We start from the raw sequence: 126,835 nt of genomic DNA, 5'->3' as shown, positions 1-126,835 counted from the left end.
TGGTCGGACATGGCTGGGGGAGGAAGCTGTCTGTATCTCTAGCCTGAAGCAAAGTAATTGAATGGCAGCATAGGGAGAGCCCTACACTACCACCATCTGTTAGGGCAAGAACCTGTGATTTTCCTGTTTTCCATCTTGCCATCACAAATCCATCCTGTACACTTGCACCTGACCACAAATCTGCCTTTTGTCTATACTGTTTTTGCAATGTTATGGAGAATATTACTACTTAGCAGCTACAATGAGAAATCCATGTATGAAGAGGCACAATTTTGCTGAGAAGATGCTTTGTTAGCCTATACCCAGGTGGGAGTTAAGCCTCCTGAGAATGACTTGGTAGGTATTCAGGCTTCAGAGAAGAGGATGGTGATGCTCATGTGAACCTAAAGAGGAATATTTGACTGTTCTTGAGAAGGAATGAGAAAGACGGAGGAAGCCTCATGTTAGGAAGAGGCTGAGAGGCTGAATCAGAGAGGAAGGAAAGGCTAGCTGATAAAGGAATTCCAGGGAGAATAGACATAGCTAAAGGAGATCTTTAGGTTGCATGCTGTGAGGAAGGTGAACCCCTTCTTCGCTTGAGAGGGTAACAGGCAGGAAGGCCAGGGGTCTCCAAATGGAGGAAAGAGGCTGCAAGTGCCAGACATTTTTATCTCTCTTAAGCGGCAGGAAAAAACAAACCAGAGATAGGTTTTTCCTTCTCTATACAAATTTAAAAGGAAGTTTCTCTTAACATGCTGTGTTGCCATGACACCTGGTCTCACCTAAAGCTAACTACTCTCAAACCTTGAGTTAACCAATACATTTCTTTTTCTTATGGAAATACTGTCTTAAGCTATGTTAGTGTACTCCAGACTCTGTCTTCAAGTTGGTTCTGCCAAATGGCCTAACTTACTTACTCAGATATTGTTACCTAATCTATGTAAATGAAACTATTTGTTGGTATTCTGCCCTTCTACAAGATTCAAGTCAATCGTTTTATGGCCAGGGATGAATTATCTGGTGCCATTCTAAATTTTATGACACTCCTTTCTTTTCATTAACAGACTGTGAGTGACTATATAACATACAGCTAAGGACTAGGAGGGGGGGTACTCTTTAGCCCCCTTCTGATGCCTATGTCAGAAGCTTTCTCTATCTCTTATCGTTCAGCAACAACCTTTCACACTGTCCCCTGCAAAATATTCAGTAAAGTCTACATCACTAACCAAAGTATTTGTGACACAAATTGTTTATAACAACTTGAAGATCTGCCAGCCTCTAAGTCAAGTCTGGTGCTGGACAAAAACCACGTGAACCTTGAAGGCAGAGAAGAAAGCTGAAATCTGGCTTACATGTCGATGATGTTTTACCTCACTAATAAACCAAGGCAATGTAAATTAAAATAATAAACCATTTTACCTATAAAGTTGGTAACAACTTTTTATAGTGTAATAGGCAAGCATTCAATGAGACAGACTTTTTTTTAAACCTTTTGACTATGCCTCATGGCTGCCCCACTTGACTTGTATGATCTTAGTTCCCCCACCAGGGGTCAAACCCATGTCCCCTGCATTGGCAGCGAGCGGTCTTAACCACTGAACCATCAGGGAAGTCCCCAAGACCGATTTTTATACACAATCCCACCTCTTGGCATCTCTCCAAAGAAAATAAAAATATAAATAAAGAATCATGTAGAAGGATATTCATTATGGTATTATGTATAACAGCAAAAACTTTGAAGTTACGTGTATGTTCAATGAAAGGTATCCCTAAATTAACAATAGTACATTTATAAAAGAGAACATTATGTACATATCGAAATTCAATTTTACAAGAATTTGATATAGGAAAATGCCTACAAATTAAGCATATGAAGTACTATCTAGTATTCTCATTTGAAGAATTGGAATAGAAGTCATCCCTACTTCATAGAGTTGTGAAATTTGAAAAGTGGAACTAATTGTAAAACAAGGACTTGAAAATTATTAGGTACTTAGAATGATGGTGGCATTTTTCTCAAACTTGTTCAGGGGAGAAACACACATACACACACACACACACATATATATATACATATATATATATATATATATATATATAAAAGCAAAAAAATAGTTAAAATGTTCAACAAAGTTCATCAAAACAACCATCATTAAAACTGAGTTAAAGGTCATTTATAATTTAATCAACTAGGGTCTTGATTCAATGAACAAAACCCAATTCTGGAATACTTAAGAAAAAAAAAGACTTTATTGAAAAGTGTATCATTAAAATACTTTATGTTACAAGTAGTGGCAATGCCAAGTCACATCTTGACTAAGAAAATATATTTCAGTTCATATAACTTGAAATGAAATATGAAAAATCAGTCTTAGAATTGGTAAAATAGAACATACTCCTACATATTCATGAGTTTATTTGAAGGGGCCTCTATTCTGTGGCATTAATTTATTATTTCTGCACCAGTATCGTACTGCTTTAATTACTATAGCTTTGCCCTATATTTTACTGATAGGGCAAGCCATTCCTCATTATTCTATTTTTTGACTATTCTTGGCATTTCTCCTCCAGAAGAACTTTTGAATCAGCTTGACAATTTCCAGAAGAAAGTTCCATTGAGATTTTTTAATTGGAATTGCAATTTAATTTTAAAAACCTATAACTTTACTTTTATAAACAGAGAGGACAAATTTTTAAATGTAAAAATTTCGTGGCTTTTTGTGAAAAAGATAAAATGCTTCTCATGATAAAGTCTACTCTTCTTGACATGATATACAAGGCCTTTCATAATCTACTTTTTTCTTACCTTTCTAGTTGCCCTGCTATTTCTAAATTTAAGAAGATATAGTAACTTATTTATTTTTATTTTTAAAATTTTGGCAGCACCGGGTCTTCTGTTCCAGCACTCAGGCTTCTCTAGTTGCAGCACAGGAACTTACTTCCCTCTCAGCATGTGAGATCTTAGTTCCCTAACCAAGGGTCAAACCTGCATCCCTTTCATTGGAAGGTAGATTCTTAACCACTGGATCATCAGGGAAGTCCCCCTGCTATTTCTTGCCTCAAATTTTAATTCTCCAGCATCAGCAGAGACTATATATCATTCATTTTTATGTCACTTATTTTTTATTTTTATCATTTATTTATTTATATTTTATCACTGTTGAGCATAGTCAGCATTTAATACACAGTAAATATTAAACTCGTCACAGAGACGCAATAAATATTTATGGGAATTTAAAAAAAAAACCCACAGAATAAGTAATTTGCTCAAGGCTACATGGTCGGTAAGTGGCAGAGGGGAGATTGAAGCCTATATGTGTCAGTTGACAAAGTCAACACTGCCTCCTCAGAGACTGAGGTCAGCTATAGCTTTCTACATAATGCACGCCACGTCTCTGTCTTTCTCTCTCTGTGTCTTTCTCTCTCCCCTTATTTACTCAAATCAGGATCCAAACATGATCCACCTGTAGCATTTGGTTGACATGTTCCTTAATTCTCTTTTAGTAAGTCATTCACCCCCTTTTTAAAAATTATGGTAAAATACACAATAACATTGGGCTTCCCTGGTGGCTCAGGGGGTAGTGTCTGCCTGCAATGCAGGAGACCTGGGTCCGATCCCCGGGTCGGGAAGATCCCCTGGAGAAGGAAATGGCAACCCACTCCAGTACTCTTGCCTGGAAAATTCCATGGATGGAGGAGCCTGGTAGGCTACAGTCCATGGGATCGCAAAGAGTCTCACATGACTGAGCAACTTCACTTCTTCACACAATAACATAAAATTTATCATCTTGACCATTATTAAGTATGCAGTTGAGTAGTCTTAAGTCCGTTCACATTGTTGTTCAACAATCTCCAGAACCTTCTATCTTGCACAATTGAAACTCTATACCCAGTAACCAATTCCCCATTCACTCCTTTTGCCTCTGGAAACCACAGTTCTACTTCTGTCTGTATGAATTTGACTACCCTAGGTACTTCATATATGTGGAATCTTATAGTATTTGTTCTTTTGTGACAGGCTTATTAACTTAGCATCATATCCTCAAGTTTTACCCATGTTGTAGCATATGTCAAAATTTCCTTTCTTTTTAAGGCTAATATTCCATTGTATGGATGTGGCATATTTTGTTAATCCATTCATCTCTTGTTGGACACAGGTTGCTTCCAGTTTTTGGCTATTGTAAATAATGCTGCTAAGAACAAAAATGTACAACTATTTCTTCAAGATCCTGCTTTCAGTTCTTTGGGGTATATACTCTGAATGGAACTGCTGAATTGTGTGGTAGTCCTATCTTTAATTTTTTGAGGAACTGCCAAATTGTTTTCATAGCAACTCTACCATTTTACAATCCCATCAACAGGGGCACAAGGGATCCAATTTCTCCACATCCTCACCAACCCTGCCACCCCACTTTTTAAAATCACTTATCTGTTGAAGAGACTGTGCCATTTGTCCTTTAGAATGTCTCACATTCTAGATTTGGCAATTGCATCTTTGTGTTGCCATTTAACAGGTTCCTCTCTTTCCTACATTTTCTGTAAAACTACATTTCCTGTAGATCTAGATTCTTGATTAGATTCAGGCTCAATTTTTCTGGCAAGAATAGTGCATAGACAGGGTTGTGTACTTCCCTATTCAACACACCAGGAAGCATATAATGTCTGAGTGTCCCACTTCTGGTGATGTTAAGATTACTAGTAAGTTCAGGTGCTTTCAGCCTAATCCATCCATTTAAAATTTCCCCATCAACATTTTACCTAATGGTTTTAATAACCATTGATGATTATTTTACAGATCCATTATTAGGAATTCATTAGGAATTCCAAAATGTTAATGTTCTAACTCTAATATTCTTTTTTGCATTTATTAGCTAGAATTGTTCTATAAAGAAGTTTCCTTCTATCAAATTATCCTACAATGCAGTTAGTAGAGGACCTATGCTTGATTTTTTTTCTCTTCTATTTATCAATTTTGAGAATAATGAATTGATCCCTACCAAACTCCAAAGTTGACCAACAGGGTTTCTTTTTTTGGATTGGGTAGGAGTGATTATGAACTCATAGAATTTTATACTTTCTATTTGCTTTCCAAATACCATTTTCACCCTTCAAAGTATTTCTAGACTTCTTATTAAGAACCACTGTGACTTACTGTTTCTTTTCATTTTAATCCAGGCTTCATGAACGTTGTCAAGTTTTAATCATTGAATTCCATTCCTACAACCAAAGAATACTGATTAATTCATATTGCCAACCAACCCTCAATCTTCCTGAGAATGTTGAAATAGAAATGGCAAGGGAAGGGAGAGAGTTATTAGATTTTTCCAACTTCATTAGGAAATTCAGTCAGTTCTTTCCTTAGACCAACTCAGAATATAAGACTTACTTGTTTCCTAGCTCTTCAATGGTTCCCAAATTGAAATGATCCCCACCTGGTGAAGAATTCTGATTACACAAAGGTATAGAAGACAAAGTTGTTTGGACTGCCTACCATCCCTTTTCCTTTCGATAAGCAGACCTCCTCTACTTATTCAAGAACTACCCCTATTCCTTGGCTCAAATGGTAAAGAATCTGCCTGCAACACAGGAGACCCAGGGTTCGAGAAGGTCATGGAAACCCACTCAGTATTCTTGCTTGGAGAATCCCATGGATAGAGGAGCCTGGCAGTTACAGTCCAGAGGGTTGCACAGAGTCAGACATGACAGAAGCGACATAGCACGCACACATGTATCCCTGAAAATTCATTGGAAGGACTGATGCTGAAGCTGAAACTCCAATACTTTGGCCACCTGATTGGAAGAACTGACTCATTACGAAAGACCCTGATGCTGGGAAAGATTGAAGGTGGGAGGAGAAGGGGACGACAGAGGATGAGTTGGTTGGATGGCATCACTGACTCTATGGACATGAATTTAAGTAAGCTTCAGGAGTTGGTGATGGACAGGGAAGCCTGGTGTGCTGCAGTCCATGAGGTTGCAAAGAGTCAGACATGACTGAGTGAACTCAACTGAACTGAGTGTACCCCTGATCCACCTGCCAGGCCAGCCAATCACCTGGCTCTTACCCCAGGCCCCAGGCAGGGGACCTGGGACTCAAGCCAGGCTAATTAGCCAAGCTACAGATTTTTTTGCATGGACTATTGGCAAAGATTTGCACTCTGTTGCCTGTAATCACTAGCTATTAGAGTCATCTCTTCCAACAGAGCAAAAATGTGTAATCTTTGTGCATTTTAATCCATTGACCGTAACTGGGCATTGCTAAGACAAGCTCTTTCCCTGAATTTATCTTTTTTTTTTTTTTTAATCATTATGTATCCTTTTTCATTAAACTAGTTTGAGTCTGTTTTTTTTTCACTTAAAACTAAAACATCCTTAACCCAATGGGAGAAATCAAAACAGAAAGGAAAAGAAGGAAAAGAAAATAAAAAGGAAAAGGAAGGATATAGTGAAAGGGAAAAAAGAGAAACTTAGATGAATGCCACTATAATAAATTCTCCAAACTTCCAATTGCTTTAGTCAGTGAGTCTTATACCTGAAAGGAATCATACAAATTACTTAGCCCCATTATATTTTATTAATTTCTTACTTTATATTTGATATCCCTAAGTTAGACAAAAATTACTTTGCAATATTATTTATTCATGCTTGTATTAGCGTCCTCCAGAGAAACAGAGCCAGTATTAGCGTCCTCCAGAGAAACAGAGCCAATATGATATATAGAGAGAGATAGATGTAGATCAAACTTTAGACCTATAATCTATATCTGTCTGTACATCCATCCATCCAACCATTCATCCATCCATTCATCTATCTAGAGAGAGAGAAAGAGAGGTGTATTTTAAGGAGTAGGCTCATGTGATTGTGACGGAGAAGGCAATGGCACCCCACTCCAGTACTCTTGCCTGGAAAATCCCATGGACGGAGGAGCCTGGTAGGCTGCAGTCCATGGGGTCGCGAAGAATTGGACATGACTGAGCGACTTCACTTTCACTTTTCACTTTCATGCGTTGGAGAAGGAAATGGCAACCCAACTCCAGTGTTCTTGCCTGGAGAATCCCAGGGACGGGGGAGCCTGGTGGGCTGCTGTCTATGGGGTCGCACAGAGTTGGACACGACTGAAGTGACACAGCAGCAGCATGTGATTGTGGGGGCTATCAAGTCTGAAATCCGTAGGGCAGACTAGCAAATTGGAACTTCAGATGAGTTGATGTCTTGAGTGTAAAATCTTCAGGGCAGAGCAGCCAAGTGGGAAACTCAGACAGGGTTTCTATGTTTTAGCCTTGAGGCAGAGTTGTTCCTTCTTCTGGAAAGCTCAGTCTTTGCCCTGAAGGCCTTCAACTGATTGGTTGAAGCCCCTGCATTGTGGCATGTAATAGCTTTACTCATCTATTGATTATAAATATTAATCATATCTGAAAAACATCTTCACAGCAACATCTAGACTAATGTTTGACCAAACAACTGGGCACCCTTGCCTAGTCAAACTGACATAAAATTAACCACCATAGTGTTGTCCTACCACAACTGGTAAATAACTAGAGACATGTATATATTTTATAAAATGATACAAAAAGAAAATTAGAACCGAACCAGAGACTCAGACTATCCTCTGCCTATGTAAATTAAATAGCCATAAAGATTTTAACTGATTTGTTCAAAAGCTGATGATAGAATCAAGACAATGAGCATATGATGATTCTCCGTAGGACAGCCTAGACCCTTGGATCTTAACACTAGGATCTTAACACTATAGGGTGGAGAACTCACAATTCTGGACTTCCTTACTTTGAGGGTGATTACCTCCCATGGTTTGAGAGCAAATAAAAATATTACCTACACCGTGACAGCCTTTTATGTTCCCAGTGAACACACAGTACAAGCACAAGAAAGGGCTGATGATGAAAATGTTGAATTTTGGCTGAGCCCTGTACTTTTGAAAAATAATGACAATAAGAAATTTCCCCAACTTTGTTTTCTGAAACCCCCTACCCTTTTGTGTTCTGGGAAACAGTATACCCAACAGGATAACCCTTCTTTATGTGACTTAGATAGGACTGACAACTCTTTCTCATGTCTCCTTCGTTGACTTGTGATTGTGATAAGACCAAATATAGATCTTTCCCCTTTCGCCTAAATCTGCTGACAAGGCCAGACACAAACTCTCCAATTTCTCCTTGTCTCATGAATGATTAGCTGAGATTAGAACTATTGGTCTGCCTCAAATTAGCTAGACAGAAAAGTAAACATTTCCTGTTCAGCCAACTTACTGAGATGCCTCATGACTGCAGAACAACCGCCTATGAATCGCTCACTTGTAACTTGTGTACTCCACCCCATAAAACAGTAGGGTGATACCACCTGCCAAGAAGCTCTCATCTTGGCATCTGGGGTGCTCCCCATATTGTAATTAACTGGATGAGATCAATTTCCTTATTTGTTCAGGTTTTGTCTTTGGCAATAACATCCATCAAAGGGCTGAGAATTTAAAAAAAAAAATTTTTTTTTTTAAAAAAGAAGAGGGACTTCCCTGGTGGTCCAGCAGTTAAGACTCTGTGCTCCCAATGCAGGGGACCCAGGTTTGATTCCTAGTCAGGGAACTAGATCCCACATGCCATATGAGACCAGGGCAACCAAATAAATAAGAAGAAAAAAGGAAAAAAGGGGTCTGGATACATGGGGAGACAGTTGGGTCATAGAGTTACAGGGAAGGGGAAGGTGTAGTTGCCTCAGGTCACCTACTGTGGCTCATTAAACCTGTACCTCCTCAACCAAATTATTAAACCACTACCCATTCAGCTTCAGAGGACCAGTGAAGGAGTTCATTAACTACTTTGTGGATTGAAATGAATGAAATCTATTAATTTCTTTAGTGCTAATCAGGGGAAAGTTAAAGGTTGAGGAAGGAACGAAAGCAGCCCCTGACACAAGCTGGCCTGGCATTCACAGCTATGCCAGGGCATTCTCCTGTATGTATGTGTGTGTACATACCTTAAAGTGAGCCAAAATAAGGCCACATGTTAGTTTGCCCTAGGCCACTGTGCCACACACACAGTACCAAACAACCTGCTATCTTGGTTCAAATGAGTGATTGCTGCTGCTTAACCAGCTTTTCCTTGCTCTAGTCTGCCCTCCTTATAGGTAAGATTTGAGACAGCCAAAGGCAGAGCTGCTAGAACCTTCCTGTCAACTCTTGCATGCTTCAACTTCATATCTTCTTCAATCCTGTTGCCCAGAATGCAGACTTCTTACATCATGAGTCCAGGCTACACTCAGCGGCACAAGAGAAAAGACAGCTGTGTCTTGGACATCGAAGAGCACCATAGAGTCCTGAACTGCCTTCCCTGTCTTTTACATGATGAAGTAAATGCAGAAAGCAGGAAGGCTAGAGCTGGCTGAAGCTGGAGGAAGGAAGAAGGGGAGGAGAGTGGGGAGGAAGGAGAAAAGGGGAAAGATAGGAAAGTAAGAAAAGGGTACAGGGTGGGCAGAAGAAGGAAAGGAGTCGGAAGGGACAGGATGAGGAGTTGGATTAGTCCCAAGGTCTAAGCAACTCTTTTGCTTGTTGTTCCTACAGCCTTAAAAGAGAGGGTTACATAGGAAATTATTAACTATGATATTTTCTACAGAACACTAATTCAAAATGATGGCAATAATGAGGTGCTGTGTTCATCATCTCAGGGATGAAAGCCAGAGCCAAGTTTGACTGAGGCAGGGCAGGGACAGGAGGGCTCTGGCTCCACACAGTGGTTACTACAGCTTCAGGGATCACGTTTAGACAGAACGTTGCTCAGGGGAAGAAAAGGGATCTCCTTCCATGGCCCTTTCTTAAAAGTGGAGAAACCCTTTGCCATAAGCCTCCCCGCAGACTTGCCCTTTAGTGTACTAGCCAGAGCTAGATTATATATCCATTACTAGAGCAGTAACAGAGAACAGGATTACCATGAATAATAAACCATTCATATTAACTTGGGTCCACCTCCAGAACTAGGGACGAGATCATTTTCCCCTTAGTCACAAAGGAGAGAGATAGATACAGGACCACTACTTCTGGGGGTGCGAGCTTTTTAAATTTGCAGAGACATGGATGGACCTAGAGACTGTTAGTGAAGTGAGTCAGAAAGAGGTGACAAATATTGTATATTAACACATATATGTGGAGTCTAGAAAAATGGTACAGATGAGCCTATCAAAAAACAGAAACAGAGACACAGATGTAAAGAACAAATGTATGGACACCAAGGGGGGAAGGAGTGGGATAAATTGGGAGATTGGGGCTGATGTGTATATGCTACTATGTATAAAATAGATAACCAATGAGGACTTATTTTATAGCCAGGGAACTCTACTCAGGGCTCTGTGGTGACCTAAAAGGGAAGGCAATTCAAACAGGGGATGTATGTAAACATATGGATGATTCACTTTGCTGTACAATAGAAACTAACACAGCATTGTAAAGCAACTACACTCCAATAAAAATAAAAAAAAAAAAAAAGTGCAGTATAGGACTCCAGGGTGCCCTGTTCACATTCCCACTCATTGTCATTTGTAAAGTTACTCTGACAAGTTTCCAGCAGATGGCAGTAAAGTGCTTGGAGAAAGGACAGCTTTCCGTAATGTACAGAGTGAGGTGACGAGGTAGATAATTAACAAAAATCGAGATTATGTTAGAGGAAGGGCTTCCCTGGTGCCTCAGATGGTAAAGAATTCCCCTGCAGTGTGGGAGACCTGGGTTTGATTCCTGAGTTGGGAAGGCCCCCTGGAGGAGGGCATGGCAACCCACTCTAGTATTCTTGCCTGGAGAATCCCATGGAAAGAGGAGCCTGGTGGGTTATACTCCACGGGGTCACAAAGAACCGGACACAAGTGACTAAGCACATTAGACGAAAGTGGTGGTGAAGATGAGAAATGAGAGTCCTACAACACAGATAATCAAATGCAATGTAAACTTTAAAAAAATATATGTGGCAAATTCTATTTAATGAAATAATTCATTCTATATTTAAGAAATGTTTAAAAAATCTTTATTCAAAAAATTCCAATGTATTTACTCTGAAGAAAAAAAAGATATCCTAAATTGAAAATCATTATGTTTATCAACAAAAAGTTTTTAAATATCTGTCAAGATTGATTTCTACAAGAGTGGCAGCATTCAATACAGCAAAGACCCTACTCTCTCTCATATCAAATGATTATGGTACACAGAAAATTACTGTACTGTGAAAAAAGATACCGATTGAATGGATGAAATATTATCACTAAAGATTATTATAAGGCATGATTAATTTTAAGAAATCTGAGATTTAAAGAAAGCATTAAATTTTCTTCATTATTTCTCTCATGTATCTACAGAAAGAGAAAATATAGTCAAAACTAAACAAGTAAACAAAGGATAAAATTGGGAATACAGAGTGATATGTCAGGAAAATATTTTAAAAGAGTCTGGCTAATCCATTTGCTTATTGCTGTAACCTCTACCACCTTCTCTTAATATCAAAGCAGAATTGTATAAATAATTATGATATAAAAATGCAAGGCATTTTCTTAGGATCAATAATATATGCAACGTGTACGATGAAATGGAACTCCTTTCATATCCTCCCTGTGATCACGGGCATAGTCCCATAAGTAGTAATCCAAGAGAATGGAATTGATCTCGCCAGTAGTTTCTTCACCCTTTTTTTCAATAAGCTCCAGAAGACAATCCCGGATCAGCTCGACACACCAAACTGAGCACCCTCTGATTTCCACCTCTTGCCTATTCCCATAAAAAAGCATTTCTCCTGCAAGGAGGAAAAAGAAAAACAAGCATAATAGTCAATGAAATAAAATGTATTCAAAACTTGACTGTAGGACAAAATGCAGTATTTAAATAGTATTCATTTTAAAATTGTAAATCTTAGACTTTATTTATTTTTGGTAATTTAAACCATTTCTAAACTCTGGCATTAATTCAAAATTGCAAGTTAAGTTCCACAAGGACAGGGATCGTGTCTGACTTGATTGTCTCAATATTCATAAGACCTAGCATAGCGCCTTGCATATACTAGCTCCCCAATAAATATCTGCTAATTGAATATGGGTGAACCATACATTTTAAAGTATGACAGCAAGATTATTAAATTATTTAAAAGAGGGGATTTAAAATTTGGGTTTGATGTAGAAGAAAAAAAAATTACTACAAAACTTGGAGGACTCCTATGGGGCCAAATGAACAGCACCTCCCTTACCCTTGAGAACTTAATGTTGTCTTCGGGACACTCCAGATACATCAAGAAAAACCTAGGAGATCAAAGTTCTTAGCTTGAGCAAGGAAAACCATGCTTGTTCTTCGGAGTCAGAATCCTTTTGTCAGCTCTGCCTGAAGACAGAGCCGCTAGCTCCTACAGGAACTGCAGTCTCCAGAGTGTGTCTGATCCTGCAAGGTGGACACCAGCAGTGCTTTGCCAGGGAGACTAGAGTTGGGCTCAGCAACTCAACTGTCTATAAAGATGAGGCAGACAGAGTAAGTGGATGCAGCAGCTGGATGCGAAATGTGGTCAATTAGAGAGCATGTGCTGCCCCATGTCAAGGTAGACAGACCCCAAAGTTTGAGCATTTTTCTTCTCTTGGAAATCAGAAAACTGAATTTCATGTGAAATCTAATTGTCAAGTGCTGATAACTAATTAAAAATTGCTTAAAACACTGTTCAAGCCGAACAAAACACATCTGCAAGCTGTATTTGGCCTCTGGCCACCAATCGGTACTCTTGCACAGAGCTTCACAGTAGCTGAGGAGCCCTGTGGTCCCCTGAGACCTGGGGACATGCCCTAGCCCCACTGGTTCCACTCTGTCACTCGGGATCTTAAATAGTGTTACTTGTGTCCCTTCCATATGTCTATCTCCGATCCTTGGGGCAGGTGGAGGAACAGACACTGGCTTAGCATTTGAGTTAAGCCTTTTTGGATGTGTAGGATTTGAATTGAATAAAAGAAAATTTGGGTGGGGGACACCAGGCAAGAAAGTGTTTATAAAGATAAGAATGTGTACTGCATACACCCAAAAAAAAAAAAAAAAAAAAAGATCAACTGAATATGGCTGTATGTAGAAGAAGCCCTGACTGCTAAAGGTTGTCCCTTTAAAGGTATTCAACAATTAACGATCCCAGACATGAGTATTATGACATAAAACAGCTCGCTATTTTTCAAATGAGGAAATGGGCAAAATGGATTGCCCAAGGCTGCATACAAAATCTGGTAGAAGCAACCATAGGAATAATGGTACCTTTATATTCTGTGTTATTCTTATTTTGGGTGATTGAAATCTATTTCACGGGAGAAAATTACTCAATCATAAAAACAACTTCTTTTAAAAATAAAGAAAAAAGTAGCTGAAAATATTGCCCCTAAAAGAGAAATTAACATGAACATTGTACAATATAATTATTTTCCTTATGCAAAGGAATATTTAAAAAGTGAAAAGTTACTTTTCATACAAACACAATTATCTATACTCATTATAAGACTTTCACTCTTGAGAATGAATATTCAAACTCAGTAATGGCAAATAAATAAGCCTAGAAAAGTCAGTGACTTGTGCAAGATAAACCAGAGGCAGACCTTGGAGCCTCCTCACTCAAAATTCAGTGCATATTATTTATCTCTCAGCCCACTTTCTATTTCACAGTGTAGTGTGCTCTTAAGCTTAATTAATAACACTTAATTAATAACACTGTCTTAGTGTTGCACACCTTCATGTCATGTGACATAAATTTAGGTGTCATTTTAATACAAGACTCTGAAATGATGATGTCCAGATAGTGTGATTTCCAGCAATAACCATATTCCACAGTGTAAAAAAAAAAACCAATTTTCTCTATAATTTAATTGCCCTTACATTCTTTACATGTGCCTTTAACAATAATAGTGTTTTGTTTTTTTTTAAGGGAAGACCTTTTGTGAAAGAAATGCCTAAGACTCAACAATTCACAGTATAACAAAGAATGTCTTAATTAAGCTAGCAAACCTTTGAGAAGCTTCTCCAGGAGTTCATCGGAGTATTTCAGGGCTCCCAGGTAAACAAGGACCTGAGGTAATCTATAGTCGGCAAACATGGTGATACTGGAGATGTCCTTAAAGCAGCCATCTCCTTTCCCCTCTAATACACTCCACGTATCTGCCACCAGGATTTGGGCCCTTTTGTAAAAAGAAATTCTTTTCCCCTGATGAATGAAGAGAGTATGAATGTTACCCGGGTATCTGAAAGCTTTATGTATACTATTAAAAAAAGGTACACATCGAAAACATTTTTTCAAGGGTAAATAATCTTACTCTTTGGTAAGAATTTATAGACCTTTTATAGAAAAAAAAGGGAGTCTATACATGCTAAATTATCTCTATCACTCCAGGTTTACTTCCTTTATTTTAAGCACATAAAATACAATTCATGCCATCATGGTACTACTTAAGTGTTCTTTTTCAATGACATTACTTCATATACATATTTCTGTGCCACTGTAATTTATCTGCTTACCATGTTTAAGGGCTGGATAGCATTTCTTTAGAAAGTTTCTTAAAAAATATATATATGCTTTTCTGACTGAAACATAATTCACATTAATTATATAAAATACAGAAGCATATGGAAGAAAAAATAATCATCCCTGAACTCACTTTTGAAAGAATTACAATTATTGAAAAGAATTACAATATCCATTTTTAACTGTTTCCTTTCAGATAAAATGATTAACGTATTTTAGAGATAAAGACACAACTGATCAACAGCTGCTGCTGCTGCTGCTAAGTCACTTCAGTCGTGTCCGACTCTGTGCGACCCCATAGATGGCAGCCCACCAGGCTCCCCCGTCCCTGGGATTCTCCAGGCAAGAACACTGGAATGGGTTGCCATTTCCTTCTCCAATGTGTGAAAGTGAAAAGTTAAAAGTGAAGTTGCTCAGTTGTGTCTGACTCTTAGCAACCCCATGGACTGCAGCCTACCAGGCTCCTCCATCCATGGGATTTTCCAGGCAAGAGTACTGGAGTGGGGTGCCATTGCCTTCTCCGGATCAACAGCTAGAATTTATCAAGTCAACCATTTTTGGAAATGGTCCAAGTCAATATTTACGTCCATATAACAAAATAAGCTACCAATTATACACAGCAGAAATAAATTTAACCAAGCATTATAAGACAATGCGTCATAATTTAACTCAAAAATTCTCTATAAAGTACAAATGCTCATTAGCACTGACCGTGGAAAAACATAATTACAATCTACATCTAGTCTTAATACCAAGGCTAATTACCTCAAATCATCTGTTGTAACTGTGAGTCTGCTAACTGTGAATAAGTATCACTGGCTCCCAAAACACATTCTGACCACCTTGGAGAATGTTTAAATAAGTAAATGACATAAAGAAGTAAATAAAAAATGAAGTTAAGTTCTTCAAGAGATAGACTCCATATAAAAATTCTTTAAGATGATAATATAGATTCCTTTATTTATTAAAAAAAACTCTATTAAAACTACTTATTTTAAAAATATTGCTATACTATCCTAATGAGAAATAACTTAATATTGTTTAAAGAATATCCCCTGCAATCAATCCAGACATACTTTTTCTAAGTAAACTAAGTTTTCCATCTTTTTTTAAACTAAATTTTCTAAAGCCACCACTAAGAAACTGAGTATTTTGTTTTCTAGGGCAAACACACACTCATTTTTTGGTGTAAAGTCTGTAAATTACATTGAGTGATGGGGGAAGAAATCACCACTAAGAAATACTTCTATATCACCTGGGAATAATCTATATTCCCAAACCTATCAAAATATGACAACCTGGCAAGTGTTCCTTTATGGATGCTGGACTTGTAGATGGTAACTAGATTTCTAATTCAAGTCAACTTTATTGAACAGCAAGCATAAAACTTAATTCACAAAATAAAACTGTTCCAAAAAGAAGTATTAATCATAATATGTATTATAATAGAAGCTACTGTCTCCTATTTTTAACAAGATTCATAGAGCAAGGGCTTCCCAGGTGGCACTAGTGGTAAAGAACCCTCCTGCCAATTCAGGAGACATAAGAGATATGGGTTCAATCCCTGGGTTAGGAAGATCCCCTGGAGGACAGCACAATGTCTGGAGATTCCCATGGACAGAGAGGTCTGGCAGGCTACAGTCTATAGGGTTGCAAAGAGCTGGACACAACTGAAGCAACTTAACACGCATGCATGCATAGAGCAAACAGGAAAAATCTAGAAGCCAGACATATAACAAAATCAGTGCCAGCGTCTAACAAAACACAAATTGTCACATCATGAGCACTGTTTCCATGGTAGCCAACTAGCGTATCATGAAGGTTAGATTATAATACCCTAAAATGAAAACAAAAACAAATTCAAGTGAAGAGTCTAAAAATAAACCCAAATCACCTATAAAGCATTTTTTAACAAGCTAATATGGTTTTTAGTTGTCAAATAATTTCAGTAACCAAATCTACATCTCCAAAATATTAACTGATATCACTGAAAATACCAGGAAATCCTCTAGTAACAATTCCCTATATGTTCCATAGGGCTTCCCTGTTGGCTCAGATGGTAAAGAATCCTCCTGCAAGGCGGGAGACCTGGGTTCACTCCCTGGGTCGGGAAGATCCCCTGGAGGAGGGCATGGCAACCCACTCCAGTATTCTTGCCTGGAAAATTTCCATGGACAGAGGAGCCTGGTAGGCCACAGCCCATGGGGTCACAAAGAGTCAGACACGACTGAGCGACCAGGCACACAGCACACATGTTCCATAATACTGCTTTGCAAATAAAATATTCTCAAAACAGTGCCTTTATAAAGTAATAATCAATGTAACACACTATAACCATGAGTTGATTTTCTGCAACAAACTTATCAGGAACAAACTAGAAAGGTCAAGGATTACAAATGCTTAAGAATAATGTAACATGTTATCAATTATGCTTAGTCACTCAGTCCTGTCTGACTCTTTGCGACCCCATGGACTGTTGCCCACCAGGCTCCTCTGTCCATGAGGATTCTCCAGGCAAGAATACTGGAGCAGGTTGCCATGCCCTCCTCCAGGGGTTCTTCCCAACCCAGGGATCTAAGCCAGGTTTCCCGAATTGCAGGCGGATTCTGAACCACCAGGGGAGAAAAGCTTAAGCTTTTCATGCATATTTATCAGTATGTCAGCACAAAGGAAGTTGATCTGTTAATTAGGGCTTTTATATAGTTACTGAATGGGCTTCCCTGGTGGCTCAGTGATAAAGAATCCACCTGCCAACACTGGAGATGCAGGTTTAATCCATGGATTGGAAGATGTCCTGGAGAAGGAAATGGCAACCCACTCCAGTATTCCTGCCTGGAAAATCCCATGGACAGAGGAGCCTGGCGGGCTAGTCACTGGGGATGAAAAAGACTCAGACATGACTTAACAACTAAACAATAGTTACTGAATATTCTAAATCAGAGTCAATTTAAGAGCTTTCAAAATAAAGTTCTTTTACTCAGAGATCAGAATCTTTGATGGTGGTGCTTTGGAAATGTATCTGAATTCTGAAGTCTCCTGATTCTGGGGCACAGCCAGGTTGAGAAATCACTCATCTAATCTGTCTCATTTAGACAAATTCTCTAACTTCATTAACTTGTTCACAATGTCTAAAAACAAATGATAATCTCAGCAAATAAGTGTAACATTAAAAACAATTGTAACTATTTTTATGTAACTTGCTGAAGATTAAAAAATATAGCAATTGATACTACTACCATATTATGAAGGAGTAGAGAAAAGGACACTCTAATATGCTACTGCTGATCATCTTTGTTATTGTTTTCCTGGAGAAGAGTTACCATTTTTATGTATTATAAGTCTGAAAATCCTGGCCACACTCTAACTCAGTAATCCCATTATGGGGAATCCATTGTAAGGAAATAATTAGGGGTGTTAAACTGCTATGCAATATTGCTTATTTTTACATAAAACTGGAAACAATAAGATATAAAATTTAATTTAAAAACAAAACTATATATCACAATTATTGTGGTAAAATAGTTTGGGCAAATAATTATGCTAATGTACATCAATACAGTGGAGTACTATGAAGCCATTAAGAAGGGTGGCATGGAAAAAAATTGTGCTGTGAAAGAATTTTTACTGACATAGATGCTCGTAATATATTAAATTTTAAAACAGTTTACATAGCACATTTCTTCCCACAATAATAGTCACACACAGAGAGAAAAAGACCAAATTGTGAACAATGGTTACCTCTTGGCAGAATAAAGACTGCTGCTCTGTACTATCCAAAATCTATAATTAGTTTTACTTTTGCAATTAGAAAATTTTAAAAATATGGATAGAAAGACATTTGAGGACTTCCCTGGTGGTACAGTGGATAAGAATATACCTGCCAATGCAGGGGACATGGGTTCGATCCCTGGCCTGGGAAGATTCCACGTGCCTCAGGGCAACTGAGCGCAAAGCGCCACAACTATGGAGCCGGAGCTCTACAGCCCACGAGCCGCGACTACTGAGCCCAAAGCGCAGCAGCTACTGAGGCCCACACACCTAGAACCTGTGCTCTGCAACAAGACCCACCACACTGAGAAGCCCTGCACTACACCTAGAGAGGAGCCCCCAACTGCCACAACTAGAGAAAAGCCCGAGCACAGCAACAAAGACCCAGTGCAGCCAATAAATAACCAACTACAATTTAAAAAATACATTTGATTTTATCACTTTCTGAATTCAGCAGCAGTACCAAAAGTTCATCAGAATTCCTTGAGACTTGGAATTGAGCAAAGTGCTTTAATTATTTGCTTATCTTTTAAATGAATATGCAGAGTCACAGGCGTAGAAAACAAACGTATGGTTACCAGGGGTGGAAGGTTGGGGTGGGGAGATCATTTGGAAGACTGGGATTGACATATACACATTACTCTATATAAAGTAGATAACTAATAGGGCCTACTGTGTAGCACAGAGAACTCTACTCAATATTCTGTAATGGGAAAAGGATCTAAAAAGGAGTGGACAAAAAAATAAATAATAAAGAGTAGACATATGTATAACTGATTCACTTTGGTGAATTATTTATGTCACTGGAAACTAACACAAAATTGTAAATCAACTATACTCCATAAAAAATTTTAAAAATAAATAAATATGCAAAGGCAACTTAAAATTAACTAATCAAAGGATTAAGTGAGTCCTCACTATACACTCAGTGACATGTGAGGAATCACAGGGATTCAAGAAATATAGCACTTTGGGATAACAATAATGATAATCTTATGAAAATATAAATGAAAAATGAAAAAATGTAATACTTCTTTAAGAAAGTACTAAAATGTTTAAATTTGATTTTTGTTACATTTTGGGGATTTTTCTGTAAGAATGTATTTTAGAAATGAGCACTGATGGGAAATGGCTCAGCTACTAATTTTCATTTTAAAATGTATCAGTGTCGGACTTCCCTGGTGGTCCAGTGGTTAAGACTCTGAGTTTCAAATACAGGGGGCACAGGTTCAATCCTTAGTAAGGGACTAAAAGCCTACATGCCGCACGGTGTGGCCAAAAAAGAAAAAAAAAAAACAAGGTGTTATCAGCCTTAAAATTAATCTATATCCTGGTACAGTTTCTAATTGAACTTCTCAGCATATATAACAAATCAAAAGAAAGCACTCTGCTATAAATAAAAGAGAATTTCAGCAAACGCTTAGTAACTCAATCTTATCTACCCAAAAAAATTCACTCCTTTCTCTCACAAAAACAAAAATTCAGTACAACTTGAAAGTAAACAACTAGATGATGTCCTGAATTCATTCCATCCTAGTAAGTGAGTAAGTAATTGAAAGTCACTCAGTCGTATCCGACTCTTTGCGACCCCATGGAGTACACACTCCATGGAATTCTCCAGGCCAGAATACTGGAGTGGGTAGCCTTTCCCTTCTCCAGGGGATCTTCCCAACCCAGGGATCGAACCCAGGTCTCCCTCATTGCAGGCAGATTCTTTACCAACTGGGCCACCATCCTAAAGTCATGTTAAATTTAATTTTAGCCCTTCTTCTACAACAACCATGTTGATTCTGGAATACACAGATTTCAAGCCACATGAGTGACAGTTTGATTTCTTTTATACACTGTTTAATATATTTAAATGGCCAGCATGATGAAATAAGGAACATGATCCAAATTTCCTTGAGAAACAAGGTTGAAATGACATACTTTGAAGACTAAGATAAAGCTCATAGTAACCTCTGCATTAATAAAATGGTTCCTCAGAAGAGAATGGTCTACGGCCATACCACCCTGAACGCGACCGATCTCCTCTGATCTCGGAAGCTAAGCAGGGTCGGGCCTGGTTAGTACTTGGATGGGAGAAGAGAATGAAGTTCAACAGTGGCTTAGGGTCTGCTTCCTAGGAACTGCCTGTGTCCATCCATACTACTCTCCACAGTCACACTTAACTGGTCATAATCCATGCCAGGTCAATCAGTCCTTGTCCAGGGGTTTTAGAACTGGAAGTAAGAGAGTTCCTCCCTCTCTCCCTGGTGGCTAAAGTGATAAAATGGGAAACCCTTTTCCCGTTATAGAGTATTGAGTAGAGTTACAGAGTAGGCTATTACAGAGTGCTGAGTGGAGTTTTCTGTGCTATAAAGTAGGTCAGCTATCTACTTTTCTACTTCATGGAGAAAGTTGGTCTGTGGTAAGAGAAAAACAGAGTTAGCAGAAACAAAGAAGAGAGGACCGAATCCCGATGGCTTTGAGTCTCTGATCCTGGATATTTATCTCCAAATCTTGTTTTGTGTCTGTCACTTGCAATTAAAAGAATCCTAACATACATAATCAGGCATCTTTCACTTTACAGTAGAACTGAAAAGCTAGCTACTTCTTGACTAAATGACCTAAGATATTGTACATTAGCTAACCTTTCTATTTCTGAGACTTTGGTTCCAGGTTTACAAACAGGACTACAATGCTCCTTGTCCTTAGCCCTACAGAATTGTTCTGTGGATCAAATGAGAGTGTGTGCATGCAAATACCTTGTAAATCATAAAGAGGGATTTGAACAATATTACCAGTCATTTTAGTTGTTGTGATTACAAAAGGGGAGCTTTAAAATTTCAAGTTGACATAAGTACTTATTTACTTAGTCAAGAGATTTATATATATGGTCCCTCTTAAGTTACTTTCAATTCTATTTAACAGTTAAAAATACACAGTGATAACAAATTCTAAACGAATTATACAAAAACAAAATCCAGATGTATACTAGGAGAGTATACAAAATGTTCACCATTTTAAAAGTATGCCTACTTAAATTTTTTTGTACCATAGAGCAAATAATACTGTTAAAGTACTCTGTGCATGAAAAAGAAAATACATTAGAACTCAGCAAGGAATTTTTTTAAGAGAAAATTTAGTATACATTCTGATTCTCATCCAATGAAGTAAAGATTTTGAAGTACTAAAAGGACCTCACTATCCCTAAGTGACATCATGTTAAGTCTAGTGTTTTCTTAGGTTTGAAACATTGTAAAGGACAAAAGAATAAAGGAAATACACTGATTAGAAAACATTAAGAGAAGTAATGTCTTTGAAACACTGCTTAACAATTTTGTTACTGTTCCTTGGTTCCATTAGGAAAAAATTCCAGAATTTAAATTTTTATTCTCCAAAGGAGTTCTGAAAGTAAAAGAGTTATCTATGAGAAGATAATTAAGAACTCTAAAATCTCCAGAAGGGGAGAAACTCACCTCAAACTGAGTCACATCTCTGTAAGAAGGAAAGTTTTCAACCACCAGGTGCAATAACTTCTGAGCACTTTTATCACTTTTTTGGACACAATTAAGAAAAGAGCCTCCAAACTTCTCAAGTAGAATTTTCCCGGTTTCATTGAGAATCCGATGCCTCTCTTCTATCAAAGGCATGGGGACATCTGTGTCAGACCGCAGTATATGTCGAACCTCATCAAGGGTCACTGTGGCATAGTAGGAAGCACTAGTTATTGGGATCCCTAAGGAAGAAAAGCACATGCAGAGGAACAATGTCATACTTTTATATTCATTAGACCCTTGCTTTTACAACATACAATTAAAACGAAACCACTTAAGTATTACAGGAAAGAACTAAAAGTAGATGAATAATTAAAAAATCAGAAACCGATCCCTCATTCTGTATTTGCTCGTCTGTACTTACTCATCCACTTCTAACAATTGTAATATCACATCAAATGTATTTTGACTGTGTAAAGTGTGGGATAATATTTACCCCTTTGCTCCTCACATGTCATCAGAGTGGTGTTCCCTAGAAAACTGACTTTCAGTCTTAGCTGCGATAGTGGTAAGAATCAGAGTCATTTCACACGGAACAAAGATTTCATGCCAGCTTCTCGTACTTTTATTTTAAGCAGAGATACCGGCAATAAATTCGGCTTATCAATACATTATTCCGTGTCCCAACCCATTCTGTGGGACCCTCCCAGTAAAATGAAATCTCAAAGCCACTGGATCTGACCGGGAGTAGGGGTACCAACCTTCGTCCAGAGCTCTGTTGACCGCGGCGCACAGGGACCAGTACCCACTGTACGTCTTTCCCCCGAACCCCACCAGACATTTATGCTCGTCACTCTCCGACCAGAAAGAGAAGTTGAGCGTGTCTATCACGAACACCCAGTTAACGGCGGCCTCGTCTGCGCCCCTAGGGTTCAGCTCGTGAATCGCCTTCCAGCCCCCAATGCGCAGCTCGGGCCCCGTGGCCTTGGCCAGCAGCAGCTCGGCCACCCTCCGCACGCCTCCGTGGTCAATGAACACATCTCGACTGTTCTCGGCAATGAATTTTGCAGACTCCCTAGGAGTCAGAAGCCCGTCCATCCCGCACTTCTCCTGTGGGACTGGAACCGCCACTTTTGCCCGCGGGCTGGCCAAACGCCCTTCCCTCTCTAGCAGGGACAAAGGCCAGGGTCCCCTACGACTTTCCCTCCCTTCCCACCGCGGGATCGTTGCCCTAACAGGCTCCCGTCCTCTCAGAGAGGATAAGAGAACCGACAGCGTCCAATCCCCTTACGGGCCCGCGCGCACCACTGGGGGACAGCGAAAACCAGCCCGAGGCTGCAGGCACTTCCGGGAGGGTGGCCCCGCCCACTCGGGCCCGGGCACGCGCCCGAGACCCGCTTCCGATTCTGAAGGTCCGGAAACCGCCTCGAAGCGTCGGTCGCGCGCCTGCTGGGAGTTGCCCAACCTGAGACCTGAGGGCTTGCTCAGCTGTTTTGCCCGTGCACCCACCCTCCCCCGGGCAGGTGGGCCTGCCAGACCGCTGTGGTCCGAGTTTCAACGACTCCAACCGGTGTAGTACGTTGCTCCCAGTCGGCTCCTGCGTTTCTCCTGTCTACTGAGGGCGAAGTCTGGGCAGGACACCGTTGGCGACACGCTGCAGCCAAGTTCCTGGGACTCGAGGAACTTTATGGCCGTGGGTGATCGTGTCGGGGACCGAGCCACCCCAAGACTGCGACACGGGTTGGCGGTCCCCCCAACCCCTATCCCCCAGACAGTCCTCTTCATTTTGCTGTATTCTTGGCCCCTTTGGTGGCTCAGACGGTAAAGGATCCGTCTGCAATGCGGGAGACCTGGGTTCGATCCCCGGGTTGAGAAGATTCCCTGGAGAAGGAAATGGCAACCCACTCCAGTATTCTTGCATGGAGAATCCCCATGGACAGAAGAGCCTGGCAGGCTACAGTCCATGGGGTTGCAAAGAGTCAGGCATGACTGAGCAAATAAGCACACCTGGCCCATTGGGAGATTTAGGACTAGTTGGAATGTTTGGAGAAATGGATGCGGAAACATCTATTTAAATTGTTAAATTAATCTTGTGTGTCTGGATTTGTGCTTAAATACTGAATCCCAGTTAGTCTTGGGCCATGTCAAAAGCAGCAACTGTAATCCCCGGTTTTGCGAGAGAAACTGAGTGGTTCAGTGGTTAGTCCTTGGTCACAGCAGTGGTCTAGGCTGAGATGAGAGCTCCAGTCAAAGGCACTTTCTGTGAACCAAGCTTAGCAATGCCAACTATCCTGGCCAAGTAGGGACTATGTCAGTGGCTCTAATCAACTGAGGAGACATTATTAGAAGATATAAGTATCCCCTCACAACCCCAAACTTTAAAAACAACAAAAAACAAAACACAAACTTTCTAGTAGGATGAGGAAAGAATTTTAGAATGACCCAAATTTGCCTAGTGATGAAATTTTAGAAAGGAGACAAATATTTTTTTCTCCTTTAGAGACATATTTCCATGGGTCATATTACATGTTCACATCTTTGAAAATCAACTATTAAAAACAGTTATCAGCAGTCATCTCTAGTTACTGAATTTGGGGAGGATTTGGAACCTTTAAGTCACAACCGTGCCCCTAGAAAAGCAGAACATCTTCATCCCTGTAGTTTCTCCATTTGGATGTGAAATAGGAGCTTTAAGAACTTCAGTACAATTTGCTGCTGCTGAGTCTCAGTCGTGTCCGACTCTGTGCGACCCCATAGACGGCAGCCCACTAGGCTCCTCCGTCCCGGGGATTCTCCAGGCAAGAATACTGGAGTGGGTTGCCATTTCCTTCTCCAACGCATGAAAGTGAAAAATGAAACTGAAGTCGCTAAGTCGTGCCCGACTCTTTTATCGACCCAATGGACTGCAGCCTACCAGGCTCCTCCGTCCATGGGATTTTCCAGGCAAGAGGACTGGAGTGGGGTGCCATTGCTTTCTCTGACGATTTGCTCTCCCTGAAAAAGTAACTAGTACAGTAACACAGTTATTGAATAAATGTCAACCTATTGATTATCCCAGCAGTTCTAAGTCTTGGGAGTCAAAGAAGTTGATTAGTACAGAGTTCCCTGGTGGTCTAGTAGTTAGGAGTTGGCACTTTCACTGCCATTGTCCCAGCTTCAATCCCTGGTGGGCAACTAAACATCCCACAAGCCATGTGGCCAAAAGAAAAAAAAAGTTGATTGATTAGCAAGAAGTTCTAGCAATCTATCTACAAAAGAATCCAAGAGGTTAAATAATTTAAGCTATTTTCTGAGGCTTGTTGGCAGAAAAATCAACAACTTGAATTCTACTATGTTCAGGCTATTGAGTTAGACACAGGAGTAGTATAAACAGAAGTAAAACATGCTTCCTCCTCTCAAGAAACTTGTTGAGATAAAGTGTAAACTTTGCATGTGTAGGTGGAGGGTTTTTTTTTTTTTTTTTTTAAGTATGTTTGCAAGATGCTGGGAATACAAAAAGTGAGTTCTTTACCTACTCAACATCCTTGCCTTCCTTTGTCAGAATTTCTTCCCAACAGAATTCTGATGTTCAGAAATCCCTCTCTCATCCACAGTTGATGTAGCACAGAATCCTCAGCTCCAGAGGTCTGGACTGGTCTAAGGGTAATATTACCCTCTTGCCAGAGATTGGGTTAGGATCATGCACGTTTCCCAGTTCACCTCAGTGAGTTGCAAGAATAGGTTTGAACGCTGCTTCCAGAAAAACTTTTCCAGGAGAACTTTGAGAAGTGACTCACAATTCTTCTGGACATAGTTATTCTTGGGTGTGAGGCTTGAAATTGCTACAGTTCTTTTAAAGATAATTAATTACTTTTTGGCTGTGCTGGGTCTGGTTGCTTTGTGAGGCTTTCTCTGGTTGTGGTGAGCAGGGGACTACTCTCTAATTGAGGTGCATGGGCTTCTCATTGCAGTGGCTTTTTTTGTTGCCAGAACTCAAGCTCTAGAGCACAGGGTCAATGGTTGTGGTGAGCAGCCTTAGTTTCTCCGCAGCACATGGAATCTTCCTGCATCAGGGATCAAACCCATGTCTCCTGCATTGGCAGGTGGATTCTTTTTTTTTTTTTTTTTTCCATCACCAATTCCCGGAGTTTATTCAAACTCATGTCCATCGAGTCAGTGATGCCATCCAACCATCTCATCCTCTGTCATCCCTCCTCCTCCTGCCCCCAATCCCTTCTAGCATCAGGGTCTTTTCCAGTGAGTCAACTCTTCGCATGTCGTGGCCAAAGTATTAGAGTTTCAGCTTCAGTCCTTCCAATGAACACCCAGGACTGAGCTCCTTTACGATGGACTGGCTGGATCTCCTTGCAGTCCAAGGGACTCTCAAGAGTCTTCTCCAACACCACAGTTCAAAAGCATCAATTCTTCGGCGCTCAGCTTTCTTCACAGTCCAACTCTCACATCCATACATGACCACTGGAAAAACCACAGCCTTGACTAGACAGACCTTTGTTGGCAAAGTAATGTCTCTGCTTTTTAATATGCTGTCTAGGTTGGTCATAACTTTCCTTCCAAGGAATAAGCGTCTTTTAATTTCATGGCTGCAATCACCATCTGCAGTGATTTTGGAGCCCCCAAAAATAAAGTCTGACACTTTCCACTGTTTCCCCATCTATCTGCCATGAAGTGATGGGACCAGATGCCATGATCTTAGTTTTCTTTTTCACTCTCCTCTTTCACTTTCATCAAGAGATTTTTTAGATCCTCTTCACTTTCTGCCATAAGAGTGGTGTCATCTGCATATCTGAGGTTATTGATATTTCTCCTGGCAATCTTGATTCCAGCTTGTGCTTCTTCCAGCCCAGAAATCTATTAACAGAAGCACAGCTCAGTAAAGGACTGAGCTGACTTTTTCCATGTGATTTTTATACAATCAGTGGGATTAGTCGACTTCTTGGTGTACCTGGGCCCTCAATATACATAAGATAAGACAGCAGGTTAACCAACTTTAATGGGATCAAAACATTATACAATAAAATTTATATACATTCACACACACACAAAAATCTTTCAACTTTTTTTTTGGAATTGTATAAAGCAAGCAGTGGGGAGTAAATCCTTATGGAGATTATTCTTGGAGTTGGAACCAGAGATTTTAGTATTTTGGTCTTTTCACTTCAACTCCATCGGCTTCCATCTTCTTCCTCTTCTCAATGATCGCACTAATCTTTTTCCACTGGCGATCAAGCTCTGCTTTGTCATTGGTTTCCTTGAAGCGCCTGGTTTTCCGCCCTTCAGACATCTTGATGCCATACTGGAATGCAGCTTTGGGCAAAGCCTCCTTGTTGTTCATATACTCGCTATATTCCTCCTGGGTGTCAAAGTCCCAGCGGCCTAAAGGACCTTTCTTGTTACCCTGGTCCATTTTGCTATAATCCACCTCCTCATCACTGTCCACAGCCGTGTCATCCATCGTGGCTGGATAGCACTCAGCATAGCTATTGGACATGCCAAAGAAATCTCCCGGCTGCTGCTTGTCCTCTGGCTTCTTCAGCGATTCAGTGCCTTCCCAGCCAGCAGATCCAGCAAACTTTTCATTGATGGACTTGATCAACTCCTTGGCAGATCCGGGTCCTTTGTCAACATCCATGGGCTCATCATCCACTTTTGGCTTCTCAAAGTAGCTGTGCCTCTTCTTCTCTTCTTCTCGTTCTCGGTCCCGCTCCCGCTCTCGGTCTCGTTCTCGCTCCCGCTCTCTGTCACGGTCTCTCTCTCTCTCCCGATCACGCTCCCGTTCCCGGTATCTCTCCCGCTCCTTGTCTCGAGGAGTCTTGGTTGTGGAGGGCACATAATCCCCAATATCTTCAAATATATTCATGTCAGCTTCCGGGGGTTTCTTCTCTTCCATTTTCCCTTTATCTTTCTTTTTGAGCTTCTTGTTGCGGGTACCCTGCCTCAGATAGGAAAGGATCTGGGTGAGCTTACTGATGACAATGTCATTTGTAGTCAGTGTGGTCTGGGCCTCCATGGTGGGGCAATCAGCTTTGCTGCGGATAAGAGTAGTGGGGATGTCTGTGTCGGCGTACTCATCATCCAGGTCTACCACATAGGCCATGCGGCCTGGAAGAAACAGCTCATTCCGCTCATATGCTTTGCTCTTGAAGAGCATGCGGTAAACATTTCGGCCCAAACGTGTTTTAAATTCAATTTTATTTTCAGGATCCTCATCTTTCTTAGTTTCCTTCTGGGGCTTTTCCATCATTTCTTCCTCCTCTTTCTCTTTGCTGGCAATTTCAGCTCGTACCTTTTGAAGCAGAGCAAAATCCAAGCCTTTCACCAAATGGGTATGTTCCATGTCACCACCCAAGAATTTAGACTCCTGGATCAACTGTCTTCTTTTCTCTGCAGCTGATTTGTCTGCCTCAGCAGTGGGGCCCACAGCCCTGTAGTTAGCTGTGGTGCTAATCAGTTCCGTTTCCTCATAATCTTTGTTCACGCCATCCCGCCGTTCCTTGGCACGGTCCCGGTACTTCTCTGCTAGTTCTCTCTCTCTTTCAATTTCTTGTTGGCGAAGCTTGGCATAATAACTTTTCTTTTTTCTCCTTCGTGCAGCTGGATCTTCATCCTCATTGTACTCCCTTGGCATTTCATGGTGACGTGACTTAGAGGGTGGTGCAGAGGTAGGTGCAGCCCTTGGGGTCATGAGAAGTTTCCTGAAGTCTTCATTAGTGAGTTTTGATTGGTGGAAGGAGTGAGGATCGTCCACATCGTGGCCATCTGGAGCCAAGGGGTTAGAGAACGGCTCGCTATCTCGCTCCAGCATTTCGTCCGCGGTGTTTCAACCCCAACAACGACCGAGGATCCGGTAACAGCCGGCAAGTGGATTCTTTACCACTGAGCCAACAGGGAAGTCCCCACTACAGTCCTTCTGATACTGGAACAGGAAGCCTACATATAGGGGAAGTCGAAAGAATGGCAGAGAGAGAAATGGAACTGGAATCATGGGATTACGTCTACTCTTAAGTTTGTCTTACTTCTAGATCTCCAATTATCTGAGTTAATAAACTTCCTTATAGTTAAAGCCATTTTGATTGGGTTTTCTGTTATTTTCTATGAAAGCATCCTAGCTTACACAGGTAGCAGATCCTATCTGACATCTTATGATCTAGTGGGAAAAGTGGACAATCAAATGTCTGGGTAGAGTTATACTTGAGCAACAGAAAACCAGACTCCAGTGACTAAATGAAAAAGAGATCGTTATTATCATACCATAAGAACTACAGAAGCAGACACTCCAGGGCTGGTGCAGCTATTTGAGAATGTCAGCAAGGAACTAGGCTCCTCATTTTCTGTCTGTCATTAGTATGTGGCTTTACAGTTGTAAGATGGCTCTAAAGGGCCAAGGAAACATACCAAGGGAATATGTTTCTTTTGAAAACCTTTACCAAAAGCCCTATCCCTTAGGCATAGGCTTTTGAAGAGAAGATCAGAGAGGGAGGCATGATCAATGATGTTGTGTCCCTATCACTTTTCCCCCTCCTGACCAGTAATGAAGTTTGATTATTCCAATTATCAGGAGAACCTTCAGTCTGAATAGCTGAATTAAATTTCAAGCATTGGCAACCATCATTGCTACATCTGCTATTTTCTATCATGATTGATTATGACAGATACTTAAAGAAAATGAGTTAAAATGCATTTTTGAGCATAAGTTGCAAAAGTTGGCTGGAGCAATGGATGGACAATAGACTAGATGGGAGTAGGGGACAATGGCTAGATAGGAGTAGTTTCTGATATATGTAGAAGGAGGAAAACAAAGAAGTAAAATGGATTTTGTGGAGGTAGGATATCTGTTGTTTTCATTTCTCCTGACTCTGCCAAACTGATCAATAGACTAAAGCCCCAAGAAGACTTAACAGAAAAGAGATATAGTTTACTACTGTGTAATTTTCCAGTTCAGTTTTTCCTTGATTTATCCATATATAGCATTTAAAATTGACTACAGGCATGAGTGCTAAGTTGCTTCAGTCGTGTCCAACTCTTCGACACTATAGACTACCTGCCAGGTTCCCCTGTCCACGGCATTCTCCAGGCAAGAATACCGAAATGGCTTGCCATTCCCTCCTCCAGGGGATCTTCCTAACCCAGGCATAGAACCCCCATCTCTTACATCTCCTGCATTGGCAGGTGGGTTTTTTATTTTTTATTTTTTTTACCACTGACGCCATCTGGGAAGCCCCTTAAAATTGACTACTTTCTTAAAATTCACTCTCAACTTCTAGGGCATTGCGAAAGTGGAAGTCGCTCAGTCATGTGACTCTTTGTGACCCCATGGACTGATGGAATTCTCCAGGCCAGTATACTGGAGTGGGTAGCTGTTCCCTTCTCCAGGGGTCTTCCCAACCCAGGGATCAGACCCAGCTCTCCTGCATAGCAGGCAGATTCTTTACCAGCTGAGCCACAAGGGAAGCCCAAGAATACTGGACTGGGTAGCCTATCCCTTCTCCAGTAGACCTTTGCTGACCCAGGAGTCAAACCAGGGTCTCCTGCATTGCAGGAGGATTCTTTACCAACTGAGCTATCAGGGAATTATCCTAGTTTTCTTAGTAACATTGAAGGCTCTTCTCTTCCTATTCTATTCTTATTGTATGTAAAATATCCTACCTACAGGCTTGGATTAGGGACAGAATGGACTCCTTCTGATGAAAACTCTTGAGGATAATAACTGTATCATTTCCATTATAGATCATTAACATTCTTACTATTGTTCAAAACCAATTAGAATTTTTTTTGAACCATAGTTTACTTTTAGCTAGTGAAATATTAATATTTCCTACTTTGGAGGAAGAAGTAGTATAAACAAAACAATACAAAACAAAACAACAACTCAGTTCAGAGCTTCCAGATTGGTGAGATTCGGGGAAAGTATCATGATGGGAGAGCATGAGCACTCTACATCCCTTCCTATATACCTTGCCCTATCCATCTCTTGCATCTGGCTGTTCCTGTGTTGTATCCTTTTACAGTAAACTGATAGTCTAATTACTTTCCTTGCTGTGTACAGATTACACAACAAAGTTCTGGAATAAGCTAGACAGTCCTTGAGAGGTCTGCTGAGTTCCAGTGAAGTTCCTTTAGCAGATGACAAACAAGACTTAAATGTCACTGAAAAAGTGATTTGAATGATATTAAAGATCATCAGTTCCTGTCTGCCTGCCAAATTCTCACCACCATCCAGACTTGGTGTATGCACTGCTTGCACATGTGGTTTCTTTGAACAATTTTGAACTCACCACACTTCATTTCAGGATATAACACAAAATATTGGTCTGGTAATCAACATTAGCTCAAGGCTGCCACAAGCTGGAGCTGAGCTGTCAGTGGAATGGAGTCTGGAAATCATCAAGAAAGGGGTTGTTGCACTGCTTAAAGACAAGCTAAAGAAGTTTCCAGAACTGATATTCAAATATGTGGAAGTGGCGGGGGGAGGGGGGTAGAAATTGAATGAAGGCAGCCAGAAGTTATGAACTTCCAGTTATAAGTACTATTTTAATGTACAACACGCCAAATATAATTAACATTGCTGGATGTTATATATGAAAGCTGTTAACAGAGTAAATCCTAAGAGTTCTCATTGTAAGAAAAACACATTTCCTTTCTTTAATTTTGCACCTATATGAAGTAATGGATGTTCAACTGAACTTCTTATGATCATCACTTCACAACTGATGTATGTAAATCAAATCATTATGCTGTACACCTTAAACTTATACAGTGCTGCATGTAATATCTCAAAAATGGAAGAAACCAACCAACCAACCAAAAAAAAAAAACACCAAAATATTCAGGAGAGACTCTGAGGAACAGAAGTAGGCAGATTGCCTGGTGTATTTTTTAGTAAATTGCAAATACAATTGTATTTGCAATGCATACTTTGATGTGGAGAATTGGTGCCAGTTGGCAGTAGATCACTTAGATAGTGGGGGGAAAAAAGGTGTGGGCAGAGAGGAGATTCACAACACTAACATATGTGAAAAATCTGCTTTTAAAAAGTGCAAAAATAAATAAATACGAAAGAATACTATGGTGACAGAAGCTGAGGCAGGGATTAAGTGCTAATGTTTTAGCTATGAGGTGCATTCTGAGGGCATTGATATCGAGGGAGAGGGAAAGAGGAGGTTTGGTTGGCATGGTATGTGTGCTGGCTACTGCTCTGTGGGGAGCCTGGAAGAGACACACTTTGAAACAGCCTACACCACACTGGACAAACTACTCGAAGAAACTACCTCAGAGTGGTTTGTGGAGGGAGAAAGGAGAGGAAATTCTCCTCTCTTTCTCTCTTCTTTTGATGTTTTAAGATTTTAATGTTCTTTACCTTTCAACATAAACTTCTGACTGTGTCTAAACAGTAGGGGAAAAGACTCTTCAGGAAAGATCTTCCAGAATTCACAGTATCCCTCTGTTCAAATACTATAAAGAGAACATTTAAGTGAACAAAGGATAAGAGAGTTTAACAGAATTTTAGTTCAATGGCTTAACTAAAAAAGAGCCAACCAACCAACCTTCTTTTCTACTCTTTCAAAGGAAAACAAAAGTGAACCTGAGAACTTCTAAATCTTTTTTTAAAAGGGAGGGAGGGTGGAAGAGGAGAGGGCCACAACTGTTGCTAAGATAATACTATAACGCAAGAAGTCAAGGATTCTATCAAATTCTAAAAATCTCTAAACCTATTACCAAGAACCACATTATTGGAAATATAAATGCATAGGATTATAAACTATTTGGTAGTAAAAACAGACTTTGCTGTATAAACATGTAGGATGTCACTTTAATCTCCTGATGAGAATTTAACGGTACAGAGAACAGTCTCCAGTTCGCTCTTTAGTCTGGAATTCCTGGACACTCAGCACGCCGTTGGTGTCACCCTGAACTAACAGCTTTGGAACCCAGAAGACCCCACTGCTATCATTTTGTAAAGGATCAAGAATCACGCTCCTAGAGGACATCATCCAGCCCCCACGCTGTGTGTTTGTGTGCCTCGAGATACAATTAACTGTAATTTGCATAATTCAGTCCACAATCAAGTCTGAATACTGAGATCCAGCTAGAAGAAGTAGCAGCAAAGGCAACCTAGGCTAGTTTGTTAGAAAAGCAAGAGGAAGATTTCTAAAACACTTCAGTTCAAGTGGGGAATACCCGGTGACTCAGTGATAAAGAATCTGCCTGCAATGCAGGAGATGTGGGCTTGATCCCTGGGTTGGCAAGATCCCCTGGAGGAGGAAATGGCAACCCAACCCACTCCAGTATTCTTGGCCTGGGAAATCCCTCCGACAGAGGAGCCTGGTGGGCTAAGGTCCATGTGGTTGCAAAGAGTTGGACACCACTGAAGCAACTGATGACATGCATGCAAGTCCCACCAGCTATGGATATTCTGCTGCTGTTCCTTGAAAAAGAAGAATCTATATCTTCCTGACCCAGAGACAGAACGTTTCTCTTCTCCATTGTCAGGCGGATTCTTTACCACTGAGCCACATGGGAAGCCATGATAACATGTCCATTCAAGAAAAATGCCATGTTTGTTAAGTTTTTTTGGAGCAATTCCCAAGTTACTTTAAACCTTATACATTATTCAAGGACAGAGTGCATATAGGTTAGGATGTGTTCATCACTGATATATCTCCAAAGAATTTTTCATGGAGGCTACCAACTTCTGAACATCTTCTATCCTGCCACCATTATTCAGAGAAGCCATGATACCTCCCACAGAACCATGCCCTTTCAAGGAGATTATATTGAATTCAAGAGCTTTATCAAGAAATCTTTTATTCTAAAGCAGCATCTCCATTGGCATTGCCAATGCAGAGTGAAATATTCGTCTTGCTTCTATTCTGGGTTTCACTAGATATACATAGAATCCTTAAGAATTATCAATAACATGATAAATCATTTGAGATTTGATGGAACTAAGCTTCATGGCTGCTCACCACTGTTATTCGTTTTTTGGAGGGGGTGACTTCCTTGACCAGAGATCAGACCCGCACCCCTGTAGTGAAAACATGGTGTCTTAACCACTGGGTTGCCAGCAAAGTCCTTTGCCACTGTTATTCTTTTTCTTTTGCCACTGTTATTCTTGATCTACTCCAAGACCAAGCTGATGCTGTAGAAGCAAAGTAGGGAGCTGTGTTGAATAAAGTGCTGTTTCCGGTCTGCACTTTGTATTCCACAATGGAAGGGCACTCTCTGAGGGCAAACCCTAGCAGGATATCTTGTGACCCCTGTGACCCACTGTGACCCCTACAGAGCCAGCATTCTTCTGGGCACCATCAAAAATCACACCGAACTTTTAAACGTCAAACTGGTTTATATGGGAAATTTGAGGACGTGTCAAAAAGCAGGCACTGCCCCCCCTTGACATCAGGAACAAAGTAAAATTCTGCTCTGGGCCTGGTCTCATTTGTGCAGTAATACATGCAGGAGGTGACCTGATTGAGGTTCCAGGGGCTTGGATTCAGTATTTTCCTGTAACTTCTAAGTTTAGAATGGATGACATTCACAGTTCCCAAACTTCAAGGCTTCTGGGGCCTTAGCTGACCAAGCTCTTGTCATCAAATGGCTGGCACACCTTCCTACTTTCCGGTCAATCAGGTTTAAGGGGACAGCATGGAACTGGCTCAACCAACCCTCCTCTTTGCACAAAAATTATTGTCTGCAATGGCTAACAATTTCTGCACAAGATTCTATATGTTATTAATAATCTTAGCTAAAGCTGATAGTCTGTAGCTCATTTCAAGAACATGAATGCCAGTTCCTTTGTGGCCTAATAATTATTTCTGTATCTCTAACAACACAGAGCTCTGTAGCTTGGTGGCCTGAGCTGAAATTGACCACCTACCTCCAGGTGTCTTCAGGTAGCGGCATGGGTGGAGTTGGCCAGAGAGGATCTATCAGTGGGCAGTGAGCATCTCTCTTCTATTTTCTTTTGGTCAGAGGTTTCCCTGCTGGGCATGTGAGAGTTGGACTGTAAAGAAAGCTGAGCGCCAAAGAATTGATGCTTTTGAACTGTGGTGTTGGAGAAGACCCTTGAGAGTCCCTTGGACTGCAAGGAGATCCAACCAGTCAATCCTAAAGGAAATCAGTCCTGAATATTCATTGGAAGGACTGATGCTGAAGCTGAAACTCCAATACTTTGGCGACCTGATGGGAAGACCCGACTCATTTGAAAAGACCCTGATGCTGGGAAAGACTGAAGGCAGGAGAAGGGGACGACAGAGGATGAGATGGCTAGATGGCATCACCGACGCGATGGACGTGAGTTTGTGTAGGCTTTGGGAGTTGGTGATGGATAGGGAAGCCTGGCATGCTGCAGTTCATGGGGTTGCAGAGTCGGATATGACTGAGCGACTGAACTGAACTGAACTTCCCTGCTGGGAGTTAACTCCACTAGCATTTCAGATTGCATCATCCAGCGCTTCCGTGACTGTTAGGGAAGGCAGATCCACTGCCTGTGAGGTGTGGTATTTTATCAAAGTCTGAAAGTGAAAGAGAAAGCCAGAAACTCGGGGCACATTGCTAGTTGCTCTGTATGTTCAGTGGCAGCCTTGAGATAGGGCCTGGCACTCTCCTAGAAAATGACTGATTTATGCCCCAAGTGGCATCGCTGTGAAGGCCCAAGGGACACTGGTTGCAGCAGTGGCAGCTTCGGGGGAGCAGGAAGCTCTCACCCACACTTTGTGGCTCTCCTCCCTGAAATTAGCAATGCTGCCTGTACAAGAGAAGCCCCTTAATGCAACAACACGGATGGACCTGGACAAATAACGCTTAGTGGAATAAGCCAGACAGAGAAAGACAAATACTGTGTGATATCACTAACACATGGAATCTAAAAAATTCAACAAACTAGTGAATATAACAGAAGTAGACTCACAGAGCACAAACTAGTGGTTAGGAGTGGGAAGAGGGAAAGGGGGAGAGGAAAGACTGGGGTAGTGGATTAAGAGGTACAAACTACTATGTGTAAAATAAATAGGCTACTGGGATATATACTATATACACAGGGAATGTAGCAAATATTTTATAATAACTATAGAGTATAACTAAAAATTATAACTATGTTGTACACCTGCAACTTATGTAATATTGTACATCAACTATGTCTCAATAAAAATTAATTTAAAAGTTTTTTCATTTGATGGGCTGCATATAATAGCAAGTAATCAGCTAATTAATTTAAGGAAAATTAATTTTTTAGAAAGTCACAAATGGGACTTCCCTGGTGATCAAATGGCTAAGACTCTGCACTCCCAATGCAGGGGGCCTGGGTTCAATAACTGGTCAGGGAACTAGATTCCACAACTAAGAATTCACATGACTCAACTAAAGATCCTACGTGCAACAGCTAAGATCTGGTGCAGCCAAATAAAAATAAATATAAAAAAAAGATGAGGAAGTTGTGAAAAATCTCTTGGGATGGATGGGAAGGCTGGGGAACGTGATATGTAAACAGAAATCAGGCAGTTCTAGAATATTGAGAGCAGAAACCACCCAGGGTTCTACTGATGCTGCTGAAAAAATATGATAATTTTACCTTGTTTCCATTATTTTGTTCAAGGTACAAATCCCCAGGACAAAGTGCATTGTTGGGCAAGTCTGGGTCAAATGCCTACACTTTTGGGTGATAAGGCATCTCAAATGACCAAGATTTCTATCTCATGAAGTCTATATACAACTGGGAGAGAAAAAAATCTGAAAAGAAACCTGGGTTCTATTAGAAAAGAAAAACTGATGCTGTAATATTTATCAAAATTCACCCTTATGGCTGTTCAGCATCAAAAACAATTTTATTCCCATACATATACCTTCAAAAATACTCCTGCCTAATAGAATGCAGCTATTTCTCATTAAGTAAAAAAAAAGTTCTCCTTCTTCAGGAGATAATTCAATGTCTCATGACTTACTGCATCAAAATCTATGTCAAGGACGTCTAAGTGAAATAAATTTTTGCTCTAGCTCCAGCTCAGCTGTCTTAGATCAAGTCCCTAGAAGCAGAACCCAATCCAGGGATTCTTGCGCCAGGGATCTGCTGGGGAATTGCTCTCAGATAAAGGGAGCGAGGGCAGCCAGATAAGGCAGGGAATCAGTCAAGCCATGATGTGGTCTCAGTCTGATTCCACAGAGTTCTAAACTCCAAACTGTACAGAGATTTGGTGCCAGTTTGAAACACAGGTATGAATAAATGATCTAGATTAAAAAGGTCACATGATCTTACCAAATAAAGGCTCTAACCCAACTGGGGCCACCTCCACCTGGAACATATGTAGGTAAGGTAGTATTAGCCTGACCTCTTCTGCTTTTAAGAGATTTCTAGAGGTCCCAAATTCCATTATACCCTCTTCCTTGTAAGTTTGAATTCCCATTGACTTTACAAGAAACACATAAACTTGCCAAGTAAAAGTAGGTTGATCTCTTCCAGTTTAAAATTATCTAATTCAAGGTAGATAATTATTCAGTTCAAGGTCAGACCTTTAAGGCTGTTTTCACTAAAAGCTCTTGACCTCCACTTTTCCAAGACTTTTCGAGGTCTGACTGCAGAAGGTTTAGGTTTTCTGATAATAAAGTGAAAGGCCTTGTCAGTAAACTCTGACCTCTGAGGCGCAGTCTGTCTGGTGTCTTAATTTTGGCATCTACTCTCCCTATGGTTACCACTGACTAACCAAACCTAGTGTAACTGGTGGTCTGGTTTCTCCAGCACTCAGCTCAGTGGTTTTCCTTGACCAACTTGATCTCATTTGGCTTTCACTGGTATTGACAATCCTTTGAGATTCTGCTGTCTCCAACCAGTCCCTGGCTGAGCTGTCTACCACATAGCTCCCGCTATGCAGTAACTGTCCCCTTTTGTCATGGTGGCCCTATGGAAAGCCCCTTAGCACTTAACTGGTGTTCCTCTTATGCCACATAGGAAGCAAAGGGAATTCTGAGAGAACGAGAAATCTCAGGTTCTCTCTGCCAAACGTGATATGCCTTCATTCTGCTGTGCTTTACTAGTTTATGTGGTCATAGGAACACTTAGCAGGGTTCCAGATAGAAGTCAGTCTTGTTTGGCATCTTACTTAACCTATCTGAAATTTCTGCTCTCACTTGCCCTGCCCCAGGCTGAACCCTAGGGAGGTCTTGGAGGGACCTAGCTGGCACTTTCTACTCTTGTTTCTGCCAAATCTGCCTCATTACTATCAAAATCAGTTATCCTCCTTTGGTCTGAGAAGCAGGTATTCTATGCTTTCCCTCCCTACTATATATACCCTTTCTTCTTACTAGGTAAACAAGGTGGCCCTTCCTTTCCAATGAAGCCTGTCTTTAATGGTAGCAACACGTCAGGGTAAAAAGGAGCCCAGGGAATAAGATATCCAACAGGGGAAAATGGGGAATTCCCTGGCAGCCCAGTGGTTAGGACTCTGAGCTTCCAGTGCTTAAGGGTGCAGGTTTAGTCCCTTGTCAGGAAACTAAGAGCCCGCCTGAGTGCCTAGGGGAAAAAAGGCGGGGCGGGGGGGGGGGGGGGGGGGGGAGGGGGAAACGTTTAAGGTTTTGAAAAGCGTGGTTTTGGTGACTAAACCTTTATTCCTAATTACAGGTTCTTGGGTTATAGGCTTGAGTTTGGGGGAGCAGGGACAAATAGCGGGGAGATACATATAGAGAGGGAGGTTAGGAAATTCTTACTGGTCCTAGACAAAGTGAGGTGAACAGAAAGGTTTGAGGTCACAGGGTAGCTAGTGTATCATTTTACCCCATGCTAGTGCTAGTGCATGTTGCTCAGTTAGCAAACAGGGAAGCCCAGTCCCACAAAATGTTTGCATTTTACATTTTCCAATGTCTACTTGCACATTCAACCACCTTGATTCAGATTAGCTTCCCATTCTAAATACAGACAAACATATACACGTCTGGGCTTTACTTTTCCAGGTATCCATTTCTCCCAAGTCAAATGACTGAAGTACTGAGGTCTGGCTTGGGTAAATGTTAATCTGTGTATACATGCCCCATTTCTTAAATATAAGAGGATCAGAGGGCATACAGCACACAGTAATTTTCCTCGTTTGATGTTTTAAGCAGCATGCTTGTTAATGTACATACATTCATGTGCATGAATGGATGTTGGTTTCTGCTTCTTAAACACATACAGTACTATGAAGCTTCTAGCTCCATTATGTTTACTTTTTACATTTATGTTGTAATTATTGGTCTCTCCAAGTGTCTTCGCTAACAACCACTGCCTCTTCAGGAGCTACAATGTAGGAATTAAATATTTGATAAATTAGTAAGATACAGAAACTTATGGTTCACTTGAGGAACTTGTTATGCAGATTCCTGGCACCTCTCTATAGAACAGGTGGTTCAGTAGAGCTCTAGTGTGATCCAAAAATTTTCTTATTTAACAAGTACTGTTGATTTTGATGGTGGCCCTAGAACAGTTTGAGAAACATTGCAATATTGCTTCCTGAGTTCAGTGCCTCCGTAACAAATTAGGCTGGGACTTTCTTGGCAGTCCAGTGGTTAACAACACTCTGGGCTTCCACTGCCGGGGACGCTGAGTTCAGATCCCTTATTGGGAACTATGATCCTGCCTAGAGCGTGGCACAGCCATAAAAAGAAAAAAAAAGTGGGGCTAAGTTTCACTTCAAATTTGCCAACAATGGGCAAACTTTAATAATTTAAGGCTACTTCAATTTACACTCAACCCATCAAGACCGAATCTTTTATGTGGAACAGTAATCCCCTTCAGAGTACCAACAATGTAAGGTGTTTTACATTTTTTTTTTCAATTATTTTTATTAGTTGGAGGCTAATTACTTCGCAACATTGCAGTGTTTTACATTTTAAGACAATCATTGATAGGGTTAAGAGAAAAACTGTTGATTTTCCTAAGATTCTGTGTATTCCAGTGGTTAGACTTAAGAGTAACTGCTGGTTCATTCAACAAAACTTAAAGTACTGTGCATAGACTCATTATGCAAACTATTAACATTTGAATAGCAGGTAAAATTTTTAAATTCCTTCTCACTCCTGAAAATACCTTTGTGCAATCTGGTTTACAACATTGTTGTTGGCATATTGATAATTTACAAAGTTAAGCTAAAACCACTTTTGAAAACTATTTAAGTTTTAAAAGTTCAATGCATCAGCTTATACAACTGGTTTACTGTTCCATTTTATTCAGTGCCTCTTTCAAGCTTGAAAATTTTCTCAAACTGCCAGCGTTCAAACAGTTTGAACGGTTAAGAATGGAAATGACAATTCAACCTATTTTTTAGTAGGTTGTGTTCAAAGTCTTGACTTTTCCTCAAAGGCAAAAATAGGAACACTTTCACCGGTCTATTTACATAATTAATTTCCAAATGACGTGAAAACTCTGAAAGCCTGTATTCTCTCCAGGGATACTTTTTCCAATAGGAATTACAATTTGACTAAAGTATCATTACTGATAATTTTTCTCCAAAGGGCTCATTTCAACATGAATAGGTTACACTAACCCTCAGCAATCCAAGCTTGAAAGTGAGAAGTCGCTCAGCAGTGTCCTTTGCACGTGACTCTTTGCAACCCCAAGGACTGTAGCCTACCAAGCTTCTCCATCCATGGGATTTTCCAGGCAAGAGTACTGGAGTGGGTTGCCATTTCCTTCTCCAGGGGAATCTTTCCCACCCAGGGATTGAACCCAGGTCTCCCTCATTGTAGGCGGACGGTTTTACCATCTGAGCTACCAGGGAACTCAAGCTTACTCATGCTTAAGATACAGAAGCGGAAAGCTAATCAACATCCAGGTGGCAATTCAGACTAATCTCATCTTTGAGGAGACCTTGTCACAGGCAGCATTAAGTAATGTTGTGATACCCCTGTCACTTACCAAAACACTCATTCCCCCTCCTTGAACTAAGAGGGCGATCACTAAAATATTAAACACCTTCGCGTGTACTACTCACATGTATTTCAGAAAATTCAGCTCACTTCAGCCTATCATATACATTTTTTCTAAACTTAGAATTGCATCCATGAATTCTTTCCCACATAATTGCTGCATTGTTCTCAGGCTTTCTAGACAAGTTGGAGGTTAACCAGTAGCACTTTTAAAGATTTATGAGCCAAGAACCAGGGGGAAAAAATTCTCCCAACAAACCAGAGCTATTTTAAAGATAGAAACCTAAGAATCTGCAAACATATCACAATATGAAAACAGGAAGACTTGTAAAATTGGTATGACTCAGCTCTATGCTCAACTCTTTAAAATTAAGAACCCATCTACTGAAGTTTTCAATTTACCACCCCCATGAAATCTGATTTATAAGTGCTAGAAAAACACTTCACACAAAAAATACATAATTTAAGATTATTGTATTTCCTTACAAGAGGAACGTTTTAACAAATTTTACAGGTGTCAATCAACCCTTGTTCAAAATTGGGCACACATCAAATCTAGCATTACGGGAGTTTTATTTGGAAGTGAACTTTTTAAACTATTAATACAAATGCCAAGAGATACTACACAAAACATCCACAGGAATTTTTTTCATCTTTTTTTCTTTGTTCACAAACATTTCCTACATAATCCAACATACAACAGAGAAATGGTACATCTTTTTCTTTCAATTTGCATACAATGGAAAAACAAGAATATATATATATTTTACAAAGTTTAACTAATAGACACTACCAAGCTGACAGTTTAAGTCTATATGTGAGAAATTATCTAATAAAAAATAATCAGAATTTATTTAGCATCAGTCACTTCCATAGCCAAGTATTATTCTGATTAATAAAACTTGTCATTAACCTTCTGGTATAAACTTATACCACTATTCCATCAGTTGTGTTGCTCCCCACCTCGGTTCTTCAGAATTACGAACAGAAAATCGTTGCAAAGTAGGGGCAAGCATTTGCAAAAACAAACAAAAATCCCCAGCTTATTATAAGCATGAATGTGTGGTGGAATTTCCTCCCAAGCAATGAACTTCAAATCATTAAGAATCACCAGAACTGAGTATTGTCAAGATATTTTGCCTAAGTCCAAGAAGAGATGCCATTTATATCCAACAGAGGACTGAAAATTAAACTTAGTGTTCCGTTTGGGGGTAGGTTGGAGGGAATTCAGCCATTTGAAAAATGACCATCTTAAAAAAAATGACCACCAAAAATAGGTTCACTAAATTTATTTTAAAAATCATAAAACGTTTCTTACAAAAGAGCATTACAATCTGCACACTGCTCTGAATAGATGCCAGGGACATATGGACTACTGTTACTTTTCCTCCCTGTCCCACCACCCCAAATGTTACAGTGACCACAAAGCAAAGTGTTCACAATAATTACATGGGGGGACTTCTTTAAACCACCAACAATGAACAAAAATTAAAATTCACTCACTCTGCTGCTGTTTCAAAATTTCAATGTTAGTTTTTGCACACCCTCCCCCTCCCCCCACCCTGTTTGTAAGGAACTAAAACATTACATCTGGTGAACAGCAAAGATTTCACTACACCTCAAATGCAGAACACCTATGAAGCAGAGGAATGTTGGCTTTTTAAACAGAAGCAGATAAAAAAAAAAAGATGCAGGACTCCTTCAGTTCTTCACTAGTCTTAGAAAAACTTTCCAGAATACTGCTTCACACTATAAAAAAGAAAAAATATCTTGCATTAGAATCCTTCAACATCTGCATACTGCTTCACACTATAAAAGAAAAGAAAAAAAAGTACGAATTAGAATTTTTGTTCGTAACATCTGAATCAATCTTAATCAACATTAAGACAATTTCAATGCTAAATTAAAATGATCAACATGTCCATTACACAATTAGAGGTAAGAACTAAAACATTAGTAATTACAAATTAGAGCAACGTAAAATCCAAGAAAAAAGATTAATAGCAAATCAGACATTAGTGGAGCAGAACTGTTAATATATGGTAGAAAAGACAAAGAAATGCCAGTTAAAGTGTGAAATGCTGCATTTTACAGCACCAATCATTTGTCCTGTAGAGGCATGGCCTGTGCCATATGGCAGACTGTGATTTGTTGTCGATTCAGTTATCTAAAAACAACAAAATCACTAGTCTTCCACACAGAACTAGACCAACATCCACTGAATCTTCTACATTTTCTACAGGCTCTGTATAATTTGTAACAAGTGGTTTTGGCAGCAGTTTTCACCAGAAAAATGAGAAGTTTGCTTGGTTAAGGCTTCTTCCAGTAAGATTAGTACCGAATGTCTTCATGTTTTAGCAAGAAGGCAGAAGAAAATTAAAGCAAAGCTATTAGAATATTTAGAAGTTAGGTCCCCAAAAGGTTGAGACACCATGGCTTCTAAAAGAAAAATCAGCTGAGAAAGAGAAGCTTTTTAAGGTTTTAGTATGTGTAGGCTAGTAACATAAAGCTAAACAAACTGACCTGTTCTGCAGCAAATACTGTGCATTCTGTATCTGGTCCTGTGTTCCTGTAATGGTAATGATCCGATCTTCGGATCCTTCTAAAGGCTCATCAATTTTGATCGAAGCTCCCGACTCATGACGGATTTGTTTAATCCGCTGACCACCTTTGCCAATAATAGATCCAGCCAACTGCAAAAATTTTTAAAAGCAAGTGTTTATGATATACTTAAAAAAAATTATCCTGTATGTTCAGTGACCATCAAGAGCATTCTTGTACAACTTGTTGACTACACTGTGTTAATTTAGTGCCCTCCAACCAGTCAGAGTTTGAATTACAATCTATTTACACCACCCACTGACATTTCCTTTAATAAATGAACCAGGGGCTCAAACCCCTGATAATTGCTTCTAATAGTACTGAACACTTTTTGACAAGGCTTAAAGTGGAGAACACTTCACTGAAGTCCTTGAAACACAATTTTAATCCTAAAAGGGAATACTTCTGTTAAAACCTTCGTTAAGTCAGAAAACTCATAAAAATAACTCAGTAAATGTCTTTTATAATACTAAAAATACTTACATCTTTGGGAATAGTTACTTGTGTAGTAATAATAGGTCCACCAAGATCACCATATGAGCCACGACCCCCTGCATAGGAATAATCTGATTTAAATAATGAGTATTAAGTTCACATACAAAGCATGAAATAATGTTTGATTTCAGAAAGAAGAAAACTTACCATATCCAGAGCCACCCTAAAAACAGAACAGACAAGAAGAGAAAGTTACTCTGCCTTCCAAACTTCAGGTAATTAAACACATTCCTAAAAACCCCTCAATTATTATTAGTAACCAAAGCCCTCCCGTATCTTCCCTAGTAAGCCAGTTTCAGAAAACAATCTTCAGGGGAAGAAACCATTCAGGCACACAGCGTTCCAAGAAACAAAAATGTTATATAGGGGGAGATAAAATACTTAATTGGTGAGTAAACAAGCGTTTTAAAATCATTACTAGATAAACACCCATGATACTCAACCTGTGGTTCATAAGCCATCTGCCACTCTGATGGGCTCCATGTATCTATTGCAGAGTCCCAGGTTTCATCAGCACTGAAACCAACCTGTGTTAAGAGAGAAAACTATTAACATGAACCTGCATGGTATTTGTCAAGAGCCACCATTTTTATACAATCAATTTCTATTTCATGTCTCTCTGTAAGTTTTCAGTAATCATGTATTTCGGGGGCAAACAAATATGGAACAAATCCTAATATCCCAGCACAAGAAACAGAAACAGATTTAAGTCACTGACACAGTCTAAGACAAGTTCTTCAGTTAACATGTTCAATAAAATGTTAGCAATCTGATTTTTAAACCCTTTGGCTCACATAAACACATTAATGAAGTTATCAAAGTTCTTACCATGCCATCATAACGGTCTCCAGGTCTTCCTCTTCTGTCATAGGCCATTAGATCTCTGCAAGCATAGTAATTGTTGTAATCTCAGCTGGTCACGTATTTGAAATGAAAACCTACCCCCTTCTATCTGTGAAGTGCTGCTTCTTGTATGTCAATGTGTGGATGAAAGAAACTTACCCTCCTCTAGGTGGTGGTGGTGGTGGAAGAGGAAGATTCCGAGCTCTACTACCACCCCGGCCACCTCGCCCGGGAGGGGGTGGAGGAGGTCCTCGACGAGGGCTCATGTCATCATAATCTCTTCTGGAGGGAGGCATGGGACGCCCACCCCGACCAGGTGGCATTCTGTCAAAACCACCTCTTCCCCTCATTGGAAATCCAACAGGACGTCCACGGCGGTCATCAAACATCATTGTAAAACCACCATAGTCATAGGTCTCATCATAAAAATTGGGATCGTAAGGCTGAGCGCGTCCTTTGATGGGAGACTGAAACAAAAACACAGCAACTTTATAGACTGAGGGGAAAAAACCTTAGTTCACACTAATAATTCTCTTAACAGAAAACTTCCAAGTACTTTGTATTTCTCTTGGGAGGTACTGTGGTAAGGATAGGGACAGGAATATATGCAAACATAATAAATAGAAAGGATTTTTAAAAATGCATTTCTGGTGAGTTTGAAATAAAAAAAATTGGGAGTTTTACTGCTCGTGAGGCAGCAGTTTAATTTTACCCTTAAGAGCTAAGATAAAAGACCACAAATTCCTTTCAATTTCACAATGGGGATTATGAAGAAATTACTATCCAGAGGAGATCACTATCTAGGGTGTGCAATGTAGTACTACAGAAGAACCATAAAAACTTCATTTGAATGATCAAAAGTTATTTAAAAACCTCACCAACAATCAAAAGACAACCGTACAGATTCTCCCAAAGTATTTCTAAATTAAATTGATGGGAAAACAGGGTGATAGAAAATTGTTAGGAAAAAGTAATTTGTCTTTGGCTTCTGAAATTACTTTTGAATAAGACATCTGTTTTGTGAAATTAAATGTAAATAAAAGTGTTTTGAAGGTACCTCTGATATAAGATCAAGGATGATCTTTATGCACTCTACAACCCTATCAGGTTTTCCTCCGATAAGAACGACTCTGTCAGTAGATTGAGGACAACATTCCTGGAAAAGCTTGATTGTTGTCTGAGTGTTCTGCAATAGGTTTACAAAATAAGCAGCATTAATTAATCAGAATAAAAAGAAAATGCACTAAAGAAAAAAAAGTTCCAGGTTTAGACAGACTTAATTTATATTTTAGTAAAATTTCCCCCCAATGTAAAAACCTTGTTAGTAAGGGTTAGGCTTTGCAATACACTTTTGGCAAGTAACTTGTCTAGTATGGCCAAACCATTTTGCTATATTTTAATTAGCAAACTACATAATCTTAGGGGGAGGAAACTCAAGAGAGGGAATGAGAAAAGTCTACCAAATCCTTATAAACTCTTTTCCAGTAATACAGCAGGAAAAAACAAAACACTGGCTTTACCTCTCGAAGTTCTTTGATTTTAGCACCTTTGACTCCAATAATTCCTCCTGCCAGACTCTGATGAATCAACAGTCTCAACTCGCAGTCAAAGTCACTTCCTTTATAGTGTTGGTACTGTGGAGGGAGTTACAGAATTTCAGTTCCAAATCAAAGATTCCCCAGTACACACTTATCTGCTATAAGCATACCAATATACTGTTGCAGTGAGCAACCTGAATTTATATTTCAATAACTTTACCAGTTATGTGCTATTATCCTCAATAGCCAGGCCCAAAAAGGACATTCTGCACCACCTTAAAAAACTATTTTATTTTCAGGTCCTGCAACACCATACCCACACTGCAGCCATTTAGCATGTCGCTGTTACCACAAAATTATTATTAACATTCAAATAACACCATAATAAAAATGACTGCAAAGCACTTTGCAAATGTAGTTAATTCCCACTGCAGCATGGAGCAGGGTCAACAGTGAGTTGTAAGACCATTCATTTATCATCTTTTTAAGCCTTTTTCTATAGAGACGGGAAAAGTACACTATGTTGAAAATAAAATCGATCCTATGGGCCAGGCTCCATACTTCAGTGGGGTTCAATGGCACTATGACATACATTTAAGCATTCCACAGCATCAGATTCGAGCGGGAGCTGGCTGGTTGCAGTGGGTGATGGCAACTGCAGGCCCTGAAAGTAGAAAAATAAGAGTAATAGGTTAAATGTCTAGTGTGATCAGGCTATTGTCGCATATATTGGTAAAGCTACTACAACATATTTCAAGACTATCATTAAATAACAAGAAATTACTTATCTACACTAACAGTCAACATACAATGCTTTTATCTGTACACCTAGCAAACAAGATTACACAGAATTTAAAAATACTCAAACTAGATCAAACATAGTCCTTTCGAACATAGTCTCAGTCAGTAGTCTAACTCAAAACCTCTTCTAAAAATAAAGCCCATAATATACATGCTAAACTCCATGAACGTGCACAACCACATGCACTCCCTTCCTATCTACTTCAGAATGGCTAGACTACCATTTTTAAACAAGTAACGTGGGATGTAAAAGAACCCTGCACTTTAAGCAGCAGAGTGTAACACATTGCTGCTAAAGAACTATTACATCCAGTGTCTCTGCGCCTCCCCCATTTTGCCCCATTAAATATTAAGCACCCCCCATTGTGAAATACATTAAAAAAAATGAGCCTACCTCTTCCAAGGTAGGGATGATTTTCTTCAGAATTTCTCCAATCGTTTCAATATCAGCACTGATACTCAATATGCTGTCAAACACCACAAATACCAGATAGTACAAAAAAAGGTGGAAAAGAAAAATGAGTTTTGTGGTCATCACCAGTAGTCAATACAAACTTTTACAGAGATGAACATACAATTATTTAATAGTCCCCATTTAAAGTAGCCTATTTATACATTTTTCACATGCATTTTGTTTTATGCCCAATACAAACATGGTAACAATATTAGGAGACTTGCAGAGAGACAGAGAGAATGGGCTCTTGGAAGGGCTCAGATTAAGTGGGCAATAAATTGACCAGAACTGAAGCAGAGTTGAATATTTATGTTCCCCGCCACCACTAAGTTAATTAAGGATACCCTCGCTGTTACATTGGAAAAACTGGCACACCTTCTCTCAGGCAAAGTAGGGGAATATGCAAGTGGTAAACATTGTATTTGGAGTAAGGTTATGGATACCAGTTAGAAATTAGATCACTAATGGGCTCTGCAAGAAAACAAATACAAATGCGAGACAAAAACAAAGACAACACAAATGAGAAGTGAAGGAAAGTGAACCAGAGTTAGCATTTCATCAGAAAAAATTATGAACAGGCAATGTTGGGAAGCAAGGTGGGCCACAAAGACAGAGCGAGAGACTGTTTCGGTAACAATTTGATTTACAATGCAGCAAATATGCAACACTTGAAGCTGTGCTCCTTCCATTGAAATAAAATTAGTGGATCGTTTGGGTGGGCAACTCACGGTAAAAGTTCAGTGACAAAAAGACTTAATGGGGAAAATAAGACAGAAACTTGAAAAACAATACACCGTCTAAAGGGGATACTATTTAATTATATAAAAGGCAGGTAATAAAATACATTTCTCTCTTTCTAATCAGGCAGTGAGGCATAAACTGTTGGGACATACCGCTCGGGGCCACTGCTGTCTGGGACTGAAACACTGGCATTGTACTGCATTGGTCATTGGCGTTCGTGGATGTTGGCATTGGGCATGGGCATTCAATCAGAAGTTGTCAAGTATGGTACCCGTTTGGCAACGAGCACATTTTTGGGCATAGCCAACCAGGGTTTTCACATGGGCGTTCAGGGGCGGATGGGCCAACGTCATGGTGGGCAACGCAGGGGTAAGTCGATCCAGTACATGGGCAACGGAGATATATGGCCAAAAAAACAAGGAGAGGGAAAAGGGGGAAAAGCAATAAATTTTAATTTAATACAAACTATACTCATACTCTCAATTAATGAAACAAGCTTAAGTTGTTCTGAAGACTAACACAATAATGGACTTCTCTATATCTGACTGTGGCTTAACATTTAAGGACCTTTAATGATGGTACTTTTAAAAAACAAACGATGTTTCAGTAGCAGGCTGGCTCATGAGGGTAGACACAAAACCTGTCATGACTTGAATTCTTGAGGAAATGGGGAAATTATTAACCCAGATAATTATATAGAACATCTGGATTAAGAGGAAAGAGGTTTGTAAAAGACAAAAATTCCCACACCACCAAAAATCCTACTTAAAGACTAATTTGGTTTCCTGGAGGTTTAAAATGCATTCCTAGATCCTAACAGGCAAGTTTGTAAAATTTCAATTTTTAAGTTCAGTTTACAGTAATCAAGAGGAACATACAAAGATCTGCGACCGAGAGAGAAATGAAATACTATCAAATAAGTTTTCAACACAAAGTTCTTATTTGCCTCAACTTCAGCAAGGAAACATCAAGAGTGTGTAACATGAGAAAAAAAATTAAGAAATTTGGTGTAGCCAAGTCCTATAAATATGCTCACTTCTGGTGATACCAACATTTAATGTGTCTAATCACAAGAGTCAACCCACTATAAAATATGAAGACACAAATTATCAGCATTGACAGACGGTCTCCCAGTTATAAAATTATTAAGTGCCTACTCTATTCTTTACCCATACCTAAATCATGCAACCTCAATTTCTTTGTGCTCCATGTGCAAGCTGTTCAAGAACAGATGGGCAAATTGGCGGGGAAAAAAGGGAATAAAAATTTGGAGTTTAATCAGCCACCTGCAATGGTTTTCAGTACTACTGTACTTGGTTCACACATGGGAAATGGTGCAATTAAGGGGTTTTATACTGTAATTTCTAATTAAGATGTTATCTTCCTTGAAGTGAATAATCTGGTGTAAAGTTATTAGAAAGTGAGGAGGTTTAATATGGACCCCCCAACTCAATCTGGGCTTTGTTAGGAATGGCAAATCTTTAGAATTATCTATGTATTCAATTATTATAAAAGGCTTGTATCTAGGCTATTAAATGATTTCTATGATGCAAATCTTTAAATTTCTAAAAACACATAAACTGAAGCTGCCTGTGTAGTAGTTTAAACTCTTTAATACTTACGTCTGTACGGAGAGCCTTAATATTCTTGCCTCCTTTCCCAATCACTGCTCCAGCATTCTAGAGAAAATAAAAAGAAACATAGTGTGTCTTCTTAAACTTTCAGTCAAAAACAAACACGACACAAGTTTAGCCTATCTAACCTCTTGTTTGGTTATAGCAATGGAAATCTATTTGGGGATATTAAAACCACCAGGTTTAAACAAAAAGTAAGAGTCTATGTTACATGCTCTGGGGACTAAATACCTAGACAGAGCTTTCAAATATTCAGAATGCCAGAAATATACTGAGTATAAATCTTAAGCACTAGCACCAATTTTACAATACCCTTCTGCAAATCAATTAACTTAAATTCTAGCAGATACTTTCACATTTTTAGCTATATTATCAGTCAGGTAAGCTGCCAATCAGGATGTTATCTCATGAACCCACCATGTAATAAAAAAATAGCATCTTTAACGCATTAATGCTATAAGGACCATTCACACCCATCTCCTAATTAGGCTTGTAATAGTTCACTATGTTAAGAGCTTTCATTTTAATCATTAGCAAAATAACAGCCATTGGCCTAAAAAGTCTGTTTAGAAAGAGCCACACAAATATTTTACATTCTGCAGCCTTCTGAAGGTGTCCCAGAAGGCTCAATCAAACGTTTTCTTAATTTCTACTTTGAGTAAGAACCAGTTTCAAAAATAAAATCTATACCTTGCTCTGAAGCAGAATGCGTAATTCAACCATCTCATCAGTGTTTCTAGATCTTTTAAAAGCTTGTTCTTCTTCCATATCTTCAGCAGGGCGTTTACCTAAAAAATTAAGAGTTTAGATTTCAGAGAGCACCAGCATCTTCAAGAAAGGGTACCTTTAACTACATTTTAGTTTTAACCTACAGATTAACATTTAATTCCATTCCCTTTGAAGGGATTAGCTGTTAAAGCTTGTTAAAAAAAAAGGGGGGGGGGGCACTCAATCTTCAACTTTTAAATCAAAATACACTCCCTTAATTTTCCAAACACGAGATATATTGTGACAGCACATCAAAGAAATTTCTAAATCCAAGAAAAAAACTTAAGTTTTGTCTTTACTGGCTTTCATCTTTTAATCGGTTTCCTCACCTACGCAAATCAGTTACTTCTACTTCAAAAAAGTTCACTAACAAGGATCTCAGGGAAAGTAGTGATGAAATTAACAAAACAAAAAGAAATTGTTAAAATGTTTTCTCACCAAATTCGCCATTGGTTTCGGTGTTGGGAAAGGTTTCCTCTGGCTGTTCAGTTTCCATTTTCTTGTATTCAAGGGACACACCAATCTGTTAAAAAATAAAGAGGCTAGTACACATGGTTTCTTGGAAAGTAGGCTGTGCAGCGTGCTAAATATTAAAGACAAGGGAAAGAAATGACTATTTCCAGAACGTACCAGTTATTAAATATATCCTTCCAGGGCAGAACTGAAGCGTTCTGGGCGGGACCAACTGACACCCTAGTGCTGTAGTAGCCTACGAAAACCAACACAAATCAGTTTTGCTTTTTTGGTTATTACCGAATACTAACGACTACAGATTTGAACACGACAAAAGAGCCATTCCTAAAACGTGTTTTAGGATCTTAAATTTCCAAAGGACCGCCCTAAAACACAATCCAAAAGACCTATCTGATTTTTCTGTAAAAGCAAAAACACCGTAATTTTTAATCCTTGGATCAAGTTCCACCACAACAATGTTTTATATAAATACATAGAAACCAGACGCATAAGGCATTGAAGCCCCCGAGTCTCGAGTCATGTTCCCGAAAAAAATTATTTTTACATTTGGATTCTAAACTTCTGGGTTTCCTTCCATCGGTGACTTGAAAAGTCTACTTGAAATGTAAAAGCAAATTCAAGTCATACCCAACCGTCAGGTCAATCTACTGGAGCGATAAACAGGCAAACCTGAAACAGGAGTACACCCAAACTGCCTGTACTACTCGACTAACAGAACCCTTGAACACCAATAACATCACTAGCGGGATATTTCAAATTACGTTAAAAGCGGTATAACCTGACAATTTCTTTCAGCACCACCAAACTGGCGATACGACTGTTAACAGTCTTTTTAGCTCCCCTCTCCTGACTGGCAGGAGGCGACACGCGGCTCCCGTTATAAAAGAAATAGCTAAACAGCTCACAGTCATGGCAGTATTTACGCCTTCAACTCTTCCCAGTAACCGAAACGCCAACCTGGCCCAACACTCAAATACTGAGGTGCTACGCAAGATTTAGATAAAGGGGTCTGACGACAAGCAGCAGGCTGTTTATAAGGAAAAACCCAATATCCTTCAAGTGCTTTAGTCACCAGACCCCAAAAATCGCTGAGTATATGCGCTACCAGCCAAGGGCAAACATGCCCTCCTCCCCTCAACGCCCGAAACCGGGATCGGCAACCGCCAAGCAACAGGAGTCGCGAAAGCTCCCGAGGCGAGAGCACCAGCGCCGCACCTCTCCTCAGCCCGATCCGACAGGAAATGGCGGCCCGCGTAATGGCGACTACGTGCTACTAGGCGGAGCCGAGCGCGGACCCCCTCCCCCACCCACCACGCGGTCCCGAGACCTCGTCCCCCGCACCCTCCCCCCACCGCGGGAGACAAAGCAACGAAGGCAGCCCCGACCCTTCCAGCTCGCCCGTTCCAGACCCAGGCCCGGAGCGCCCAAGTGCGGCGGGCCCCACACAAAGAGAGCGGCGGCGTTCTCTACCGTCCTCCGGCTCCCTCTCCTTTCCACACAAGGCCTAGTTCCCAACACAACAAAACTCATCCCACCGGCATAAGCCTCGCGACTCTCCGAAGCCTCTAGTACCACAACGCGGACTGCATATATACGCTCAGGGAAATGGCGGAGGTGGGGGGAGGGGAAACCCGGCAACGCTCCCTCCCAGAACCCGCCAACCACCACCAAGCCCGCAAACGCCTTCCCTCAAGTGGAGAAAGTACTCTCCGGCCCTCACCCCCACGCGCCGTTTGCCCAGCCCCATTCCTCACCCGGCAAGGGTACCGTCCCTATGCCGCCGCGCCTCCTCAGCCGGTCACAGCTAGACAGAGAACAAGCGTAGGCCCCCACTGCCCACCCCCGCCTCCACGCACTCCCTTACCCCGCCGCCGGGCCCGATTGGCTGCACCGGCTACAGCGGTGGCGCGAGAGCGAAGCGATTGGCCCAAGGCCGCGTCAATCAAGGCGCCGGAGGAGGCGACAACCCCGCCCCCCGCCGGCGCCTCCCTTCAGGCTGTAAGGCCGCTAAGGGCCTGAGAAAAATCAGACTTCGAAAAAGTCAACGCAGCCTTTAGGGAGGCCAAACCCCTGCCCGAACCCGCAATGCCCAAGCCCCAGTAACTCTAATTACCTATAGGCCGCAAATAAGCGGGAAGTAGGCAAGACGTCGAGGTCGGTGCAGCAGAGAAACAGAGGATAATGGCGTCTGCAGTGCTTTCGCCTGAAGCGCCCTCCTCCTTTCTCGTTCGCGCACTCACTGGCTAGGGGGAGGGGGGAGCCTCTCGCGAGAACTAAAGGCTGTCCCGTTCTCGCGCACAGGGAGGGGCGGGTAGGGGGCGCTTCTGGACCAGGAGTCTTCAGGGGTGGGAGGAGGGGCGTGAGCGCGCGGCAAATCGGGCGGGAAGCAGCGAAAAAGGATTAGGGCGCGCGCTGTGGCGGTTCCTAGTCTCACGGTCGCGTGCCCGGGAACCGCTGTTGCGCGAGGGGAAGGCGGGACGCCCAGATCGGTGTAGGGCCAGACGAATGCCCCCGTCTCTACAGCCCTCTTTCGCGTCTTCTTCCCTCCCCGGTTCTCCCCTCCCGCCCAGGCTGCAGGGCGAGCTGCGCGTTGGTAAGTGCAGCCCGCTTGCCGGCCCGGCCCACGCCGCGCTAACCCGCTGTCTGTAACGGGCCGCAGCGCCCTTCAGGCGTGGCCCGGGCAGGGGGCGCAGCCAGCAGGTTGCGGTCCGCGGTCGGCTGGCGGCTCGGGCGGGATTCCGAGAAACGCTGGCAGTGCCGCCGGGCTGTGGCGGTCGAGCCTTGGAGTCCCGCGCTATTCGCCCTCTTTGCTTCCGGCCGGGAGCCTGCGCTCGCAGGGTCCTTACCGGGCTCTGCGTTCTAATGAAACTTTATTTTCCCTTTCTTTTCTTTATTAATGGGGCCTGTGATACGAGTATTTTATAGTGTCGTTGCTGTAGTTACGTGTGAAAAATTTCTGAAAGTACTGATTTCATCTCCTACAATGAATGCAAATCGCAAAATGAGTTGTAGACATCCGCCTTCCGCTCACCCACCTTCTTAAATCACCCACCGTGTGCCGGCAGTGACTAGACTAAACCTCTCGCCCTCATATAGATATGTTATCGTCCTAGGGTGTTCAGGTTATACTTACTTTGTGTTCGGCTACTTCTGAGGCCTCTGTGTCAGGCTTTGATTATTTTTTTTTTGTTAAGGCCCTTAGGTCCAGAATCGGTGACAAACCTCGGAAATTGCCAGTAGCAGTACCCAGTCTCCACATCCCGACTCAACCCTCCAGCTCTCACCCACAACCCCAAACTTGGGTTGAAAAGGGAAAATGTTGTAAGTTACACGTGAAGCCAAATCTCCCGTTAGAATACACATTTTTTTGGGTAATGATGAATTTGTGCTGATTCATTCCATTGTAATTTGATTTCCCTCTTGAATACTTTGCAAATTAGATGTAACCAGCGTCTCTAAGAATTGTCTGAGATTTTTTACCACCTATTTTACTTGCTTCATTAGGAAGAAAACTTTTTAGGGGGAACTGAGGACTTCATGAAGCACCAAATATTTACTGGCGGGAAGGGTAGTTAAGTACTGTTGGAGCATAGTGTCTGGCATTGTGGGGTTTATAAAAGGCTCTTTGAGTTGTAGTTTTTTAATGGCCCCCATGTGAAAAATATTATAGTCTTGTTGGGAAGTAAAACTTAATGTGCGTTTGGTTTTATGATACATAGTTCAAATATTTATTTAATGTTCAAGAAAAGTTGATTGTATGAAGGGGCTGGGGATATTTGGATTATAGAGATTTAATCTGCCAGTCAGGATTTGCAACATTTAATTGAATCTGTCTTTCAAAACCAGGGATACTTCACTGACACAAATAGGCACATATAGGATAGTGTACTGAGGGTGCTTTCTTTCAAACTAGTATTTCTGTTGAAACCATCATTTTCTGCCTTGATAAACAGTGATGACTGGTGAGCAGGAACGCAAAGTAAGCAGCTCTAAGAACTTCCCAGTTTCACTGTTCTCTGACTGGACCCTCAAAGCTGAAAGCTCTTATTCCCCTTTTCTAGATTTTTTTTTTTTTCCTTTTCTAATTTTTTTTTTTTTTTTAATAACAAGAAAGTCTGTTTTTTCCACTGTCTTTTCACACAAACTATTTTACACCTGCTTCATTCAGAGACGACCAGTTTGAGGAAGGTCTGTCCCTTAGCCAACCTTTCTTTCATCCTCTTATTTTCAGCCAAGCTGTGTTATATCTGTGCTTATTCAAGGACTTACCAACTTGATTGACATATTGTGGCTCTTGTGTAATTAATTGTATGATTATTTGGGCTCCTGATGAATTAAAGGCTGGTATTATTTAGCTGTGGAATTTACATTAGATAAACTAATATAATTGAGATTGTACTCTAGTCAGCTGGATGATTATTTAAAATTTTGTAGCTATTATTTTTTGATTTTGTGCCAGACTTTGTGCTGGCAGTTTAATGCTTATTACAGTCCTGTGCGTAAATTGTGGATAAGACAAAAAGAAGTTAAGGAACAAGTCTAAGGTCACAAAGCAGAGATGCGAATCAGACTCCTATACCTGTTTTCTGTCTTTCTCTTGCATTAGGTTATGGAGGATCCACAAGCAGCTCCACTAATTACTTCTTTCTGATTTAATCCATGAAATATAATTTTTTTCCCCATAATTTTCAGAAAGTGTCTTCTCAAAATTCTTGGGTTACCTTAATGTTATCCCCAAGAGTTAAAAACAGACTTATGTGTATTTTTTAAGGTGAAGGCAGTGGAAACATGAAACGGTTATAACTTAAATATTTGTTAGCGCTTTTAAGTCTTAACTATTGATTGAATGCCACATACCGTGTCTAAAAGGATGGTACTTCTGCCTCTTGTTCTATTTGTTAAAAAATTGGAATATGTGAGGCTGACTGAAAATTAACTTATAGGTGAAATTTGTGTAAATCTTAGTAGTGATGAATGATATTATAAAATTTTCCTACTCTGTTCTCTTCTGCTCAGTTCCTGCAGTCAAGATCTAGAATGTAGATTGTGTCAGCCAAGTTAAGCAGGAGCAAGATGTAACTCAGTTTTTTAAAAACAATTTTTTCACGTTATAAAATTAATGGAGATTAATGTAGTTTTACATATGGTCTTTTTTTCTAACAAAATAAAATAACATATTTTCATGTCATTAAATAGTCCTTAAAAATATTTCTTTTAAAACTATTTCCTGGATCCAGTCTAATTATGTATTTATTTATTTTACTGTTGTTGAACATTTAGTTTTTTCCCACACTGTAAAAGCTTCATGATAAACACTCTGGCACATAAATCTTTGTCCTTATTTCTGATTGTTTTCTTAAGATTAAGTTTTGAAAATAAAAAAGTAGATCCTATGGTGTGAACATTTTTTACAATTTCAACAAGGTATACTTTTTTAATATTCTTTTCATGGACAGTGATGTTCTTGAGGATCAAGGGCTGGGAAGTTGCGGTGCTCTAGCTGACACCTCCCCTCTGAGTTGCTTACCTGCAGTGACCATAGTTACTCAATTTCTCAAGAAAAGGAGGAACAAAAACCTTAGAAATTCTCTTGAAGGAATAGATGCAAGTAATGCAATTTACTAAATTATTAAGGAGCTCAGTTATTGAAACCCAGTCTAAACTTTATAATTTCACATGATAATACTTTTTCCATTTAACAATTTAATAAGCTTTTCTTTTTTAGCTGTAGAAAAAAATTTATATGTTAGAAGCATCTTTTTATAAAATTGTTTTAATATGCATTTGTAGGCACTAAATTATGTTTTATGTCACTATGCCGTCCACCTTACTTTCTTTGCTGTTAAATGAAGAATTCTATGCAAATGTGCATTTAGTTACGGTAACATTATTATAAAATTATAGTATATCTCTGGAAGTGGAGATCCAAACCCTAAGGGTAGTATCTTGAGAAAATTATTAATTAGGAATTTGTCCAGACTACTCTCTGAAAGGATTTTTGTCACTTGCCGTGTTCAACAACACAAACAAGGAAATGCATGTTTGAAATAAGTACAAAATTAAAAAAATAAATGAATACATGTCTTAAAATATCAGTTTGTGATATTTAAAAGATTTAAAACTACTTTATGTGGTACTTTAGTAGAGTTATAGCAAAAGGAAAAGTAATACTTAGTGATAACACTGCTTTGAAGCTGTTAGAAAGATAGATGCAGTGGGTGATGTGTTTCTTTCATTTGACTTTGTAAATGAAATAATTTAGAATGTACTAGGTGAGCTTGTCATTTATATGAGATCAGAGAAAAGTCTGTTGATTGTTAATACTGTGGTGCTGTTATAAGCTAGCCATTTATGAATGTGTTTTGTATGCAAGTGGGTATATGTAAATGAGAGACCAACTTTACTTTCTCTTTTCCTTAAGCCAAACAGTATCTAGAAAAAGGTATAAGAATGGAGATTAGCAGAATCTAGTTCAGAGCCTGCTACTATGTATGATCTTTATGTCTTTAATCTTCATGCCTGTTTCATTCTCACCCAAATAGATGACAGTACCTACCTTTTCTATCATAAATGACTATTTTGAGGTTTAGGTAATATTACAGATGTAAAATAATATATTTTGAAAAAGTTTAAGATCTTACAAATGAGAGGTTTTAATTTTTACCAACCCTTTTCTTTAGTTCTCTGTTTATACATCTATACTGCTGCTATATAGAATTGACACCACTGAAATTCATTTCTTTCATTTCATTTTCTGTCCAGCCTTGACCTTTTCAATTCACAGTTAGTCAGTCTTCCTTTTTATTGGTTTCTTCCTCCTCCTAGAAGTATTAACAGTATTAACTCCTACTATTTAACAGGTTCAGGTAGAAAATGGCATTTGTGTTAAGTGTCTGCATGTAATAACTTAGGGGTGTATATGGGTATATACTGTACATCCTGGGTAATTCATAGTACAAAACATTCTGCAAACAACTTAATTGATGTGGCATTTATACTTGCTAATTCATTTAAATAATTCTAACTACTGAAAGTACACTTTGTCTTGATTTCAGTTTACTTAATGACTATCATCTCATTACAACACCCCTGCCAATTATACTAGGCCCATTTGCCAGTGTTGTGGTGGTTAAATTTTTGTAAAGAAAATAAAGTAACTTACTGAATGAGTATACCTGAGAGCCTTGGATGTAGCTTAATTTTTGAGGTTAATAATGTCAATAGATAAAAACATCTATAAAGTACAGATCTGTGTCTTGAAGATAAGATATCACTCAACTATGGCCTAATAAAATCATGCTTGGAGATTTTAACATGCCTTATTTTAGTTAATTTCATGTATTGATGGTATTTTGTTCTAGGTCCATCTTTTAAGCATACAGCTGAACTTGGTTTATTCAATTTGAGAGTATCTTTTAAGAGGTGAGTTAATCTGTATCATTATGATTGCTGATATATTTAGACTTATTTTTACCATCTTGTTTATTTCTGTTTATCAGTTTAGTTCAGTCACTCAGTTGTGTCCAACTCTTTGTGACTTCATGGACTGCAGCATGCCAGGCCTCCCTGTCCATCACCAACTCCCGGAGCTTACTCAAACTCGTCCATTGAGTTGGTTATGCCATCCAACCATCTCATCCTCTGTCATCCCCTTCTCCTTCCTTCAATCTTTCCAGCATCAGGGTCTTTTCAAATGAGTCAGTTCTTTGTATCAGATGTCCAAAGTATTGGAGTTTTAGCATCAGTCCTTCCAATGAGTATTCAGGAGTGATTTCCTTTAGGATGGACTGGTTGGATCTCCTTGCAGTCCAAAGGACTCTCAAGAGTCTTCTCCAACACCACAGTTCAAAAGCATCAGTTGTTCAGCGGTCAGCTTTCTTTATAATCCAACTCTCACATCCATACGTGACTACTGTAAAAACCATTTTTTTGGTGTGGACAATTTTTAATTCATTTTTATTGAGTTTGTTGCATATTGCTTTTGTTTTATGTTTTGTTTTTTTGGCTGTGAGTCATGTTAGATCTTAGCTCCCCCACCAGGGGTTGAGGCCACACTGGACTGCCAGGGAAGTCCCCCTATTGAATTTTAAAATTCTTTTTGTAGTCTAAATATGTCTTTTGTCAGTTATGTATTTCTCCCAGTCTGTGACTTGTCTTTTGTGTTTGTTTGGCTTGTCTTTATACTTTTAGCAGTGTCTTTCATAGAGCAGAATTTTAAAATTTTGGTGAAGCTCAATTTATTAGTTTCTTTTTTTTATGAATTATGTATGCTTCTAGTGTTGTATCTGAGGAAACTTTTAAGAAACTAAGATCACAAAGATTATTCTAACTTTCCTTCCCCTTAAAAAAATGAAACATAATTGACATATAACATTTTAGTTTAAGTTGTACAACATAATTTGATAATTTGTATTATTGCAGAAAGTGAAGTTGCTCAGTCATGTCTGACTTTTTGCAACCCCATGAACTGTAGCCCACCAGGCTCCTCCATCCGTGGGATTTTCCAGGCAAGAGTACTGAAGTGGGTTGACATTTCCTTCTCCAGGGGATTTTCCCGACCCAGGAATCGAACCTGGGTCTCCTGCATTGCAGGCAGACTCTACCAGCTGAGCCACCAGGGAATCCCTGTTATTGCAGAACTCACCACAATTAAGCCCAGTTGACATCCATCACCACAGTTAGTTACAAAATTTTATATTTCTTGTGATGAGAACTTTTAAGATCTAGTCTCTAGCAACTTTTGTATTTTAACTACAGTGACCATACTGTTCATTACATTTCTATGACTTACTGATTTTATAACTGGAAGTTTGTACCTTGTGACCCCTTTCGTCTGTTTCGCCCACCCCTGACCTCTGGCAGCTGTCGATCTGTTGTCTGTTATATATGAGCTTTTTTTTTCTCCTACCTTTTTTAGTTTTCACGTTTATATCTGTGGTTCACTTAGAATTAATTTTTGTATATGGTATGAGGTACTGGTTGTGGTTTATGTTTTTGTGTATGGAGATATCCTACCTCTCTGAGGATATTAATAATAATTTACTATTTTCTAAAAATGAGAGGACCTACTATGTATATATATATATATATATATACATGTGTGTGTGTGTGTGTGTGTGTATATATATATACACAAATAATTTAATGCCTTTTCACAAGAGTATATCTTGAGCTAGTCTGTGGTACAGGACTTCTTTCCTGGTCCATTTGTGCAGTAGTTTTTATGGATCTGCCAGATGTTGCAGACAAAGGCCAAGAGGTTATCTAGGACTTCATCCCTGCTTTGCCAGAAGCAGCCCTGAAGGATAGTCGTCCCTGGGTCTCCTTTTCCACCTCACTGCTGCAGCTCCCATGGCATCCAGAGCTCTGGCTTCTTTGACTTTGAGCCCTTCTCCCTCTGTAGGTGGTCAGTTTCAGTTTCAGCTGCTTTGGCCTGCTTTCGCCTTAGGTTGCTTGTGAACCTCCGACATCTTTTTCTATCCTTTAATTTTCACAGTAGCCCTCTGAAGTAAGTATATAGGCGAGGAAGCAAGCTAAGATAGAGTGTCTAAGTTTCTTGTGGTCAGTTGCTTTTGTTTATTTCGTCCCAAACCTCATGTTTTTATTGTGTACTCCACTCTACCCTGATTGATAATAGGAACCTTCAAAACCATACCATCAAACTCTTGCACTTCCGAAAATAGGCCAGTGATTGTTTCTGCAGCTTCCTCTTACAACCCTTACTGTTTTTTGTCTTAGCTCTCAGGCCATTTCTGAGCAATAGAGGTTACAAGTACTCCACTGAACAACCAGTTCTAAATCCTGTCATCAAATCCTATGCTCCTGTTCCAAATGGTAAGTTTTCTTATGGGCATATTAAAACTTTTATAAATTCAGAGTCTACCTCTGTTGAAGAAACTTAATTTGTGAGAAAAGCTTAGTCTTTTTAGTGTTTTGCTACTTTTTTTTTTATCATACTGAGAAAATCAGAAGTATATTTACGTGATACAACTGTTGAGACTCATTTAGATAAGTAAGATGCTTTACATCAGCTAAGAATCTGTTACTTGTTATAATTTTACTTGATTATTATATTAATATAATAACTACTAACATTGTATGTATTGCATAGGTCTAACAATTTGTGCTTTACAAATGTTAATCCTGTAATCTTCACAACAACCCCATTAGGTAGGAGGTGATATTGACATTTTATAGATGAAAAAACTAGGTTAGAAGAGGTTAAGAAATTTATGCTAGGTTGTAGAGCTTATAATTTGACAGAGCTAGCCTTCAAACCTTTGTATATCTGTCTCAGATTTTTTGCTTTTCTCATTATACCATCTGATTACTTGTGGCATTTGAATTTTTGCTATGTAGAAAGTCAAAGAATTACAGACATGCTGGAGAGAAAGTAAGGGTTTGGTCCTATTTGTGCATTGTAGAGAATTATAGGAACTATTTAGATGTACTGAATTATCATAATTTTTTCGTTTGTTTACAGGTAATAGATGCCTAATATTTCCTTTATGTGAAAGAAATGAGTGTAACTAGTATTGCATTGAGAGTTGAAACCTGGCTTTTAGCTACATGGCATGTTAAAGTGCCTTTAACATGGCTGGAAGCTTGTATTAACTGGATCCAAGAAGAAAATGATAATGTTAATTTGAGTCAGGCACAAATGAATAAACAAGTGTTTGAGCAGTGGCTTCTTACCGATCTGAGAGATTTGGAGCACCGTCTTTTACCTACTGGCATTTTAGAAGCTCCGAAAGGAGAACTGAATGGATTTTTTGCTCTGCAGATTAATTCATTGGTTGATGTAAGTCAGCCTGCATATGCCCAGATACAAAAGTTGAGAGGAAAGAATACAACCAATGACCTAATTACAGCTGAAACACAAGTAACCCCCAAACCTTGGGAAGCAAAGCCTTCACGAATGTTGATGCTACAGCTAACTGATGGAATTGTACAAATACAAGGAATGGAATATCGGTCTATTCCGGCTCTGCATAGTGATCTTCCTCCAGGTACAAAAATTTTGATTTATGGAAATATTTCTTTCCGTCTTGGTGTTCTATTGTTGAAACCAGAAAATGTGAAAGTGTTGGGAGGAGAAGTTGATGCTCTTTTAGAGGAATATGCCCAAGAAAAAGTTCTTGCAAGATTAATTGGGGAACCTGATCCTACAGTTTTAGTCATACCAAATAATTCTAACCAAAGCATCCCCAGAATTACGGATGTTCTAGATCCTGCGTTGGGACCTTCTGATGAAGAACTCTTGGCAAGTCTTGATGAAAACGATGAGCTTGCAGCAAATAATGACACCTCTTTCGAAAGAAGTTGTTTCATAGGTAATTCCTCAAATACTGTTCCCATCAGACAGTCAGATTTTGAACCAGCACTTGTTATTTCTCCAAGGCCAAAGGAGAAACCACGAAACCAATCTATGCTTTTTACTGATGAGGAATTAGATGACTTTTCATTGGAGGAGGCTTTGCTTTTAGAAGAAGCTGTCCAGAAAGAACAAATGGAGATCAAAGAATTACAACTATTGACTTTGAACAGAACTACAGATGAAAGTATAGAGAGGTTTTCGCATCGATCTAATACTCTAAATAGTTTTTCTCTTATTTGCAAAAATGGAAACAATAATTGGAGTGAAAAAAATTTATCTGAGCAAATGACTAGTGAAGATGAATCTCTTAGTTGTCCATCTACTAGAGACCAAAACAGTAGTAGTCTTTCAGTTAATCACAATGTACCCTTACCCCATGATTTTACAAATAAAGGTAAGAGCTCAGAGACATATAAAATAAAACAAATTAGCAGTTCAGATGGACATTCTTTAAATAATACAACATTCAATGGAGAGCTGGTCAGTAATGTACCAAAAAGGAATTCAGATGTTTCTAATGAAAATGAGCACCATTTACAGACTTGTTCTTTACAATTATCAGAGAATAGCACTGGACTTTCTATCACCATGGATTTGTATTCTCCACCCTTTATCTATTTGTCTGTTCTAATGGCCAGCAAACCAAAGGAGGTTACAACAGTGAAAGTCAAAGCATTTATTGTAACCTTAACTGGAAATCTCTCAAGTTCTGGTGGCATTTGGAGTGTAAGAGCAAAAATTTCTGATGGTACTGCATATCTAGATGTAGACTTTGTAGATGAGATACTTACTAGTCTGATAGGGTTTTCAGTATCAGAAATGAAACGGTTAAAAAAGGATCCTTGTAAATACCAAAAGTTCCTGGAAGGTTTGCAGAAATGTCAGAGAGATCTAATAGATTTGTGCTGTCTGATGACTATTTCATTTAATCCCTCCTTGTCTAAGGCAATGGTAGTGGCATTACAAGATGTTAATATGGACCACCTTGAGAACCTAAAGAGGAGATTAAATAAATACTGAAATACTGTTAAAAAGCAGTTCAAATAAGCAAGGAAATATTTAGAATTAAATTTGTCCTTTTATTTTCACAACTTTTTGAAGTTTCATAACTGATTTCACTTTAATTTTATATTGCTTGATCATGATTGTGTGTTTCAGTTTTTTTAAGAAAGTTTTTTATAGTAAATGTTTGCTGAATGAATTTGATGACCCACTGTTGTTGAGAAATTTTGTTTTCCACTTGTTATTTCCCATAAGGTGACTGGTAAAGTATTGTATTGGTGTTTACTGATGAGTCATACTGTTGAAAGAAGGTTAACAGTTATAAATAGGTAGTTGAGAACTTCTAATTTGTACCCCAAAAGATTTGTTTGTAATATTTGTCTTAGGAAAAAATGTAAATCCAGTGGACTAGAATGTTAGACTTTCAGATGTTAATAGTTTTGCTGGTTTTTATTTTGCTGATTGTAAATATTTTGTCTGGTATATTTAAGGCAATTATCTTAACTAGATACCATTTCAAAGATTGTATTGAATACTTTAAAACTTGATTTTCAAGGATAATCTATTAAGAAGATCCAGTTAACTTTTTTGGGGATTAAAATAAGATGTATGTCTCTGTCTTTAGTTGTTATCTCCTTTCCGAATTAGTTTCACATGTAAGTAAGCCTTTAGTTTTGTTGGAAGTGCTGATTTCTTTTTCAGCTGAGGCTGTTTCCCACTTTTCCATTTTGCTGTTAAAAAGTCACATTTGAAAGGTAAAGATTTTTATTATTCTTTTTTAAAAATGTAAATTAAAGTATCTTGAATTTTAAAACATTAAACAAATAATAAAATGAACACATGGCATTTTTAAAGTAATGTAATAGAAAATATCTGGAAGTAAGATAAATACACACATAAAAATATATGGATATAGCAGAAAAATATTCTAAAAATCTTTTGTCATTATTGGTTGAAGGTTGATTATCAGAGTTCAAGGCACAATCCAGATTTTTCTGCTATGTCCTCTGATAATAACCACTTCTATGTCCTTGCATAGCTTTTTTACTACATGGATGGCGTTATCTTTCATTATCTTTCTTCTAAGTGTTCTCCTGTACTCTGTGAGTAGTGCTTGAAAGCTGTTATTAAATTTTGTTTTCTCTTCATATTCAGTTACTGGAGACAGGGTGTAGTACTTAACGGTCTTCCTAGGTGACGCGGGTGTTTAAAGAGCCCACCTGCCAATGCAGGAGACATAAAAGGTGTGGGTTTGATCCCTCGGTCAGGAAGATCTCCTGGAGGAGGGTATGGCAACCCACTCCAGTATTCTTGCTGGAGAATCCCATGAACAGAGGAGCCCGGTGGGCTACAGTCCACATGGTTGCTAAGAGTCAAAGTTGCAAAGACACGCCTGAAGCTTCTTAACACGCACACACACAGTACCTTACCATATCAATCCTTTATTCTGTACTGGAGCTTTGTTTCTGATTCTAGTCTTCACTGGCCTGGAGTATTCCGGTAGGCTTACTAATTGGCCTGTGCCTTATTTTGTCCTTAAGCCTTTAACCATGATTCTGCCTGAATGATCTTTCTGACCATTCTTGTTTACTAATAAACTTCTTGTTTACTACTCTTTGTTGCCCTCTGATATCAACCTTTTCCAGACTCTTCATCTAGTATGTAAAACCTTTTGCAGTCTGGTCCTTGCCTTCCTTTTCAGCTTTGCCTCGCCTCCTTATTCTTCACCTGCCTCGTCTGCCAGTAAATTTTAGTTGTAGTTGTTCCCCAAATGGGGGGAATATGCTTCATACTTATCATACTCAAGCTCATAGTAATAACCCTCCCTCCCAGATTTCCACTCAGCTTAAGCTTTAGATGGCCATTGAAGTGCTTCATCAATTTCCCTATCCACTTTCATGCCCTTTGTATATTGTATAGACTATTTATGTTTTATTATACTTATTTGCCTCCCGTATTCTACTGCTACATTTTGGGCAGAATAACTCTTTTGTAGAGAGCTGTCATGGGCACCCTTTAGCAACATCCTGGCCTCTACACGTGATGTAGAATCCTTCCAGTTATAATTGAATGGATAAAGAAGTTGTGGTACATATATACAATGAAATATTACTAAGCCATAAAAAGGAATGAATTTGAGTCGGCTGAACTGAGGTGGATGAACCTAGAGCCTGTTATATTAAAACATACATAGAAAAGACAGAAGGACCAGAGGTCAAATTGCCAACATCTGTTAGATCATTGAAAAAGCAAGAGAATTCAGAAAAACGTCTACTTTTGCTTTGTTGACTATACCAAAGCCTTTGACTGTGGGTTGCAACAAACTGTGGAAAATTCTTCAACAGACGGGAATACCAGACCACCTGACCTGCCTCTTGAGAAATCTGTATGCAGGTCAAGAAGCAACAGTTAGAACTGCACATGGAACAACAGACTGGTTCCAAATTGGGAAAGGAGTACATCAAGGCTTTATATTGTCACCCTGTTTATTTAACTTATATGCAGAGTACATCATGCAAAAGGCTGGGCTGGGTGACATACAAACAGGAATCAAGATTGTCAGGAGAAATATCAATAACCTCAGATATGCAGATGACGCCACCTCTATGGCAGAAAGCGAGGAGTAACTAAAGACCCTCTTGAAATTGAAAGAGGAGAGTGAAAAAGTTGGCTTAAAGCTCAACATTCAGAAAACTAAGATCATGGCATCCGGTCCCATCACTTCATGGCAATTAGATGGGGAAACAATGGAAACAGAGACTTTATTTTTTTGGGTTCCAAAGTCACTGCAGGTGGTGACTGCAGCCATGAAGTTAAAAGATGCTTGCCCCTTGGAAGAAAAGCTATGACCAACCTAGATAGCATATTAAAAAGCAGAGACATTACCAACAAAGGTCCATCTAGTCAGAGCTATGTTTTTTCCAGTAGTCATGTATAGATGTGAGAGTTGGGCTATAAAGAAAGCTGAGTGCCAAAGAATTGATGCTTTTGAACTGTGGTGTTGGAGAAGACTCTTGAGAGTCCCTTGGACTGCAAGGAGATCCAACCAGTCCATCCTAAAGGAAATCAGTCCTGAATATCCATTGGAAAGACTGATGCTGAAGCTGAAACTCCATTACTTTGGCCACCTGATGCAAAGAACTGACTCACTGGAAAAGACCCTTTAGCTGGGAAAGATTGAAGGCGGGAAGTGAAGGGGACAACAGAGGATGAGATGGTTGGATGGCATCACTGATGAGATGGACATAAGTTTGAGTAGGCTCCAGGAGTTGGTGATGGATGGGGAAGCCTGGCGTGCTGCAGTCCATGGGGTTGCAAAGAGTCAGACATGACTGAGCGACTGAAGTGAGCTGAACTGAAAACATACACATGGAATTTAGAAAAATCGTATTGATGAACCTATTTGCAGGGCAGGAATAGAGACACAGACATAGAGAACAGACTTGTGGACACAGTGGGGGAAAGAGAGGGTGGGGTGAATTGAGAGAATAGTATTGAAGCATCCCTTACCAGATGTAAAATAGCTAGGGGAAAGTTGTTGTATGACAGAGGGAGCTCAACCTGGTGCCCTGACAGCCTAGAAGGATGGGATGGGAGAGGGTGAGAGGGAGGTGAAGTGTGTATATTTATCCCTGGAGAGGGAAGATCCTCTGGAGAAGGAAATGGCAACCCACTCCAGTATTCTTGCCTGGGACATCCCCTGGACAGAAGGAACTTGGCAGGCTACAGCCCATGAGGTCTTAAGAGCTGGACAAGACTTAGCAACTGAACAAAAACGTGGCTGATTTATGTTGTATGGCAGAGACTAACACAACGTTGTAAAACAATAATCCTCCAATTAAAAAAATCCTTCCAGTTGTGACAAGCAAAGATCTTTCCATAAATAGCAAAATATTCCTGGAGAGACAAAATTGCCCTGGGTTGAGAACCATTACTGTAATGAAATATAAGCTGCTTGAGGGTGTGGCTAATTCATTACTTTTGTAACTCCACTAAATGTTTACTGTTACTATAAATGAATCATCATGTCATCTGGAACTCCCCAAACCTCTGTATGCATGGCTCCTCAGGTATCTTCAGTGAAAGAATAAATTAGAAAAATCTGCCCAATAGCAAAGCAAAATTGCTCAGTCGTGCCTGACTTTGCGACCCCATGGACTGTAGCCTACCAGGCTCCTCCGTCCATGGGATTTTCCAGGCAAGAGTACTGGAATGGGTTGCCATTTCCTTCTCCAGGGGATCTTCCCAACCCAGAGATTGAACCCAGGTCTCCTGCATTGCAGACAGACGCTTTACCATCTGAGCCACCAGGGAAGCAAAGGGAGAGTATAAAAAAAACTTGGTTGACTTCACCTAGATTCTAATAGAGGGGGGAAAACAGTTTTCTCTGAGAATCTGCAGCTATAGGACTGTTCTTTATTGTTATTACTTATTTTTGGCTGTGCTGCATCTGCTGTGTGGGCTTTTCTCTAGTTCTGGTGGGCAGGGTCTATTCTCTAGTTGAGGTGTGCAGGCTTTTCACTGCAGTGGCTTCTCTCGTTGCAAGGCTCTAGGGCGCCTTGGCTTTAGTAGTTGCAGCACTTGGGCCCAGTATGTGCAGCTCTAGAGCTCGGGCTCAGTAGTTGTGGCTCACAGGCTTAGTTGCTTCCCAGCCTGTGGGATCTAACCAGATTCAGGGATTGAACCGTGTCTCCTGAGGTTCAGTTGGTTGGCAGGCGGATTCTTTACCACTGTGCTACCAGGGAAACCTGGTCTGTTCTTATATGAGACTAAGCAGACACTTAAAGTTACCTGTGTGATAATCTCCAACTGAGAATTTAACATAAAAAAGAATGATCCTGTGGGAACCAGGCAGAAGCAAATGGAAAGGGGAAAAATGGGCATAATCAGATCATCTTTAACTTCTTAGGAGTGAATCTGCTTTCAGAGAGTATATGTTCTTTGCGCCTGCATTCTGTATATCTTATATGTATTGATCACTATTCTAGTCCACCACTGCTTGTGACTGGTGGGTATATCTGCTTAATTCTGGAGTTAGCAGGCAATAAAAGAGATGCTCAGACACATGGACTTAATTTGTGCAAGAAGAAAACAGAAGAGATTGAAAATATCAACAGGAGATTGGGTATTTTAAAAAGCTAAAAGACTATAACAGCTGAAATTTTGAAAAGTCAATGAATGAGTTTAACACCAGATGAAACACAGCTGAAGACACAGTGAAATTTGGTCAGAAGAAAAAATTCAGAGTATATAGAGACAAGAGGATGGAAAAGAACCAAAAAATGATATAACACCACGAAGGGCTAACATTAATGTAACTGTAGTCCCCCCAAAAGGAAATAGAGGATACTTAGAGTTAATGCTTAAGAAATTTTAAAATTTAGGGAAATCAAGCTGCAAATTCTGGAAGCCCCACAAACCCCGAGCAAAATATATTCAGAGAAATCATACCTGTGCAAATATCAATACCGTTGAAAGCTAAAAAAAAAAAAAAAAAAAAAAATCCAGAATCCAGAGCAGTGAAAGAAGGCATATTTCAAAGCACCCAAAAACACCCAGTGTGAATCATGATGTTGTGCACCTGAAACTTACATGCCAATTTTACTTCAATTAAAAAATTTGGGAATCAAAAGACAGGATGGCATTTTCAAAGTGACAAAAAATAAGTACCAACTTAGAGTTCTATACAAAGCAAAAATGCCCTTAACAGTAAGGGTGCAACTGGTAAAATTTCATATACAAAAGTAATTTTTTCCCTAACAAACTACACAAAAATGTCTTTAAGCAGAAGGAAAATGATAACCAGATGGAAGCTTAGAGATGCAAGAAGGAATGAACAACTGAAAAGGTAAATATATGGGTTAAATGAATAGTGGTTTTGAAATGGAAATAATGTTTTGAGGGTTTAAAAAAAACAAACACAAAGGACTAAACTACATGAAAACAATGGCATTTAAATTAGGTGAGGAATAAAGAAAAGTATTTTAAGTCCTATGTCTGAGAAAACGTTAAAGTTGTAGTTTTTTATTAAACTTGAATATTCAGAGTTTTATGTTATAATAATGAGTACACTGAAAGATTTATAAAAGTTTAGCATTATATACTAATGGAATAAAAAAGAATAACAACAACAAAAAGTGTACTCAATACAAAAAGCAAGAAAGAGAAAAGAACAAAGAAAATGGTACATAGGAAAAACCTTTGGTGAAGTGGTAAATTTAAGTCCAAATGGATCAGAAATTACATTAAATGTAAATAAGCTAAGTCTTCCAATAAAAGACAAACATTGTCAGTAACATAATCCAGTTACAGTCATACTTTGTTTTATTGTGCTTTGCTTTATTGCAGCTTTTATAAATTGACGGTTTGTGGCAACCCTGTGTCAAGCAAGTCTTTGGCACCATTTTTCCGACTTGTTTTAAAATATATACCTCTTTTTAGACATAATGCTACACACAGTCTACAGTACAGTGTAAACATGGGCTTCCTAGATGGCTCAGTGGTAAGGAATCTTCCTGCCAATGGAGGAAATGTGAGTTCAATCCCTGGGTCAGGAATATCCCCTGGAGAAGGAAATGGCAGTTCACTCCAGTGTTACTGCCTGGAAAATTGCATGGACAGAGGAGCCTGGTGGGCTGCAGTCCATAGGGGTTGCAAGAGTTAGACATGACTTAGCAACTAAACAACAGTGTAAACATAACCTTTATATGCACTGGGAAAACAAATTTGTGTGATTCACTGAACCCACAATATCTCCGAGCTGTGCTTGTATATGCAAGAGAGACACATAAAATGTAAGGATGCAAAAAAAATGAAAGGATATAAATATACATAAACACTGGAAAAAAGCTCCTATGGCTATATTAACATCAAACAAGTTTGGGCCAAAGACTTACTAGTAGTAAAGAGAGTTGATAAGACTAATTCAACAGGAAGATTTGGCAATTCTAAATTTATAGAATTCAATATATTGTGTCTAAGTTTATCAGAGAACTACAAGGAGAAATAGAGAAATCTGTAATCATAGAGGAAGATCACATAGTAACCAAAATTGGTAGAGTTACAGAAAATACTATTGACCTAATAACCATGTATAGGCTACTGTACTCAACAAACAGATAATACAGTTTTTCATGGACACATGGAACATTTACAAAGATGACAATTCTCTATACTGGAAAGCAAATCTAAACAAGATAAAAAAATTTGTAGCCAGAGCATTATTCTTTGACTGTAATTAAAAAACAAAGACAACAACAAAGGGGGAGGGTAGAAAATGTCATACGTTTAGAAAATACAAAACATACTCCAAAGTAACGGGTTAAGGAGGAATCCACAATGAAAGTTAGAAAATATTTCATTAAAAAAGTATCAATTTATGAGGTGTGGATAAAACTTAGAGAAGAACTTTATATCTTTAATTTATTAGAATAAAGGCTAAAAGTCAGTGGAAAAGAAAGTGAAGTCGCTCAGTCGTGTCTGACTCTTTGCGACTCCATGGACTGTAGCCTACCAGGATTCTCCATGGGATTTTCCAGGCAAGAGTACTGGATTGGGTTGCCATTTCCTTCTCCAGGGGATCTTCCCAACCCAGGGATCGAACCTGGTCTCCCACATTGTAGGCAGACGCTTTACTGTCTGAGCCAGCAGAGAAATCCTAAGTGAGTTGAGAAATCCTAAGTGAGTTTATCCCAGTATGTTATAAAGTCTGCAGATGAAGCACAAAGAAGAGGGGAGAAATAAAGAGCTTAATTTACTGAAATAGGAATCAGACATCATAAAATTAACAAAGCTAAGAGTTGCTTCTTTGAGAAGATTAAAATGAAGGAAAAAGTATGAAGACACAAATACTGGAAATGAAGTGGAGAAAATCACTGCTTCTACATATATTAAAAATCTAAGAGGATATTATAAATAACAATGCTGAGGCATTGGACAGTTTAGATGAAATGATCAAATACCTGAAAAACTACAGATAGAAGAAAGACAAATCTGAACCATTCCATATTTGCTAAAGTAGTTACTTTTGACAAGGGGAAATAATAGTCTTCAATTAATGGTGTTGGGACAACTCCATAGCCAAGTTGAGCCTGTACCTCACATTATATACCAAAATTAACTCCAAGTTGATTGAATACTTATATGTAAGAACTGTAACTTAAAACTCTGGAAGAAAACATAGTTGTAGGTTTTTGTGACCTTGAATGGGACAATGACTTTTTACATAGAAGCAGATAAATTGGACTTCATAAAATTTTTTAAAAAATTATGCTTCTAAAGACTATCAAGAAAATAAAAACAACTCTCAAGAGTGAGAAAATATATTTGTAAATTACATATCTGGTTAAAGATTACTATCTAAAATTCCTCAACAATGAAAAGACAACCCAATTTAAAAATGGGCAAAGTGTTTAAACAGATATTTCATCAAAGAATATCTGTGAATGTCCAGTAAGTACATAAAATGCTTAACATCATTAGTCATTAGGGAAATGCAGTGAAAAACACAGTGAGATACTATATACTCACTAGGATAGCTATAATAAAAAAGACAATGATAGTTATGGCAAGAATGTGGAGAAATTGGAACCTTCATATGTTGATGGGACTATAAAATGGTACAGCCTTTTTGTAAAACAGCCTGTTATTTCCTAAACATTTATGATATGACTTAACAATTACATTATTACCTGAGAAAATTGAAAGTGCTCACACAAAAACTTGTATATGACTATGCATAGCCACATTATTTGTAATAATGAAAAAGTAGAAACAACCCAAATGTTCATCAACTGATGAATCGGTAAACAAAATGTACATACAATGGAAAACTATTCATCCATAAAAAGGAATTAAATATTTATAAATGGAACAACATAGATGAGTCTTGAAAAGCATTATTCAAAGTGGAAAAAGCAACACAAAAGGCCACACAGTGTATGATACCACTTACATGAATAATGTAATCCATAATTACATCTATAATAGTTAAATCCATAGAGACACAGTACTTCATGGTTGCCCAGAGCAGGAGGGAGGATGATCAGTGAATGACTGCTAATGGATAGTGTTTCTTTGGGGGATGATTTCCATGCTCTGAAATTAGATAGTGGTGATGGTTGCACAACTTTATTAATATATGAAGAACTACAGTCAATCATACACTTTATAAAGGAGATGTACTGATTAAGAGCTCATAAATCCAAACTTAGATGGCATCCCCACAGATTCTTCCAAATATTAAAAGAGTAATACCACCCTACATAAATTCTTCCACAAGCTGGACAACAAGAGGATATTCCCCAATTCTTTTTACTAGGCTGACGTAAGTTGGAATCTGCATAGGAGATTGAAAAAAAGAATTGCAGACTAATCTCGTGAATATAATTTCAAAATATAAGTTCATCCTAAATACTAGCAATTAAACCTGAAAATATAAAAAGAATACATCATGACAAAGTGAGGTTATTTCAGGAATGCAAAGATGGTTTAACCAGTCAATGTAATTCACATTAAGAGATAAAAGCTATAAAGCCATTATAGTGGATGTGGAAGAAGCATTTCATAAAGTTTATGTATTCATAAAAACTTAAACTAGTAAGAAGTAGGTTTCTTATTCTAATAAAAGGTATCTACATAAGACCTATAGTGGACATCATACTTGGTATTAAGACCAGAATATCTACTATTTACTCCTTCTATTCAACTCTGTGCTGGAGGTCCTAGCCAGAATAACAAGGCTAGAAAAAACAAAATGCAACAAGTGTTGGAGAGAAAGAAATAAAACTTTATTTATTTGCCAGCGACGTGTATGTAGAAAGTCCAAAATCTATAAACTACTGGTGGGACATGGTACTTGTCAAGGTTCCTGTATATAGGACAATTAAAAGAGAACACTTGATATGTTCTTACATATCAACAACAAATATAAAAAGAGAAACTGCTATTTACTTGCATAAACATTAGATACTTTGGAATGAAAGTAATGAAAGATGTATAAGACTTCTACACTAAAACTGACAAAGTATTAAAGATATAAGTACATTAAGTTCATAGATTAGAACATTCAGTATTTTAAAGATGTCAGTGCTTCCCAAATTGATTTATGGATTCAATGCAATATCCAATTTTCAGAAGAACATGTAAGTGTAAATTGAGCTGATTCTAAAATTTATATGGAATTTCAAAAACTTAAGATGTCACCCCAAATACTTCAGCAAGTATTTCCTGTAAACAGTTATATGTAATTAGAATAGGAAAAAAAATTTATATGGAGTAAAGGATGTTGAAATTAATGTGCAATTGGAGGCAAAATTGTTCTTTCCACAGATAGGATAGGAACTCAGCTGACCCTTTGTCAGATAAGATAATTTGCATGTGTGTAGACAATTATTCTGCATTGCTATCTGGTATCTAACAATTTGAAACGTGAAAGTGTTATTCCCTCAGTTGTGTCCGACTTTGCAACCCCATGGACTGTAGCTCTACAAATTTTACTGAGCTGTAAAATAACTCCCTTAGGATCAGAATTATTTGCCTTGGAGGAGAGTTCTCTACACAAGACATAGTTTTCTACTGCAGCAGACATTTCCCCCTACAGCAAATATCTTCTCCCATTCTCCCATTCATTAGGCTGTTTTTTGTTTTGTTTTGTTTTGTTGATGGTTTCCTTTGCAGTACAATATTTTAATTCAGTCCTCCTTGGGTTAGTGGAAAACTCAACCACAGAAAATAGTTGCGTTCCCATTACTCAATGTAAAGTTTCCTGAGGACTTTAGAAAAAACTGAATACAAGATGAGGCCCCTCTGCTCCCTAGTCCATACTGTTTACTGCTGATGTTTATGGTATAAGCTCAAATGATTTCTTTTGTGCCATGTGGGGTATATTCAAGTTTACCAAAGACAGAACCTCCAGATAGTCTAGGGAATAAAAATATAGGTGCAGGAAGGTGAAGGATAATGTAAGATTTTTTTGGTCTCATTAGAATTTGCAAAGATTTGCTTCTTTTCAGCTTCCCCATATATTGACCATAACACTGTTTGATTCTTTCTTTAGGTTGTTGAGCCTTGGTGCTAAGTCCAACTTTCCTAGGTGCATCAATAGCCATTCTGTTTTGAGGCCTGTCACCTATTAGGGCACTGACAGGTGGGATTTGGAGGGGGAATGGATTTTATTATTGAAGGTCCCACACTCCACAATGTACTTTCCAGTTTTGAGGAATTCTCCCTTACCAAATTTCTCATTTTTCTCCTCTTTACCTTCCTCTAACCTAATTCCCTGAGTGCCTAATTCCAGGCACTTAAAAAAAAAATTGAAGTTGATTTTTATACATACATAACATGTGCATTAATAATAGATATATAATATATATGTGTATTATGTATATCTCATATAGATATGATCCACAGGCCATCTGTATGTCTTCTTTGGAAAAATGTCTATTCAGATCTTCTGCCCATTTTAATTTTTTTAATATTTTCTCTGCTCATTTTAAAATTGAATTTTTTTGTTTTTATTGGGCTATATGAGTTCTATATTTATTTGGATATGCTTATTGGATATATGATTTGCAAATAGCTTCTCCCATTCATTAAGTTGTTTTTTTGTTTTGTTGATAATTTCCTTTGCAATACAAAAACTTCATTTAGTTTGATGTAAGCCCATTTGTTTATTTTTGCTTTGGTTGCCATTGCCTTTGGAGTGAGATCAAAAAAAAAAAAAAAGATTCCAAGACTGATGTCATGGAGATTACTATCAATATTTTCTTCTAGGGGTTTTAAGGTTTCTGGTCTTAACATTCAAGTTTTTAATCCATTTTGCGTTAATTTGTGTGTATGATGTAAAATAGTAGTCTAGTTCCTTTCTTTGCATGTTGCTTTCCAGTTTTTCTAAGACCATTTATTGAAGAGGCTGTTCTTTATCATGTATTCTTGGCTCCTTGGTTGTAAATTAATTGACTATATATGTGGGTTTATTTCTGAGCGCTCTGTTGTATTCCATTGATCAATGTGTCTGTTTTTATGCCAATACTGTTTTGATTATCATAACTTTGTAATATAGTTTGAAATCAGGGAACATGATGCCTCCAGCTTTGTTCTTTCTCAAGAATGCTTTGGCTATATGGGGACTTCTGCGATTCCATATAAATTTTAGGATCATTCTATTTCTGTGAAAAATGCCACTGAATTTTGCTAAGGATTGCATCAAATCTATAAATTGCTTTGGGTAAAATAGGCATTTTAAAAATATTCATTCTTCCAAACCATGTGTATGGAATATCTTTCTATTAATTTGTGTCTTCAATTTTTTATTAGTGTCTTATAGTTTGCATTCTGCAGGTCTTTCACCTTTTTTTGTGAAAGTTAACCAAAACAAAACAAAAACACATTCATTATTCATGGTTAAGAACATGCTTTCTACTGTCTATCATTTCCCTCATTATTATTATTTTTTGTCCAAAAGATAATCACCTGTCTGATGGCTATTTTGCTCCCTGGTTTTTGGGAGGAGAATCCATGCTTTCCACACACAGGCTTTAAATAATTTCCCTGCTTTCAGGCCCAGTTCCTGCTGTACATCCTAATTAGAATGTCCTGGTTCTAAGTATTTTGGGTTTCTTTAGTAAGACTGGTGCACTACATTCTTTTCCACTCATATTCTAAGTAGTGTTTCCTCTGGTCTTACTTTATCAGTCATCAATCTTTCACCTTCTTTCTGTTTCTAAAACTTTGTTAAAATAGCATTTTCTGGCACTTTCTTAGTGGTCCAGTGGCTAAGACTCCACGTTCCTAACACAGGGGGCCTTGGTTTGATCCCCTTGGTCAGGGGACTAGTTCCCGCATGCTGCAACTAAAAATTCTGCATACCACAATGAAGACCTGGCATAGCCAAATAAATAAATATTTTTAAAAAATAAGTAAAATATTTTGCCTGTTTTCTAGTGACTTTCCTTACTTCCTCTTAAATGTTGTGGACTTATACCCTGAAAATAACTTTCAATGTTATTTATTTATTTTTTTACACAAAGCTTTTTTGAGTTTTAATTTTTCCTTTGGGTTAGAGATTCATTTTCAATGTTATTTAAACAAGGTTTTCAGAGGGATTAACAAAAAGCATTTGGCTCTTCATCATCTTGAAGAGGAACACATTATTTAATTCTTAGAACAACCCTATGCCCTATGCCAAATTTTACAGATTTGGAAATATTGGCACAAGGAGGTTAAGTAGATTTCTCTAAGACAAATGAGCTATTTGGTGATAGAGTGGGAATAAAATCCCAGAAGTTCCACTCCAGAGCTTCATATTCTTGTTTTTTAACTAGATTCACTACTATGAAATCCTAAGGCATTTAGAAATATCCTAGGAGATAGCAGAAATATTATATCTTGGACTATTTCATTTTCAAAAACCCAGAAGACACCCGGTTAAGTATATGACTTAAAATTGACTATATTTGGCAGATGATTCTAAAATGTATCAAAGTATGTTTGCTTTGGATTATTCCACCTTGAATCCCCTTATTCAGTTGTTGGTTGTTTCATATTATTTGATTTATTTGGGGCTATTTAATCTGTTGAAAAAAATTTTTTGATCAGAGAAGGGCAATGGAAAAAAGTAGATATCATTTGGAGACATAAACAATAACAAAGGTGGAAGTGAGGTGCCTTAAAGTGGCATACATTAAGCATAAGTTTGTTTGTACATTCTTTTCCCTAAAGCCTTATTCTTTAGCGACTGCTATAAAACAAATCTATTGGGTTGGCCAAAAAATTTTTCAAAGTTTCCCGTAACATCTTATGAATGAACTTTTTGACCAACCCAATACCAGCTAGCCATGCTGAGATCTGGTTAACACCAGCAAATACTGCTTTATGAACTCTAGATGAAATCTGTGTATTTGACCATAGCAACCTATGTGTTGAATGCCAGGAACTTGGTTTTGAATATTCAGTGTATATCCTGGCACTGACCAATGAGTTGACTCCTTGATTTTCCATCCTGTTTTGCCATTGAGAATGAGCAAATCGTGGTTCTCAGAACCCCAGTTTCCTTACATATGCAGTTCTGAAGAGGCTGGACCAGATGATCTCAAAGATCTTTACCTCTCACAGAATTCTAATTCTATTATTCAGCTCTTCTTATTTTATTTTTGGTGGTTTTTAATATATTAATACCTTTTGGGTTTCCCCAGTGGCTTAGCGGCAAAGAATCTGCCTACAATTCAGAAGCAGCGGGAGACTCAAGTTCAATCCCTGGGTCAGGAAGGTCTCCTGGAAGGGCATGGCAACCCACTCTAGTATTCTCACCTGGAAAATCCCGTGGACAGAGGAGCCTGGCTATAGTCCATGGGGTCGCAAAGAGTTGGACATGACTGCAGTGACTGAGCACAAGCAATGTACCTTTTGATCAATGCTTTATTTTATTATAGTTTACACGTGGTTTAACACACAAATTTACAAGATTGCTTGATAATCAGAAAACCCAGCTTTATTGAGATATAATTAACATACTATGAAATTCAGCTGTTTAATATGTACAACTCAATGGTTTCTAGTCTCTTAACAGATTTTTCAACCGTTACCATTATTTAATTTTAGAAAAATTTCAATATCCCCCTGAAAAACCTCATACACATTAGCAGTCACTGCCAATTCTCTTTTTCTCTCTTTCCCCTCAGCCCTTAGCACTTGCTGATCTATTTTCTATCTTTATATTTGTCTGTTTTGGACCTTTAAGTGGAATCTTACAATATGTGGTCTTTGTGATTGGCTTCTCTCATTTAGCAAAATGTTTTTGAGGTTTACTTGTGTTGTAGCCAAGTGTCAGTATTTCATTTCTTTTTGTTGTTAAAAAGTGTTCCATTTTATGTATATACCATATTTTGTTTATCCATTCATTAGATGGTGGCCATTTAGGCTTTTTCCACTTTTTGGTTACAGTGAATTATGCTACTGTGAACATTTATGTAGGCATATATTTATATTTCTCTTGGGTAGAGACCTGGGAGAATTGCTGAGTCATATGGTAACACTATGTTCAGCATTTTGAGGCACTGCCAAACTATTTTCCAAAGGGTTTGTAATATTTTACATTTCTACCAGAAATAGATGAGGGTTACCACTTTATTATATCTTTACTAACATTTATTATTGTTCTTTTTATTATAGCCATTTCTATTATGAGGGAAGTGGTATCCCATTGTTCACTGACTTTTTATACATCTACACTTTCATGATCCTCACCCAGACAAAGATATGTAACATTTTCTTTGTCCTGAAAGTTTTTTTGTGCCTTTTCTCAGTCAACATCAGTTCCTTGCTCCTAGGTAACCACTTTTCTGACTTAAAAACACCATAAATTAGTTTTACCTGTTCTTGGACATCATATAAATGGAATCAGACATTATGTTTGATTTATAATCAAAGTACATGAATGTTCATAGCAGTGTTATTCCTAATAGCCAATAGTGAAAGCCACTCAAATCCCCATTAACTGATGAATGGATTGGCAATATACAGTATATCTGTAAAATGGATACTATTTGTCAATCAAAAGGAAAGAAGTACTGATACACTCTTTAGTGTGGGGCTTCTTTTAGTCAATGTAATGATTTTGAGATTTTTTCCATGTTATTGAGTGTATCAGTAATTCATTCCTTATTATCGCTGAGTAGTATTCCATACAAATAATGTAAAACCTCAGACCTATCACAGTTTTTGACAAAATGACATTCAATAAACATACACTTGTTTATAAAATCTCTTAGCCAACCTAGGAATATGAGGAATTTACTCAGGGTGGTGATAAGGATATCTCAAAGGAAATTTAGCATGTGTCATACTTAATAGTAATACTTGAAAAGCACTCTCCATTATATCAGGAATGGACCTTAGTTTGGAGTGTATTAATTGCTGTAAGAAACGAACTCCAAAATTTCAGTAGCTTAACAAGATAGAAGTACGTTTCTTGCTAATATAACAGTACAATGTGGATGTTCCTCATCAGCATATGACTATTCTAGAGCTCATTCAGAGACCCCAGGCTTCTTCCATATCCTTCGAGAGTTCACAGTTCTCTGCTTATAGCCAGCAGAGTAAGAAAGGGTGGTGAAGACATGCCTGTTTCTTAATTAACTTTATCTAGAAGTGACAGATACCATTTCTACTCATAACTGCAACTATACCCTAGGGAGTTTTAAATCTAAATTATAAACTGAATTTAAATTGTAAACTAAAATCTGAGTGCTTTTAATACTAAATCAATGGCTCCTTCCTGAGGCTACATCTTGTAGAATAGAAATATGAAATCAAGCACATTTTGAAGAAGAAAGTAGAATAAGTTATGACTTAGAGGGCAAAGCCAAAGACTGAGCAACACAGTTTAATATTATAGTGAGAAGATTTCCCATATTACGGTAGCAGTATTAAAACTGTGACTACACGTTTTTAAAAAACTTCACAGTTTTCAGACAAGTCTAAAACCTTGGATGTAATTTAGTTGGAGTTGTTGTATTTCACCTCACTTTTACATTTCTTTCCTATTCTTAGTGATTATCTATATCCATGGTTCCCAAACTGTTTGCTGAGGTGCTCTAGGCATTCCAGTGAACTTACAGGAACCTACATTTTTAAGAGACCTGGTGTCAAGTGTTGGATACCATGCAAATTATTGCTACTAGGTTCTGAACATAGCTAATAATAAACAGAAATGGTTGACTATTTCTTTTGACCTATGGTGCTTGGTGATGTTGAACATGTTTTCATGTGCACATCGGCCATTTGCATAGCTTATTTGGAGAAATGTCTATTCAGGTCCTTTGTCCATTTTTTAGTTTGGCTTTGTTGTTGAATTGTCAGAGTTCTTTTTTTAAAAAATATTTTAATATTTATTTCATCTCAGTTGCAGCACAAAAGCTCTTCCTTGTGTCATACAGTCTGTTTAGTTGCGGCAGATGAGATCTGGTTCCCTGACCAGGGGTCGAACCCTGGCCCCCTGAATTGGGAGCATGAAGTCTTTGCCACTGGTCCACCAGGAAAGTCCCTGGAGTTCTTTACATATTCTGGGCATTAATCTCTTATAAAATACATATATGTTCTTTCATTGTGTGGGTTGACTTTTGCTTTATTTATTGTGTCCCTTGATGCACAGAAGTTTTACATTTTGATGTAGTCTAATTTATTTTTTCTTTTATTGTATGTGCTCTTGGTGTCATCTCCAAGAAATCATTCTTGAACTCCAAATCAATATCATTAAGCTTTTCACCTATGTTTTCTTCTAAGAGTTTCATGTTATATTTAGTTCTTTGACCTATTTTGAGTTGATTTTTACATATGTATAGTGTATAAGAGTTCAACTTCATTCTTTTGCATGTGAATATTCAGTTTTTCCAACACCATTTGTTGGAATGGTATTGAATGATCTTGGCACTCCTGTCAAAAAGCGTTTGACCGTTTATACAGGGTTTTTTGGTAGGAATTGGGGGGGGTGTCTCTATTTTATTTCATCATTCTACATGTGTATCTTTATGCCGGTACTTCTCTATTTAGGTTACTGAACTTGGCAGTAAGTTTTGAAATCAGGAAATGTGAAACCTCTGACTTTCCTATTCTTTTTCAAGGTTGTTTTGGCTATTTGGGGGTCCCTTGAAATTCCATGTGAGTTTTAGGATAGATTTCTTTCTTTCTGTAAAAATACAATTAGGATTTTGGTAGGATAGTTTCTGAAATACTATAAATGTTAGCTGTAACTATTGTTGTTATTATTATGTTATTATTATATTAAGTTTAAAATCAATTTGGTGACCTGAAATTCCTGTATACAGAGTTTAGGAAAAAAATTATATATATATATATATTTTGAAGAATTAAACTTCTATAAGCTTTTTAAAAACTTAACTTTATTGAAATATAATGTATGTACAATAAGCTGCATGCTTTTAAAGGGTACAGTTTGATGAATTTTATATATACCTTTAAAAAAACTACCATAATCAAGATACAGAACATTTTCATCATCACCCTCCCTGCAGATCTTCCTCTTGCGTCTGTGAGGTCTATCCCTCCTGCTCCTGGCCTCAGGCAATCACTGATCTGTTTTTTTTTTTTTTTTGTTGGTCACTATAAATTAGTTTGCATTCTTGTGCTTTTTGTGTAAATATCATCATATAATGTTGCACAGAGTCGGCCACGACTGAAGCGACTTAGCAGCAGCAGCAGCATAATATAATGTGTGTTCTTTTGTGTCTGGCTTCTTTTACTCAGCATAATGAATTTGAGATTTATCCATGGTGTGTATATAGGCATATCAGTATTTCTATTCCTTTTTTGTTGCTCAGTAGTATTCCGTTCTGTGGATATACTATGTTGTGTTTATTCATTCACCTGTTGATGCATATGTGAATTGCTTTCAGTTTTGGACTATTGTTAATAAAGCTATTTTGAACATTTGTTGCAAGTCTTTGTGTAAACATGCGCTTTCATTTCTCTTGGATACACACCTAGGGGTAGAATGACAGGATCATATTGCAGATGTATGATTAATTTTAAGAAACCCTTGAGCAGTTTTCCACAGTGGTAGTATTATTTTACATTCCCATGAGCAGTGTATTAGAATTCTCTTATGGCTTTTTAAACAAATGTTTACATAGATGGTCCATTTTTATTGTAGAAATATTTAAAAATATGTGAGTAAACAAAATAAATCACTCAAAATCCTACTACAAGACATCATAAGTTAACATTTTGGAATATGTTCTTCTAGTTTTTTTAATACCTATGCTAATTTTTTTTATGGTTTACTAGGCTTTTTAAAAAAGTGAGATATAATTGATACATAACATATCAGTTTCAGATATATAACACAATGCTTTGATATTTGATACACTGCAAAATGGTCCCTACAGTGTCTAGTCACCATCCATACTTACACTATTTTTAATAAAAGTTGTACTATATATACTACTTTGTATTTTGCTTTTCCCACTAAACATGGACTAATTTCTATTTCAGTAAGTATAGAGTTATGCCATCATTTATAATAGCCATACAATATTCCATTGCATCAATGCATAAAACACTGAAACTACCATTTGGCTATTATTGGACCTTTAGGTTGTTGCCTCTTCCCCTTCTTATAAATAATGTTATAATGGACATCATTATATTAATATAGTGTTTATTTCACTGCTTATTTCTTTATGATAAACTCCAAGGAGAACCGCTCTCTCTAAAAATATAGAAATTTAAAAGATATTTAATATTCATTGCCAAATTGCATTCTAGCTCTGTTGTTGTTTTTCACTATCTTTATTTTCTTGGGTATGTGACTTAACCTTTTCTAAGCATCATTATCTCCTCATTCATAAAACAGAGAAAATGTAAAAATGTAATTTTAAAGCAGTTAGCACAGTACCTCCTGCTGCTGCTGCTAAGTCGCTTCAGTCGTGGCCGACTCTGTGCGACCCCATAGACGGCAGCCCACCAGGCTCCCGTCCCTGGGATTCTCCAGGCAGGAACACTGGAGTGGGTTGCCATTTCCTTCTCCAGTGCATGAAAGTGAAAAGTGAAAGTGAAGTCGCTCAGTCGTGTCCAGCTCTTAGTGACCCCATAGACTGCACCTACCAGGCTCCTGTACCTACCACATGGTAAATACTCAGTGATAGCTATTCTTTTCTTTTCTTTCTTTCTTTTTTTTTTTTTTTGCAGTTTTTCTGGTTCATATTCCTACCTGGAGTGTTTAAGAGTTTGTGGTTTCTCAACATCTCAGATACAAGTTTATTATGAAAAAAATTCACTGCCGATCTGATCATTGTATTTCTTCTTTTGTGAATTGTCTTCCTTGATTATAGTCTTAAATAATTTTCAGACACTGAGATGAGCAATAGGCAGGCAGATTCTTTACTGTATGAGCTATGGTAGAGTCACAATAGAACACCTAGGTTTTATTAATAAAAAGGTCTCTAACAATTAGGTGTGAAAGACAGGTGATTTATCCCATTAGTAAATTCAATAAATTTGGTGTTTTTATTATATTTGTGAATTTATGCTATTGGTATTCATTGTGGCTTTGAGATTCAGGGCAGCAAACTCAGAGTGCATTTGAAAGATTCAATACAAGTCAGCTTTAAATATGTATTTGACATTATTACTTTCCCATGTTGGCCTGGTTTTTACGCCAATTTTTATGTTACACTTTATTTAATCTGATTTTTTCTTCTTTTTTGTTTTCTGAAACAGAACCAGAGAGCTGAGATGTTTTTGTTAGGTTACATTTCCGGGGAATCCATAGTGACAGATTGTACTTGGTAATTTTATATTAAGAACACCACTATATGTAATCAAGCTATTTACTTAAGAGCTTTCAAAATTTTTCATGTTTAACTCTGAGCGGTGGTAGGGGAAATAAGAGTAGACGGTGGAAGGAGAATGGAAGAGAAGCACATCAAGTGTTTCTGTTTTGGCTTTGTCCTTGGAGTTCACAGATGTTTAGAAGGGAGAACAAGTTCCGGAAGAAGAAGAACAAGACTCCTGAAGACAGCAGTCTTCTATGATGGAGGGGAAATGTAGCTAAGGGGCAATGAGAAGGTACCTCCTGACTAGCTTCTCCCTCCCAAATTGTCATATATGTGTCCAAAATGAAACAAAACAAAACAAAATGAAATCTTTCCCTCTCCTCCAACCTTCTAGAGATTTAAGGAATTAATCTATTAAAATGCTTTTACTTAATGTGAATTACAATGGTTAGACATTCAATTTTCAACTCTTCTGTGGTTGTTCACTGACTGATAACCCACTAATAATAATGAAACTGTTGACTGAAAAAAAAACACACAACCTAAAGGTTGAGAGTTATATTTTATTTGGTGGACATTCTTAGGAGTTCAAGCCCAGGAAACAGCATCTCAAATAACTCTAAGAGACTGCACAGAAGGGGCAGGGGCCAGGGGGCAGAGGGGAAGCCCGGATATAAGTTTTTGCAACAAAAAACCAGGTAGTTGGAATATCAAAAGATTATTGTTACTAAAAGAAAATCAGATATCTCAAGAAATTTAGTGCTTTTCTATGTATGGGAAGATGCAGGAAATCTGGGCTTACTGAAATCATTCTTTTGATATGCATCTAGACTATTTGGGGCTTCCCTTGTGGCTCAGCTGGTAAAGAATCTGCCTGCAATGCAGGCAACCTGGGTTTGATCCCTGGGTTGGGAAGATACACTGGAGAAGGGAAAGGCTACCCACTCCAGTATTCTGGCCTGGAGAATTCCAAAAGGGGGTCGCACCAATTTTGTGTGTTCACTCATAGAAGTAATAGAAATAATAAATCTAATATAGGATTGCAGGCCACTTGCATGTCTCTTACAATTTTTCTTTATGTGTGTTTGGCTATCTCATCTTGCTAGTAAGCCCAAGTTTGTGTGCCTGACATACAGAGACCAAACTAACTGAAACATTGAAGTTTGGAGCAGGGAAAGGTTTATTGAAGAGCCATGCAAGGAGATGGTTTGCTCATCTACCTAACCCCCAACCCTATACTCTCTGAAAGTTTTCAGCAAACCATTTTTGAAGGCCAGGTGAGGGGGGGTGTTGCAGGGTTTGTGATCAGCTACTGCCTGTTTCTCTGATTGGTGGATGGTGAGGTAATAGGATGGTGTCACGGGGGTTAACATTATCAGTCCTTAGGCTCTGGGAAGCCTGGGGCTATGTGCTCATGGTCATCAGATAGTTAACATCTTCCATTTGTTAGGGGTTTTTCACATCTATGAAACAACTTGGGAAATGTGCATTAGTTCAGTTCAGTTCAGTTGCTCAGTCGTGTCCGACTCTGTGACCCCATGGACTACATGCAGCATGCCAGGCCTCCCTGTTCATCGCCAACACCCGGAGTTTACTCAAACTCATGTCCATTGAGTTGGTTATGCCATCCAGCCATCTCATCCTCTGTCGTCCCCTTCTCCTCCTGCCTTCAATCTTTCCCAGCACCAGGGTCTTTTCCAATGAGTCAGTTCTTCACATCAGGTAACCTTGAGTATTGGAGTTTCAGCTTCAACATCAGTCCTTCCAATGAATATTCAGGACTGATTTCCTTTAGGATGGACTGGTTTTGTCTCCTTGCAGTCCAAGGGACTCTGAAGAGTCTTCTCCAACACCGCAGTTCAAAAGCATCAGTTCTTTGGTGCTCAGCTTTCTTTATAGTCCAACTCTCACATCAATACATGACTACTGGAAAAAACATAGCTTTGACTAGACAGATCTTTGTTGGCAAGTAATGTCTCTGCTTTTTAATATGCTGTCTATGTTGGTCATAACTTTCTTCCAAGGAGCAAGTGTCTTTTAATTTCATAGCTGCAGTCACCATCTGCAGTGATTTTGGAGCCCCCCAAAATAAAGTCTGTCACTGTTTCCACTATTTCCCCATCTATTTCCCATGAAGTGATGGGACTGGATGCCATGATCTTAGTTTTCTGAATGTTGAGTTTTAAGCCAACTTTTCACTCTCTTTCACTTTCATCAAGAGGCTCTTTAGTTCTTCTTCACTTTCTGCCATAAGGGTGGTATCATTTGCATATCTGAGGTTATTGATATTTCTCCCAGCAATCTTGATTCCAGCTTGCACTTCATCCAGCCCAGCATTTCTCATGATGTACTCTGCATATAAGTTAAATAAGCAGGGTGACAATATACAGCCTTGACATACTCCTTTCCCTACTTAGAAACAGTCTATTGTTCCATCTCCAATTCTAACTGTTGCTTCCTGACCTGCATATAGGTTTCTCAGGAGGCCGGTCAGGTAATCTGGTATTCCCATCTCTTTAACAATTTTCCAGAGTTTGTTGTTGTCCACACAGTCAAAGGCTTTGGCATAGTCAATAAAACAGAAGTAGATGTTTTTCTGGAACTCTCTTACTTTTTTGATGATTCAGCGAATGTTGGCAATTTGATCTCTGGTTCCTCTGCCTTTTCTCAATCCAGCTTGAACATCTGGAAGTTCACGGTTCGTGTACTGTTGAAGCCTGGCTTCGAGAATTTTCAGCACCACTTTGCTAGTATGTGAGATGAGTATAATTATGTGGTAGTTTGCACATTCTTTGGAATTGCCTTTCTTTGGGATTGGAATGAATACTGACCCTTTCCTGTCCTGTGGCCACTGCTGAGTTTTCCAAATTTGCTGGCGTATTGAGTGCAGCACTTTCACAGCATCATCTTTCAGGATTTGAAATAGCTCAACTGGAATTCCATCACCTCTTCTAGCTTTGTTCATAGTGATGCTTCCTAAGGCCCACTTGACTTCACATTCCAGGATGTCTGGCTCTAGGTGAGTGATCATACCATCATGATTATCTGGGTCATGAAGATCTTTTTTGTATAGTTCTTCTATCTTCTGCTTCTGTTTGGTCCATACCATTTCTGTCCTTTATTGTGCACATCTTTGCATGAAATGTTCCCTTGGTATCTCTAATTTTCTTGAAGATATCTCTAGACTTTCCCATTCTATTGTTTTCTTCTATTTCTTTGCATTGATTGCTGAGGAAGACTTTCTTATCTCTCCTTGCTATTCTTTGGAACTCTGCATTCAAATGGGTATAACTTTCCTTTTCTCCTTTGCCTTTCACTTCTCTTCTTTTCACAGCTATTTGTAAGGCCTCAGACAACCATTTTGCCTTTTGGTATTTCTTTTCCTTGGGGATGTTCTTAATCCCTGCCTCCTGTACAATGTCCTGAACCTCTGTCCATAGTTCTTCAGGCACTGTCTATCATATCTAATTCTTTGAATCTATTTGTCAGTTCCACTGTATAATTGTAAAGGATTTTATTTAGGTCATACCTGAATGGTCTAGTGGTTTTCCCTACTTTCTTCAACTTAAGTCTGAATTTGGCAATAAGGAATTCATGGTCTGTGCTACAGTCAGCTCCAAGTCATCTTTTTGCTGACTGTATAGAACTTCTCCATCTTTGGCTACAAAGAATGTAATCAATCTGATTTTGGTATTGACCATCTGGTGATGTCCTTGTGTAGAGTCTTCTCTTGTGTTTTTAGAAGAGGGTGTTTGCTATGACCAGTGCATTCTCTTGGCAAAACTCTATTAGCCTTTGCCCTGCTTCATTTTGTACTCCAAGGCCAAATTTACCTGTTACTCCAGGTATTTCTTGATGTCCTACTTTTGCATTCTAGTCCCCTATAATATAAAGAATATCTTTTTTGGGTGTTAGTTCTAGAAGGTTGTGTAGGTCTTCAAAGAACCATTTAACTTCAGCTTCTTCAGCATTACTGGCAGGGCATAGACTTGCATTACTGTGATATTGAATGGTTTCCCTTGGAAATGAACAGAGATGACTCTGTCATTTTTGAGATTGCATGCAAGTACTGCATTTTGGACTCTTTTGTTGGACTGTAATGGCTACTCTATTTCTTCTAAGGGATTCCTGCCCACAGTAGTAGATATAATGGTCATCTGAGTTAAATTCACCCATTCCAGTTCATTTTAGTTCTCTGATTCCTAAAATGTTGATGTTCACTCTTGCCATCTCCTGTTTGACCACTTCCAATTTGCCTTGATTCATTCACCTAACATTCCAGGTTCCTATGCAATATTGCTCTTTACAGCGTCGGACTTTACTTCCATCACCAGTCACATCCACAACTGGGTATTGTTTTTGCTTTGTCTCCATCTCTTCAGTCTTTCCGGAGTTATTTTTCCACTGATCTCTAGTAGCATATTGGGCACCTACCGACCTGGGGAGTTCATCTTTCAGTTTCCTATCTTTTGCCTTTTCATACTGTTCATGGGGTTCTCAAGGCAAAAATACTGAAGTGGTTTGCCATTCCCTTCTCCAGTGGACCACGTTCTGTCAGAACCCTCCACCATGATCTGTTTGTCTTGGGTGGCCCTACATGGCATGGCTCATAGTTTCATTGTTAGACAAGGCTGTGGTCCATGTGATCAGATTGGTTAGTTTCCTGTGATTGTGTTTTCATTCTGTCTGCCCTCTGATGAAGAAGGGTAAGAGGCTTAGGGAAGCTTCCTGATGGGAGGGACTGACTGAGGGGGAAATTGGGTCTTGTTCTGATGGGTGGGGCCATGCTCAGTAAGTTTTTAATCCAATTTTCTGCTGATGGGTTGGGCTGTGTTCCCTCCCTGTTACTTACCTGGGTTAAAGGATGGTGGAGGTAATGAAGATAATGGCGACCTCCTTCAGAAGATCCCATGCATAGCACTGCTGCACTCGGTGCCCCCAGCCCTGCAGCAGGCCACTGCCGACCCACGCCTCCGCCGGAGGCTCCTGGACACTTACGGGCAAGTCTGGGTCAGTCTCTTGTGGGGTCACTGCTCCTTTCTCCTGGGTCCTGGTATGTAGAAGGTTCTGTTTGTGTCCGCCAGGAGTCTGTTCCCCTTTCCTGTGTAAGGTCTGGCTGCTCTATGTGGGGTTAATGGGACCTCCTCCAAGAGGGCTTAATCCATACCCAGGTGTTCTGCACCCAGAGCCCCGGCTACTGTTATTTAGGTACTTGAGAGAGGAGCTAAAGGAGAGGATATGGGAGAAGGCCTGTCCCTGGGAAGGCCCCATAGGGTCCTGCTTGGTTACAATCTCCTTAGAGGGTAGAAGATGAATTTTAACAGATTGTTTAAACCCATAAAAGTACGTATGTTATTAAATTATATTTCTTTTTCTATGAGTTCTATGTCCCCAAATTTGAGCCACTCAAAAGAGAATATTCATGAGACCAGGTTCAAATTGAATCTGTAATTTCTTTTATCAGAGCCTCCAACTTTGTTACTAGACTCCCCAGTGTCTAGGGGTGTCCTAAAAAATGTTTAATGACTGCGTTTTATATAGTATATATGTTTGTTAGAATTTTACTGAAGGATGTGTAGGACACAATTTACAAATTATAATAAAAGTATAAAATGATTTCATTGTAAATTCCATATAGCCAATTAACTCTCACAGAATGCTGACTTTTGCCAAATTCTTGTATCTGTAGCCAACCCATGATTGCAAGTCAATCATGAGTTGACAATTTTTGTGCTATTTATAATGTAATAGTTATAGATATGAGACACTTTAAAGTTTAGTCTATTATTAACATTTTATCTAACACTTTCCAAAGTCTGCATAGACAAGAAAACAATAAGTAAAGGCCTGATTTGTAACATTTGATGATTTTCATGTTGTGAATATACTCACTATGGCCAATTTCAGTCTACCAACATGGTGGAACTAAATGGAAAGGCATATATGATAGCCCATATTGTTTTATTTATTACCTATTATTTTCACCAAGCAGATAAAATACATATAATTTCAAAAGCATAGATAATAGCAAAAATAATTGGGAATTGAAGAGTTTTGCATGTTTATTTTCTTCATTTTTTAATATAAGTTATTTAATTATAAATTTACAGAAGTTAATTTTTAATAACAAATGTTAAAATGTTTTAAACAGCTTACTTGTAGTATTCCTGAAAATTAACAGTGGGTTTTTGTGAGCTGGTTCATTGGAAGGACTGATGCTGAAGCTGAAACTCCAATACTTTGGCCACCTGATGTGAAGAGCTGACTCATTGGAAAAGACCCTGATGCTGGGAAGGATTGGGGGCAGGAGGAGAAGAGGACGACAGAGGATGAGATGGCTGGATGGCATCCCCGACTCGATGGGCATGAGTTTGAGTAGACTCCGGGGGTTTGTGATGGACAGGGAGGCCTGGCGTGCTGAGATTCATGGGTTCGCAGAGTCGGACACGACTGAGCGACTGAACTGGACTGAACTGAACTGAAGGAGATGGTCCTAATAAACCGCTGATTCCCAGAGGCCTCTATATTCTTGCTCCAGTCTAGATTGATCCATGTCTACAGTTACTGTAGGGTTATCATATTAAATTTTTTTTTCTTCTTTTATTTCTCTTTGCTTTATTATACTCCCTCATCTTGCTGGAGTACATCCTCAAATAACTTGCAAAGAAGTTACCTTTTATATATGAAGTAAAAAGAACAAAATTTGAGTTCTTGTATGCTTGATGATATCCTTATTTTCTTATACTGACTGAAAGTTTGGGTATAGAACTCTAAGTTGAAAATTAATTTGAAATTTAAAGGGTTTGTACCATTGATTTCTAAAAACCTGGGCTGCTGATAAGCAGGTTGGTCCATACATTTCCCACTTCTGGGAGGTTTTAAGATCTTTCCTTCATTTTGGAGTTTTGAAATTTCATAGAGATGTGTCTAGGTTTATTTTCACTCATTCTGTGAGATACTTGGTGCGATTTTTTTCAAAATAATGTCCTTCTTTTGGCAAAACCTATTGTACAGGGTCTTTGATAATCCCACATTTTTCCTCTTCTCTTTTGCTGAAGCCTTATCAGTCAAATGTGACGGGTCTCAGATTGACTCTCTGTCTTACCTCTGTCATATTTTTTTCTATTTTGCTTTTTGTTTTTCAGTCTGGGAGATTTCTTCAACTCTATCTTCTATCTCCTTAATAAATTTTAGTTTAGACAATTGTATTTTTTAATTTCCAAAAGCTATTTCCTTTTCACAAGTTGTTTTCTTCTCACAGCATCCTTATTGTTATGGACTCATACTTTCTTAAATCTCTCTGAGAATTACAAATATAACTTTAAAAATCTCTTTTATTCTTCCTTGATTGACTTTGTTTCTTCCAGGGCTATTTTTCTTCTTTATTTTGATTTTTTTCATGTTTCCAAACTTCTGAACACTCAGTAGTACATTCATTTCCAGTAATAGGAAACTCAAACAACCTTAAAATAACACTTTTATTTCATGTGCTTATATTTTGAAACAGCAATTTCACTTTGTGGAATTAATTTTTAAAAATGAGAAGATATATTGATATATTCAAGGATATTCACAAAGCTTTATCTTCAGTAATAAAAATAGCCAGCATATATTGAACACTTATGTGCCAGTCACGTTTAAGGGCTCAACATTTCAAACCCCCTTAATTGTCACAACCATTTGAATTCAATATTATTATCTCCATTTTACAGATGAGGAACAAACCAAGAGGTTAATCAGCTTGCCCATGATTGCACAATTAGTAAGTGCAGGATTCTAACTCAGACTGAGGGTCCAAATTGAGGACTCTTAACCAATGCATACTAATACTGATGTGGTAGAGAAAGATTAGAAATAATTAGACCAAAATATTAATAGTGATTATATTTGGATAATGGGATTATGAATACTGTTTTTATGAATTTCCTTTTGTTTAAACAATTGAAATTGTGGGTACATATAATTTTCAAAATTGCTATCTTTAAATTGAAATGGACATCACATATCATAAAATTTCCTGACTTAAAGTGAATAATTCAGTGGTTTTTATATATTCAAACATTACATGAGTATCATATTAATTAAGACAATTTTCGTTATTCCCAAAATAAATTCTTTAACCATTAAGGTGTCAGTTCTAATTCCCTCTTCTTCCCAACCCCTAGGAATCAGTAATCTAATTTCTATCTCTTTGAATTTATCTATTATGGACATTTCATATAAATGGAAAAATATGTGACCTTTCGTGTCTGGTTTCTTTCACTTTAACATAACTTATCTATGACCTCAGGCAGTTACAATGTTAAAAAATTGCCTCTGGTTTTTTTTAAAAGATTATTTATTGAAATACATTTGACTTACAATACTATATTATTTTCAGGTATCAGGTCAGTTCAGTTCACTCTCTCAGTCGTGTCCGACTCTTTGTGACTCCATGAACTGTAGCATGCCAGGCTTTCCTGTCCATCACCAACTCCCAGAGTCCACCCAAACTCATGTCCATTGAGTTGGTGATGCCATCCAACCATCTTATCCTCTGTCATCCCCTTCTCCTCCTGCCCTCAATCGTACCCAGCATCAGGGTCTTTTCAAATGAATCAGCTCTTCACATGAGGTGGCCAAAGTATTGGAGTTTCAGCTTCAACATCAGTCCTTCCAATGAACACCCAGGACTGATATCCTTTAGGATGGACTGGTTGGATCTCCTTGCAGTCCAAGGGACTCTCAAGAGTCTTCTCTAACACCACAGTTCAAAAGCATCAATCCTTCAGCGCTCAGCTTTCTTTACAGTCCAGCTCTCGCATCCATACATGTCTACTGGAAAAACCATAGCCTTGACGAGATGGACCTTTGTTGACAAAGTAATGTCTCTGCTTTTGAATATGCTGTCTAGGTTGGTCATAGCTTTTCTTCCAAGGAGTAAGTGTCTTTTAATTTCATGGCTGCAATCACCATCTGCAGTGATTTTGGAGCCCCCCAAAATAAAGTCAGCCACTGTTTCCACTGTTCCCCATCTATTTGCCATGAAGTGATGGGACTGGATGCCACATTGCTATTTGATATTTTCATAGTTACACACCATACAAAGTTACTATAAAATATTGACTAAATTTCCTTTGCTGTACATATATCCCTGTGACTTAACTTATTTTATGACTGCTAGTTTGTATTCTTAATTCCCTTTACCTATTTTGCCCTTTCCCTTCCTCCTGTCCCCTGTGGTAACCAATACCTTTTTCTCTGGATCTGAGTCTGTTTCTGTTTTCTTTTTTTTATTTTGTTTTGTCTCTGATTTTTTTTTTTTTTACAAACACCCATAAGGAAAATGTTAGCACTGAATGACCTCTGGGCAAGGTTTTATGTTGTTGTTTAGGTGCAACTGTGTCTGACCCTTTTGTGATCCCAAGGACTGTAGTCTGCCAAGCTCCTCTGTCCATGAGATGCATGCAATAAAAAGAATAATTTTTTAAAGAAAAATGTGCATTAATTTTGAAAAATAATTTTTAAACAAAAGAAAAATCCTATTTGAATATTAAACTTCCTATGGTTAATATTTGGCTTCGGTAGCATTAGACATCTATAGCCTTAGCTTGTGAATATTTTTTTCTACAGGGATTGAGAGGATAGTATTTATAGTATAATTAATAGATATGTACAAAAAGAAAGATCACTGTTTTGAGCATACTGAGTTTGGGTTATCAGGAGGATAGGCAGATGTCCAACAGGCAGTTGAAAATGTGGACTTGAGCATTAGTCAAGACGTTAAGATTGGTAGAAAAGATTGAGTAAAATTCCCAAAAGAGGAATGTAAAGAGAAGAGGAATGAACCATGGGCATAACCAAAGGGAGTACTTACTTTTGGGGTCAGAAGGAGAAAGAGGAATCGGAGAATGAGAACTAGATCTGAGAGTGAACACATTATGAAAAATCATGGGAGAAGACGCTATGAAGAAATAGGAGTTGTTGATAGTGACTGGCTGCAGAGAATCTGAGGAGGATGAGAACAAAGAAAAATCTATTGGATTTGATCCTTCAGTGGTTCTCAAGAGAGAATTTTTTGTACCTGGTGAGGGTGCACATGGTTAGATGGTGAGGAAATAGAAACCCAGACAAAGAAACTTGGTGGTAAAGGAAAGGAAGTGGGAACAGGAATGTAATTCAAGGAGTAGCCTGGTGAGTGGAGGTGATGTGTGTGTGTGAGTGTGTGTGTGTGAGTGTGTGTGTGTGTGTGTGTGTGTGTGTGTATTAAGATGGGGAGCACTTCAAAACATTTATACATTGGCAGGAAGAAGTCACAGAAGAAGGAATGAGATGTAGTTAAATGTGGTCAAGTCGTGGGGATTCCTGATGAAGTAAGGCCCCAGAGAATGGAAGAGAATGAGGGACACAGAGGGAGCTTTCACTTTGAGATAAAGGAAGATCATTTCTTTTTTCTTTCCTTTTTCTTCATAGCAATCACATCTATTTATTTCAGGATATAATATGCTATTTAGACCCATGCATGGTACTAAAGTATAATCCTGTTTAGATATTTTATTTTGCCAAGATAGGTTCTAAAAATCATAAGACTGAATAGATTAATGATATAATATGTATCAAACTTAGATTTAAAATGTAGATCAGGATTCTCACTGACTCTGTCCTACTGCTAAAGATGTTGCAAAGATACACATTTAGAAGACCAGCCTGCTATTCACTCTTGAGACTCTATTCAAATTGAAAAGAAGTACACCGATATTTATAGACAGCTTTTATAAAAAGGGTATTTCTGTGATGTTGCAAGAAGAAATAGTCAAAATTTTATTCTTTATGACTACTGACATGATTTACTATATACATTATATTATATTTCAGACCATCAAATTAAAATGTTATCCTCATATACATATATACTACATTGTTATATTTGCACATATCTTTTCCAATTTCAGACTAAGCAAAGACATACATTTGGAGCTGTATTAATATATCAAAGTAAAAGACAACCCAACTTAGTACCAAGAAATATCATGACCATCGTGTAGTGTTTGATAGAGAAAACACTGATTTTTGACACATCACTTTATTTAGATAGCAGTCTGGTCACACATGGTTCAACGACACGCAAATAATAAACCAAATATAATCAGATGTTAAAGATTGGTTTTCAAACATTATAACCAATTATGCCACACTTGCCTATGATCTCATCAACATAAAACTACACTAACAATTCAGTGGCCACCAGACCATTCAGTGAAGCTTCTTTAATTTAACTGTGAGCTCTTTGAAGCCACTAGTTTGAGCACTAATGACTATTTTTTTTAAACCTCTGAATAGCAATAGGGATCTCAGCAGGGTTGGAGGAACCAACTCAACTTTAACCTAGTGCCAAATTTTGGCCAGTCAAGGCTTCAAGGAAGTCACAGCAGCATTGACCAGGGCTTGAGCCTTCTCTGTGAGGTTATGGACAAAGTGGGCCATGGTTCTAGAATAGAAAAATCTCACCCAGAACTGGAGGGTCACCACTTTCTCTGAGACAGTAGTGAAGGAAAGGAGGATGGGATATAAGACAAAGAAGTGGTGTTAATGTGGAAGCCTGTCCACATTTTGAATGAAGTAATAAAAGAGGTCATTTGCAGGGAATAAGGAGACCTGGGTAGAAGGGGATTTTACATATATAGAATAGTCTTATAAAAGTTATAATTAGAAAAGATGCCAAGTTCTTTTCTTAATTTAGCAAAGCAGATGGTTTGCAGCATCATGATGCAAGAGAAAGAACTTTAGCTTTGGGACCACAAAGACTTGAGTTTGAGTCCTGACTTTATTCCTTTTAAACAAGTTACCAAACTTGTCTTTTTCAGTTTCTTCACAGTAAAATGGGGACAACAGTACCTACTTTGTCATAGAGTTATGATATAGAGTCAACAAGTCAGTTAACTTCCAACAAACATTTATTAACCTACTACTCTGCGTGTAGTACTCCACTAGATGTGTATCTTGGAGGATTTTGAAGTCTAAGAGGGAATTTACTTCTCCTTCATTCTTTTGAGGACATAAAATAATTGACTTTTAAAAAATTATTTATATTTATTTTTGGCTGCACTGGGTGTTTGTTACTGCAAGTGAATTTCCTCTTGTTGAGGAACACCGGCTCTAGAGCGTGGACTCAGTTGTTGTGGCACATGGGCTTAGTTGCCCCGCAGCATGTGGAATCTTCCCAGACCAGTGATCAAACTGGTGTCCCCTGTGTTGGCAGGCAGATTCTTAACCAATGGACCACAGGGAAGTCCCCAGAATAATCAACTTTTGCAGAATTGTGGAAGGACTTGCTAGTTACTGCCCTGTCTGTTTTTATGTAAATACTAGGTTAGGTCCTGCCTGTAGGTGTTTTTCCAGTCTGCCTGGTTTTAGCCACTAATGCTGGGTGAGTCACTTCTCCAAGTCAGCATCTGTGCTATTCTGACCTCTTGCCCCCTGGACAGCGGGCTTGGCAGAGGGAACCCTTTGCAGCTGCCAATCATGAGGCGTGAGTGGCCTTGGGCTACTGACCCCTTCAGTGGTGATTCAGCATGTTTCATTCTTATCTCTGCAGTAAGTGTGATGTGTATTTTTTTTCCCATCTCCCTTTTGTTGTTGTTGTTATTAGCAGCTAAATCTATGATTGTTTAGCTTCCAAAGAGCATCCCGGAGGGAAATGGTGCCAGACCAAGGACCTGAGAACAACTGACCACAATCATGAACAGTAATGAAATCTATCCATTTACAATCTCTGTTACTTTCAGGAAGAATAAGTAAAGACATGCATCCTTGATTAAGGAAATTGGAATTAATTGTAATGATTAGACTTGGAGTGTGAATCTAGAGACATAGTAAATTAAGTTCTAACAGAAGTGCTTTGGCAAAAGGATTATAAATTAAAGGTTTAATATGTGTACTCTAGTTACTTAAGTGATTGGCACATCATTTAAGCATTTAATAAAAATAAAATTGCTCCAGTGTCATCTGTGGTTTGTGATGAGGATCAGAATGTCTAGATCAGAACTTCTAGATCAGAACTGAAGCTCATCACCAAGGAAAGGACAAAACATTCTGGCCAATACCTGGACTGTGTAATTTACATCTTTCCCTTCTTTAGTTCTTTTCCAACACAGCAGAGTATTTATAACCTTATGTTGTATCAGTAAGGAGTAGGTTGGCTCCATTTCTAGGACCAGGTAAATACCAACCTTTCAAAGTTGGCAGAGGGGAGTTCATAAGTGTATCTTTTTCATATAGGTGACCTCTCAGATCTCTCAGGCAGGCCAATTTGTTTTCCACAGGACTGATCTATTTTCCTAGTTATCAGCCTTGTATGAGAATTATCACCGTGTCATGGGCATTAGCTGTGGTTTACTTTTATTAAGCCTTTGAGGAATGATGGAAAACAACAATGAAAAACAACTGGCAAGTGCCAAGGTACTATCAGTGATTAACAACAATTTTCTCTGGACATTTTGTGATTCCATTAAAATAGAAGCAGAGCAGAAATTACCTTGCTTTGGGTGAGATAATGCACAAAAGGCACTCCCTCAGCACAGAGCCAGTGCTCAGTAAGTGAAGCTGTTAGTACCATTATTTGGAAGGAATGTCACCTATTTCCCCCTCCTTCTCCCACTCTGGTTCTCACAAACATCTTTTATTCTGAATCTCAGTAGTATGAAGGTAAACATCATTCTATTTTCTGAGAACAGGCTGCCCTGATGTTGACGGTGGTAGGACAATCAGTGGCCCTGGAAGCCCTATTCCAGATTCCAGGTAATTTGGCTAGGTCAGCCCAGCCTTGCAAACTGGCAGCTGTCTGGAAGATTGAGGTCATGTTCGGCCATGGCCTGCACTGGGAAATTGCTCCACACCGCCAACAATCTTCTCTGGCAATACGAAGTGAAGAGTAACACTTAATAGTGTTCCTTTAAACGATGCACTCCTAAGCTGGAACATAAATGCTGCACTAACAAGGGAGCCAGCTTTTGAATAGTCAAAGGCATTTTGTCAACAAAGCATCATTATTCAGGCCAGGTTAGGTTTGCCATATACATATATATATATATATATATATATATATATATATATATATACACACACACACACACACACATATATATATGGTTCTATGCAGCTCAACTCACCTTGTAGATAGACAGTTTGGAACTTTTGCAGCTTCTAAATCAACTCTTATTTCAATGGAGGTGTCTCCTTGTTCTAAATAATGTCCTCAATGTTCTTGTGCTGCAGACTTGGCATTTCTAACTGCCTGATGGACATTTCCACTTGGATTTCCAGCTGTTAACACCTTTTCCCAACATCCTTACTTCTGTCTATACTCCCACCAATATTGAGAAACTAGATATGTAGTGGTAAAGGGTGAAGTCTTGGGAGGCTGACTATCTAGTTTTAATTCCCTGTCCTGCTACTTATGAGGTGGCCAAATTATCTGACTTTTTTGATGCCTTAATTACCTCATCTGTATAATTGGGATAATAATAACACATTCCTCATCAAATTGTTGTAAAGCATTGAGTTAAATTTCTTAGATCAGTACCTGGCACATAGTCAGTGTTTATATCAGTTTGGTTGTATTACGTTACAAGTAACAGAATGCCAATTAACAGTACTGTAGGTAAAAAGCATATTTAATTATCTTTTATAACTAGAATTTTAGAGGTGGGTAGTTCCAGGTTTGGTGCATCAGTTCATTGGTGCCACCAAAGACCCCATTTCTTTCTACCTTCCCCTCTGCCGTCTTTAGCATGCTGACTTAGCGTCTTCATGGTCGTCACAATGTGGTCACCAGGTACTGCAGCTCCAGACATCACATCTCCACTCAACGCAAGAAAGGAGAAGGGCAGGCCCAGCATCCACTGTCTCTTTCATCAAGAAAACAAAAGCTTTCCTGGAAGTCTCTCAAAGGACTTCTCCCTACATCTGATTGCCAAGGATAAGTCACGTGTCCACTCTTGACTGTAAGAGAGGCTGTGAAAGAAATTGTTTAGTTTTTGGCCTCTGTAATGGGAGATGAGTACAAAAGAAGAGAGTTGGGCATGGTTGTTGAGGTAGCCTGGCCACAGTGACTGCCTATAGTGATTATTACATGCTAGTTGTTATTGCTATTATCATGCCAGTTCCTTAAGTTAGAAATATAGAAGTTATTTTTCTTTTCGTTTTTTAATTTTTCATTTTAAAAACTTTTATTGAAGTATAGTTGATTTATAATGTTGTGTTAGTTTCAGCTGTATTCAGCTGTATTCAGCAGAGTGAATCAGTTATACACATACATATGTCCACTCATTTTTTAAAAATATTCTTTTCCCATAGAGGCCATTACAGAATATTGAGTAGAGTTCCCTGTGCCATGCATCAGGTTCTTATTAGTTATCTACTTTATATATAGTAGTGTATATATGTCAATCCCAGTCTTCCAATTTATCCATTCCTCTCCTTATTCCCTGGTAACCATGTTTGTTTTCTACATCCATGACTCTACTTCTGTTTTGTAAATAAGTTCATCTGTACACCTCCTTTATTTTTAGATTCCACATATAAGTGATACCATATGATACTGTCTTTCTCTGACTTCATTCAGTATGACAATTTCTAGGTCCCTCCATATTGCTGCAAGTGGCATTTTTTTTTTTTTTAATGGCTGAATATATTTCGTTGTATATGTGTAGCACATCTTTTTTGTCCATTCCTCTCTTGATGGACATTTAGATTGCTTCCATGGCCTGGCTATTGTAAATTGTGCTGCAGTGCACTACTGGGGTACATGTATCTTTTTGAATTACGGTTTTCTCTGGGTATATGCCCAGGAGTGGGATTGCTGGATTATATGGTAGCTCTATTTTTAGTTTTTAAAGGAATTTCCATACTCCTTTCTCCATAGTGACTATACCAATTTATATTCTCACCAACAATATAAGAGGGTTCCCTTTTCTCCACACCGTCTCCAGCTTTATTGTTTGTAGATTTTATTTTTTAAAAATATTTATTTATTTATTTGGCAGTGCCAGGTCTTCATTTTGGCATGCGGGATCTTTAGTCGCTGCAAGCAAAACCTTAGTTGAGACATGTGGGGATCTAGTTCCTTAACCAGGGATTGAACCCAGGCCCCTTGCATTGGGAATGTAGTCTTAGCTACTGAACCATCAGAGAAATCCCTGTTTGTAGATTATTTTGATGATGGCCATTCTGACTTGTGTAAGGTGATACCTCATTGTAGTTTTGATTTACATTTCTCTAATAAATGCTTCCATGGTGGCTCAGCAGTAAAGAATCCGCCTGCCAATGCAGGAGACTCAGTTTTGATCCCTAGCTTGGGAAGATCACCTGGAGAAGGAAATGGCAACCCACTCCAGTCTTCTTGCCTAGGACATCCTATGGACAGAGGAGCCTGGCAGGCTACAGTCCATGGGGTTGCAAAAGAGTAGGACATGACTCAGCAATTCAACAACAACAACAATTGGTGATGTTGAGCATCTTTTCATGTGCTTTTTGGCCATTGGCATATTTTCTTTGGAGAAATGTCTATTTAGATCTTCTGCCAATTTTTTGATTGGTGGAAAGATATAAAAAAAGATGCTGAACTGCTTGAGCTGTTTGTATGTTTTGAAGATTATTCCCTTGTCGGTTGCTTCATTTGCAAATATTTCTCCCATTCTGAGGGTTGTTCTTTTGTTTATGGTTTCCTTTGCTGTGCAAGAACTTTTAAGTTTAATTAGATTCCTTTCAAATTTTTTTGTTTTTATTTTTGTTATTCTAGGAGATGGATCAAAAAAGATCTTGCTGTGACTTATGTCAAAGAGTATTCTGCATGTGTTTTCATCTAAGAATTTTATAGTGTTTGGCTTTACATTTAGATCTTTTTTTTTTCCATTTATTTTTATTAGTTGGAGGCTAATTACTTTACAATATTGTAGTGGTTTTTGCCATACATTGACATGAATCAGCCATGGATTTACATGTATTCCCCATCCCAATCCCCATTTAGATCTTTAATCTATTTTGAATTTATTTTTGTTTATGGTGTTAGGGAGTGTTCTTATTTCATTCTTTTACATGTAGCTGTCCAGTTTTCCAAGCACTACTTATTGAAAAGACTGTCTTTTCTCCACTGTATATTCTTGTCTCCTTTATCATAGATTAGATGCCCATAGGTGTATGGATTTATCTCTGAGCTTTCTACCCTGTACCATTGACCTATATTTCTGTTTTTCTGCCAGTACCATACTGCCTTGATGACTGTAGCTTTGTAGTATAGTCTGAAATCAGGGAGCCTTATTCCTCCAGCTTTGTTTTTCTTTCTCGACATTGCTTTGACTATTCAGAGTCTTGTGTTTCCATACAACTGTATAATTTTTTGTTTTAATTATGTGAAAACTGCCATTGGTAATTTGATAGGGTTTTTACTCAATCTCTAGATTGCTTTGGATAGTACAGTCATTTTTACAATATTGATTCTTCCAATCCAAGAACATCGTATATCTCTCCAACTTTTTATGTTGTCTTTGATTTCTTTCATCAATATCTTATACTTTTCTGAGTACAGGTGTTTTGCCTCCTTAGATAGGTTTATTCCTAGGTATTTTATTCTTTTTGTTGTGATGGTAAGTGGGATTGTTTCCTTAATTTATCTTTCTGATCTTTTGTTGTTAGTGCATTGGGATGCAGGAGATTTCTGTGTATTAATTTTGCATCCTGCAGCTTTACCAAATTCATTGATGAGCTCTGAAGTTATTTTTCATTCTCCCCTAGCAAACACTCAGTCACTAAATTTGGTGATTCCTTCTGCTCAGGGCTTTCCATGCCTAACCCTCCCTTTCCCTTTATGCTCTTCCTAGTGTTTCTAGTCTTTATTATCTCATGAGTGGAGAAATACAGCAGCTTTCATTCTGTATCTTTGATCTCCATTTTCTCTGTCCTCTGCTTCATCTTGCATTCTGCTAGATGAATCTTCACCTTCTTGCTTCAAACACCTCAGTTCAGTTCAGTTCAAATACCTCAGTCCCTCCCTATTATCTACAATACTGATTCTTACCTTCATTGTACTTTAGATCACCTGGAAAGCTTGTTAAAAATAGAATGTCTCAAAAAAAAAAAATCAAATGTCTCTCAAAAAGCAGGTGCTGAGGTTACAAATTATATACCCTCAAAGCACTCACAGGATAATGAGAAAGACAGGTAAAATAATGATAATCAAGGGTATTATCATTTTTTTATACCACTCATTTGACACATTAAATGTACTACTTTACCTAATATTCCTTACTGCTTATCTTTTCATGTGTGTATAAGTCTCAGCTCTTCCAGTAGACCAGAAATGCAGAGATTATAATATTATATTATTATTATATTATTAGATTAGATTATTGAAGGCAGAGATTATATTATACCATTTTGAGACTCTATCAGTCCTGAACATTCAACAAAATGTATGTTGAAGAATCAGTGGCAATCATACAAAATATTTAGTGGGTACTTAATAAATGTTGGCCAGATCCATCAAAAACATTAGAAAACCTCAGAGACACAAGACACTGGGTAAAGAAATCCTCTACTTGTTAGATTAGATATATAGTTTAAAGCAACAGAGACACACCTGTCTGAGAAATGGTTATAATGTAATAATGGTGCAACTAGATCTTGCATGATTCAAATGGAAAGCTACAGTATAGATTTGCAAAAATGCAAAACTTTCAGGTGTGAAAGGGCATCAGTAATCAGTAATTCTACCACTAATGGGATTCGTTTTATTATTGTGAAAGATATTGTCATTACACAATGTTCTTTTCAAGATACTCATGATACCCACTGGAGGTAAGTTGCTTTCAGTAGCAAAATGTATTGTGAATTAAATATAGAAGAAAAAGGTGATCATTCATTTGTTCAGTTAATCAACCAATAATTAACAAATACCTGATGTGTGCCAGGATATTTAATGATGGATAATACTCAGTCTGTCCAAGAACTTTGGTGTCCAGTAAGACAAAGAAGCAGGCAAACAAGTTCAGCAGATGATTTCTTATGTGACCTTAGAGTACAGTATGGGAGTCGGGACAGGATGGCAGGGTCTATTCTATTTGGAAGTGTGAGGACAGAATCGAGTTATCTTCACCAGAGTGACCTTCCACAGTACTGCTAGAGTTACTACTTTTCTCAGGTGTGGCCTCACTTTCTTTAGTTCAGTTAAGTTCAGTCCCTCATTCATGTTCAACTCTTTGCGACCCTATGGACTGCAGCACGTCAGGCTTCCCTGTCCATCACCAACTCCCGGAGCTTGCTCAAACTCATGTCCATCAAGTCGGTGATGCCATCCAACCATCTCATCCTCTGTCGTCCCCTTCTTTGACTAGATGGACCTTTATTGACAAAGCAATGTCTCTGCTTTTTAATATGCTGTCTAGGTTGGTCATAACTTTCTTCCAAGGAGCAAGTGTCTTTTAATTTCATGGCTGCAGTTACCAACTGCAGTGATTTTGGAACTCAAGGAAATAAAGTCTGTCACTGTTTCCATTGTTTCCGCATTTACTTGCCCTGAAGTGATGGGACCAGATGCCATGATCTTTGTTTTTTGAATGTTGAGTTTCAAGCCAACTTTTTAACTCTTCTCTTTCACCTTCAAGAAGCTCTTTAGTTCCTCTTCATTTTCTGCCTTAGAGTGGTGTCATCTGCATATCTGAGATTATTGATATTCAGTTCAGTTCAGTTCAGTCGCTCAGTCGTGTCTGACTCTTTGCAACCCCATGAACTGCAGCACGCCAGGCCTCCCTGTCCATCACCAACTCTTGGAATTTACCCAAACTCATGTCCATCGAGTCGGTGATGCCATCCAACCATCTCATTCTCTGTTGTCCCCTTCTCCTCCTGCCCCCAATCCCTCCCAGCATCAGGGTCTTTTCAAATGAGTCAGCTCTTCGCATCAGGTGGCCAAAGTATTGGAGTTTCAGCTTCAACATCAGTCCTTCCAATGAACACCCAGGACTGATATCCTTTAGGATGGACTGGTTGGATCTCCTTGCAGTCCAAGGGACTCTCAAGAGTCTTCTCCAACACCACAGTTCAAAAGCATCAATTCTTCGGGGCTCAGCTTTCTTCACAGTCCAACTCTCACATCCATACATGACCACTGGAAAAACCATAGCCTTGACTAGACGGACCTTTGTTGGCAAAGTAATGTCTCTGCTTTTTAATATGATATCTAGGTTGGTCATAACTTTCCTTCCAAGGAGTAAGCGTCTTTTAATTTCGTGGCTGCAATCACCATCTACCAGCTACTAAATTATGAAATTAACACCTAAGCAACTGGTAACATCTTTGCTCCTTTGCACTGATTAGACTGGAAACAATCTCAGAAATCATCAAATGTGATCCAGCATTTGTAAACAAAATAGTTGTCTGTTCTCTCTTGTTCCACTTACCCCAGTTTTCCCATCCTCATTCCCTGAATGTGAGAGACTAAGGGTGAGACTAAGAGAACTAAGAGACTAAGAGAACTATCCTGGTGTTGATCTACTATCCTGGTGCTGGTATCTGGGGAATGGGGGATGTCCTAGTGCTAATACCTGGGCAGTCCCAGGCAAATTGGGATGAATTGATCACTCAAGGATAAAGTAAAGGATTTGGAATTATGCAACCTAGGTTAAATTCCTTACTATGGGCAAACCTCTTAATCTTGGTGGCTGCTTTATGCCACCAGACATGAGTGTCTCTGAATCCAAGGTAGCTCCCAACCTTTGCAAATTCAGAATGAGCATTTCACCATAGCCTGCTGGGTTTGTCTTGTCCACTGGCTGGGCTAAGTCAGCATAGGCATATGTTAGTAGTAAATATTTGACATAATTTTCTTAGAATTTCCCATTATCACAGATTCTTATGGTCTAGTAATAAAATTGCATTACACAAAAATAGAGTATATTTAACAACTTTTACATAAACTTCCAGATATTTATTGGCTCCAGGAGGTTGGTTCCAGTTTTCTGAGAGTTAGGTACAGAGCCTAGCTTTGTCATTTACTAGCTGTGTGACCCTGAATAAGGGCTTTATTTTCTCACCTGGACACATGATAAGATTCATTGCAACAGAACAGACTTTTGAACTTTGTGGGAGAATGTGAGGGTGGGATATTTCAAAAGAACAGCATGTATACTATCTATGGTGAAACAGATCACCAGCCCAGGTGGGATGCATGAGACAAGTGCTCCGGCCTGGTGCACTGGGAAGACCCAGAGGAATCGGGTGGAGAGGGAGGTGGGAGGGGGGATCGGGATTGGGAATACATGTAAATCCATGGCTGATTCATATCAATGTATGACAAAACCCACTGGGGAAAAAAAAAAAAAAGATTCATTGCAATGATTAAATGGGTAAATACAAGTATTACTCATGAAACAGACTATTTTTTCCAGTTTTGTTGAGATATAATTAGCATACAGCACTGCATGTTTGTGTACAATGTAATTATTTGACTTACATACATCATGAAATGATTTCACAAGTTTAGTGAACATCCATCATCTCATATAGATACAAAATTGTTTTTCTTGTTATGAGAACTCTTAAGATTTACACTCTTAACAACTTTCATATATTACATACAGCACTGTTAATTGTATTTATCATGTGGAACATTACATCCCTAATTTTTATCTTATAACTGGAAGTTTGTGCCCTTTGACTGGGCTTCCCAGGTGGCACTAGTGGTAAAAACCTGCCTGCTAGTGCAGGAGACCTAAGAGATGCAGGTTTAGTCTCTGGGTCAGGAAGATCCCCTGGAGGAGGGCATGGTAACCCATTCCAGTATTCTTACCTAGAGAATTCCATGGGCAGAGGAGTCTGGCCGGCTACAGTCCATAGGTTTGCAAAGAGTCATATATGACTGAAGCAACTTAGCACACATGCACTACCCTTTGACTGCCTTTATCAAATTCCCCCTCCCTCTTACCTCCTCCCACTGGTAACCACAAATCTGATCTCTTTTTCTATGAGTTTGTTTTTGAAGTGTAATTGACCTATAACACTATGTTAGTTCCTGTTACACAACACAGTGATTCAATATTTCTATACATTTCAAAATGATAACTGCCATAAGTCTAGTTATGATCAGTTACCACACAAATATATTACAGTTATTGACTATATTCCCACACTGTATGTTTCATACTCATGACTCATTTATTTTGCAACTGGAAGTTAATCTCCCTTACCTATTTCTTTCCTCTCTCCTCCCCTCTCCTCTCTCCCCTCTGGCAACCCACCTATTAGTTCTCTGTCTCATTATCTGTTTCTGTTTTGTTATGTTTGGTCTTTTTTTTTTTTTTTAGGTTCCACAGGTAAGTGAAATCATATAGTATTTATCTTTCTAAACACATTATTTTCATTCAGAGCTTTTCAAATGAGGAAACTGAACCACAAGAGAGAAGCACCTTGCCCCAGGTCACATAACTATCAAAGTGTAGAGCCAGGACTGATTCCCCAGTAGCCCAACCTCCTGATTCAGGCTCTTAATTGCTACTCTTTCTCTACTGCCTCCTGGCAGTGGGGCCTGTGGCCTGGGGAAATGGTAGTGAAACAGGAGGGAAGGGGGAAGGGCACAGCCTTTAAAAATTTCATAGCCACAGGACATGACAAAAACCGGTTAGAACCAACTAAGTCCAAGGTGGTGGAAAATTTGACTTCCAGTGGACTGTGAGCCATACTGTATGCTGATTGTAATACATTGTAATGCATTGTATGTGTGCTCAGTTGTGTCCGACTCTTTGCAGCCCCATGGACTGTAGCCCACCAGGCTTTGCTTTCCATGGGATTTCCCAGGCAAGAATACTGGAGTGGGTTGCCATTTCCTTCTCCAAGGGATCTTCCATACCCAGGGATTGAACCCACTCCTGCTGCATTGACAGGTGGATTTTCTACCACAGAGCCTCTGGGGAAGCTCTAGCCTATGAAATTACCCAGTCCATGAAAACCAACCACCCCATATTTCAGGGTCTCTTGGCTTCTGAGTTGGCCCACACTCTGTCTGTGGAGTATGCTTCTCTCTAAAGTAGTCCACTTCTTACCTATTACTTTGTCTCTCACTGAAGAACTGAAATTCATTAAGTCCTGAGACCAGGTGTGTGATCTCAACTAAAAGACCATGGGGCCAGGACTTCCCTGGTGGTCCAGTGATTAAGACTCCATGCTTCCAATGCAGGGGCACAGGTTCAATGCCTGGTCAGGGAACTGAGATCCTACGTGTTGTATGGCACAGCAACAAAACAAAACAAACCATGGGTTCAAGTCTCAGTCTGGGTTTTGACTGGTTTTGAGTCCTGGCCCATAGATCCCATCTGAATTTCATGGTTTCAGCAGGACCTTAGAGGAGAGTGGACGTGTAGGCAAGACTAGATCTTGGATACTGAGGCCCTGGGGGCTTCCCTGTAGCTCAGATGGTAAAGAATCTGCCTGCAACACAGGAGACCAGGGTTTGATCCCTGGGTCATGAAGATCCCCTGGAGATGGAAATGGAAATGACAACACGACTGAAGGACTAACACTATTACTACACTGAGGCCCAGAGAAGCTAGTGTCCCAAGCCCAGTATGGAAGCTGCCTGTCTATGAGAATCTGAACCTGGAGAGAGAAGGAATGACCACAGTGGACTGAAGGTGAGGATTATTAATGTTTTCCTGGGATCTCACATGTCTCTGTGATCCTTGGGTGACTTAAAGAAAGGAAAGGCGTCTAGGATCAGGAAGAGATTGAATTGTCCAGTACAAGCGTTCTCATTCAAATTGAATCAGGGAAAATAAGGAAATTGATGTCATCTTTGCTTTGCCTGAGTTTGTCATTATAACATCATTCCAACCACACACAGAGAAAGAGCCTGAAGGATAAACACAATAGATTTTTTTCTTTTCTTTCTCTTCTTTTTTCTTTGGAGGAGGTTGGAGGTTGGATTTGGCTCACATATTTTAACTTTATGTACTTATTTTTGTTTTAGTTTTAATGGGCTGAATTATGTTCTTCTCACCCCCCAAATTAATATTTTTGAAGTCCTAACATTGAATACCTCAAAACATGACAGTATTTGGAGACAGGGCCTTTAAAGAGGTAATTAAATTAATGATGGCCCTAGTCTACTATAACTGATGTCTTTTAAGAAGAAAGAGACTAGGATACAGACACACAGAGGAAAGATCATGTGAAGATATAGGGAGAAGATGTCCACAAAAGAGGCCTCAGAAGAAACCAATCCTGCTGATACTTTGATCTTGAACTTCTAGCCTCTGGAGTTGTGAGAAAACAAATTTCCATTGTTTAAACTACCCAGGCTGTGATCCTTTGTTATGGCAGCCTGAGCTGAGAAATACATGGGCATTGTCTGAGGTTGGACTTCCCCAGATGCACATGGGGATTTATGCACCAATAGTTTATCTGGGTGGAGAAGGAAATGGCAACCCGCTCCAGTATTCTTGCCTGGAGAATCCCAGGGACAGAGGAGCCTGGTGGGCTGCCATCTATGGGGTCTCACAGTGTCAGACACGACTGGAGCGACTTAGCAGTAGCAGCAGCAGTTTATCCGGGAGGTGATCCCAGGAAACTCCAAAAGGCAGAGGGAATGTGAGAAGGAAAGGAAGGAGACCAATCTAAAGCTTCTGTGGACCACCTGGACCCAGTTCTGCTGTGGGCCTCTGAAGACCATGAAGAACACACCTCAGATGGTCCCACTGTGGGGAGCTTGAGCAGGTTGTTCACGTTTCATCTCCCATTTGTCTTGAGGGAGTGATTGGCTGACGACCTCCCTCTCAGGCTGGCCTGCGCACTGGTGAGCTCACTCCTGCAGTCAGGAAAGCTGGAGGGCAGAGGGCTAGAGGGGCTCCCAGTAAGAAACTACAGGACATACATGGCAAGAGTAAATGAGTGGTTTATTTGCTTTGGCAATAAAATCAATGAAGACTTAAAAAAAAACCCAGGAAAGTCTATTATTTATTTATCTTTAACGTTAGAACGGAGAAGGCACTGGCGACCCACTCCAGTAATCTTGCCTGGAAAATTCCATGGACGGAGGAGCCTGGTGGGCTGCAGTCCATGGGGTCGCTAAGAGTTGGACCCGACTGAGTGTCTTCACTTTCACTTTTGACTTTCATGCATTGGAGAAGGAAATGGCAACTCACTCCAGTGTTTTTGCCTGGAGAATCCCAGGGACAGCTGAGCCTGGTGGGCTGCCGTCTATGGGGTCGCACAGAGTCGGACACGACTGATGCGACTTAGCAGCAGCAGCAGCAACCTTAGAACAAAATGAATGCTTGGTATAGACTCTGGAATTTGGTCTAGAAAGAACAGTTGTCTCTGCCAGGTAGGTTGTGAGATGTGATAGGATTCATCTGTTTTTAGTGCCCCTGTGGCCTCCCTGCCTGCCAATGCAAGAGACATAAGAGACGCAGATTCAACCCGGGATCAGGAAGATAACCTGGAGGAGGAAATGGCAACCCACTCCAGTATTCTTGCCTGGATAATCCTATGGACAGAGGAGTCTGGCAGGCTACAGTCCATGGAGTCGCAAAGAATCAGACACTACTGAAGCGACTTAACACGCACACGTGGCCTTCTGTAGCAGGCCTGCAGTGCCAGCCTCACTGTCATTCCCAAATTTGCAGAAATTACGCTTTGTTGGTACTAAAGAGCTTTGGGGTTCCTTTAAATCAGTATAATATTGATTAAAATAAGAAGTGCATGCATACATGCATGTGTTTGTGCTCAGTCCTGTCCAACTCTTTGTTACCCCATGGACTGCAGCCCACCAGGCTCCTCTGTCCATGGAATTTTCCAAGCAAGAATACTGGAGTGGGTTGCCATTTCCTCCTCCAGGGGATCTTCCCAACCCAGGGATCGAACCTGTGTCTCTTGCTTCAGCTGCGTTGGCAGGCAGATTTTTTACCATTGAGCCACTTGGGAAGCCCAAATAAGAAGTGAGAATCCTCCTTTCTTTCTTAAACTGGATGAGCGTGAATAACAAAATTTATTTTCCTTTTATCAAAACTAAAACAGAACTCGGTGTCCTGGGTCATTTAGAGACAAGTGTCTGCTTATTCTTTTCTATTGCTTAATGATGTAGTAATTATTCACTTACCTTCCCCATCCCCAACATTAGGACCAAAATAGATAATTCAGAGAAAGTTTTCAGCAAGAGGCCTGGCTAGTGACTAGAAATATCAAAGTCGATGAATGATATTGGTAATTTGTGTATTTATTTCATGTAACCAGGAATTTCTGGTTAAATAAACTTTCTCCCCAAGTGTGTTTCACATGTAAGTGGGCCAGGATTGCTACTATGGATCTTTTGTCCCCTGACTTAAGTGTCTCCAGGTTGAATTGTTGGAAAGTTTTCATTTAAAAAATCCTGAGAGGTGGGGGCTGGCCTTGGTGGAGGAGAGAAGGAGAAATAGGAGCCAGATTCTGAGCCAGGGGCTGGGCGTGTTGGCGGGATCTCCCTCCTTGCACCAGTTTCCCTGAGTCCCCCTCACACACTGTCTGCCGATCATCCCCAGGGACTCTGACAGACTGGTGCGACAAGTATAAATGACTAATGATATAAAAAAATTTGCTTGGCCTTATTATTAGCCAAAAAAAAAAAAAAGGGAATTAAAACAGCAGTTAGATAATTGGTTATGGGTTTTAAATAGGAGGGATATAGTAAGAAAATTTTCTAAATGAATGCTTCTTGACTAGAGTCCTTATTTTAATGCAGCATGTAATTCTCTGGATAAGTCTCAGAATGAGGGTTCAGACTTTTAAAAAATACTCAAATAACAGCATTATATCAACCAAAGATATGCACTTTGGTGATTAAAAAAGGAACATTGTATATAATACTGAGAAGATGTACTGTAGCCTGGGGCTTGATATGTGATACACCATCCACAGATAATAGCTATGATTATAATTATTGCCACCATCTTTCCAATCCAGTGCCTCACCCCGCACTGCTGAGAATTCTCGTGCATGGGAGGGTAATGAGTGATGGAGACTCTGTAGGGATTTGGTGGGGAGAGGAGAGTGCAGCCAAGCTCACAACGCACACTCCCTTCAGGTGATCCCTTTTGCCCCTTGGACACATCTGCTCCCCCAACCCCCTTTCTCTGTCTCCCTCTCCTCTTCCTTTATACAAGCTTAGCTTACTTAGCTGTCTCTTGCCTTATGAGACATGTAATATGTCATGTAATGTGAAGGCCACAAAAATTGACCTGAAATCATTACAGTCTAGTAGAGAAGATAGCTAGTAGCTCAGCTAGTAAAGAATCTACCTGCAATGCAGGAGACCCGGTTCGATTCCTGGGTCAAGAATTTCCTCTGGAGAAGGAATAGGCTACCCACTCCAGTATTCTTGGGCTTCCCTGGTGGCTCAGGCAGTAAAGAATCTGCCTGCAATGCAGGAGACCTGGGTTCGATCCCTGGGCCAGGAAGATCCCCTGGAGGAGGGCATGGTAACCCACTCCAGTATTCTGGCCTAGAGAATCCCCATGGACAGAGGAGCCTGGCAGGCTACAGTCCATAGCGTCACAGAGTCAGACATGACTAAGCACAGCACAGCACAGAGGAGATATAAACTGACCTATTATAAATTATGATTTATAATGGTATAAAATTTGTTTAGTTAATTGCTTAATTAATTAGAATTTAAGAGGTTAATTACTGTGATATACCAGGGGTATGAACAACAGGGATTCATAGGAAGGCAGGCATCCTAGATCTTAAAGGATGAATTAGATTTAGCCTGAGAGCAGTGGGAATGGGTAGTCTTGTTGGAAGGACAGCTTGAACAGAAGCACAAACTGCCCATATTTTACAAATGAGGACAGTGAGTCTCGGGGAGGATAAGGAATTTATGTGTGGTCTCATGACCTTTAGGAGTGGAGACAGAATTTGAAGAAGTGCTGCATGACTCTTGCTTTTGAATGGTCCCCTGAGTGCTTTCATCTTGCCTGCTGCTCTGTTCTTCCCACTCCATCCTCTAGTTCCATCTTAGATCTCCACATCCTCTACACATGATATATTTCCTGCAGGTTTGCACTTGCTTATGCTGCTTTCTTAGACTGAAATGTCTTCCCCTCCTTTTAGTCATTGTTCAAGTTTAATCTCCAATAATCTTGTGAGGTGAGTGTTATTAGTCTCAGTTTATACATGATGAATTGGAGACTCAGACTAAGCATATTGCTCAAGGTAACACAATTAAGCAAGCAGCAGAGTTGAGCTTAAACTCAAGTGTGACTCCAAAGCTGTGTCCTGGAGCACTATGATGCTGAAAACTGCCTAGTGATGGTGGCTGAGCAGAATTCAACATCATGTTGGTTCTGCATGATGCAGACAGTTCTCTGCACACAGACGGAGAGCTCCCTGTCCAGCCACTGTAGCGCTGCAAAGTTAAGGGAATGAACATGAGATGTCTGAGTGGGGCCCCGGGTGTCTCCTCTCCTCTCCTTCCTTCCCTCTCCCATCAACTGAATGCGTTTAGAACTCGTTCTCAGAACTTCTAGCTTTGTTGCTTTCATAGACTTGACCAAAGAGAATTAAAAAAACTAACAGATGTCATCTCTTCTATTTACTTGGTGTAGGCAGAGAAGAAAAGTTTCCAGTGTATCTTGTTAGAATCACCTGTAAACAAATACCTTCATTAAGAACAGCTTTGATGACTTATGTGAGTGGGGGGTATACAACCACATGGAGAGAGATATTTAAGACTCAGGGTCTCATTTCCCTAATAACCCAAAAACTTGGATAATGGAAATAAAGACTTCCAGTGAATCAATGGTAACATTTATGTTAGCTCTGCATAAGCAGATAGGAAGTGCAAAACTGGAGCACATTTTGCAGAATTCTATGGGCAATACCCTCACTGGGCTTAATGTAATTGCATTAAAAATTTTTTATACTGGAAAGGGCATTAATTAGGCCTTATGAGTAGAAGTAGCAATTTAAATGGTTTGACAGAAGTGTGAGGAGGGCGGCTTCCCTGGTAGCTCAGTGGTAAAGAATCAGCCTGCTAATGCAGGAGACCCAGGTTCGATCCCTGTTCACGAAGATCCCACATACTGAAGAGCAACTAAGCCCAGGCATTATAACTACAGAGCCTGAGCTCTAGAGCCGGGGAGCTGCAACTACTGAAGCTGCATGCCCTAGAGTCTGTGCTTGGCAACAAGAGAAGCTACTGCAATGAGAAGCCTGTGCACGGCAACCAGAGAGTAGCCCCTGCTCTCCACAACTAGAGAAAAGCAGCAATGGAGACTCGGCACAGCCAAAAATAAAGAGATAAAATATTTAAAAATAAAATAACAAGATGTGTGAGGAGGAACTAGAGCAGATTTCAGCAGGTAGTGGTGGAAGGGTTGGGGGATTGGTGTTTTCCAAAAACAAAATGGATTAGATTTGTTTATTCTGGCAATGCAAGGGAAGAAGAGAGGATTGTGACGCTTTTCCTGTGAAGAAATGGGTAACAGGTTTTTACCATGTCTTCCTATGTCAGTATCTAAGGGGTTTATATAAATGCTTAGAAGGACGCTATGAAGAGACAGAACAATAGAATATGGGAGGAGTCCTTGGAAATTTTTAAAGAATAAAGTAAATGGGAAGTCTTATTTCCTAGATCACATGGTGAGTTTTCTTTTAGTTCTGTGTTTTTATGAAAAGGTGTGGACATTTTTAGTTTAACTTGTATTTGTCCTCTATTCGAAGAAGACAGCTTTAACTGTAATCTTTTGCGTTGGAGAATAATTTTGTATTTTTTCCTCCTTCAAGGTGAAATATGAGTTTTCAAAAAAAAAAATCATGCTCTGTAGTTGTTGCAGCATTTTGATGTGCTTTTATATTTTACTAATTTGTAAGGTAGTATATTAATTTTGAATATATAAATGTTCCCACACACATGCATCCTGGTGGTAATAGTCTATGTTTACCTTCTCATTTGCACATTTTGGGGGAGAGGTAATACATTCTGATAACTCATTAGGATACATGATTGGAAAATTCGCATTTTAAAGTAGAATAGTTGTTAAGCAACATTAAGATGTAATTAGAACTCTTCACTGCATTTCATTATGAGGTTATTTTATAATTACTCAGCAAGTCCTGGTGTTTACTAACACAGAAGTGACAGCACATAATACTGCTAAATTATGGCCATGGCACTGGAGAAGACAACTGGAGAATGGGGAAGAGATGGAGGCATTATTTAAAAAACCTCCAGGGAAAACATGATCTCAGGACACAATCCTTATTTTCTTTTAAACTACCTTTTCAGTGTCCATCTAGTGCAATATATAGCATGTATACCTGCTCAATCATAGATGAAGTAGCCTACATATAATGTCTCCAGCTGCAGTTTTCACATTTTGTAAGAGTATGTGTGAAGCGGGACTTGGTAGACAGTTTTATATTTCTCAGATACTTTATATGTGGGGAGAAAAGAAACCTCCAAATAAATTGCCCAAAACTGAGATTTCTAAGAAGATTTATACTTTTAAAATCATTATATTTTTGTTCTTCTTTAATTATGATACAGATAATAACATTATAACCAGAGAACATAATGCTGTTAGAAATGTACCCTGACCTTCTCAACATGGCAGGGATGTGTGGGTTGCAATTTTCATATATTAGCACATTAAAATTCTTTTTTTCTTTAAAAAAATTTCCTTTTGCAGACCTCACAATCTTGCTGTTAATTTGGTTCCCTTTTCCTTCTTCTCATTATGCCTAAAATGGCATATGTCCATTCAAAGTGAATTGAAGCAACTATTTTGATAATTTGGATGAAAATTAGTTTTAAAAAGGACATTCAAATAATAGGCATGATTTGTGTCTGTGTGTGTATTTGTGTGTTGGCTTTGGAGTTGGTTTGGTGAAGGGGATTGAGGTGAGGGGATGAATAAGATCTATGGAATTATCTTGATAAATCACAGACTCTCCTCTTCATATGCCTATTCACACTAGACTAGGAGAGCAGACATTCTTGTTCCTGATTTTGGGCTGAAGGCTGGGGGGCCGCTCAGTTTTTCATCCTTAGATACAACGTTAGTTGTAGGTTCCTGTATTATTTTGTAGGTATCTTGTGTTAAGGGTGTGATAACAGAGTACCACAGACTGGGTGGCTTAAACAACAGAAATTCATTTCTCACTGTTCTAGAAGCTGGAAGTCTCAGAAGGTGTCAGCAGATCTGATTTTTTGTGTGGCCTCTCTCCTTGTCTTGTACCTGATTGCCTTTTCTCTGTGTCCTCACATGGTCTTTCCTCTGTGTTTCTTTGTGTGTCCAAATTTCTTTTTATAAAGACACCATCCAGGTTGGATTAGGGCCTATCCTATCTTCATTTTAACATAATCACCTCTTTAAACCACCTATCTCCACAATGCAGAGTACTAACCACGATAAGATCATAGTGTGACACCCCAAAGGCCTGTCTCCAAATGTCGTTACATTCTGAGGTACTGGAGGTTAGGGCTTCCAGTTATGAATTTGGCAAGGGACACAATTCAGCCAATAACGCTACCTTCTATTAGGCTGATGAAGTTCCATTCTGTTTCAGTTGCTGAGAGCTTTTGTCATGAATGAATATTGTACGTGTTGAAGTGATTTTTTTGGAATTATTATACATATATATATGGGCTTCCTGGGTGGCTCAGTGGGTAAAGAATTTGCCTGCAATGCAGAAGATGCTGAGATGCAAGTTTGATCCCTGGATCAGGAAGATTCCCTGGAGGAGGGCATGGCAACCCACTCCAGTATTCTTGCCTGGAGAATCCCATGGACAGAGGAGCCTGGCAGGCTACAGTCCATAGAGTCACAAAGAGTTTGAGATGACTGAAGCGACTGAGCACACACACACACACACACACACACACACACACACACACACACCACACATACACATGTATATATATATATATATATATTGCTGGATTCCATTTGCTAGTATTTCATTTTGTATTTTTGCAAACATTTTCATAAGGTAGATGGTTTTCTTTTCTTTCACTTTAACCTAGCTATGTCATTATATTTGAGGTGAATTTCTTATAGACAGCATATAATCTCATATTTTCATTCTTTCTAACTCCATCATCCATCTGGTAACCTCTGTGTTTTAATTGGTATATTTTGAATATTTGATGTAATTATTGATATATTTGAACTTGGACCTATCATTTTATTATGTGTTCTGTTTTTTTCCTTTCTGTTTTCCTTCCCTTCCTTTTTGGTTTTTGCTTATTTGGACATAGTTTAGTATTCATTTCAATGATGCCTTTCATGAGCAGTGTTAAGACTCCTCAATAGATCAAAGACAAAATTGGGAAGTCAGTCAAATATGTTGTGGGGATCCCAGCCTTTCCTTTCCACAGCTTTTGCCAACTTCAGTAGCCCCGAACACTCACTTTTTCATGCAGAAGGATTCCTGTATCCTTTTATACCTGGAGTGGATAAATTGGGTCTAATCATACGTATCGACTATTATTAGGATGCCGTGTTGAGAAGATTGTCATGTTCAGAAGGAAATTGTGCTGGATTCTATTAGTGATGTCTGTTATGGTCTGGGAAAAGGCAGTGCCAGCTGATGTTCCATTGTATTATTTTCTGTTTTCCTCTTCTCACATAAAAGTATTATCTGCAAAAAGATCTGCTATAGTCAGGGTGGTTTTTTTTTCTTAAATAAATTTAAGGTAATTTGCTTCCCTTATCTCATATCTGTTCTACCATCATTCTATGCTGCAAGTGTGGACTAAAGGCCTGATCATCTTTTAAAGGAATTGCTGGGGTCAGTGAGCAGTTGTAAGCAACTTCTGGGGAGAGGAAAATAGTGAGTGCTGGTGGGTAGAATCCAGGCTTGGTTCCTTGTATATCCAGTAAGGCCAATCATATCTGTGTATGTAATAATATAAGAGCCTTCCTTGATTAGAAGAGGAGATTAACAGGCTCAAATGGCAGACCATTCAAATGATATGGTTCCAGTCAGCAGGTGGAGTTTCTTAGTAGGGTCAGTGGCTGTTACTACAGCATTGAAAAAGACTCACAGCTTGCAAGAACTGTCCCAGGAGTCTTGACCTCCATACAGAATGGGAAGAACACCTGACGGAGAAGACACTAAGCTAGACATATGTGAGCCAGCTTTGTTGTTGTTCAGTTGCTCATTTGTGTCCGACTCTTTGTGATCCCATGGACTGAAGCACACCAGGCTTCCCTGTCCTTCACTCTCTCCTGAAGTTTACTCCAACTCGTGTTTATTGAGTCGATGATACCATCCAACTATCTCATCCTTTGTCATCCCCTTCTCCTCCTACCCTCAATCTTTCCCAGCATCAGGGTCTTTTCCAATGAGTTGAGTCTTTGCATCTTGCAATACCTACCGTCTTACTTGGGTTTCTAAGAGGGCATCAGAGAATAGACACACTAAAACCATAATCACAGAAAACTAGCCAATCTGATCACACAGACCACAGTCTTGTCTAACTCAATGAAACTAAGCCATGCCGTATGGGGCCACCCAAGAAGGACGGGTCATGGTGGAGAGGTCTGACAGAATGTGGTCCACTGGAGAAGGGTATGGCAAACTACTTCAGTATTCTTGCCTTGAGAACCCCATGAGCAGTATGAAAAGGCAAAATGATACGACACTGAAAGAGGAACTCCCCAGGTTGGTAGGTGCCCACTATGCTACTGGAGATCAGTGGAGAAATAACTCCAGAAAGAATGAAAGGATGGAGCCAAAGCAAAAACAATACCCAGTTGTGGATGTGACTGGTGATAAAAGCAAGGTCGGATGCTGTAAAGAGCAATATTGCATAGGAACCTGGAATGTTAGGTCCATGAATCAAGGCAAATTGGAAGTGGTCAAACAGGAGATGGCAAGAGTGAATGTTGACATTCTAGGAATCAGTGAAATAAAATGGACTGGAATGGGTGAATTTAACTCAGATGACCATTATATCTACTACTGTGGGCAGGAATCCCTTAGAAGAAATGGAGTAGCCATCATGGTCAACAAAAGAGTCTGAAATGCAGTACTTGGATGCAATCTCAAAAATGACAGACTGATCTCTATTTGTTTCCAAGGCAAACCATTCACTATCACGGTAATCCAAGCCTATGCCCCAACCAGTAACACTGAAGAAGCTGAAGTTGAACGGTTCTGTGAAGATCTACAAGACCTTTTAGAAATAACACCCAAAAAAGATGTCTTTTTCATTATAGGCAACTGGAATGCAAAAGTAGGAAGTCAAGAAACACCTGGAGTAACAGGAATTTGGCCTTGGAGTACGGAATGAAGTAGGGCAAAGGCTAATAGAGTTTTGCCAAGACAATGCACTGGTCATAGCAAACACCCTCTTCCAACAACACAAGAGAAGACTCTACACATGGACATCACCAGATAGTCAACACCAAAATCAGATTGATTATATTCTTTGCAGCCAAAGATGGAGAAGCTATATACGGTCAGCAAAAACAAAACCGGGAGCTGACTGTGGCTCAGATCATGAACTCCTTATTGCCAAATTCAGACTTAAATTGAAGAAAGTAGGGAAAACCACTAGACCATTCAGGTATGACCTAAATAAAATCCCTTATGATTATACAGTGGAAGTGAGAAATAGATTTAAGGGACTAGATCTGATAGACAGAGTGCCTGATGAACTAAGGACAGAGGTTCGTGACATTGTACAGGAGACAGGGATCAAGACCATCCCCATGGAAAAGAAAAGCAAAAAGGCAAAATGGTTGTCTGAGGAGGACTTACAAATAGCTGTGAAAAGAAGAGAAGCAAAAAGCAAAGGAGAAAGGGAAAGATATTCCCATTTGAATGCAAAGTTCCAAAGAATAGCCAGGAGAGATAAGAAAGCCTTCCTCAGCGATCAGTGCAAAGAAATAGAAGAAAATAACAGAATGGAAAAGACTAGAGATCTCTTCAAGAAAATTAGAGATACCAAGGGAACATTCATGCAAAGATGAGTTCAGTAAAGGACAGAAATGGTATGGACCTAACAGAAGCAGAAGATATTAAGAAGAGGTGGCAAGAATACACAGAAGAACTGTACAAAAAATATCTTCACGACCCAGATAATCATGATGGTGTGATCGCTCACCTAGAGCCAGACATCCTGGAATGTGAAGTCAAGTGGGCCTTAGAAAGCATCACTATGAACAAAGCTAGAAGAGGTGATGGAATTCCAGTTGAGCTATTTCAAATCCTGAAAGATGATGCTGTGAAAGTGCTGCACTCAATATGCCAGCAAATTTGGAAAACTCAGCAGTGGCTACAGGCCTGGAAAAGTCAGTTTTCATTCCAATCCCAAAGAAAGGCAATCCCAAAGAATGCTCAAACTACTGCACAGTTGCACTCATCTCACACGCTAGTAAAGTAATGCTCAAAATTCTCCAAGCCAGGCTTCAGCAATACATGCACCGTGAACTTCCAGATGTTCAAGAAGGTTTTAGAAGAGGCAGAGGAACCAGAGATCAAATTGCCAACATCCGCTGGATCATGGAAAAAGCAAAAGAGTTCCAGAAAAACATTTATTTCTGCTTTATTGACTATGCCAAAACCTTTGACTGTGTAGATCACAATAAACTGTGGAACATCCTGAAAGAGATAGGCATACCAGACCACCTGACCTGCCCCTTGAGAAACCTATATGCAGGTCAGAAAGCAACAGTTAGAACTGGACATGGAACAACAGACTAGTTCCAAATAGGAAAAGGAGTATGTCAAGGCTGTATATTGTCACCCTGCTTATTTAATTTATACGCAGAGTACATCCTGAGAAACGCTGGGCTGGAAGGAGCACAAGCTGGAATCAAGATTGCTGGGAGAAATATCAATAACCTCAGATATGCAGATGACAGCACCCTTATGGCAAAAAGGGAAAAGGAACTAAAAAGCCTCTTGATGAAAGTGAAAGAGAAGAGTGAAAAAGTTGGCTTAAAGCTCAACATTCAGAAAACTAAGATCATGGCATCCGGTCCCATCACTTCATGGGAAAATAGATGTCAGATTTTATTTTTTTGGGCTCCAAAATCACTGCAGATGGTGATTGCAGCCATGAAATTAAAAAATGCTTACTCCTTTGAAGGAAAGTTATGACCAACCTAGATAGCATATTAAAAAGCAGAGACATTACTTGCCAACAAAGGTCCATCTAGTCAAAGCTATGGTTTTTCCAGTGGTTGTGTATGGATGTGAGAGTTGGACTGTGAAGAAAGCTGAGCGTTGAAAAATTGATGCTTTTGAACTGTGGTGTTGGAGAAGACTCTTGAGAGTCCCTTGGACTGCAAGGAGATCCAACCAGTCCATCCTAAAGGAGATCAGTCCTGGGTGTTCATTGGAAAAACTGATGCTGAAGCTGAAACTCCAGTAGTTTGGCCACCTCATGTGAAGAGTTGACTCATTGGAAAAGACCCTGATGTTGGGAGGGATTGGGGGCAGGAGGAGAAGGGGATGACAGAGGATGAGATGGCTGGATGGCATCTCTGACTCGATGGACATGAGTTTGAGTGGACTCTGGTGTTGGTGATGGACAGGGAGGCCTGGAGTGCTGCGATTCATGGGGTCGCAAAGAGTCAGACACGACTGAGCGACTGAACTGAACTGAACTGAACTGAGTCTTTGCATCAGGTGGTCAAAGTATTGGAGCTTCAACTTCAGCATCAGTCATTCCAGTGATTATTCAACCAGCTTAGAAGAGTGATCAGAACTATGGGCTTTGTAATAAAATGCACACGACTTTGAATTCTGGATTTACCACTTACTAGTTCTGAAACTGAGGATCAGCGGCTACATCTCTGATACTTGGTTTCCTCATCTGTTAAAACAGGACAGAAACATTTATTCACTTTTCTCTCTGCGTGACTGTGGAGACCAACTGACATAATCTGAAGAAGAAAATGCCTGGCACCGGCAGTAGATACTCAGTGAATATTAGCTTTTCATTATTTTTAGGTTGTGTTGTGGGTGTCAACAGTCACTGGTCACCTTGGCTTTTCTGACAGGGTGCCCACTAGGGGCAAAATCCTCAGTATGACATTTCTTGGGTGGGCCAAAGAGTTATGTTTTTCATGCTGAAACTAACTAGGTTCGTTAAGTCTAATATTACCAGAACTAACAATGATTTATTTTTTTAAAAAGCACCATGAAATTCAGGACAGTTTTAAATTGTGAATCTCTTTCTTTAAAACAAAATTTCACCTAAGTAAATGTTAATATTTCAGGAAAATTCTTCGAGGGGTTTTAATTGACACGTATAAATGCTGTAGTTCAATTTACATTTAAATAGGCTTTCCTAATATGTCATTTTAAATGGGCTTTATCTCTCTTGTAAGACAAAAAATTGATTTCTTCTTTTTAGCAAAATGGGTGCCTACTAGAGTTCATGGTTAAGAGATGTGGTGCAGCTGTTCTTTTATTTCTCCCACTCAACGTGGAAATAGCCTTACCACAGCAAGGCAGAAGTGAACAATAGACATAATATTTTTTAAAAAATGTACTTCTGCAAAAGATTGATCAGTGGTTTAACAAAGATTGACATCAGCAGGACATTCTCTCCATGAATCCTCAAGGCTGCACAGAATAACCTCCCCTATTGACAACTATAGTCAATCTTCCAGCTCTGATTTCTCCTTCATACCGTGGTGACTCTCTTAAAATACACTGTTCAGTTCAGTTCAGTCACTCAGTCATGTCTGACTCTTTGCAACCCCCTGGACTGCAGCACACCAGGCTTCCCTGTCCACCACCAACTCCCAGAGCTTACTCAAACTCATGTCCATCGAGTCGGTGATGCCATCCAACCATCTCATCCTCTGTCGTCCCCTTCTCCTCCTGCCTTCAATCTTTCCCAGCATCATGGTCTTTCCTAATGAGTCAGTTCTTGCATCCGGTGGCCAAAATTGGAGTTCAGCTTCAGCATCAGTCCTTCCATGAATATTCAAGACTGATTTCCTTTAGGATGGACTGGTTGGATCTCCTTGCTGTCCAAGGGACTCTCAAGAGTCTTCTCCAACACCACAGTTCAAAAGCATCAATTCTTTGGCACTCAGCTTTCTTTATAATCCAACTCTCACATCCATACATGACTACTGGAAAAACCATAGCTTTGACTAGATGGAGGTTTGTTGGCAAAGTAATGTCTCTGCTTTTTAATACGCTGTCTAGGTTGGTCATAGCTTTTCTTCCAAGGAGCAATCGTCTTTTAATTTCATGGCTGCAGCCACCATCTGCAGTGATTTTGGAGCCCCCCAAAATAAAGTCTGTCACCATTTCCATTGTTTCCCCATCTATTTGCCATGAAGTGATGGGACCAGATGCCCTGATCTTAGTTTTTTGAATGTTGAGTTTTAAGCCAACTTTTTCACTCTCCTCTTTCACTTTCATCACTGTGTGGATGGGCTTTCCTTGTGTTTCTATACTGGGCTGAGGGCAGGAAGAGAAGTGGGTAACAGAGATTGAGGTGGTTGGGTGGCATCACCAACTCAATGGACATGCGTGCTTGCCTGATAAGTCACTTCAGTCGTTTCTGACTCTGTGCAACCCTATGGACCACAGCCTGCCAGGCTCCTCTGTCCATGGATTCTTCAGGCAGGAAAACTGGAGTGGGTTGCTGTGCCCTTCTCCAGGGGATCTTCCCAGCCCTGGTATCCAACCTTTGTCTCTTACATCTCCTGCATTGACAGGTGGATTCTTTACCATTAGTGCCACCTGGGAAGCCCCAATGGGACATGAGTTTGAGCAAACTCTGAAAGATAATGAAGGACAGGGAAGCCTGACATGCTACAGTCCAGGGGGTCACAAAGAGTCAGACTCAATTTAGCGAACAACAACAGCAACTGGGCCGGGAGACGTTCCCTGAAAAAGCCCCCAGGAGTAGGATTTCAGGAGGTAGAATTCTCATCTGGAATTTATTACCAAAGTAACACTTGAACAGCTGTTCGTCACATGTTCGCAGTCTCCTGAGAAGGGGAACCACAATATGGAGCTCAGGATTTATTTAGGTTCCATATTCAAGTCTGACTTTTTAGGCTTGCTAATGATCTGTGACAGGAAATACTAGGGACTCACCCAAATCCACATTCTCCTCTTCATTCTGGGCACAGAGCTAGATTATGTTTCCCTGCCTCCTTTGTAGTTAGGTGTGGTCATGTGCCTGAGGTTTGTCTGAAATTGATGTTTCCAGGGTGCTTCGTTTAAACCTCCCACAAGTTCCATGCTTCTTCCCTTTCTGGCTGGTTAGAGTGAGTTGATTCTAGAACAACCTTGGAAGCCTCTGTTGAATGCCGCAGCACCTCCATCAGCTTGGACTCCCTGAATGACTATTTGGCCAACCTGCTCACTTGTTCAGTCCTGTTTCATGAGTAAGAAATAAAATTCCATTGAGTTTGAGCCGTTATATATTTGGGAGCTTATTCACTATAGCAGTTAACTTTTCCTGACTATGTGTGCATGTGTGCTTAGTCACTCAGTCTTGTCTGACTCTCTGCAGCCCCATGGACTGTAGCCTGCCACATTCCTCTGTCCATGGGATTTCCCAGGCAAGACTAACAGAGTGGGTTGCCATTTTCCTACTCTGGGGGATGTTTCTAACCCAGGGATCGAACCCATGTCTGCTGAGTCTCCTGCATTGGCAGGGAGATTCTTTACCACTTGCACCACCTGGGAAGCCCTATGCTAACTATAACTTGTACTTTTCCTACACTTATATACACAATATATATTTTAATCAGGGCTATGAGTTCTGCTGACACAGGGCCAGTACTCCTTTCAGCAATCTGGTATATCTCTTAACCCTCATGCATCCTTTTCTCTCAAGATCTGAGGTCTTGCTTATTGTCCAGTAATGCCAGAGTGGTTCTTTCTCAGAATCTCTGGCATTTCCATTCCACCAAATCACTTTGAGGAAATTTCTCTTCGGTTGCATTTTTTGTTCAACCACTCATTCATCTCACCATTTGATGAGTAAATTTTTTTTTTTTTTTTCTATTGATGAGTAAATTATCCATACATTTTATCCTACATTCTAAATTCATTTGATTGACCATACTAAAATGTTGCAAATATGGAAGGCAGTTTATAAGATTAATAAGATACCATAAAGTGGCCTATGAAAACCAAACCAGGAGTGAAAAAGAAAGAACAAAAAGAGTAGAATCAACAAAATGAAGCCAGAAATATTAGCTAACATACAAGGGCTTATCTCTTTTTTTTTTAAGAGCTCATCTTGTTAGCCCCTGCCCTCTCTGATATCTTACTCCTGAAGCTGCTGCTGACTGCTTCTTCTCACCTTCATAAATCCTAATATCTTTGGAGACCATTTCTTTAAACATCTTTTAATGGTCTCAAGCTTCCATCTCCTCCTCTGGGGTCTTTGGTGGCTTGTTACCCTCTTAAGTTTCAGTCAGGCAGTTGGACAGTAGGTGTGGGCAGACAATTTGGGAAGTAATTTTTCTTATTATTCATGGAACTAGTTTTTCATGTATCATATTTATTTTCCATTTATACTTCTTATATTGTGAGATTGCATTCTATTCTATTACTGATTTTTCTACTGAGTTCCTTTTTTATTGATGTATAAATGTACTTTGATTTGAATGAATGTTAAATCACATTTAACATGTTACAAATATTTTTCCCAATCTGCCTTTTATCTTTTGAAAAATATGTATGCAAGTTATATATATATATATATATATATATATATATATAACATATTTGAATTTGTTCATTTTTCTTTAAACCTTTATTTTTTGAGCAGTTTAGGTTGACAGCAAAATCGAGGGGCATATACAGAGATTTTCTATAAACTCCCTTCTCCCACATACACATAACCTTCCCCATTCCCCAAGTGGTACATTTGTTACCATTATCACCCAACATCCCCAGTTTACATTAGGGTTCATTCTTGGTGTTGCATTTTCTATGGGTTTGGACAAATGTATCCACCATTATAATATCATACAGAGTAGTTTCACTGCCCTAAAATCCTCTGTGCTCTGCCTATTCATCCCTCCCTTCCTTTAATCCCTGATCTTTTTACTATTTCCATAGTTTTGCCTTTTCCAAAATGTCATATAGAGTTGGAGTCATGCAGTATATAGCCTTTTCAGATTGGCTTCTTTCACTTAGTAACATGTATTTAATTTTCCTTCATTTCTTTTTATGACTCAGTCGCTTACTTCTTTTAGCCCTGGAAAGAATTCCATTGTCTGGATGTACTGTAGTTTATCCAGTTACCTACTGAAGAACACTTTGGCTGCTTCCAAGTTTTGGCAATTATGAATAAAGCTGCTAAACATTTATGTGCAAGTTTTTATGCAGGTAAATACAAAGGAGTGTGATTGCTGGATTATATGGTAAAAGTATGTTTAGTTTTGTAAGAAACCGTCTGTCTTCTGCAGTGGCTTTCACATTTGGCATTCCCACCAGCAATCTGTGACAGTTCCTATTGCTCTACAAACTCACCAGCATTTTAGTGTAATTTTGGCCATTCTAATGTGTATGTAGTAGTATATCATTGTTGTTTACTTTTGCATTTCCCTAAAAATATATGATGTGGAATGTCTTCACATGTTTATTTTTCATCTGTATCTCTTCTTTGGTGAAGTGTCTGTTAAGCTCTTAGGCTCATTTTATAATTGAGTTGTTTTCTTATTGTTGAGTTTTAAGAGTTCTTTGTATGTTTTGGGTAGAAATCCTTTATTGGAAATGTCTTTTGTAAATATTTGCTCCCAGCCTTTGGCTAGTCTTCTCATTCTCTTGAAATCTTTTGCAATTATTTCTTTTGTGGATCATGCCTATGATGTTATATCCAAAAATGTGTCACCATACCCAAGGTCATTTAGGTTTTCTCCTATATTATTGTCTAAGACTTTTAGAGTTTTGCATTTAAAATTTAGGTCTGTGATCCTTTTGAGTTAATTTTTTTGTGAAGGGTATGAATCTGAGTAGGGCCCTGTGGGGCTCCCAGGCACAGAGCCCTTTCTCTCCCTCATTTCTTGTAGGTAAGACTCCAGCTTTCATGACCTGCCCTGAGTTCCAAAGGGTGGATTCCAACAGTTGCTAATCAAGGGAGAAGCAGCCAAGAAACCACTTGAGACAAGATTAAAGGGACCAAAGAAGCTCATGAAGATTGAGATCCAGACCACCTGAGATTAAGGGACTACAAGCCCTGCTCACACCCTAATTTTATCAGAGACCCCACCTTTGAACCACTGTTATAAAACCCTTCATCAATTCCTCTGGGGTAGAGATACAGGGTTTTTGGAGACAGAAGCCCAGTGTGTCTCCCTTTGTCTGGCAAAGTAATAAAGCTATCATTTTGTACTTCACCCAAAACTCTGTCTTCAGTATTTGATTCAGCACTGGTGTACAGAGAGACCAAACTTTTGGTAACAACTGTAAAGTCTATGTCTAGATTCTTTTTTTTTTTTTTTTTTTACTAATTTAAGTCCAGTTGTTGAAAAGGCTTTCTTTGCTTAATTGTATTGCTGCATTCTCAAAGATTAGTTGACTATGTTTATCATTGAAAAAGCAAGAGAGTTCCAGAAAAACATCCATTTCTGCTTTATTGACTATGCCAAAGCCTTTGACTGTGTGGATCACAATAAACTGTGGAAAATTCTGAAAGAGATGGGAATAACAGACCACTTGACCCACCACTTGAGAAACCTATATGCAGGTCAGGAAGCAACAGTTAGAACTGGACATGGAACAACAGACTGGTTCCAAATAGGAAAAGGAGTACATCAAGGCTGTGTATTGTCACCCTGCTTATTTAACTGATATGCAGAGTACATCCTGAGAAATGCTGGGCTGGAAGGAGCACAGCTGGAATCAAGATTGCCGGGAGAAATATCAATAACCTCAGATATGCAGATGACACCACCCTTATGGCAGAAAGTGAAGAGAAACTAAAAAGCCTCTTGATGAAAGTGAAAGAGAAGAGTGAAAAAGTTGGCTTAAAGCTTAACATTCAGAAAACTAAGATCATGGCATCTGGTTCCATCACTTCATGGGAAATAGATGTCAGACTTTATTTTTTTGGGCTCCAAAATCACTGCAGATGGTGTTGCAGCCATGAAATTAAAAGATGCTTACTCCTTTGAAGGAAAGTTATGATCAACCTAGATAGTATATTGAAAAGTAGAGACATTACTCTGCCAACAAAGGTCCGTCT

At 39.1% G+C, this 126,835-nt stretch overlaps 4 protein-coding genes and 2 pseudogenes across 11 annotated transcripts; 1 reads left to right on the top strand and 5 right to left on the bottom strand.

The window, feature by feature from the left end:
* Positions 1-10,974: 10,974 nt before the first annotated feature.
* Positions 10,975-23,094, bottom strand: C16H9orf64 (chromosome 16 C9orf64 homolog). Its single transcript, XM_043870528.1, has 4 exons — positions 22,501-23,094; positions 21,722-21,981; positions 13,979-14,174; positions 10,975-11,756 (listed from the first exon to the last, which is right to left on the bottom strand). Exons 1-4 carry the CDS (start codon positions 22,835-22,837, stop codon positions 11,524-11,526), a joined length of 1,026 nt encoding a protein of 341 aa, XP_043726463.1. The 5' UTR covers positions 22,838-23,094; the 3' UTR covers positions 10,975-11,523.
* Positions 23,095-26,711: 3,617 nt separating this feature from the next.
* Positions 26,712-28,584, bottom strand: LOC122672982 (protein Red-like). Its single transcript, XM_043870490.1, has one exon. It carries the CDS (start codon positions 28,539-28,541, stop codon positions 26,874-26,876), a length of 1,668 nt encoding a protein of 555 aa, XP_043726425.1. The 5' UTR covers positions 28,542-28,584; the 3' UTR covers positions 26,712-26,873.
* A 4,520-nt stretch (positions 28,585-33,104) lies between these two features.
* On the bottom strand, positions 33,105-37,098 carry LOC122710040 (annotated as a pseudogene).
* A 3,980-nt stretch (positions 37,099-41,078) lies between these two features.
* Positions 41,079-53,236, bottom strand: HNRNPK (heterogeneous nuclear ribonucleoprotein K). 7 transcript variants are annotated; one of them, XM_043927362.1, is made up of 17 exons: positions 53,084-53,232; positions 51,127-51,205; positions 50,935-51,019; positions 50,419-50,516; positions 49,717-49,773; positions 48,247-48,290; positions 47,294-47,366; positions 46,691-46,762; positions 46,081-46,194; positions 45,618-45,746; positions 44,720-45,027; positions 44,546-44,600; positions 44,161-44,244; positions 43,865-43,880; positions 43,706-43,788; positions 43,145-43,314; positions 41,079-42,430 (listed from the first exon to the last, which is right to left on the bottom strand). In XM_043927362.1, exons 3-17 carry the CDS (start codon positions 50,990-50,992, stop codon positions 42,397-42,399), a joined length of 1,395 nt encoding a protein of 464 aa, XP_043783297.1. In that variant the 5' UTR covers positions 50,993-51,019; positions 51,127-51,205; positions 53,084-53,232; the 3' UTR covers positions 41,079-42,396. The 7 variants fall into 7 exon arrangements, with proteins under 7 accessions (XP_043783297.1, XP_043783301.1, XP_043783298.1 ...); XM_043927366.1 differs by having other exon boundaries at positions 41,079-42,370; XM_043927363.1 differs by lacking the exon at positions 53,084-53,232 and adding an exon at positions 52,725-52,827.
* A 72-nt stretch (positions 53,237-53,308) lies between these two features.
* RMI1 (RecQ mediated genome instability 1) lies at positions 53,309-63,968 on the top strand. Of its 2 annotated transcripts, none has more exons than XM_043927361.1 (5): positions 53,309-53,563; positions 54,165-54,291; positions 58,332-58,392; positions 60,709-60,804; positions 61,754-63,968. In XM_043927361.1, the coding sequence occupies exons 4-5, from the start codon at positions 60,787-60,789 to the stop codon at positions 63,365-63,367; spliced, it is 1,632 nt and encodes a 543-aa protein (XP_043783296.1). In that variant the 5' UTR covers positions 53,309-53,563; positions 54,165-54,291; positions 58,332-58,392; positions 60,709-60,786; the 3' UTR covers positions 63,368-63,968. The 2 variants fall into 2 exon arrangements, with proteins under 2 accessions (XP_043783296.1, XP_043783295.1); XM_043927360.1 differs by having other exon boundaries at positions 61,454-63,968.
* Positions 63,969-94,786: 30,818 nt separating this feature from the next.
* Positions 94,787-95,103, bottom strand: LOC122709905 (annotated as a pseudogene).
* Positions 95,104-126,835: the final 31,732 nt, after the last annotated feature.

This window comes from Cervus elaphus, chromosome 16, assembly GCF_910594005.1.
Source record: "Cervus elaphus chromosome 16, mCerEla1.1, whole genome shotgun sequence".
Taxonomy (NCBI): Eukaryota; Metazoa; Chordata; class Mammalia; order Artiodactyla; family Cervidae; genus Cervus; species Cervus elaphus.
The sequence above is the reverse complement of the archived record's forward strand: the minus strand, read 5'-3'. Positions and strand labels throughout refer to the sequence as shown.

Coding starts and splice junctions, on each gene's coding strand:
- LOC122672982 (XM_043870490.1), bottom strand. CDS start 28,541: ATGCTGGAGCGAGATAGCGAGCCGTTCTCTAACCCCTTGGCTCCAGAT.
- C16H9orf64 (XM_043870528.1), bottom strand. CDS start 22,837: ATGGACGGGCTTCTGACTCCTAGGGAGTCTGCAAAATTCATTGCCGAG. Junction 14,175..21,721: donor GAGATGTGACTCAGTTTGAG/GTGAGTTTCTCC, acceptor TTCATTCATCAG/GGGAAAAGAATTTCTTTTTA. Junction 11,757..13,978: donor CCTGGAGAAGCTTCTCAAAG/GTTTGCTAGCTT, acceptor TCCTCCTTGCAG/GAGAAATGCTTTTTTATGGG.
- HNRNPK (XM_043927364.1), bottom strand. CDS start 50,992: ATGGAAACTGAACAGCCAGAGGAAACCTTTCCCAACACCGAAACCAAT. Junction 45,747..46,080: donor AAATCAAAGAACTTCGAGAG/GTAAAGCCAGTG, acceptor AACCTATTGCAG/AACACTCAGACAACAATCAA. Junction 45,028..45,617: donor TCCTTGATCTTATATCAGAG/GTACCTTCAAAA, acceptor TTTTTGTTTCAG/TCTCCCATCAAAGGACGCGC.
- RMI1 (XM_043927360.1), top strand. CDS start 61,490: ATGAGTGTAACTAGTATTGCATTGAGAGTTGAAACCTGGCTTTTAGCT.